Source organism: Solanum dulcamara, chromosome 3, assembly GCF_947179165.1.
Source record: "Solanum dulcamara chromosome 3, daSolDulc1.2, whole genome shotgun sequence".
NCBI classification, from domain to species: domain Eukaryota; kingdom Viridiplantae; phylum Streptophyta; class Magnoliopsida; order Solanales; family Solanaceae; genus Solanum; species Solanum dulcamara.
Genome location: NC_077239.1, coordinates 51,402,725 through 51,546,903, shown reverse-complemented (window position 1 = coordinate 51,546,903; position 144,179 = coordinate 51,402,725). Strand labels below are relative to the sequence as shown.

Sequence of the window (144,179 nt, the reverse complement as noted above, 5' to 3'; positions counted from 1 at the left end):
GGAGCCAATTTGTTAAGGTAAGAGTTAATCATTTTCTATATGTTTTTGGATGAATTTGGACGTGTGGTAAATGTGTAAATATGAATTGGATGTATGAAATTATGTATGTTGGTGTTAGAGTGTTGTTGAAGCCGTAGGGGCTATTTTAATAGAAGTTGGCGAGCTGATTTTATTAAGTATTTAAGTTGTTGTTGTCATGGATTATGTGATGAGGATAAAGGAATTAAATGGCTAAATTTGAAGTTGTAATGGTTTGTCTCAATTGCACGATCTAAGACAAGAAAAAAAGGTAACATCCTAATTGTTCTGTAGCCTCCTGTTTATAGATGTGGTGCACCACACACCAATAAACAAGACTCTACTAGACACGGTCTGTAGACATTTCGAGGACCAAACTGCTCTAATACCACTTTTATCATGACCCAACCCCGTAGGCTGTGATGGGTGCCCAAACTAGGCACTTGCGTATATCCCTGATATCTATAAGTAAATATGTCCCTTGTTTAAGTTATAGAACATCAACAGGCAGGATAACATATAAGCCGGCGAGGTTTATCATAGGCATTACTGTACATACATGCATATACAACCCATATACAACCCACATACATGTCCACAGACCTCTAACAGTAAGAACGGTAATATAAGGTGGGACAGGGCCCTCACCGTACCCGTGAACAAATAAATATATACATCAAAGGTTAATACCAAAACTAGGCTCCAGCACAATGGAGCTCTTCTGAAATGCTGAGTGGAACTCCTACGCTGACAGATCCCCAAAGTGTGTATTTGTACCTGCGGGCATGAACGCAGCCCTCCGAAGAAAGAGGAGTCAGTACGACATATGTATTGAGTATGTAAAGCATAAATATCATAAGGAGATTACAATTGGTGTAGGAATGCAGGGGGCAAGTAAACATTTAACCATTTATCGTACTGACATCGTATAAAAAAAGTCATACATATTACTATCATATACTGTGCCTGACCCATTAGGGGACTTGGTGTACCATATATATCATTCTGTCATTATAAGCACATACATATTATTAGCGCTGTGGAATGTACAGCCCGGTCCATGTATATAGTAAGTATATGCTGAGGAACATACGGCCCGATCCGCATATTATATAATAATGCCGAGAAACATTCGGTCCGATCCACATATCATATAGTAATGTCGAGGAACATTCGCCCGATCCATGTATCATATAGTAATGCCGAGGAACGTTCAGTCCAATCCACATATCATATACCATACCCAGCCTTTTATGGGACTCGGTGTCATCATATCATCATATACCGTACCCAGCCCTTTATAGGACTCGGTGTCATCATATCATCATATACCGTACCCGACCCTTTATGGGACTCAGTGTCATAATCATCATATACCATACCCGGCCCTTTATGGGACTCGATGTCAGATGTATTATAGTATATACGAATCAAGTAGTGAGTAACCATATACAATCTAAATCATTATTAGAGACTCGACAATGTAAGAAGATTAAGCTATTATCCGAGGACCAGAATAGTACTGTAGCCATATCGAGTGCTTTCTAAATGCCATTGAGGCCTATATCACTTAGGATCTCGGGGACCCTAGACATGTACTAAAGTAATACTAACAGTTCATAGAATTAGGGATACCCGTCGTCACATAGTCCTTAGGACTAGGAGCTTATGCATCCAGTACTTCTCAACCTATGGAGTTCAACGAAAGTAGTTCAACTTACTACAAGAGTTTGACATTGAGAAGTGAATAAGAGATATGGATTACATTTAAGACTTAAAAGTGGAGTTACCCCATAGCTCATATCACATTTTACTTACAATTAGGACATGCCAAAAGAAGAGAAAGAATAAGCTTTACCTAGTCTCTACTTTTCCTCAAGGAGTCATCATTTACATATATCGTATTTGGTCCATCATGGGCTCAGTTTCATAACCTTATTATTGCATTACCTTACCATCATAGCACCACACTTATGTCAAAGACATATCAAGAGGAAAGAAGGGTAGCTCTACGTACTTATGCCAAAACATGCCAAGAAAAAGGAGATAATTTCACATACTTACTACTCTCCATTATATAGAATCCTTGAGAGGCAATAACTCAACTAGTATAGGAATTCTACCATTGAGAAGTGAATAAGACTTATGAGTCATACTTGGGGTTCTATGAATGGAATTATCCCTACATTTCGTATATCAATCACTTAAGGCTAAGACATGCCAAAAGAAAAGAAAGGGTAAGCTTCACATACCTCTTACGGATTACTCTTACACGTTCGCCTTGTCGTCTCTTGAACCTATTTAACATGAAAGTAATACTAAGTTTAATGACCTTTCACTTTCCAATTTCCAACACTACACTCAAGTACTCATAGGAGTTATTTCCTTATCCATTACCCTCGACTAGTTTGTTACTAGTTCTGAATCTACCGAAAATCGGGTAGCATCTCCCCTATAACTTCAACATTCCCGAAATTTCAACTAGGACACAATATCAACAACTATACCACCAACAACAACTATCAGTATATTTATAATTAAATCACTTCAACCTTACACAATACAAGCTCCAAACTACGCTACGAAAATAGAGAGTCATGTGGATGAAACCAAAAGCACCCAAACCCCTTTTAAAACACTTTAAATCCCTGCAACACGCAACCCAACCAGCTACACCCGCAGCACCACAATCACAATCCACTACTCAACTTTGATTTAGCTATAACCACTTTAATTTAGTTTGTTCCTAACGTCAAGCATCCTTATGCAATTTTTCCACTTCCAACCTTATTTAAGACATGTAATATACCTCATAGAAACATCATAAACTCCAATTTGAAAGGTAATCCCTTACCTTGCCTGAAACTCATCAAACTCGTCGAAACTTGCCTCAGAAGTTCCTTTAGCTCGCCTAAAATTTCGTGGTTGTTTGCTAACGTTTTGGGATGCTCCAAACCATACATTTTCATTACTAACACCTTCATAACATTGTGTTACACCCTAGATAATTAATTTACGGAGCAAGATCAAAGAACTCACCTTTTTTTCCCCAAAACCGTAGCTCTCTCTCTCTAACTTTAAGTTTTATCTTCTCTTCTTTTCTTGAATCTTTTTTTGATAAAAATGAAGCTTAAAGGATAAGGATGAATTAGAGTCATCAAACATATATATATATATATATATATAGTCCACCATAGAAGGCAACACGTGTCAACCCCTAAGTGGTGACACGTGTCAAGCCCTAAGTGGTGACACGTGTCAAACCCTCATTGGGCTAACAAACCCCTTTCCTTCAATCACAGGCTTCCATATGGCATGTGGGGGTCAACTTCCCTTGCTCCAATTGCTGCCACGTGGCACTCCCTCATGCTGCCATATAGCACTCTCTTCTCCCCCTCGTGGGTTCATAATATCGTTTACTTTACGAACCTATGTAATCCTTGCTACGTAAGGTTGGTATATACTCCAGTAGCTTAAGTATGTAAGATTTTCAAGTTGGTAGCTTACGTAAATAATCCATGTCCTATGACTCATCATTCGATCTCCAACTTCTTTCGGATTCTTATAACTCTATTTCCAATCTTCTCTACTATGGGGTATCACATTCTCCTTTTCTTAGAGTTGTTTGATAGCGTTATAGATTATCCGGCTCATATGGTAACTATTAAGAAGCTTAATAGTTCTTAAGAAGTCTTAAGAAGCTTTAAGAAACTTTAGGAAATCTTAAGAAACTTAAGAGGCTTATGATCCTTCCAAGAAACTTAAGAGCCTTTCAAGAGACTTAAGAACGTGTTCCAAGGTACAAAAGTATGGGGTGTAACATACTTCCTCCCTTTAGAACATTCGTCCTTGAATGTGAACCAAAACCTTCCTCAAGATCTTATACAGACTATATGGAGAGTTTCTCTGTTCTATTGCAATAACATATACTTTCATCGAGCTATCACTATCAGAGTACCAAAGGTTGGGATTACCTATAGCATAAGGAGTAAGTACGGATCCTTGTGTTTCATTTCCTTCTCCATTTCCCAGGTCATCTCTTCACAATTTTTATTTCACCATAATACTTTGATGGAAGCTATGTCCTTAGTTCACAATCTTCTAATTCGCCAACCCAGGATGGTGATAGGTTGCTTCTTATAGGATAAATCCTCTATGACCTAGATACCCTCTACGAGATATACTTGGATTGGATAACCAACATACTTGCAAAGCATTGATACATGGAAGACTGGATGTACCACTTCCAGATTCACTGGTAAGTCCAGCTCGTAGGCAACCTTGCCTATTCGGTGGAGGATCTAATAAGGTCAATGTATCTGGGACTAAGTTCCCCTTTCCTGCTGGATCTCATTACTTTCTCTATGGGGGGTACCTTCGGAAATGCCCAATCATTAACTTGAAACTCTAGAAGTCGATGTCGATTACCTACGCATGACATCTATCGACTCTGAGCTGCTAACACTCTCTCCTGAATAAGCTTCACCTTCTTGATGGCTTATTGAACAATCCCTGGGCCCATTAGTCACATTTTACCAACATCAACCCACCAATTGACGACCTACTCTTTTTTCCATACAAAGTCTCATACGGGGCCACTTGAATACTAGAATGATAGTTAATATTGTAAGTACTCTTGATAGGTAGTAGGCCATTGTCCGTGTTACCTTTGGGGTCAACTGTATAGGACCACAATATGTCATCTACCGTGTAGCTACCAAGCTTAATCTATCTATCAGTCTGAGGGTAAAATGGTGTACGAAGACGTATCTGTCTTCCTAATCTCTTCGCAGACTGATCTTCGGTAGTTAACTATAACTTGGGCTCCTTCGTCTGTGACAATAGCTATGGGGACTCCGTAAGGTCCTACCACCCTCTTAACCTGTAATTTTACATAATCTCGACTGGACAATTAGTCCTTAATTGAAGGAACATGGGCTGATATTGTTAATCTGTGGATAACATTCCATGTAGAATTATCTGTCTAAGGAGTGCAAAGTGAGTCTTGTAGCCAAGGTTGTATTTTGGAATCTTCGACCTCATATATTACTTCTTGTATTCTATAGATAACATCAATTGGTACCCTCGCCTTTTGGGTTTTGCTTTTTCCCCATCAGAGTTGGCTACCAAGTTGTGCTGAAGTTCCCTCACACAATGACCTGTATAGCCATTTTGTGGTTTGCCTTATTATTAACTGGTATTATATTCAAGAAATGTGGCATATAAGTGCGCCATCTATTGGTAATCGGCTAATCCTACTTGTTTTGCTTAAGCTCTTTTACAATTCCCTTATCTTAACTTATAACACTCTAGGTACAAAATCTCGTATCGTTATTTTGCCGCTAGTTCGGATTCTCCCATCTCGTGCAATCAAAATAGCACTAACGCACTGAATCCCACTAGAATTCTGAAGCTAAACATGCTTGGGTGAGAGTAGTACTAGGATGGGTGACCCCCTGGGAAGTCCTCGTGTCACGTTCCATTGCCATCCTTGCAATAATGTGTGAAGGCACTCATCTTAACCCAAGATTTACCTTAGTGTCTTCTCGCTAGCTTTCATGTTTCTCCTTGCCCTCTCTTCTTCTCTCTTACAATCGATGTCGGGGTAGATCTTTAATTCAACCATGACTGTTTCCTTTTTGGCCATTTGATTTAACCTTTCTTCGTATTACTCTGTAACATCGCCAAAACATCATAACTCCTTTTCATTATGTACTCCTCCGCTTAGTCTTATGATGTATATAACTATTCGTAGGTTGCACAACTACTCTTATACCACTGGTATAAGGTAAACGCATTCTTTTTGTCTCCCGTCTCTTCTTTCTTTACATATAGACTTCATACTAGGACTTGCTCATGCTAACGTTATTTTTTCCTACTTCTTTCTTTTCTTCCTTTACGTACTCCTTGGTCTCCTCATTTCCTACCATAGGAGATTTTCTATTCTCCTTGCTACTTGTACGTCCCAATGTCAGCGACCAATGAAGTTGTTGCCATATCTTAATCTTTACTCAAACACGACCCTACTACCCTTTTCGCAACCTTAGTTTGCTCAGTCCTACTCTCTTATCGTATTTACCCCTTTTTATAGGCACCCATGATTCTTTGCACGGTCTCAAATACTGCGACTTCTATCTATTAATTGTTTGCCTTGAGCTCTTGCTAACTTGTGCCAGTATGGTTAAGCGGTCCTATCAACATGTGATAGTGTCAGTTGATTTCCTCTCACGGTTGTATTTCTCTTATCTGTTTCCCCCCTTTAGGGTGTACCCACGTCATCCTCTATTTATTTTCCACTGTCCGTACGCATATGATTTTGTTCCAATACATTTTTCATACTATACCATGTCTACTCCTTCTGTTAGATCATCTACACTTTAGGTTGCGCATAAGAAATCTTAGTACAATCATGGTAAGCTTAGAATCCTCGATAAATAGTACACACTCTAGTCCATGTACTGGTACTCGAGTCATATAACTAATATAGTAGTTTAGTCGAAGCCACATTTCATTCATCCCAATCAGTACGTCACTAGTGCTTATAATCGTGTCTGATTCTCCATTCAGGGGCACTTATACTCTGATGAAACGTGTTTCACGTTTTGTTATCACTTATTTTTTCAATGGATACCATTTGTTCCTTTGATAATTTCACAATGCCTTAGTTGTTTTGAAATTTCTATTCCCTATCTTCGAGGGATCCCACTACTTTCCAAAGTGGAGGTACATATACATAATACCCTTTTCTACTTCATGAGCTTTTATCCTTATCGTGTACCCGATGCTAACTCCTAATCTTACTTACAATCACATTCTTTAGTTACTTCTTTACTAGGCTTTACGTACTTCCATAATAATCCTCATTATATTTACACTATATTTTGCTCATGGTCAATCCTGGAGAGTAATATTTCTTAACTTTTATTCACGATCCTTACTCTAGGCTAATTCCACCTGGTGGAGTAAGCGTACTTAACCCCTTATCCTTCCTCGTCATTCTCATCCTTAATACCTCGCAGGCTATCTCAAGAGATTCATATCCATCACCATTCTTCTCACCATATCAATATTGACCTTCTACTTGCCACCCATATCGCAATTAACTTATTTCCCACAGTCAGTTGTACTCCTAGTTTAGTCGGATCTTATCGTTACCATGGATATGATCTCTCAAGATATATTACAACCTTATAACTCATTCCCTTTCTATTTCCAAAAATATTCTGGCAGAGTTTCCTCTATATTCCTTACTATCCCAAACCTGCACTTAGAAAATACCAACAATGCCTCATGGGGACAATACATATATATATTCATATAACAGCCTCATAGGCGCCCAACATCAATAACAGTACAAAATGATGGACTTACCTCATATATCCAACTCGAACTGCACCCGTTACACTTTCCTGTCTACTTTTCCTTTAAATTTTCAACTTTATATTTCAATCATATTTCAATCTTCTTACCTTACCCAGCATGCCTCTTTTGCACCATTACTTACCTGTATACTGTGTATCTTCTAATATCATCCATCACTTTCTTTTGTCAATGTCGTTCTTCAACTGAAACCAAAGGTAAGAAAAAAAGGAATTTCATTTCCTATAGTTGGGCTCAGTCGCACGATCTAAGACAAGAAAGAAAGGTAACATCGTAAATGTCCTGTAACCTCTTATTTATAGATATGGTGCACCACACACCGATAAAAAAAACTCTACTAGATATGATCTGTAGACATACCGAGGACCAAACCGCGTATATCCCTACTATCTGTAAGTAAATTTGTCTCCTATTTAAGTTATAGCGCATCAACAGGCAGGATAACATATAAGCCTTCGAGGCTTATCATAGGCATCACTATACATACATGCATATACAACCCATATATAACCCACATACATGTCCACAGACCTCTAAGAGTAAGAACGGTAATATAAGGCGGGACAGGGCCCTCGCCGTACCCGTGAACAAATAAATATATACATCGAAGGTTAATACCAAAACTAGGCTTTGGAATAATGGAGCACTTTTGAAATGCTGAGTGGAACTCCTACGCTGATAGATCCCCAAAGTATGTATCTGTACCTGCGGGCATGAACGCAACCCCTTGAAGAAAGGGGGGTCAGTACAACATATGTACTAAGTATGTAAAGCATAGACATCATAAGGAGATTACAGTTGGCGTAGGGATGTAGGGGGGAAGTATAACATTTAACCATTTACTGTACTCGCATTGTATAAAAGAAAGTCATACATATTACCATCACGTACTATGCCCATCCCGTTAGGGGACTCGGTGTACCATCAATATCATTCTGTCATCATAAGAACATATATATTATTAGCGTTGTAGAACGTACAACCCGATCCATGTATATAGTAAGTACATGCCATGGAATGTATGGCCTAATCTGCACATCATATAATAATACCGAGGAATGTTCGGTTCGATCCATATATCATATAGAATTGCCGAGGAATATTTGGCTTGATCCACGTATCATATAGTAATGCCGAGGAATGTTCGGTCTGATCTACATATCATATACCGTACCCGACCCTTTATGGGACTCGGTGTCATCATAACATCATATACTGTACCCTTCCCTTTATAGGACTCGATGTTATCATATCATCATATACCGTACCCGGCCCTTTATAGGACTCAGTGTCATAATCATCATATACCATTCCTGACTTTTATGGGACTCAGTGTCAGATGTATTACAGTATACACTAATCAAGTAGTGAATAACCATATACAATATAAATCATTATCAGAGACTCGACAATGTAAAAAGATTAAGCTATCGTTCGAGGACCAAAATAGTAGTATAGCTATCTCGAGTGCCTTCTAAATGTCATTAAGGCCTATATCACTTAGGATCTCGGGGACCCTAGAAATGTACTAAAGTAATACTAACAATTCATAGAATTAGGGATACCGATTGTCACATAGTCCTTAGGACTAGGATCTTATGCATCAAGTACTTCTCAACCTATGGAGTTCAAGGAAAGTAGTTCAACTTACTATAAGAGTTTGACATTCAGAGGTGAATAAGATATACAGATTACATTTAGGACATAAAAGTGGAGTTACCCCAGAGCTCATATCACATTTTACTTACAATTAGGACATGCCAAAAGAAGAGAAAGAATAAGCTTTACCTAGTCTCTACTTTTCCTCAAGGAGTCATCATTTACATATATCATACCCAGCCCGTCATGGGCTCGATATCATAACCCTATTATTGCATTACCTTACCATCATAGCACTACACTTATGTCAAAGACATATCAAGAGGAAAGAAGGGTAGCTCTTCGTACTTATGCCAAAACATGCCAAGACAAAGGAGATAACTTCACATAATTACTACTCCCCATCATATAGAAGCCTTGAGAGGCAATAACTCAACTAGTATAGGAATTATACCATCGAGAAGTGAATAAGACTTATGAGTCATACTTGGGGTTCTATGAATAGAATTATCCCTATATTTCGCATATCAATCACTTAAGGCTAATACATGCCAAAAGAAAAGAAAGGGTAAGCTTCACATACCTCTTACGGATTACTCTTACACGTTCTCCTTGCCGTCTCTTGAACCTATTTAACATGAAAGTAATACTAAGTTTAATGAAATTTCACTTTCCAATTTCCAACACTACACTCAAGTACTCATAGGAGTTATTTCCTTATCCATTACCCTCGACTAGTTTGTTACTAGTTCCGAATCTATCAAAAATCGGGCAGCATCTCCCCTATAACTTCAGCATCCCCGAAATTTCAACTCGGCCACAATATCAACAACCATACAAACAATAACAACCATCAGCATATTTACAAGTAAATAACTTCAACCTTACACAATATAAGCTCCAAACAACAAGCTCCAAACTACGATACGAAAATAGAGTTTTTTAATTTTTATTTCACAAATTCTTTAACCATACCAAATGGAGAGTTGTGTGGATGCAACAAAAAGCTACCAAACCCTTTTTAAAACACTTTAAATCCCTACAACACACAACCCAACCAGCTGCACCCGCAGCACCACAATGACAACCCACTACTCAACTTCAATTTAGCTATAACCACTTCAATTTAGTTTGTTTTTAACGTCAAGCATCCTTATGCAATTTTTACACTTCCAACATTATTTAAGACATGTAATATACCTCATAGAAACATCATAAACTCCAATTTGAAAGGTAAGCCCTTACCTTGCCCGAAACTCATCAAACTCATCGAAACTTGCCTCGAAAGTTCCTTTAGCGCGCCTAATATTCCGTGGCCGTTTGCTAACATTTTGGGCTGATACAAACCATAAAATTTCATTACTAACACCTTCATAACATCATGTTACACCCTATATAATTAATTCGCGGAGCAAAATTGAAAAACTCACCTTTTTTTCCCCAAAACCGTAGCTCTCTCTCTAGCTTCAAGTTTTATCTTCTCTTCTTTTCTTGAATCTTTTTTTGATAAAGATAAAGCTTAAGAATAAGGATGAATTAAAGTCATCAAACATATATATATATATATAGTCCACCATAGAAGGCAACACGTGTCAACCCCTAAGTGGTGACACATGTCAAGCCCTAAGTGGTGATACGTGTCAAACCCTCATTAGGCCAACACACCTCTTTCCTTTAATCACAGGCTGCCATATGGCATATTGGGGTCCACCTCCCTTGCTCCAATTGCTGCCATGTGTCACTCTCTTATGTTGCCATATGGCACTCTCTTATGCTGCCATGTGGCACTCTCTTCTCCCCCTCGTTGGTTCTTAATATCGTCTTACTTTACGAACCTATGTAATCCTTAATACGTAAGATTGGTATATACTCCAGCAGCTTAAATATGTCAGATTTCCAAGTTGGTAGCTTACGTAAATAATTCGTGTCCTATGACTCATCATTCGATCTCCAACTTCTTTCGGATTCTTATAACTCTATTTCTAATCTTCTCTACTATGGGGTATCGTATTCTCCTTTTCTTAGAGTTGTTTGATAGAGTTATAGATTATCCAGCTCATATGGTAACTATTAAGAAGCTTAATAGTTCTTAAGAAGTCTTAAGAAGCTTTAAGAAACTTTAGGAAACGTTAAGAAACTTAACAGGCTTACGATCCTTCCAAGAAACTTAAGAGTCTTTCAAGAGACTTAAGAATGCGTTCCAAGGTACAAAAGTATAGGGTGTAACATCCTTCCCTCCTTTAGAACATTCGTCCTTGAATGTAAACCAAAACCTTCTTCAAGATCTTATACAGACTATATGGAGAGTTTCTCTGTTCTATTGCAATAACATATACTTTCATCGAGCTATCACTATCAGAGTTACCAAAGGTTGGGATTAACTATAGTGTAAGGAGTAGGTATGGATCCTTGTGTTTTATTTCCTCCTCTACTTCCCAGGTTATCTCTTCACAATTTTTATTTTAACACAATACATTGACGGAAGCTACATCCTTGATCACCTTAGTGTATGCCACAGGTACACCTTTAGCCTCCAAACATCTCTATAGTATCGCTCTTGGAACTTTATCATAAGCCTTTTTTTAGGTTGATGAATACCATATATAAGTCCTTCTTCCTCTCCCTATACTGCTCCACCAGTCTCCTCATAAGATGGATGGCTTCTGTAGTTGAGCGTCCCGACATAAATCCAAACTGGTTCTCTGAGATAAACATGCCTCTTTTCACCCTCATCTCCACCACTCTTTCCCATAATTTCATAGTATGTCTTAGTAGCTTGATACCTCTATAGTTGTTGCAACTCTGGATATCCCCCTTGTTTTTGTATAGAGGGATCATTACATTCGACCTCCATTTTATGGGCATCTTTGCCGTCGTAAAGATGACATTAAATAACCTAGTCAGCCACTCCAAACCTACCGAGCTTGGGCTTTTCCAAAATTCCTCAGAAATCTGTCTGGTCGCTTTTTCCCAGCGCATCCTACAAACAGCACCCTTAACCTCCTCGACCTCAATACTCTAGCAAGACCCAAAATTGGGATGCCTTCCTATATATTCCAATCTCCTAACACAATATCTTTGTCCCCTTCTTCATTCAAGAGTTTATGGAAGTATATAGGAAGGCACATCGTGTGCACCTACCAATACTTTTCCATGCTCGTCCTTAATAAACTTCACTTGATCCATATCGTGTGCCCTTCTCTCCCATGCCCTTTCTATCCTAAACAATTTCCTATCCTCATCTTTCTCTTCTAATTCAGCATAAAGGCGTTTAAAAGCCCCCATTTTTGCCGTCTAAACCACTGACTTTGCCTTCTTCCTCATTATCTTATAAAGTTCCCTATTCGTCCACTTCTCCACCTCATCCTTGCTTTCTATCAACTTTGCATACGCCACATTCTTTGCTTCCACCTTTTTTGTTTCCACCTTCCCCTCGATGCCGACTACCACTACTTGTCGAGACTCCCAACACGTCCCTTGTAACAACCCTAAAATAACTAGCCATCTTATCCCACATACTGGTCGCATCCACTTTACTCTCTCAAGCCCCCATTTCCTTCAATTTCTCTCCCATCTCCAAAGCACTAGCAGTGGTCAAACTCCCCCATCTAATTCTATGTCAATCATCCCCGACCCTCTTCTTCCTCGTTATCTTGATCTCTAAATCCATCACTAAGAGCTTATGTCAAGTTGTAAGGTTGTCGATCGATATGACCTTACAGTCTTTACACATACCTTTATCATCCTTCCTAAAGAGTAAAAAATCTATCTGAGTCTTAGCCACTAAACTACGGAAGGTTACCAAGTGGTTCTCCTTCTTTGGGACACTCGAATTGGCTATCACCAACCCAAAAGCTCTTGCAAAATCCAAAAGTGAAACTCCTCCTCCATTTTTTTCCCCAAAGCCAAAGCCTCTATGCACATCATCATACCCTCCCAAAATAGACTCGATGTGCCCATTAAAATCCCCTCCCGTGAAAAGCTTTTCATTAGGCGGTATGCCTCCCACTATTTCATCAAAATCCTCTAAAAAATGTCTTTTCTCCTCCTAGCTTAAGCCCATTTGTGGTGCATACGCACTAATAATGTTCATAGTGGTCCCTTTAATGACCACCTTAATCGACATCATCCTATCAGTGACTCTCCTAACCTCCACCACCTGATCCCTTAAATCACTATCTACTAAAATGCCTACTTCATTCCTATACTTCGATCTACTAGAGAACTAAAGCTTATACCCATTTGTCTCTTTAGCTTTATGGCTTACCCATTTGGTCTCTTGGACACAAGCTATATTAATCTTCCTCTTTTTAAGAATCTTAACTAGCACTATTGACTTTCTTGTTAATGTCCTAATGTTTCAAGAACCTACTCTCAGTCTAAACGCTCTTTTAACCCACTTACCCTTCCCTACCCTCATCCCCATCCCCATTCCTGAATGAGAACATAACCCTAGTCTACCATCACTACCCAAAGCCACAGAAATGCGTATGAACTAATAAATTATTCAAAGGTCTAAATACAAAATATACTAAATGTAAAATGTACTAAATACAAAATGTACTACAAGTATATGACCAAAGAATAGATATGGAAACTGGAGGCACCAACTCCAGCTGAAATAAACCTGGTTGCCACTGGAAAACGTTGTTCATGTCATAACACACTTAGCAGCAAAGAAATTGGAGCTTCTAAATCTGAATGAATCTCTGGATGTTGCCGGATTTTGCTTGGAGCTGCCGGAATCTGGACAACCTATTTTGCCGGAAGACTCCAAAAGTGAGGAATAGTTGGTCGAGATAGTAAGCCTTTGAAGATGAGAGGGAGCTTGGTGATGCTTGGGCACTTTTATTTTGATATGGTGGTCACCGGCAAAACAGACAGTGTTGTTGCCATCTCTCCTGCTTGCTGCCTAGGGTTGCATCGAGCAAGGAAGAGGGAAGGGAGAGAATAAGAGGGAGGAGAGAGAGAGGGGACAAGGGAGATACTTCGGTTGGACCTTGGTGTCCTCCGTCGTAAGTGCCATTGTCGGTATAAGAGAATATGGAAAGCAATGAATATAGCTGTTGTCAGTGTCGGCGTAAGAGAATATCTATTGAAAATATTATCACACAGCTACGATATGGTTCCATTCTTTAAACTCAATATAATGCATAAATTAATTAATGCAAAAAGTTCATAAACCATTCTTTAAAAACTTCATCAATGCATAAAATACAAATAAAATCTCTCTTACAGTTCATGTGAATGCAAACATAATATAATGACCTTCCAGGTCATTTTCTTCATTCTTGGATCTTTTCAGCATTTAGAGCTTTTTTGCAGTGACCCCAAGTCATTTATGACTTGCTGGCACTGATAATTCGGTCGCCCGGTCATTCGTTTGAGTTTTATGCCCGTTTTCTTATTCTGAAGCTTTAATTACTTGAAAAGTTGACTTTGGTCAAAAATTTAGGAAAACAACCTTAGAAAAAAAATTGACGGTTCAATCAGCTCTAGAACGTCCAAATTGGGCTAGTAGCATGATCGCCATAAGTACCAAGACTATAGGTACGAGTTTAGGACCATTTGGCATTTTTGTCTTAGAAATTTAACTTATAGTTGACTTTGGTCAATATTCTTGGAAGACGCACTCGGATAAAAATTCTGACAGCATGGTTAGTTTTGTAATGTCTAGTTTGGTCTAGAATGACTCTTCATTCACTTCCCAAGGCCCGTTGTGGAATTTATCTCAAAATAGCCCTTGGGTTGACCCACTTTCAGTCGTAACGACCTCGTATGGAAATTTTAAATCCACCATTGAGTCTGAAATATCGAATTTAGTAGGGTAGCATATCTCATTTGCACACATGGGATTTTGAGCGAATTTTGAGTACCCCATCAGAATATTTGAACCTGAGAAATATCAACTTTTTAGCTGATATCTAGTGCAAGGAGTTTTGTTCTCCATGATCACGTGTCCTTGGCCATGTTTGCGAAGGTGTTGGAAGTTTCTCTTTGCATTCACGAGACCTTGATTGCATTCACATAGGTGTGAGAGATTTGCCTCCGCGATGGCAGGCCTTTGGCCGCGCTCGCGAAAATCAAGTTTCTTGGCCTCCGCATTCACAGAGCACTATAGCCACGTTCGTGAAGGCCATTGACTTGGTCTTTTTAATGAATACCATGACAAATTTCATCTTGTCTTAAAAACTTTAAACATTATTCTCTCCATCATCTTGAGGTCAAATTGGGTGATTCAAAGGTCCAATCTCAAGGGAATTTCATGAGGAATCTGGTGGTGAGCTTGAAAACATGAGGAGAAGCTTTATGTGAGGTAAGAATTCATTTTTAGCCACTGTTGTAGTGATTTTTGGAGTTGTATTTTGTTGAAATTATGGACGTTGTAACTTGATTAATTTAAATCCAATTTGAGTGATTTTTAGGGATAGATTGTTGGAGTTTTCGCAAGGAGTGTTGTAGTGTAATTTATTTGGGTTGGAAATGTCATGTTTTTTCAAAATTAAATGATCAAGAAGTTTCCATTTCTTTATTTAGTTTAGATTTTTAAGAATATTTATGGCATGCTCGTTTTGCGTAGTTTTCCAATCTTGAATTATGTTATAATGTTGATTTTTGAGCTTGGAGTGACGTTTAGAACTTATTTTTAAGGTCAATACTAAAATTCTAGATGCAGCTCCCACTTTTTCTATTTTAAACCCCAAAATTAGCCCATCTCTGACTTCGATAATTTTAGTGTCATAATAATCGTATTGATGATGTGATTAACATTTTGTTAGCTTGGCAGCGATTGGAGGCGATTTGGAGGATGAGGGCATATTATGGTGGAATCGGAACACACATGATTGGCTTCGAGGTAGGTTACGGTCTCCCCCGTTTGACTGAATTCTATTAGATATCGTGTAGTATACTTTACATGTGACTTAGGTGAGTATTTGTCGAGAGTAGCATTCTCCTCACCTAATCCTATTTTCTTGTTTTGAGTGAGCCTTAGGCTAGAATAGTCCTGTGAAATCCTTAGATTATGTTGCAAGCTTTGGTTGTGGTGGTGACTTAGCATTTATTATCCCATTTAAGATTGATATTGATGGTCATAGGCTAGGTTTGAGCCTTAAGTGCCTTATCATGTAGTTGTTACCCTCTTAGCTAGGCGGAGGTTTCGGTATGGCTTATTATGAATAGGATACCCCTTTTATGCTAGTGCCTGATATCTTTGGGCTCGTCGTAGCCGTAGGTTTGGCATAGTGATGCTAGTGGGGAGATGAGGTGGCTTATTTTAGGGTAAGGCACCATACCTAGTGATATTTCTCACCCTTTATGATTTAAAGCCATGCCTCGATTGTTATACTTTTTTTAGCGGTAGGCGTATGATGCCATCTTATCTATTATCTATTGTTTGGCCGAGGTGATCTCGAAGGAGTGATTGGATCCCTAGTTAATCCCTTGACTTGTTGTGTGCTAGAACCTGGTATTTCCTTATGGCTGTGTATATCTTATTTGGATGTTGGTGATGGCATGCTTGCATTGTTTTAGCATATTCACTCATTTTGTGGTACGATCTCGATATTTCATTGGTTTTAACTACTGTTTTAAGAAGGATTTCTCACACTCTTTCTACTATTAAACTCGTTTTAATGGGAGTCGTACCACTTGGGTCCTTGGTCACTAGTTTTGGAAACTTATGAGGCATCGAAGACGTGCTTCTTTTTCTACTTAAGGCATTAGAGGCATCTGGGATGCGCTCAGTTTTACTTGGCTATTCGACACGTCGAATCCCTTTTTTATCCCACCAATTCCCCTGATTTTACTCTTGCTGGCTGGACCATGCCCCTAGGAGTTTACTGCTTGAGTGGGCAGCCCCTTTTCAGGTTGCTCACTATTTAGGTTACTGGTTTATTAATATTTGGCGCGGCGACGCCCTTTCTATATCAGCATGGTTGCTCTCTCTCCTATACCACTACAGGGATGTTATTTGTCTATGTAAGACTTGGTTCAAGCCCAGGTAGTGTATACAGACTTTCTACATCCCTTATGGGGCCTTCTATCCAGTGCAATACTGAACTGGATGAGGGTGTTGCATGGGTCCCACCTAGCAGACCGGGGTCGGGGTAGGTTTATACACTTGTTGTTGTTGTTCTATGAGATCCACCAATGGTTTCACTAGTTTTTACTGCAGAATTACATTCATTAGCATCGCCTATCACTAGTATACTTATATGGTATAGTCCCCCAATTTTATGGGGGCTAGGTTTATGTTTGTCATTATTTTTACCCTCTAGGGGTATGGGCGTCCGGTCAGTTATTATCTGATCATACTTGCTCTTATCTCTTATTGTACTTGTAGCTGGTATGTTTAGTTGTATTGATAGATGGTTTGCGTTGAATTTGAGTTGGATTATGGTTAGTAATACCTGCTAGGCTCATTTGGAATAGTTCCTAGTTTATTATGTGGTTAGAGTTTTCGGTTAGCATTGTATTTTCATTAGTAGACTCGTTTGATGCCTTCTTCCCATTAATATGTTGTTGGATTACGTTTTAGGTGCGTTATTTGACTTATTTCTTTATCTATGTTTCCAGTCTTCTTGCCTTATCTTTCTTTCATTCTTGTAATAATTCTTGATTAGTTACTTATGCAGTATTTGCCTGATTATATGTTAATTATACTTGCTTTATCTGTGGAGCTTAGTTGGCCTATACCTACTGAGTACCATTCGTTTGGTACTCATACTACACTTCTGCCCCTGCAAATCATAGTACGGGTCATCACTGTTGATTTGGATTGGTGCAGAGCAGCTTTTACTCAGAGATTTGGTGAGCTCCTGACATTCAGAATTGCCTATTTCCATCCATGTCAGATTAGGACTCTTTACTTGCTTTCAAGACTGTCTATACTTATATTGAATTTGTAAAAGCCTTGTATTTCTATTTTGGTTTACATGCTTGATTATTGACTGATGCCAGGTCTTAGGTTATTTTTTGTAATTGTTTTAGTTGTCTTTTTTATTCTCATTATTACTTACTTACTTTCTATTTATTCATCTTTGGCTAGATAGCCCATTTCCTTTTGTTTTAGGCTAAGGTTTAAGGGTTAGGCTTACCTACGGGTGGGTGTTAGCAGGTGCCATCATGGCCTAAAATATTAGATCGTGACAAGTTGGTATTAGAGCTCTAGGTTGACCAGCATCGTTGGTATGAGGGCAATGTCTAGTAGAGACCTGTGGATCGGTGCGGAGATATCCATATTCTATCTTTGGGAGGCTTTAAGGCTTTTTTAGGGAATTCTATTCTTGAATCCTTATCGTGTGTGCTTATTTTGAATAATCTCTAAACTGATCATTCAGAATCCATTCCTTCTTAGATGGATAGCCTGAGTTTCCTAGTGGACACCGTCAGAGCATTAGCAGGTTCTACTAGAGTTTCGGTAGGTGGCTCTTAGGTTAGAGATGGGTTAGCGGTTCCTTAGCAAGGTTCGTCCTTAGTATCGGACTATGTCATGGAATTCCTTTAGTGGACTGGGATTAACCCTATATCATCCCCTACAGATATGGATATGATCTAGGAGTTTATCAAGGGATTATATTTGCCGCTCGTTTGGCATCGGATCATTTGATAGCAGCTGGATCTACCTTTCCCAGATTGTCAGCCACGTGAGGTCAGTGGAGTAAGCATGCCTTGAGGCATACGGAGGTAGTGGTAATAGGTCTCTACATAATCATAGTGGTGATAGCATCCCACTTTAGGGCGAGTGGCAGTTTAGAAAGGGTCATCTTCTTTCTCAACCCATTAGGCCCATAGTGATAGTACCTCAGGTCCCAGTAGGTTTTAAGGCAGGATTTGGGTTTTACAGAGGACCGGGTACAAGTTATACTTCCCAAGGTAAGCATCTTAGGCCTTCAGGTGTTGGAGCTTATCCAATCCCATTTAGGTCCTTTCATCGGGATGTTATTGTGACAGTTGCTATGAGGATGGCGAGGAAAGTTACTTTGTTAGGGAGCATTATAGATCCCCGGTACAGTCATCTAGGAAAAGGAATGGCTATAGCAGCAAACCATGTTAGGGTGGCTCTAGTACCGATCCGAGTCAGGGCTGAGAAGGCCAACCTACAGCTTTTAGCTAACAGTCACAGGAGTGTTATGACTACAGTTCACTTGACCACTGGTCCCGAGAGTTCCCCAAGCGAGATTCGATATTTCAGGCTCCTCATACTCACTATACTAGAGTTGTTAGGCCTTGTCATACCTGTGGAGATCTTGCCATCGATCTAGAGATTATCCCCAATATCGAAACCATGCACTGTTTGCTCAACCAGGTTAGTATCAGGGTCTTATGCTGCCTCATATTAGATGCAGAGCTCAAAGGGTTGCTGGTGATGCTTCAGATGTTTAGACCAAGGTCGATCGCAATCCATTTCATGCTTCTATGAGTCGTTCAAAGGCCAAGGATCCAGGTATCGGTGATATCCGCTTGATTTCCTTGTTTTTCTTTATATTGTTCATTTGGTGTGATTTTAGGTTTTTCACCCCCGTATTTGTCTATTTGGCTTATAGTTATCTTCTAACTTTTGTGGGTAACTTATCTAGACTTGTGTGTGTGTGTTTTATCCCTATAGTTGATTTCTTTTAGTAGTGGATGGACTAGGTAGATCTCCTGTTGATGCAGTGGCAGTTGAGCAACTCCTCGTGCCTTGCCGAGGTGATATCACTTCGAGTTATGGCCAGACTAGTTAGCCTTCCCTCCTATCTCCCTTACCATTGATTTTTTTTGGTGCCGATCCTTGTTGGATAGATGGCTAGACCAGTTGTATTAGTTTTGGAAGTTATGATACTAGAGGATCTAGTTGGCGTTAAGGGTCGTCTTAGTTGGATGTTGCCCCATGCCTAGTGGTTGAATAGTTCCTCGTATCCTTTTTGCATAGCTAGAGTTGCCTTGGCTAGTATTTCTCTCCGACTATTCTAGTTTCTCAACATAAACAGGTATCTTTATCGCTGGGTACTGGTTGGTTTGGTTCTAGGTTATGGGTTGAGGTTGCTTTGTTATCCTATCGGGATGGATTCTGTGTAGAAATCCTAGTTGGTTGTCTCTTCCTATTTGCTTAAGTCTTTTTCTCAATTGCACGTAGTGGTTCATTCTTCAATCTTTTGGGAGTTGTCTCTTTAAAAAAATTTGTGCCTGTTATGGCTTATTGAGAATCTAGGATGGGTGACCTCCCATTGGGTCTTGTTACTGCTTTTATTAGTTCTTCGTGGTGGTGTTCGTAACCCTTGAGGCTTTGTTGGTTAGTCGAAGTTGGAGCAGTGGTTTTCATTGGTAGCTTCAGATATAGCCTAAGTTTGAAGTTGGGGAGTTGGTTAGAAACCTCATCTACAGAATGGGGTCAAAGTAATTCGAAGTGTGTAGGGAATTTGAATTGGTTCAAGATGAAAGGCTTGATTTTGGCATATTCAGTAGATTACGGTAGTTGTGAGTAGGGGTAGATACCATTGGACCAATACCGATTGGTTGTCCATGCTTGCACATCGGCTATCGACTTGGTACCCTTGGACAAGGATGGTTGGCTCAAATTTGAGAAGGCAGAGCGGTTTGTGGGCACCTAGTGCCTGTGTTTTGGAGTTGTCTATGATAGGAGTAAGCCGGAGAATCTGGACTCAGTGCATCTTTGTCCTTCGCAGGGTAAATTAGTCTTTTAGAGTGAAGTGTTCAGTTTCAAAAAGTGATTTTAGTTGGGTTTTTCGATTTGAAAGTTTAGATTGGAATTTCGGGCTTTCCCCAAGCTTAGTTTCTTTATTTTGGCTGTTATCATCCCTTAAGATCCAGTTACGTTATGTGACTTCCCTGAGGTTGTGTGGTGTGGTTTGGTAACCAAGCTTCAAATGGTATTGGTGGCACTTAGGATAGCTAAGGACTGGCAAAGCGCCTTTGGTGGCCTCGAGAAAGGAATTTGGAAGCATAAGACAAGTATTTGGAATTTTGAGTAAGATGTAATGACCCTCCAAGTCATTTTCTTCATTCTCCGATCTTTTCAGCGTTTGTAGTTTTCCTGCAATGACTCTAAGTCATTTATGACTTGCTGGCACTAGTAGTTCGATCGTCGGGTCATTCGTTTGAGTTTTATGCCTGTTTCCCTATTTTGGAGCTTTTATAATTTGAAAATTTGACTTCAATTATAACTTTAAGAAAACGACCTCAAAAAAAATTCTTACTGTTCCATAGCTTCAAAATGGTAAAATTAGGTTAGTAGCATGGTCGGTACGAGTACCGAGGTGATCGGAATAAGTTTAGGACCATTTAGCGCTTTTGCCTTTGAAATTTAGCCTATAGTTGACTTTGGTCAATACCCATCAAAAAATTTGAACCTGAGAAATATCAGTTTTTTAGCTGATATCTGGTGCAAGGAGTTTTGTTCTCCGCGATCGCATGCCCTTGGCCGCATTCACAGAGGTCCCAGAAGTTGCTTTCCTCATTCGCGGAGGTGTGAGAGATTTGCCTCCATGATTGCGGGCCTCTCGCTGCATTCACGAAGGTCAAGCTTCTTGGCCTCCACGTTCGCAGAACACTGTAACCGCGTTCGCCAAGGCCATTAACTTGTTCTTTTTAATGAAGACTAAGACGAATTTCATCTTGTCTTCAAAACTTTAAACATTGTTTTCTCCATCATCTTGAGGTCAAATTGGACGATTAAAAGATCAAACTTCAAGGGATTATTCTGACAAATCTGGTGGTGAGCTCAGAAAAGCGAGGAAAAGCTTCTTGTGAGGTAAGCATTTATTTTTAGCCACTGCTGTAGTGATTTTTGGGGTTGTATTTTGTGTAAATTGAGGTTATAACTTGATCAATTTAAATCTGATTTGAGGGATTTTTTAGGCTAGATTGTGGGAGTTTTTGCAAGGATCATCGTAGTATAATTTATTTGGGATGGAAGGGTCTCTTCTTTTAGGAATTAGATGATCAAGAAGTTGACATTTCCTTCTTTAGTTCGGAATATTAAGAATTTATTGTTGCGTGCTTGTTTTACATAGTTTTCCAACCCTGAATTATGTTATAATGTTAATTTGTGAGATCGGGGTGACGTTTAGAACCTATTTTTGGAGTCAATTCTGAAATTTCAAATGCGGGTCCCACTTTTCCAGTTTTAGACCCCAAATTTGGCATGTCTCTGAATTAGATAATTATAGTGTCATAATGATTGTATTGAAAAAGTGATTAACATTTAGTTAGCGTGGCAGAGATTGGATCCAATTTAGAGGATGAGAGCTTCATTGTGGTGGATTCAAAGCGCGCGTGATCGGCTTTAAGGTAGGCTACGGTCTCCCCTTCTTGACTAAACTCTATTACATATTGTGTAGTATACTTTACATGTGACTTTGGTGAGTATTTGCGAAGTGTATCATTATCCTCACCCGATCCCATTTTTTTATTCCCGGGTGAGCCTTAGGCTAGAATAGTCCCATGAAATACTTAAATTAGTTTCTAAGCTTTGGTTGTGGTGGTGACTTAACATTTATTATCCTGTTTAGGATCGATATTGATGGCATTAGGCAAGGTTTGAACCTTAGGTGCCTTATCATGTGGTTGTTTCCCTCTTAGCTAAGTGTATCTTTCGGTAGGGCTTATTATGGAAAGGATACTCCTTTTATGCTTGTGCCTGAAACCTCTAGGTCTCTTCGTAGCCGTAGGTTAGGATTAGAGGTGCTGGTTGAGAGCTGAGGTGGCTTATTTTAGGGTAAGGTGTCGTACCTATAGATATTTCTCACCCTTTATGATTTGAAACCATGCCTCGATTATTTTGCTTTTGTTTAGCGGTAGACTTATGATGCCATCTTATCTATTATCTATTGTTGGGGATGAGGCCATCTCCGAGGAGAGATTGGATCCCAGATTAGTCCCTTGACTTATTATGTGGTAGGATGTGGTATTTCCTTATGGTTGTGTGTATCTTGTTTAGATGTTGGTGATGGCATGCTTGCATTGTTTGAGCATATTCACTCGTTTTGAGGTACGATCCCGGTATTTCATTGGTTTTCAACTACAGTCTTGAAAAGGATTTCTCATAATTCTTCTAATATTAAACTGGTTTTAATGGGAATCGTACCACCTCGGTACTTGGTCACTGGTTTTGGAAACTTATGAGGCATCGGGGACGTACTCTTTTTTCTACTTGAGGCATTAGAGGAATTTGGGATGCGCTCAGTTTTACTTGGCTCTTCGGTGCGTCGACCCCCTTTCTTAGCCCACTGATTCCCTCAGGTTTACTATTGTTAGCTGGGCATGCCCTTGGGAGTTTACTGCCTGGGTGGGCGGCCCCTTTTCAGGATGCTTATGGTTGAGGTTACTGGTTTACTGATATTTAGTGCGGCGACGCCCTTTCTACATCAGCGTTGTTGCTCACTCTCCTGTACCACTACGGGGATGCTATTTGTCTATGTAAGACCTGGTTCAAACCCAGGTGGTATATACGAACCTCCCGCATCCTCTATGGGCCCCTCTGACCAGTGCACCATTGAATTGGATGAGGTAGTCACATGGGTCCCACCTGCCAGGCCGGGGCCCAGGGTGGAGTCTATACACTTGTTGTTGTTGTACTGTGAGAGCCACCAATGATGTCACTGGTTTTTACTACAGACTTGCATTCATTAGCATCACCTATCACCAGCATACTTGTATGCTGTGGTCCCCTAGTTTTGTGGGGGTCGAGGGTATGTTTGTCACTATTTGTACCTTCTGGAGGTAGGGGCATCCGATCGGTTATTGTTTGATCATACTTGCTCTTATCATTTGTTGTACTTGTAGCTGGTACCTTTGGTTGTATTGATAGATGGTTTACGTGGAATTTGAGTTGGATTATGGTTGGTAATTCTTGCTAGGCCCAGTCAGAATAGTTTTTAGTTGATTATGTGGTTAGAGTTGTCAGTTAGCAATGTATTTTCATTAGTAGACTCGTTTGATGCCTTCTTCCCATTAATATGTTGTTGGATTACATTTTAGGTGCGTTATTTGACTTATTTCTTTATCTATGTTTCCATTCTTCTTGCTTATCTTTCTTTCATTCTTGTGATAATTCATGATTAGTTACTTTTGAAGTATTTTCCTAATTATATGTTAATTATACTAGCTTTATCGTGGAGCTTAGTCTTCCTATGCCTACTGAGTACCATTCGTTTGGTACTCATAATACACTTCTTCCCCCCTGCAGATCATAGTACGGGTCATTGCTGTTGATTTGGACTAGTGTGGAGCAGCTTCTACTCAGAGATTCAGAGAGCTCCGGGCATTCAGAGTTGTCGGTTTCCATCCATGCCAGATTAGGGCTAGTCTTACTTGCTTTTGAAGACTGTCTCATATTGTATTTGTAAAAGCCTTGTACTTCTATTTTTGTTTAGATGCTCGATTACTGACTAATGTCAGGTCTTAGGGTGGTTTCTTGTAATTATTTTAGTCATCCTCTTTCTTCTCATTATTACTTTCTTCCTATTTATTCATCTTCCGCTTGATAGCCCGTTGCCTTTGGTTTCAGGCTAACGTTTAAGGGTTAGGCTTACTTGCAAGTGGGTATTAGCAGGTGCCATCACAACCTAATTGGGTCATGACACACAAATTCATACACTCAACAAGACTCAACTCAAGAAACTCATCAAGAAAATATTATAGTATATACAAGAACACAATTGATTTTTTATGCAAAACTCAATGAGGATTAGAAATTGTCATGCCCCAGCTAGGAACGAGAGGACAACGAGGACTTATTCAAGCACCTACTAATATATGTATTTAATTTATACTAAAGTTGTAGACTCATAAGAAGCCGAACATATACCAAGATATACACTAAACATAGATATCGAAAGGGCCCACTAAGCTACTTACAACTGAAATAAAACTAAGTCTAAGAAGCCTCTAAAGAGTGCATCTGAGAATTTGTTAACTGGTCGAGACACAGCCACGACATAGTCCATATATAACAAAATAAAGGCTCTAGATATCTTATAGCTCCAGGTAGAGGTGGAGCTTACCACTGCTACACTGGAAGACTCTGGGATACTGGAAATGTCTGCTATCCTAAATACCTGAGCCTGCATCAATGGAAATGCAACGCCACAAACATAGGGACGTCAGTACATATAAAATATGTACTGGTATGTAAAGCAGGTTGAATAACGTGTAGACATGTAAGAATGCTCAAATGAATCAAATATCAAGATAGGAAAATTTAAGCATATGTATGCAGGAGACATAATCCAACACTAGAACTGTGACCAATCTCAACGGTCCTCATCTAGTGCTACATGGCTTATTCATTTACATATATAATATTCCTAAAATTTGCCTAATTGATATCCTTATTTCGTTATATAACTTTGTAGCTCTTTATAAAACTAACTGTCAGGGAGTCACATGTTGGTCTACTGTCTATGATCTTGAACCCTATATGGCATCTGTAGCCCACTGTCATGACCACGTATGAAATCTCATAGTCTGGGTAATGAGGTCTATCAAGGTACGCCCCCTAGGGCTCCTGTATGGTTTGCATGTAGTCCTTATAAGTCAGGTGAATCCACAATGGGAAAATTCCAACTGGCTCTATCTGAATTATATGCACAGAATAGCGTCACACGTAGTGGCCCTATAAATACCCGCCCCACGATGCAGAGTAGGCTATTATCTCAATATGCATACAAAGACTTGTAATAAGCAACTCATGAATCATATAGCTCGTGAAATGTTTTTTATTTATCTCATTTAGCTTAAGAATCATAAGTTATGTGATATATGGATAATATGTGACCAATTTCTTCTTTTAACATTATGATACATATGTACCCTGTAGCTTCTAGGAGTTTCAACTGAAGACACATGTGGTGACGTGAAACATATGACTTTTCGAACTAGAAAAAGAGTACCACAACTCTATAGATTTAGGCATCCAATATGGAAAGATTTGCAAGATAGGAATAATTCATCATGTGATCTCATATAAAGTTTCTATTAGGAACATGCGACTTTGGGTTGAGACTTAATGGCGTAAGAGGTTTAGCTTTACATACCTTACTTCGAGACTTACTATCTTATGTCTTGTCATCAAACTCCTTAAAAACTTTATCTATAACATAGCATCATATAGGGAAGTATAAAAAGCTAACCAAGAAGCACAACAAGGCTAAAAACACAATAATGGTTCACGAGTGCCAAGCTCAACATTTATAATAGATAAATGACATATCGCCACATTCGTCTCTTTATCTACTCTCCAAGTTAACTCATAACTTACCTATGAGGTTAATATTACTCTCCAATCCATACATCACGAAGAACTAGCCCCTTAATCATTCAAATTATACATGTAAACTCAACCTCATAGTTGTCGAACATCATACCATGAGTTCATTATCAAAAGACGTCAAATTCCCTTATAAGCTCGTAGTTTAAGTTGGCCGGGAATTACAACCATGAAAGACAATAATAAGAGCTCATATTAACATTTACAATATATTCTTTAGCAATTTAGGAATTTCATCAAACACTTGGCAAGCGGCAAGCTTGCAAGAACAATAAAAATCATGTTTTCTCCGCCTAGCCTTCCATTTTATCATAACAAAGTTTCTGCCACAATACAATACAATTAAACCATCCTTTAATCAACAAAACAGCCAATATATCAATCTACATACTCCCTTCTCATCAATTACATCAATTACAATGGGTAAAAGATAGACTCATGGCTTCCTATCACCGCCCAGTGAGTCCTACCTGTAAATTGAACTTAAAACATCTTTTAGAATCATATTTATGGAGATAAAACAAGATTCATACCTCTATGACCAAGAGAAGAGATCCCTTCATTTTTTAATCTTCAATAACAACATATTTTCTATCAAGAAAATACTTAGCTAAGTACACATATATGATCTTTGGAGAAGAATAAAGTTGATTCTCGAAGAAACCAACTTACCTTAAGCTTGGGATGATTGGAGATGACCAAGAGTTGAAGAGAACACTAAGAAACAGTCCCTAAATATTTTGAAGTTTATGGGAAATAAGATCCCTAAGTCTTAATATAAAAACAAGAAGTTTGGCAGACATTTCCTTAAGTGCCACATGTCCCGCAATGATCGGGCAGCGCGCGTGTTTGTCAAAGAATGGTCATAACTTTTTACTCCAAAGTCGTATTGATAAGCGATTTATTTTACTGAAAACTAGACTCAAATAACATTCATTTTATAGGTCGTATAGCTTCTAAATCCTTATATATTAGGAGATATTCGCATTAAAAGTTAGAATATAAATTAGATCATTTAAAATATTCCTCCCCAATAAACCTTTAAACTTGAACCTTTCTTTAATGATCTTTTTGGCCTATGACTTTTGTTTAACACTTAAAATGACTTAATATAAGGATTACATGATTTTCATAACCATTTTCAACAATATTCTCCCAATATCACACCGATGCATCGGCATTTACGAGTCACAGTCATACTTTAAGTTACGGGTTATTACATAAATGATTCAAGAACTCAAGAAACTAAGGCTAAAACTCAACTCATCTATTTAACAATAGAATTTAGATGTAGGACACATGGATGAACTTAATCCAATGCTATGATTATCCTTACATAACTGAAAATCGAAGGGACGATCGAGGCTTGAAGGAATGGCTTCAAAATCTTAAACCCTAGCTTTCTTTCTTCTTTCCAATTCTCTTCTCTCAATGTTCTTAAATACCCTTAGGGTACTGAGAAGGGACAAATTTTAGTCCCAAAACAGCTTGGGTTAAGTTTGGTAAAGGTGGAGAAAAGTTTGGAATACCTTCATTATAAAAAAATCTGAAAAATGGGTTTGGGCGCAAAGTCAGTTTGAGGCATACTATTGGCACTCCGCGCCAAGCCCCAAACTACTACAGTGGTAGTCTCTGGTAAAACAACCATAAATATTTACTCTAAACTCGAAATGAGAAACACTTGGTGGCATTAGAAAGAGGACTCAAATACCTTTAATTTGATAGGTCATGGTCCACCTAACTCTTAATATTTTGAGAGATATGGTTGTTTAAAGTTGAACCATATATGATCTTATACGTAAACTCAATCAGAAAAGAATCTTTGAACTCGACTTAGTACTAGAGGTTCCTTAGGATCCTAATTCACTGCTAATACACTTCAAATACTTAGTAGTTGATCCTAAAACATATATACAATTAGGAGTTATCTGGCTTAGACCGATATGAATAAGAAGAATGGCTTAGACAATAAAATCTAAAGTGATTCAAATAATAAGCTATAGTCATACTATAAGCAAAAATGAAAAGAAAACAAAAGTAAAAATAAAATTGTTCCACTAAGAGAGGAGAAAAGTTACACATATTACTACAAATATTTTCCAAATCAAATGCTAGAAAATCAATGAATTATGCTATAATTAAGCTAATTACACAAAATTCAAAATTAATAAAAGGAGTAACCTATGCTAGAATTAATGAATGTTCTTTTCCATATCCGAGTTACCCAAAATATCAAAATACTGACTCTAATAACTCTCAAAATATCAAACATAGAAAAAGTAGTCAAGCAAATTCACAGGCACAAATGGAGATTTGAATATAAAAAAATGATTGAACCAATAAGACAAGAATATAAAACTATAAGAGTTCATACTTGAGACAGAATTTGCAACAATTATTAACTTTCGCATAGGGTAGACATGCATAAAGATTATAAAGACCATCGAAGAAAATATTAAAATAAGAAACAAACTTGGATGGATCTGTCAAGAACCGTCTTTAGAAGGCCAAAATCTTAGGCTTTAGTCTTCGCCGAAGTTCACTGTTCGGCATGAAAGGAGGGATACATGGGTGGCCTAGATCCTGGTGGTCTTTGCCGAAGAGGAGACTGTGATTATGAGGTTTTTACCGGCAAAGGCTATTTCTTGTAGGGTTCATCGGAGAAGAGAGAAGCTTGGCGGCACCTGAAAAGGGAGAGGGTGAGATAAATATAGTGGTATCTTTGCCGGCTGGAGGTGAGAAGGGGAAGAGGAAGAAGGTGAGGGAAAAGTCAAGAAGGAGATAAAAGGGAGAGTGACAAAGAGAGGCGATGATGGCTGGGTGTTCGCCGGTCAGAGAAGAGGGAGATACAATAGTGGTGAGGGGGAGGTGAGGATGATGAGAGGATAAGGGTGGTGGTCGTGTAGTTCTTGCCAGAGCGGCGACGTGATGGTGGAGGAGAAGAGAGGTGGCCACAAACTTTTGTGAGAGTGGAAGAGTGGTGGTCTATTGAAGAAGAGATGGGAATGGGAAAATGATTAAGGATTTGGGTGATTAGTGTTGTAACACCCCCTAAAATCATTGTATATGGTGTTCTAATTCTTGATGAAAATGATTCAACTTCTGTATTTTGGGCATAACTTTTCATAAGATGGTCCAAATTAGGTGATTCAAATTTTTGAATAACCCCAACATCTTTACCTACAATGAGACCATATTTTATGTTTTGGAGGTTAAGTAGGTCAAATAAATTAATTTTTGCAAGACATGGTGTGATAAAATAGAGTATTTGTATAAGAAAAATCATATCTCACTACAGGATGCTCCAAATTGGTTCATTCTTGAACGACATAAAATTAGATTTCTAGAGAAACAATTCATATGAAGATACCAATTCCTACTGAGGAATTATTTTTTTTCAAACGCAGCTTCGAAAAAGAATATTCTGTTAAAAGAAGGTTTATCTTACCAACCATAGAAAGATCTAGATCTATTTGATATCACCCATTACATCAATAGTCCTCAATTTGACATCACCCATGACATCACAATCTTCCATTAAATTTTTAGATTTTTCTTTATAATTATTTTAATTATTGTTAGGTCCCTCCTTCACACCTATAAATACCCACCTTATTTTGTCATTTTGTTCATCAAGCTTTCTTCTCTATACATTCATTTACTCATTCTCAAAATATAGTTTTAATTCTTAGTAGTGTAGAAATACTATTTCGATGATTCATATACTCCGGATAGTACACAAAACGCTCTGGCGAGGAAAAAATGCTAGGATTCAAGAGTGTTTATTAAGTCTTTCGATTCTAAGTAATGCTTTAAATTCTAGGTATGTAAGGCTTCAATGAGAGTATTCCTTCCACTTTCATGTCTAAAGTATTTTGATTATATGATAAATTATGTTTATTTACCCAATTCTCTTCAAGCTTTGCTCTAAGGTATGTTGGTATTGATTCATGGATCCTTTCATCCATGAATCCCAAATGAATTATCAAAGTATTCTATTTAATTCAAGTATGAAACTTTATGGGTTTTCATATCATGATTCCAAATGCATAGATTATTAAGTATTTAAAATTTAATTACCTATCTTATATTACCGTATGTAAGGCTGGAATGAGAGTATTCCTTCCACTCTCATGGCTAAAATATTTTGATTATATGATAAATTGTGTTTATTTTCTTTAAGCTTTACTCTAAGTTATGTGGTGTTTATCCATGGGTTCTTCCACCCAAGTAGTCCAAAACTCTTTCAACTAAATCTCTTGATTTCAAGTAAGATTTTCTTATGGTAATTCTTATTTTTACTTAATATCATGAATCATGGTTAAACTAATGATCATCGGTCTATTTTGATGCAACATAATTTTATATGTATGAATTGATGGTTTACAAGTAATTTCTCTATTTTATCTCTTTAAAGGTTCTTGAAATTCATGGTGGGTTGTTTAAAACATGATTTTTAATTAATGAATTTCAAATTATTTATGCATAATTTTATTTACATACATGTTTGAAAGTTGAAGTGATTTAAACCCACCTAGTTTTACTGTGTTTTCAATAAAGTTTGACTTGAAAGCTTTGACTCCAAATGAATGTTTATGAAAGCAATATCTATGATCAAAAAGGAGTCTTATTAAATAAAAGAATGATAGATTCTTTATGATATATGGACAATTCTTGCATATTTGAATCACTAAAGCTTTTAATGAGCTATTCAACCGAATATTTTTTTTTGAATTCTCAAGCTATATATTATGACTATTTTGAAGTATTAAACAATTTTGTGGGATTGACTTAGCACCGAATGGGGCATTGAGGTGGGATTCGGTAAGCAAATCCTAGTAGCAACCCCTTGTCTCATTAACTATGTGCCAACATAGGAGCCCTTGTAGGCTTAGGCTAATGGATCCATGAAAGCCCTTAAAGTTAAAGTTAAAGAAACGAATAAAGTTGACGGAGTTCTACCAGGCAAGTAGTCTCCTCGGCCAACGTAGGGGGTTATGTTGGATTCCATGTAATAGCTCGTATGGACTTAAATGTCGGTTATGGTCATCTTTCCACAAAATAAATGTTTTAAAGCATATCTATACGATTGATTATGCATGCATTGCATTATGTTTCATATTACATAAACGTTTTAATATTTCCTTAACGTTCATGCATGCCTACATACCTAGTACATTCAAAGTACTAACACATACTCCTTTTTCTACATGATATCACCATATAGGGACCGATGCTCCTCCTCGTTCTCCTCCACGTGGCTAGTTGAGATTCCGTTTGAAGACTACTTTTGGTGCATTCCCATGTTTTGGAAACAATACTCTTTTATCTTTTTAGATTATGACATGTTGAGATCTTTAGACACTTACTATGGCATTTCTTTCTATTATGATTGAGGGTGAGCTAGGGACTTGTCTTAGCCCCGTTAAATCTAAAAGTTAGAGGTATTGTTGGACATATGTAAGTTGAAGATTTACTATTATGATTTCTGCTTGTTTATTTATTTTTATTAACCATGAAAGGCTAAAAGAATGCTAAGAGGCTTGTTTGAGTTACTTTAGGGTTCCTCATTCGTCATGTCACATCTAGGCCCTAGGATTGGGCCTTGACAAGTGCATTAGATATAGGAAAGTAAGATGAGATTTAATCTGGACCGTTTATCATGCGATATGGATGGTTGAGATTCAATCTAGTGTTTGATGGAGATGAGACGGATGAATGTGATTAAAAGAGAGATTTAGGATTTGAATATGGGTTAAATAGGGTAGAATTGACAAGATTTGCACAATGAATTGGCTAGAATTAACATGATTTAAATAAAATTAGCTAGAATTAAAAAAAAGTTTAAATAAAGAAGGTTATAATTTAAATAATTTGGAGGACAAATAAATGAAGTGCTAGTTAATTAATAAAATACTACACATATAAAATAAGTAAATGAGTAGTAACTTTCCATATATTCCTATTCCATAACATATTATATAATGTATCCATACTACATACTAAATAAACACTTAAAATTCGAAACTTATATAAAATTGTTATTATAAATCCATAAAAACGAATAAATAAATGATAATAATATACTGAAATGTACGAATATCATTATTCAAAAAATTAAGAATTCATAAAATAATTAAATAATAATAATTATAAATAATGATAATAATAATAATATCATTAATAATAATATTAATTTTTTATAAATTATGAACATCAAAATATGTAATTAATCAAATAAAACTTAAATATAAAAAAAATAGATAAGTTTTAAAAATACTTACTCGATTAAATAGTAGTCTAAAAATGGGTTATAAGTCAGTCAAAATTGAGTGTCGATAATTTTTCTTCTTTACTCGATGATGAAGGATGAATCATATGACAAAGACGTTGACTGAGTAGCCGATTTTGATCGATTGGCAAAATGATGCTACTGGAACCAAATAGACTTGTGAAGAATGTTGCGGCCGAGACTTCAGTATCAAGTCGCCTACATATCTCTGATTTTACGAGAATCAGATTGTGTGTAGTTTTAGATTTAAGAACGGACAAAGTTCTTAAAAGATGAAATGACGATATGAACTTCGAATAGAAGTGATAGTAGCTTGATACGATTAGTGCCGAAGATCGTATGAGTAACGCGATGAGGATAGAGTGCGAATATGATTCAGGTCGTAGCGTGCTAAAAATACTAACTCAATATTGGATTATAAGGAAAACGAACCTTGATGTCCTTTTATAAGGCGGACAAGCCTTGATGTACTCTTATAAGGCGGACAAGCCTTGATGTCCCATTTTAAGGCGGACAAACCTTGATGTCCTATAAGGTGGACAAGTTGTGATATAATAATGTAAAGAGGACAAATATGAAGGTATTCGCATAACTCGTAATAAATATTCAGCAAACCGATGGTGGTATAATACCAATAGCTATTTCAAAGAGCAACTCGATAATAGTCTTGTTCGAATAGTAACTCAATAATGGCTTGAGTAGCCAAAATAATAATCGAATTGGAATATCCCAATTCAGATAGAGGCCAAATAATATCCTAATACAAATAACAACCAACAATAGCTTGATTCGAATAAAGGTCAAATAGTATCATGCTTCGAGTAGTAGACAATAATGGCTTGTTTCGAGTAATAGCCCAAATAATAGTCTGATTCAAATAATAGTCAAATAACATCTTAATTCAAATAATGACCAAACAATAGCTGGGTTCGAGTAGTATCAAAATTATAATAGTAGGCAAATAATAGTCTAATTCTAATAAAATCCAATAAGTAGTTTGATTCGAATAGTAGCCAAATAATAGCCTATTCGAATAGTGGCCGAGTAATAACTCAATTCAAATAGAGGCAAATGGTAACTTGGCCAATAAACAGCTCGACGATGGCTTGATTCGAATGATAGCCGATAATAGCTTGACGTCTCATGAGATTGCATTCCGATGAAATTTTGAGAGATCCTCAAAAGATTCTGTCCCAGTGTCAAATATAAAGCATTCCCTCTTTCTTGTATATTGAAGAAGTTCATCTTACTCATATCTGAGAGTCTTTGCAAATTGTGTCTAAATAAACAATTTAGAGCATATATGCCAGATAATTAAATATGATACAAGTTCCCATTTAGATCATGAAATTTGTCTTAAGACGATAAGGATGATGTCTTGCACTATGATGTCATAGGGCCATGATACGTAAAAATGAAATCCTAAGGTCATGAAATGGTGTCCGCAGGCCATGAAAATGATGCCTTTAGACTGTGACGCCTTAGGAACATAATTAACAACAATTAAATCCTTAGGCCACGAAAGGGTATCCATAAGCCATAAAAATGATGTCGTTAAACTATGACATCTCGGACTTAATGTAGATGTAATTTTCAGGCTCAAAGCACTTCTCAGCCTCAATGCAAATGTAATTTTCTGGCCTAATGCACTTCTGAGGCTCAATGCAGATGCAATTCTCGAGCTCAATGCATTTATCAAGTTTGATTAAGATACAATTTTTGGGCTTAAAGCAATCCTCAAGCTCAATATGATCTTTGTATCTTAAAGTAATAACTAAGGATAAGAAGTATCTCAGTCTCTCGTCTTGTTGGAGAGAAGGAGTGTCATTTCATGACATATGTATATGTCTTTTCTGTATTAAAAGAAAATTGTTAGTCTATAAAGGGAAAGGTTGATCTGTGTCTTTGCTTTGACCAGTACACTCCATCTATCTCTAATGTCTACTCGAAGGTCGATCTTCTATTCTAAATGCAATTTTGTCAAAATTTTTTAGGATCACTCAAAACTTTCTGCCTCAGTGCAAAAAATTATAATCTTCTTATGCTTGTTTATAGATGAATCTTTGTTTCTCACAAACTTTAATTCCCTCTCAAGAATTTAGTATGCTAATGTTTGAATGTTCTATAAGCATGGTATCTATATGACATATTTATACAGATCATTATATACTGTAAATAGGGTACATATATATGAGGCATACATGCTTAAATTATTCATAGCAACCTATAGATATGATTTCTATATAAAATGACATGTTTAAATATATATAAAGGCCTAAAAATATGGTTTCTACTAAATTATCATGCTAGAAATTATTTAGGAAGGATTATAAACATTGATTTTTGTTTAGATGACACACCAAAATATTTATTAAAGCCTACATACATGATTTCTATTCTCCAATAACATGCTAGAACGTCTTAATCTAATTTTAACATGCTGAAAAATATTATATGTCACCTACAGACATAGGTTATATTAATATAGCATGCTGAGCATTTCTTAAAAGATATAGGCATGATTCCAATATAAAACAACATTATAAACATCTATTTAAGTCATATAGCCATGATTTTCTAGATAACATAATATGTTAAAAATTCATTTAAAGCTATAAGCATGGCTTCAAATAAAACAACATGATAGATGTTGATTTAAATCCTATAGGCATGATTTTTAAATAAAGAAAAGCTGAAATATTTACTAAAAAAACTATAGGCATGACTTCTAGATTGAAAAATATATAACATTACACTATATTAGACATGATTTCTATGCGATTAACATGCTAGATTTATTTATATGATATTCATAGACATGATTTCTAAGCACACGTTCTAACACGAAATTGATTATTGAACATAAACTTTTAATAACATAGTAATTGGTGATTTTAATTTAAACACCACATGCAAAAGTTAGACAAATTATTTACTACATACAAATAGGTGTTTAAAAAAATGTTACAGTCATGTAGCATATTTTAAAATATATAACAATATAGATAATTAGGTAATATTTATGATAATGACAATGAGCAGAATTTTTTATTTAAGCCAAAGTATGTGAAGATGTCCTTTAACTATCCTATAAAAAAATATAAGCATGACAGCAATGGCATATAATTTTAACATCCGTGATCAATTAATTTCTATGGTCAATTAATTTAACACGCACACATATTACGGTAAAGTAAAATAAACATCAAGTAGCACATACATCCCTTCCCCCCTTAGACAGTTCCCGGATTATTTTATTATTATACAAAGAGTTCATATACAAATTATTACCAGCCAAGAGGAGTAAAAATAAATAAAATATATAAAACAGTCAAAAATCTGAAATAATAATTAAAAAAAACCGGCAAGTCCCCTCCTCGACAAAATCTTCTTATCTTGAACTTTAATGTTCAAACCTGTTAATAACCAAAGATATGCAAATATAATACAAAAACATACAGTACTAAATCGAGGGCCAATTCTAAAAGAAATATTCTAACATGTTATATTAGCATAGTTTGAGGCACATTCATAAAGAAACTTCACAGAAGACACAAGATTAATCGTCTAGATTTTCAGCAAAAGTTTCTCATGTCATAAAGTATCAATCACAATAATATTAAAAGTGAAAAACATCCGAAATTATACAAAGAGATAAGATGACTAACCTCGGTGCTTCCATTTCAATAACACAAACTTAAATTAAATAAATAATGAAAATGCAAGAATAAAGTAATGCTATTCAAGATTACTAACCAATTGAGAAGATAAGTAATTAGAAAAATAGATCTTGATTTGATTGAACCGAAGCAATGAAAAGAAAATAATGAAACTTTTGGGAGCCAAATTATATATAGAACAGTAATTACTCTTTAGGGTATCTCTAGTTGTTTTTCTAATGACAATGTCCAGAATAATGAAAGGGATTCTGCTTTCATAGTAGTAGAAATTTCAAAAGGGGTAAGAGAGAAATTAATAAAATATTTCCCTATCAGATTAAAGAATCGATTAAAAATCAATGTCTACCTTAAAAGAATAGGTAAACATCTGTCCAGAAATTAATAAAATAAGGAAATCAATCAATGCTATATTTTACCATTACAAGGCGGGTAACAATTTGTTCAAACTAATTAAGGTAACTAAAATCATACTAAAATCTACCTTAAGTAATAGAGTACTAACTTTTTCTATAACTGCTTTTTATAGAAGAATCGACAAAGATCAAAACATGCCATAAATAATGTAGCATCAAAACTTATTATACGATTTCCCATTTAGACAGTAAAATCTGAAGTGATTGAAATAATAAGCTATATTCATACTATAAGCAAAAAGGAAAAGAAAACAAAAGTTAAAATAAAATTGTTCTACTAAGAGACAAGAACAGTTGCACATATTACTACAAATATTTTCCAAATCAAATGTTGGATAGTCAACGAATTATGCTATAACTAAGCTAATTACACAAACTACAAAATCAATTAAAGGAGTAAGCTATGCTAGAATTGATGACTGATCTTTTCCATCTGAGTTACCCAAAAATCCAAATACCAACTCAAATAAACTCTCCAAATATCAAACTTAGAAGAAGTAGTCAAGCAAATTCCCAGACACAGATGGAGATTTGAACATAAAAAAATGATTGAACCAATGAGCCAAGAATCTGAAACTATAAGAGTTCATACTTGAGACAAAATTGCAACAATTATTGACTTTTGCATAGGGTAAACATGCATAAAAATTATAAAGACCATCGAAGAAACTGTTAAAATAAGAAACAAAACCTAGACAAGTCTACCAAGATCCGTCTTTAGAAGGCCAAAATCTTGGGCTTTAGTCTTCACCAAGTTCACTTGTCGATGCGAAAAGAGGGAGAAAGAGGCCACATGGATCTTGGTCGTCTTCGCCGGAGAGGAGACTATGATAGTGAGGTTTTTACCGGCGAAGGCTGTCTCTTGTGGGGTTCGCCAAAGATGGAAGAAGAGAGAAGCTTAGCGACGCCTGAAAAGGGAGAGGGTGAGATAGATCTAGTGGGATCTTCGCTGGATGGAGGTGAAAAGAGGAAGAGGAAGAAGGTGAGGGGAGAGGCGAGAAGGATATAAGAAGGAGAGGGACAGAGAGAGGCGGAGATGGCTGGGTTCGCCGATCGAAGAAGAGGGAGATACAGTGGTGGTGAGGAAGATGAGAGGATAGGGGTGGTGGTCGTATGGTTCTTGCCAGAGTGGCGACGTGAAGGTGGAGGAGAAGAAAGGGGGCCATGAACTTTTGTGAGAGTGGAGTGGTGGTGGTCTGTTGAAAAAGAGAGGGGAATAGGAAAATGATTTAGGGTTTGGGGATGTGTATTATACTAGGAAAGTAAAATGAGATTTAATCTGGATCGTTGATCACATGATATGAACGGTTGAGATTCGATTTAGTGTTTGATGAAGATGAAATGGATGGATGTGATTAAAAGAGAGATTTAGGATTTGAATATGGGTCAAATAGGCTAGAATTGACTTGATTTGCGCAACGAATTGGCTAGAATTGACATGATTTAAATAAAATTAGCTAGAATTGAAAGAAAATTGAATAAAGATGGTTATAACTTAAATAATTTGGAGCACAAATAAATGAATTGCTATTTAATTAATAAAATACTACACATATTAAATAAGTAAATGAGTAATAACTTTCCATATATTTCATATAATATTATATAATGTATACATATTGCATACTAAATAAAAACTTAAGATTCCAAAACTCATATAAAATAGTTATTAAAAATCCATAAAATGAATAAATAAATGAAAATAATAATAATAATAATATACTGAAAAGTACGAAAATCATCATTCAAAAATTAAGAATTCGTAAAATAAATAAATAATAACATGTAATGACCCTTCGGGTCATTTTCATCTTTCTACTTCTGTTTCATTGTTTAGAGAATTCATATAGTCACCCCAGGTCATTTATGACTTAGTGGCAATGGTAGCTCGGTCATCCAGTAGTTCGTTTGGGTTTTAGGCCCATTTTCCTATTTTGGAGTTTTTATAACTTGAAAAGTTGACTTCGGTCAAAACTCTGATAGTTTCATTACCTCTAGAATGGCTAAATTAGGTAGTTACATGATCGACACGAGTATCGAGACAATCATTATGAATTTGGGATTATTTGGCGCCTTAACCTTTGAAACTTGGCCTATGATTGATTATGGTCAACATTCTTGATAAATGCGCTCGAATTGAAATTCCGTTAGCACAGTTAGCTCCAAAATATTAAGTTTGGTCTAGAACGACCTTTTGTGCATGTCCTTAGGCCTCCGGTATCATTCTGAGCCCTTTTGTAGTTTTGGTTTAAATTGGTGCTTGGGTGTGGCACTTACTTTTCATTGAAATGACCTCCATTGAAAATTTTGACTGCACCATTGAGTCTAGAATGTTGTTTCAAATCACAATTCATATATGATTTGCATTCATGGAACTCCAGATGAGTTCGGAGCATCAAAAAAATTAAATTTTAGACTGTGCTAACACTATTCATCGCGGTTACTACTTACAGCGAATTTTTCAGATTTAAGTCCTAATTTTGACAAATGATTTCTCCACCATTTTGAACTCTATTCCAGTTATTCAAAGGTCCGAATTGAAGGTATTTTTGAGAGGAACGTGTTGGTAAGCTCATAAGGTGATTTGGGAACTCGTTTGAGTTAAATTTCACATTTAGCTGCTGTCTTTTGTTGTTTTTGGAGTGAAATTTTGGAGAATTTTGAGAAGTGTTTTTTGGCTAATTTAGGCCCGATTTGAGCAATTCAAAAGCCTATCTCGTGTGGAATTGCGAGAAGAACGTCCTGGTGCTATCAAAAATTGATTTGGGGCTTTGATTGAGGTAAAATTATGATTTTAACTGCTATTTTTGTTGAATTTTGGAGCTAAATTTTGATAAACTTTAGGGACTGATTTCTTGGGCGTTTTTAGTTTGAGTTTGGAAATTCTTGGTGCTACATTGTGTAGTTTTTTATGAGTAACATTGTGGTGCTCGGTCGCCTGGTCGTTCGTTTAGGTTTTAGGCTCATTATCCTCTTTGGGGATTTTACAATTTGAAAAGTTGACTTTGGTCATAACTTCACGAAAATGAACTCAGAATGGAATTCTGACTAATCTAGTAGCTCCAGAATGGCCAAATTAGGCTAGTAACATGGTCAGCACGAGTATCAAGGCAATCCGTATGAGTTTGGAGACATTTGGCGCTTTTGCCTTTGAAATTTGGCCTATAGTTGACTTTGGCCAACATTCTTGGAAAATGTGCTCGGATGAAAATTCTGACAGCGTGGTTAGTTCCAAAATATCGATTTTGGTCTAGAACGACCCTTTCATTCATTTCTTGAGGATTTCGATCTAATCCCGAGGCTTGTTGTTGAATTAGACTCAAAATGACACTTGGGTGTGGGACCCATTTTTTATTATAATGACCTCGCATGAGAATTTTGAATGCACCATTGAGATAGAAACGTCAAATTTGATGGGGTAGCATATCTCATTTGAGCGCATGGAGTTCCGAATGAATTTCGAGCACCCCATCGGAGAATTCAGACATGTCAAGTACTTTTTGCACCAACTGAGTCTAGTACCATCACTAAAGAGACTTTTGGTCATTAAAGTGAATATCGCTAAAGCGACTAGGCCCCATGGACGGGTGTCACTAAAGTGACATGTGGTCGCTAAATCGACCTCTCTCTTAAGAGACAAGGTTCTCACTTAAAAGAGGCCCGCCTCTTTGAGGTGGTCACTTAAGCGAATAGTGGATGTTCGCTTTTGCGACACTTGAGGGATGTTTTTAGTTCCAATTTTAGTTTTTTTCTAACAACTTTGAAGGGTAATTTCTTTTTTAAGTTGGAGGCGATTCTGCGATTGCAAAAGCTATTTTGCGTGGTTTTTCGAGAGGAATCCAATTGTGTGCTCAAAATTTGGAGTAAAGGCTTTGTTTGAGGTAGATTTCCCTTTCTCCTACGATTTTTAGTCTTCTTGAGCTAAAGTTGTAAGGGTGGTGCAGGTGTGGTTTGTGGCTATGTTGGTGTAGGAATTTTATTCCTTTTTGGAACACAAACTAGGTGTCATAATCCAAACCCGTGGGCGGCGACTGGGGTCCGACCTGGACCTCTGGACCCCGACCCCTGTATACGTATCTATCAGCTATAGCCAAGTTGAATCGTGTGTGATGTGATACTATACACAAAAACCCCAATGGGTCAAAAACTTTTTCATATACCTATAGCCTCTTTCACCTGTACCATAACATGAAAGGGCACGCAAGTCGGCAATGCTGCCATAACACAATAACATTTATAACACAATAACATTTATAACACAACATACAGGCATAGCTGAAACAAACTCATCAACAACTCACATACACGTGTCTACAGACCTCTAAGAGTATTAACTGTATCATATAACGGGACAGGGCCCCCGCCATACCCTTGAATAAACAAACATACATATCAAATAACCAGTGTTAAAACATAGGCTCCGGAATAGTGGAGCACTTCCAACATAGCTGAGTGGAAATTTTACGTCGGTGGTTCCCCCAAAATGAACATCTGTACCTGCGGGCATGAAACACAGCCCTCCAAAGAAAAGAGGATCAGTATGATACATGTATTAAGTATATAAAGCATAACATAGCATAAATGATCTTTCAACTGAAATATGGATGCAGGCAACAAACATAACAGTTAACGAATCACTATACCTGCGCTGTGTAAAATGAGGGCATGTATATCTTCCTCACATACCGTCCCCGGGCCGCTGTGGGACTCGAGGTTACAAATGTATCACTATGTTTTCATATGTATGCCTATATACTGTATTTGTCCCCTTAGAGTGGGACTCGGTGAAGTTGTTATTTCATTGTGTATCATGCCCGGCCCTTTATGGGACGCGGTGAATAATCATTTCATTATATATCATGCCCGGCCCTTCATAGGACGTGGTGAATTAGTATTTCATCGTTTATCATGTCTGATCCTTCATGGAACGCAGTGAATAAGCATTTCATCATATATCATGCCCGACCCTTCATGGGACGCGGTGAATAAGTATTTCATCATATATCATGCCCGGCCCTTCATGGGACGCGGTGAATAAGCATTTTATCATATATCATGCTCGGCCTTTCATGGGACGCGGTGAATAAGCATTTCATCATTTATCATGCCTGGCCCTTCATGGGATGCAATGAATTTATGTATTATTAGCATACACGAGCAGAGTAGTGAAAAACCATACAATATTTAAATCATTATCGGAGACTCAATGAAGTCATAAAGTGAACCGTCACTGGAAAACCAAGGTAGAAATCATCTCCAGTACCCTCTATATGTCACTAGGGACTATATCAAAAGAAGCCTCAACAGCGTAGTCGTATGTTATTATGGTATGAATCATCTTATAGAAGTTCGAGTATTGGCTATCTTAGAGCCTTTTAAAAAGAGGAGCTTTTTCGTACCAATCACTATTCAATCGTATAGAAGATTGGAGGAATAGGAGCTTAACTCCTTTAAGAGTCTTAACAGCTATAAGCGAACCAGAAACATGTATCAAGGAAGTGCCCAACAGCTTATGGAACCGAGGATATTTGTTATTGTAGGGTCCTTAGGAATAGGAGCTTATATCTCCACTTACTATTCAACATATAAAAGACTCGAGAGTCGTGGCTCGACCGCCTTTAGAGTTTTAGCATTCAGACGTGGATAAGAGTCATGAGTCATGCTCGAAGCTTATGAATAGAGTTACCCCAAGCTTCATATACATATCGTTCGTAACCTATATCTAAAACATGCCAACAAGAAAAGGGATGGGCTTTACATACATTGGAAACATGGCAAACCAAGAGAGAGATAAGCCTTACATACTTACTACTTTCCTTCATACAGAAGACTTGAGAGGCAATATCTCACTTATTGTAGGAGTTCTAACATCAAGAAATAGGTCAGAGACATGAATCATTCCCGAAGTTTTATGAATGGAATTATCCTCAAAGCACATATTACATTCCACTTATGGCTAAGACATGCCAAAAGAAGGAAACGTTAGCTTTACATACCTCTTACGGGTTACTCTTTATCACGTTCGCCTCATTGTCCTTTGAACCTATTAAACACGGAAGCAATATGAACATCAACAACCCTTGACTTTTTAGCACCTTAAGTTGCACATGAGTATTCATATAACTCATTTCCTCGCTCATCTTCTCGACTAGTTCTTTAGTTAGTTAAGGCATTATCGGAAATTGGGCAACACCTCCTCTATACCATGCCCTATCCAAATTTCCAATTGCACCCCTATTCACTACAGCCAACTGATAACAACACCCTGCAGCATATATACAAGTAATTCATATCAACATTACATAATACAAACTTCCAACGACTCGCTCAACATTTTTTTTATTGGGGGAACAGACCCTACACGAGGCTCCCACCTCTCGTACACAGTCAGGGGTTGAGCAACACCCCCAAGCCTTAACATAAATAAATAAAGTAAAAATACACGGAGGGACATAAACCTTACCTCTGATCCTATGTTGGTTCATAAGTCGGCTAACCTACTAAGGTTGGTTAACTCATTCCCATTACAAAATAAAGGCTAACTAAAAACTAGAAAGCATTAAACCTATGGGAGGACTCCTCCCGGTACAAGTCGATTAAGTAAGCATAAATGAGGGAGACTCTCCCCTTCCATGAGAAAAACAAGAAAGTAACCTACACTAGTCCTCTTCAACTACGCGATGAATCACATAGTTAAACTGAAACAGAACAAGTATACGAAACTTTTATCTCGCATGGGATGAGAAAGTTCTATTCATCTTGCCCTTTTTAGTCTTGTCATACCAAGTAAGTCCAAATGGAGAGATGCATCAACTTTAATATCATGATTATAGCAGCTATGGAGGATGAAAAAAGGAAGGAAGTGTATCAGTCAACCGCTTTGGAGCTGTATTAGTCAGCATGTTTGGAGATGTTGTGGATTGGGGATCCAGCTGCAATCTTGTAGTAGGTTTAAGGGAGGCTTCAACTTCCTGTTGCCTTTCTAAACTGTAGTATCCTGCAGTAGAATTGCACATTAAGAGGTGCAATTCTGCAAGCTTCTTGGATGCTGCATGTTGCTGGAGATGTTGTGTATTGAGGCTTGTATCCCCAAATGTTCTCCAGCTACCTGCAACTACATAACACCAAGCCAATAAGACCAAAAACAAAGATCCACAAACAAAACTGCTGTGGATGGACCAATTGCTGTGGATGTAGCTCCTCATGTTGTTATTGTTGTTGAAACAGTTGTACCTGTTGCACCATGCTTTTGCTGTTGTATATTGCAACCTGTAGGAGAAATAGCCTTGGTTTGAGTGTTTAACTGATGGAGCCTTGCCTTTTGGAAGGTTCCATTGCGGCTGTATTATGTGTCTGCACTCCAATAAATAATCAAACAAGGAGTTCCAAGTAGCTTGGATGTAATGGTGTTGATACAGGTAATAAAGGATGGAATCTGGCATGGTTGGATTGTTGGTGAAGGCTGGTGATGCTCCTGCATCTCTAGAATTTGTCTCCCTTTGTTTGGATCTCTGTATACCTGCACAAACAAGTAGCCAAAGAAACAAGGGAATGTGGGGGGGTATAGTCTGCTGCAAACCTGTAGCCAGCTTCCTGGTGCCTCCATAGTGGATAAGCTCAGTTGTTTGTTATTGCAAGTTACCTTCAGGAGAAGATCTTTCCTCATGATCAGTTCCTTAGAACACCTGCACATACAAACAAACACAAAGCATTAAAAGTAATAGACCTCAAAGAGTGCTTTGGAGCTTGTTAGCTTTAAATCAGCTAACTTTTTCAAGGCCGCTCTACTAACGTCTCCAATTATCCGATTGAGGTGAAACTTCTTGGGCTTTGCAATTACTATATTTGCTGTATTCCTGCAACATTTGGGGGTCTTTTGTATAAGATGGAGACTCCAAGTTGTGAAGTGCATCAGTTGGAGACTTAAGTCGACTAACTTTTTCAAGGTCGCTCGACTAACGTCTCCAATTATCCGTTGGAGGTGAAACTTCTTGGGATTTGCAAATAATGTATTTTTTGTATTCTTGCAATATTTGGAGGTCATTTGGATAGGCTGGAGGCTCCAAGTTGTGAAAAGCTCCATTTGGGGACTTAAGTCTGATAACTTTTTCAAGGTCGCTCGACTAACTTCTCCAATTATCCATTTGAGTTGAAACTCCATGGGATCTTCAAGAAGTGTATTTGCAGTAATCCTGCACAATATGGAGGCATTTTGGTGATGCCTGATGTATTTGTTAAGTACTGCTGGTTGTTTTTGGTCTCTTATGCTGCTGTTAGAAAGCTGCTGTTGTTTATCAATTGGAGCCACTGCTACTTCTGTAATGTGGCTTGTGCAAAGTCTGCTAACATTTGAATTCCTATACCTGTTAAGCCAAGAAGGAAGAGAAGACAAAATACAAACTATTCTACTTCTTACCTCTAAGGTTAGACTGGTTATTCTAAGAAAATAATAAAGATAGTAATAAGGAAGGGAGATTTTCCTTTTGCCAGGAGTTCTAACTATGAGATCTTCAAGGTATTTATAGCTATGCATAGATAAAAGCATGTTGAAGTTTGAGTTAGAACCAAAAATGGAATGAGTTAGGGAGGTTTCTTTAGTCTCCTGAGTTTCTTTCTTCTGAAAGAAGGCATTTCCAGCTTGTCCATCTCAAGGTATGCCTTAGCTTGTTTAGGGAGATCATGCACAGTGAAATAGAGTTCAGGAGATTTGCATTTGTGGCTGTGTTTGGATAAGATATCAGCTGTGTAATTTGCTTCTCTAAGGATGTGTTTACAGCTGAAAGTTTGGAATTGGTTGATGATGTTGTTTAAATTGTCCAGCAGCTCCTTTATTGACCAAGGGGGTTTTGCTTCTTGTTGTAACCACCTGATTAGTAGTTGAGAATCTACCTCTAACTCTACTTGTAAATAATCAAGATGAATACACCAAGATAGACCAAAGATAGCAGCCCTGATTTCTGCTTGGTTGTTAGTTCCTTCCCCCAATGGAACTGCATAGGCAAAGATAAGGTCACTATGAGTATTTCTAAGTATTCCTCCTCCACCAATGTTTCTTGGGTTGTTTAGGGCACTACCATCTGTATTTAGCTTTACCATGTGATCAGCTGGTTTGATCCAGTATATAGGGGTAATTTTGGTGTCATGGTAGCATTGTTCCACTGAAATGACTAGGTCCTTCCAGTTATTTGGCCATTCAATATAAGGAAAAGCTGTGATGAGCAGGTTAGAGATGCCTTTGTACACAGAAAATTTGACTCTTGAAAGGTTAGATTTCTTTCCACCATATTTGGAAGCACATCTATTCTTCCATAAGTTCCAACAAATAAAGATAGGGATTGCTTGTAACAGGAGTTTATGTGCTGCATTCTTGTGTTTAGATGTCCACTATCTCATAAGCATATTTATAAGAGGTGTGTAATCCTTTTTTATGCCCAAAGAATCAGCAAACACCCTCCAAATATTCTTGGCAAAGGTTCCTGCAACAAAAGTATGATCAATGGTGTCTTGGCCAGGGCTTTCATAACAATGGCACTGAGAGGGGGGTTTGCCAAAGCTGGTTATTTTCTCATTGGTAGGTAATTTCCTTCTAAGAGCTCTCCAAACCAGAAAGGAGCATTTGAAAGGTATTAGTTGGTGCCAAGTATATGCATTCAGCATAGTATTTGTCCTCTTGTCTCTAATGAGCTCCCAGGCAGAAGAACAACTGAACTCCCTATTGGTAGTAGGAATCCAGTATAGATGGTCCTGTTTGAGGGGTTGGTAGCTGAATTGAGTTGCTAAAATGTTAGGAACAAACTGAGGAGGGGCTTTTTGGATAATGAGATCAACATTCCATTGGCCATTAGTTAGAAAAGCTGAAACTTGGGTGTGGTTAAACCTACAGCTGTTAGCAGAAAAATGAGCTAAAGGGCCAACACCCAGCCAGTTATCCCACCAAAAAAGACAAGAGCCAGACTTAATTTGCCACTGAATGTGAGGCTCAATGTTGTGTTTGTTGTTCATGAGGTGCTTCAAAATTAAGGACTGACCAGTGTCCCACTTTTTTGTAATAATATTGGCCCTCTGACAGTATTTGGATTTAAGGAATTCTCCCCACAAGGTGTTCTTGGTTCTAAGGGTCCACCACTGCTTGTATTGAAAAGATTTGACCACATCAGTGGTTTGTCTAAACCCTATGCCCCCTTCATCATAAGGATAGCTAAGGTTCTTCCATGAGGACCAGTGGTACTTCCTCTTGTCATTTTTCCATCCCCAGAAAAAGTTAGCAGTGATGCTCTGAATCTGCTTAATGATGGTTGAGGGAGGGATGCTGGCTGAAAGCAAATGTATTGGCATGGCTTGAATAACATGCTTCACAAGAATAGCTCTACCCCCATAGCTCAGGATTTTAGCATGCCAACCAGTTATTCTGCTTACAACTTTTGCAATAAGATCAGAGTAGTAAATAACTCTTTGCCTACCAATATAAATAGGACATCCCAGGTATGTTATAGGACTACTCTTTTGGTTGAAACCAGTGATACTCTTGATTCTCAGTACAGTAGACTTGAAAGCATTGGAGGGAACCATGAAATGACTTTTTTTCTTGTTAATCAATTGTCCAAAAACTCTTTCATAGGTAGTTAATGTTTCCTTAATGAGATCTAAGGTGTGCCTTCTTCCAGAAGTAAAGATGATGATATCATCTGCAAAACTCAGATGATTGATCTGAGGTCCCTTTTTTGCCATAAAGAAGCCATGGAATTGGGGGTGATGATGAAGATTATTCAGTAGTCTAGACAGCACTTCAGCACCTAAGACAAATAAAGCAGAGGAGAGAGGATCACCTTGTTTAAGACCCCTTGTGGAGTGAAAAAAACCATGTCTTGATCCATTGACTATAACAGAGTACTAGTTTTCAGCCATGATTCTCCAAACCATGTCAATGAAGGTTTCTTTAAATCCCATTCTTCTCATCACAAGACAAGTGTAATTCCAAGAGACCCTATCATAAGTCTTGGTCATGTCAAGTTTTATCACAACATTGCCTCCAACATTTGGTTTTTTGATCTGGTGGATTATTTCCTGGGCAAGCATTATATTTTTAGAGATGTTTCTATTCTTGACAAAGCCAGATTGGTTCAAGGAAATAAGGTTGGGAAGAATAGGAGCAAGTCTTAGGTAGAGGAGTTTGGAAATGATTTTGTTTGTGAAGTTGCTAAGGCTTACGGGTCTGAACTCAGAGATTTTTGTAGGATGGTTTACTTTTGGGAGTAGAACCAAACAAGTATGGGTGAAATATTTAGGCATAGTTTATCCACAAAAGAAGGATATGATCACTTTAAGGAGGTCTTCTTTGATGATGTCCCAGCACACCTGAAAGAAATTTCCATTCATCCCATCAGGGCCAGCAGCAGAGTGAGGATTCATAGTAAAAACAACAGTTTTCACTTCTTCCATAGTAGGCATGGCTTGTAGCTCATCATTGTCTTTGTCAGTAACTATTGTAGGGATGCATTGGAGTGTCTGCTGTTGGATGTGCTCCTCCTTTCCAGTAAAAATTTGTTGGAAATATTCACAAGCAGCATCAACTATCTCTTTATCACCTTGTACCCAAGAGCCTTCTTCATTTTGGATTCTGTGGATGTGGAGCTTTCTTCTCCTGCCTCTGATGAGATCATGAAAGTAGCTAGAGTTCCTGTCACCTTCTTTGAACCAGTGAAGTTGAGACTTTTGTCTGAGGATAGAATCCTCCATCTTCATGTATCTAATGTACTCAGCATTGATAGCATGCAGTTGAGACCTATTTTCATTGGTGTTCAGACTGATCAGATTCTCTTCAGCTTGTCTAGCCTTCTCCTCATATTCTTTGACTTTAGCATAGATGTCTCCAAATTGATTTCTTGACCAGCTGCTAAGAGTAGCAGTAAGTCTTTTTATTTTCTGATGAAAACTCCACATTGGATTTCCATTAGAAGGTCTGCTCCAATAATTCTTGACAGTATCCATGAAGGAAGGTTGCTCAGGCCAACAGTTCAGGAATTTGAAATACTTGATGGGGTTGTGTTGTTGGTCAATCATTTCTAAGAGCAAGGGGCAGTGATCAGAACCCACTGAAGGAAGATGAGTAATGCTGGTATGGGGCATGGTTTCTAGCCAGTTGTCATTAACCATCCCTCTATCAAGTCTCTTCCAAATTCTAAAGTTGATACCCCTCATATTAGACCAGGTGTATTTCTGACCTGAGAAACCAAGGTCTTGAAGACCTGAAGCCTCAATAATGCTAATGAACTCAAGACTCTTTCTCATATTATAGGGGACACCCCCTAATTTTTCTTCAGGGTCTACAATAACATTAAAGTCTCCTATAGTGCACCATGGATTGGATGTAGTAGACTGCTGTAGAAGGCTGTCCCATAAAGGTCTTCTGAGATGATCTTTACATTTAGCATAGACAAAGGTAATGATGAATTGATTTGGGATCAAAACATGATTGAGTTCACAAGTGATTAGTTGCTTATCATTCTCCAAAATTTTGCAATTCACATCTTTGGTCCAGAAAATCCAAATCTTACCATTGGGATTGTGGATGGCATGGTCCATATTGAGCTGGTTTCTGAAGTATTGTAACTGAGAGTTATCAGAAAAAGGTTCCATTAGAGCTATAAGAGAAATTTGATGGATATTTGTGAGGATTTTTATTCTATCCATGGCTCCTTGGGTATTTATACCCCTTACATTCCAGCTAAGGGTACTAATCATTGAGAAATTCTTGAAGTATGGGACCTGGTACTTGGTCTGCCTGTGGTGGCAGTTTTTGTAGAAATTTTTGCCTTGTTGTTGAATCTGGTCCTATGTATCCCTCTAGGAGATAGACCCTGTGAACTAGCCACTTTTTGGATATCTTCCTCATATATATTCTCAAAAGAGGGGTTGATGTTTCTAATTAAGTGCTCACTTATAATATCATCCTCTTCCTGATCATGTAAGGGCTGATAATTATTATCTTCTTTATTTTCTGAATCACATACAACATACTCATCAATAGGGTCCTGTATGTTAGTGTTACAGGTGAAGTGATCTGTAGCTACCTCTGGATTTTGAAGAGGGGTGATATCTATACCCACTTGGTCATCAGCAAGTACAAATTGTTGACATCCCTGTTCACTTTGTTGCATTCCAACACTGTCAGTTAAAAGAGTTTGGTAGTTCTCAGAAAGGTTTGATTTCTTTTTGATGGCCTCTCTCCTTTTTTTGCTTAACTTGTTCTTTTTTGCATTAGAGTCTTTGCCACTACTGCTTGCAAAGGATCCCAAATCCTTGGCCATAGAGCCTAAGATGTTTTGCATGGTAGAATCATCAGTAGGGGGATCTCTTCTGATGGATTCAGTATTTGGTATGTCATTTTGAGACTTGTGTGCAGGGGTAGCAGGGGCTGTAAGGGCACTCCTAAGGTCAGTGATATTCTCATGCAGAACATGAGACAAAATCCCTCCCCTTTTGGGTTCCCCATCCTGCAGATTAGTGGGGTTCTCCATTACTCCTCCAACCTTTCCTCCATCAACTACACAGCCAACAGCAGCAGAAGTATGATGTGGGGGTATAAGGGGTATGGGGAGTAATAAGTCAATACCTGCATTCATTGGTACATTGCTCCCTTGAGTAGTACTTTGTTGTTGAATTATGGTGTTTTCCTGCATTTTTGCTGAATTCTTCAAGGTGGAATTCCTTTGGTTACTTGGTTCTCCTGCATCTTGGTTATTGGTTTGATCCTGGGTAAAAAGATCAACATAATTATTGAGAGTATAAATAGAAGTAGAGGACTTACCTGGACCTGTGATGTTTTGTTGAGGTTTATCAACTCCCCTGTTCTGCTGTGGTTGAAAAGAACTGATCACATTTGTTTGTTGGGGCTTATTTTATCCCTTAGATTGTTTCTTTCTCTGACCTTGCCACAACAGTTCTTTTGCATTGTCAAGTGTTTGTTGTGGCTGGGCAGGAGAATCTTTTACAGATGTATTGATATTTGTGTCATCATGATCCTTGGTTAGCATGCCTTCCTTGTTTTTGTTCAATTTTGCTGTTTCTTTTTTTTTTTCTGTTCTTCATCCCTTCTTTGAATATTACAAACATGTATCAAGTGACCCTGATATTTGCAGTACATACAGTAATCAGGTACATTTTCATATAAAATAGCTTGCCACCTCCCTAGAGTTTTATCAGTTTTGTCATATCCCAGCCAAACATGGGGAGGTCTTTTATTGGTGAGATTCACTTGAAGTCTCACCTTGGCTATGCTTCCTCTTGTTTTTTGTATGGAAGTAGTGTCTAGATAAAGTACCTTCCCTACAGAGGCTAACAGGGCAGTGGTGAACTCCATGTTATAGCAATGCCAAGGTAGTTCTGGTAAGGCTACCCAGATTGACATTATTGGGGTTTCTTCATCCGGTTTAAAAGTAGGTGTCCATGTCTGAATCCTCATGAGTTGGCCCTCTATTGTCATTCTTTGTTTGGTCCAGACAATATTGTAATCCAACTCATTGTCCAAGTCAATGTAGACATGTCTAGCATTGAAATGAGCAATTTTTACACCGCTTGAGAGCTGAGTTTGAATGATAAAACTCCTTCTTATCAACTCTATCTTTGGCATGGTGTGGGTAAATTTGCCAACCAAGGTGTATTTGCATCTTTGAGCTAATTTGTGCATAAAGTGTTCTTTTTCAAAAAACACAGCAGGCAGGCCCTGTTTGGTTGTGTATTCAGGGGTGGCTAATTCAACAGGAGCCTCATTTTTTGCTTGATTATTTCTGAGCTTGGCAGCAAAGGTCTAAACTACAGTGTAAGGGGCAGGCTGAAGGACCTGGTCCTTTAAATTGGGAAAATTATTTTTCTGGGGGTTTTGGTTAGTGGAATTTGGTTGAGGTTGGGTATTGACTGATTTAGGTCCAACATGTCTAGGAACAATATTTGCATAGCTGATGGGCACCTTAGGTTGGCTAGTTTGAACCTGGATGTCAAAATTACTAGACACCTTAGGGAAACTATTGTGGGTGGTGGTAGGCTGTTGAGTGTGTAGCTGGTTGCTAGTTTGAGGAATAGAATTGTTAGGTATTTGGGCAGGAATTTCAGGGCTGCTTTTAGAAGTGACTTTGGTATGATCAGTGCCCTGCAAGGAGTTACCTACAGCATTACTAGGAATTACATTTGCATTAGGTTGCAAAGGAACTCCACTGGGTATCAAGTTGGCAGTCTCAGAGTATATCAAGTTGGAAGGATTGGTCTTACCTTGGGGGTCTGTAACATTGGCACTGTTACATTGCTGTGAAGTTCCTGAGGCATGTTTATCATTTTTGGAAAAAGGATGCATCAACTTTGCATTATCAATTGTTTGCATATTATCCTTTAGTTGATTGAATTGACCATATTGTTGATATTGGTCTTGAACCAATGTGTGTTCATCAGCTTGACTATCAGTGAAAATGTGCATATCACCTTGACGAGTGTCTCAACGACTTTTTGAATTTGAATTTGTTATTGCTGATTCGAGACACCTCTTGTGGATGGGAAGTTGCGCATTGCCCTTAGGGGCATTTTGGATTTGATCTTGTGACAAATGGTTCGCCGGAGCTCCGGCGCCGGCACTCTGACAGTGATCTTGTAGATTTGGCAAATTCGAGCTAATTTGAGAGGATTTGAGTCCTTCTCTAGTGTTTGTGAGTTGCTGGTGGGGTGTTTTCCATTGGTTTCCACCTAAAAATGTCGCCTGAGCTCCGGCAACCTCGTCGGTACCATCATCCCCAACAATTTCACCGTCCATTTGGGTTGAAATTTTGGTGGTAGGAGCGCCATGAGTTGGGGAACAAACCCCAGGGGGTCCGCCGTCTCGAAAGTCACCGGAGCCCCTTCGAATATGAAGGCGCAACTCCGGCGACTCTGCGATGTTTCTCTCAGGCGTCGCCTGATCACTGCTCTCAAATGGTGCGGCGGTTTGATCCAATTTTTGGACTGTATGTAGTCCAAAAGATAAGGAATCATCTACCACGGTTCTTGATACTCGAATCAAACCATGTTTTTGAAAATTGATGATCTTGTGTGCAATTCTCAGCTCCTCTTCAGAGACAGTGATTGCCGATTGTTGTTGATTCAAACCAGCTTCACTTGAAATTGCAGTGTTATTTTGCAGATTCAGAGTGACAGTAGCTGGCGTTGTTTGTTGCTCTATATTCGGCGGTTACGGGAGCTTCACCGGCGGTGGTGAAGCCATTTAGAACTGACCGGAGATGAACAGTGTGAGATAGGAGATGACCGTTAGAGATGAGAGCGTTTTGGAGGTTTTAAGCTATGTCTCGCTCAACATTACGATATCCAAAATAGGGTTTCTAGTCTCTATGTTGTAACACATTTAATCATATATAATGGAGGGTTACGTGGATGCAACCAGAAGCAACCCCACCTTCATTAGAATGTGTTCCAGCCGTGCAACATACCATAACACCACCTACATCCGCAGTACCATAAGTACAACACTCTACTCGACTAATTTAACTATAACGACTCCAATTTAGATTGTCTTCAACGTCAAGCATTTCTACGCAAATTTTATACTTCCAGCCACCTATAGGACGTGTAATACACTTCATAACAATACCATAAATTCCAAATTGAAAGAAGAAACCTTACCTTACCCGAAATTGGCCAAAACTCGCCAAAATTGCACCTCAAAAACTTCTTGATATGCTGAAATAGGGAAGACTGTTTGTGTCACTTCTCCGCGGCCCCAAAGTGGAATTTTATGTTATCAAATACCATTATATCACCGTGGAATACCTTAAATAATTAATTCACGGAACAAAATCGGAGGCTTACCTTTCTTGGCCTCAAACCCGTAGCTCTCTCTCTTTGGCTCTCTAGGTTTTGCTCTTCAAGTTTCTAAGTGTAGGGCTGAAGAAATGACTCCGTATTCATCATACGATACATATATACATCTCCATGTGATTAAGGAACATCTTAGATAATTAATTCGCGGAAGAAAATTGGAACTTACCCTTATTTTTTCCTTGTTGCCTTAGGTGCTCTCTCTTAAACTCTAAGTTTTATTTTCTATGTTTGTTCAATTCTTTGGCTGGAAAATGACTTAGTAGTCATCCAAACACACATATATACACCTCATTAGGAGGTGACACGTGTCATCCCCATAGGGTGACACATGTCTAGCCCCTATTAGGCCACGTATCTATGCTATGGCTCCTAGGCTGCCACGTGTCCCTGGTGGGGCCCACCCCCAAGTAGGTGGGTCACCTGCTGCCATGTGTCATCTTCTCCTCTTTCCCGTGGGTTTGTAATCTCATCTTATTTTAAGAACCCGTGTAATCCTTACTATGTAAGCTTGGTATGTACTCAAGTGGCTTAAGTATGCCAAACTTCCAAGTTAGTAGCTTACATAGGTAAATCGAGTCCTACGACTTGTTACTTGGCCTCCAACTCCTTCCGTACTCTCTTATCCCTATTTCCAACCCTCCCTCTCATGGGGTATCACATTCTTCTTTTCTTAAAGTTGTTTGATGGTGTAGTAGATTCTCCGACTCACATGATAACTTCTAAGAAACTTAAGAGACATTCTGAGTTCAGAAGTGTGGGGTGTAACACTAGGGATACTATTTAGGACCTATTCTCTGGTTGTATCTAAATTTTGAAAATGAAAAACGCAAAATTGGACTTTATGCTCTTCATGAAACTTTTAGATCTATGTCTTAAGTTTTCAACTCTAAAGAAATCAACCCAAAAATCATTTTGTACAAAAAATATAATCAAAATACTAAATGTTATACATGAGGGATTTTTAAATCAATAATCTAGACAAAACTTGTCCTATGATTAATCCTCTTTGTTCGACTTAATAACAACAAATCTAGGCTCCAACATAAAAGAGTTGTAGGTAAGTGTGCTATCTTTCCAAAACATATTTATTTACTAAAATTAAAGGTCTAAACAACGAGATATGCATGAAATACTATTAGCTACATAGTTTCAAAAACAAATTTGATCACTTACCAAAGGTTAGAGAATATCTTGAGTTTCAGCTATGCAGAACCTGCTTTTCTTGTAATTTTTGTGAAATAACTCATTGTAAAAAACTTATAAATGTCCTTTAGTCTAAAATAACCGAACTTTTTAGTGGAGCTTCATCAAGATATAATATAAAAGTGATATTTATCATTAAAGTTGCTGAAAAATTAGTGGCTGCCCAACTTTGTCTTTTTTTAAAAAAAATTAATCACACTTTGATTACCATTATTAGAAGATATGCTTATTTATCATGCCATAGATATTTACTAGACTACCCTAAGACAATTCATCACAACACTGTCATAATTTAATGAAATCAAGTTTTTTTTCTCACGTAACAAAATTTGAGTCAAGGAATCGGTAAGTAGTAGTTGATCATATCTTCAGGAAATATCCACTTTAAATATAAAAATTAGCTTAAATAATTAGGAGCGTTACACTGGAGGTATGTTTGTCATTGTTTGTACTTCCGGAGGTATTGACATCCGATTGGTTATTGTTTGAGTATACTTGTTCTTATCTGTTGTCGTACGTATAGTTGATTTGTGGGGTGTCTTAGTCTGGGTTGCTGTTCTTGGTGTTTCCCGTTAGACTCAGTTAGTTTAGTCCTTAGGTAGCATGTGATTAGCTGTGGTAGACAGTGCTTCCGCCCTTGATTAGTTGACTCCTTTAGTGCCTCCTGGTTGTAAATAAATTGTTGGATTGCGTTTCAGGTGCGTCTATTGACTCTGCTTCTTTATCTATATCTCTTGTCTTTTTGTCTTATTTCCTGTCATTATTGTGGTAATTTCTGATTAATTACTTGTGCAGTATTTACCTAATTATATGTTATTTATACTTTCTTTATCTATGGATCTCAGTCGGCCTATACCTACTACGTACAATTCGTTTGGTATTCATACTACACTTCTATCCCCTGCAAATCATAGTACAGGTTATCATCGTTGATTTGGATTGGTGCGGAGCAGTTTGATTTGGAGATTTGGTGAGCTCTTGGTGTCCGGAGTTGCTGATTTCCATTTATGTTGGATTAAGACTAGTCTTTACTTGCTTTCAAAGACTGTCTGTACTTATTTTGTATTTTAAAACACCTTGCATTAAATGCTCGACTACCGACTAATGCTAGGTCTTGGGATGGTTCCTTGTGATTTGTTTTAGTTGTGCTCTCTCTCTCTCTCTCTCTTTCTTTATTATTATTATTATTATTATTATTGATTTTCCGCTTTATTATTTCATCTTCCGCTTGATAGCCACTACCTCTAGTTCCGGGCTATGAGTTAAGGGTTACACTTACCTGCTAATGGGTGTTAGCAGATGCCATCACGACCCGAGAAATCTGGTTATGACATTATATTAACAGAACTATTCGTGAAATTAAATCTTTAACCAATTTTTTCAATTGTTTCTTTGCTCCCGCTACCTTTTTTTGAAATTACTCTTATGAAAAGAATAATAACCTCAACGATTCAAAATAAAATTAATGAGGAAAGAAGATATAAGTCCTAATTTTATTCAATGAAGGATAAAATGAAGCATATAGTTGTTACTAATGGCTTGAATATGCTATGTTCTCTTCTTTAGCAGTTAACAATTCATAGTCAAAACGGATTTTTATAATTTTATTTTTCTTACAAAAGAAAAATAAAAGATTTGATCTTATTACTCAAATTTTCTACATAAAATTAAATGAATAAAAAAAATTAAATTGATCTATTTTTTTTAAAAAATCTATCATTTTATAAATTTCAACTTTTTTCTTTCAATAAAGTCGTTGGAGTACAAAATTTGGAATCAAAACATGTGAGGAAAGAACTTTAATTGTTATTTTCATTGCAAGAGATTTGTTTCTATTAAATATAAATAAATCTCTCCACACTTATCAGGTGATGATTTTTTTATAATAAATTTTAGCATATTCAAGTTATTAGTAGCAATAATATGCTTCATTTTATCCTCTGTTGTATAACATTATGACTTATATTTTCTTTCCTCGTGAATTTTATTTTGAATCATTGAGTTTTAGGTTCTTTTCATAAGAGTAATTATAAGAAAAGTTAGCGGGAGAGAGAAACAACTGAAAAAATGAATTTAGAATTAAATTTCACTGAGTCATGGATTCTGTTAATATAAACCTAAGTTATTTGTATAAAAAAAGATGTAGACCAAATCTGATAAGTTTTTAAATATTTAAAGGACTAAAATCGATAAGTATATAATTAAAGAACTAAAATCGATAAATATATAATTAAAAAACCAAATCTAATAAGTTTTTAAATAGTTAAAAGACTAAATTCAATAAATATATTGCTAAATTCATTTTAGACCTACTGGTTAAAGTACTATTTATGAAATTTTCTCGAAAATCATTACTCTTGACACACGACATCAAACGTCTCCCCAATTCATTTCAGTGCGAGGTGTGAAAGTCAAACGGGTTGATCCAGATAGTTAAATCCCCAATTTTAAATATGGAAAAGCTTCTCCGCTTCGCTAATTAAGGCTCCTGCGGCTACACTGGTGACTGGTGAGTGACGGAACTCGGAAACAATGGAAGCAGTGGCGGAGGGACTTTGGGGACTCGCAGATTATCAGGAGAAGAAGGGAGAAATTGGAAAAGCCGTCAAATGCTTGGAAGCTATATGTCAAAGCCAAGTTTCTTTCCTTCCTATTATCGAGATCAAAACACGCCTCCGCATTGCTACTCTCCTTCTCAAGCACTCCAATAATGTCAACCATGCCAAATCCCACCTCGAACGCTCTGTAAGTCATGTGCTTAAAACAACTATTATGCTTTTGATTTGGAGTTTAGAGCCAGAAACTATACTTTTGCTGAAATAACTTTTCACAAAAGAGAAATTTTGATAAACATATCGTGCTTGCTTGATATTTAACGTCAATTACCAAAAAACAATTATGAAGGTTTTTTTAAACTATTAATATTATTTGACTGATAATTATTTCAAATATTTATTGTGAAAGACTTTAGTTAAGGTTTTATTTTATTTAATTATGATATAATAATTAGAATAAAATTACATATTAAAGTTCTTAATCAATATATAATATAGTGAAATCAAAGTAATATATTGAATATCTGGTATAATGATTTACTTTTGGCATGATACTTTGAATATACTAAATCACATTAATCAATATAAATAAAAATCCCTTCCATAAGCAGAATTACTCATACATAATGACAATTCACAACAGTTTCATCCCTGATTCTATTATGTAATGCCTTCAAAATGGTAGAAGACCTGTGTTGCATTTCTAAAGGAAATACCAGAAGGTCTCTGCTTCCTCAATCTCTTAGATACTGTCTTCATTAGCGTAGTAGTTGAGCTTCTTATTGGTGGAAGAATGTTGTCGTATGAAATAATGCATAGCCATAGTAGTTGCAACGAGATGAACTTGAGTATCAAATTTGAAAGATGGCATTGAGCTTAACAATATAAACCTATTTTCTAATTCCAAATGTTCTTTCGATTGTACATGTTAGACTATAGTTGAAAAAAGCGAAAGCCTCATTTGGATTTCTAAAACGAGAGTTACGTTCAAATGATTTTTTTTTAGGTATTATTTCAGAAGAATTAAACAATCTGCAATATTAAAATCTGATCAATCTATTAAAAAGAAATCTGGAAATTGGTATACTGCAAACAAAAAGAAATCGTACCTTGAGAAAAAATATTAACTCGAGCCAGAAAACATTGAAAATTCTGGGATGACTTTGTTATTCCAAAAAGGAAGAGGAGACATAGACGAAAGAAATGGTAGAAAAAATGGATAAGTAACTCGTATTTATAGTTGATAAACTATTCCAAAAGAGGATGAAGAGAAGGAGAAGGAGAAGGACAAGAAGAAGGAGAAGGGAGATAGAAAATAAGAAGAAGGAAAAGACACGGTAGAAACAAAACAGGAAAAGGAGAAAAGAGTTGTATTTTACTGAAAGATAGATGTATTAAATTAATTAGGGATAGTTTGCTAAATATAAATTTATAGTGAGGATATATTTGTCTTGAAAGAAAATAATTTTCTGCAAAGCTTCTTGAAAAAAGCAGAAATTTGTAGTTTCTTTGCAACAACAGAAAACTGCTTCTGTTGCTGCTCAAGAACACTTAATTTTTTGTTGGCCAAACAACTCCAATCTAAAAAATAATAATATTTTTATTTGAAAAAAGAAGTTCTTTTAGCCTCCAAGATTCTTGGCCAAATAGGCTATTAGTAATTTTTGTAAAATACTAGTCCACTGGGTGTCTTATCTTGTACCAGCACATTACAAGAGTAACTCTAAACACCAAGACTTAAGTGGGAAGAACTCATTTCCTATCTTGCCTGACCTTGGTTCCCTTGTCACTCCAGTTCTTTAATCACTAGGGTGCTGCAATCCCTAACTAGTTGGTGTCGGTTATGAATCCTCATTTTCAGTTTGTTCCATTTGGACCTCTTTCATTACAATTCCAGTTTATTTATTTATGCTGAAATTCATTTTGATGTTGGGTTTGGTGGGACAGTTTGTGTTTGTTGGGAGGGGATTTATAATTCTTTTTACTAATAGATGCTTACATGGTTCAGCAATTGCTGTTGAAGTCCATTCCGTCGTGCTTTGAGCTCAAATGCAGAACATACAGCTTGTTGAGCCAGTGTTACCAGCTAGTGGGGGCTATTTCTTCACAAAAGCAGATACTGAACAAGGGTTTAGAACTTATTTCAACTTCTGAAGATGGGTATGCCTTCTTTTACACCTTGTATTACTATTGACGATGTCTGTTATAGCACATTTATGGTCAAAAGCTAGTAGAAGTTGGATTTACTACAAGAGCGCTAGTAGTAGAGTCGTCCACTTCTAACCAAGAAGTTGAGAGTTTGAGTCACAAAGGGGGAGTGGAAAAAACTATGTGGTGAGGTTTACCAAATAAAAGAAAACAAATTGGGGAACACTTACAATTATGTAATCTGCTTGTTGCATCATGGATTAACTGTCAACAACAACAACAACATATCCAGTGAAATCCGACAAGTGAGGTGTGGGGAGGGTAGAATGTATGCAGACCATACCACTATCTTGTGGAGGTAGAGAGTGTTTCCGAAAGATCCTCAGCTCAAATGCAACTATTCCAGATAAAGAAGAAAAATATAGCACGTCACAAGAAAATAGTGCAAAGTCTACCAGAAGGAAGCAATAACAACAATAAAAGAGTGCAATAATCGAAACACAATAAACAACATACTAGGATAGATTATTTAAAACGATAATAAATACTGATGGATATTAAAAAGAAGAACTATAGTAATACACTGGCAAACACCAACCACCCCAAGCAAGACAACACTACACTACCTACTAACTTTTTTTCCCTAATATGTGTTCCCCACACCTTCCTATCTAAGGCTATGCCCTCAGTAGTCTGAAGCTGCGTCATATCCTGTCTTATCACCTCTCCTAATACTTTTTTGGTTTACCCTTGCCTCTCCGCATACCCTCTATAACTAACTTCTTACACCTCCTCACTAGTGCATCTACACATCTTTTCTTCACATATCCAAACCATCTCATCTTGCTTCTCTCTTCTTGTCCATCCCGGATGCCACTCCCACCTTATTCTGAATATCCTCATTTCTAATTTTATTGCTCCTAGTTTGACTACATATCCACCTCAACATCCTCATTTCCACAACATGCATTTGCTGAACACGAGAGTTTTTGACTAGCCAACACTCTGCTCCATACAACAATGTCGGTCGAACCACCACTCTATAGAACTTACCTTTGAGTTTTGGTGGTATCTTTTTATCACATAAGGCTCCAGAGGCACGTCTCTACTTCATCCACGCCACTCCAATATGATGTGTGATATCGTCGATGTTCCCACTCCCCTAGATTATAGACCCAAGGTTTGTCTCTCTTGGGTATATTTCGTGTGTCAAGCCTCACTTCCACACCTTCCTCATGCATTGCCTCACTGGATTTACACTTCACATACTCTGTCTTGGTTCTGCTCAACCTTTACCCTTTAGTCTCTAAAGTTTGTCTCCATACCTCTAGTGTAGCATTAACTCCATTGCGCGTCTTATCAATCAGTATTATGTCATCCGCAAATAACATTACACTAAGGGAGGACCAAAATTTGAAAAAAAGTAAGAGAGAAATTAAACCTTTTTCTCTCAGGCATAGTCATCGAGGTAATGACCTAGGTCTTCTTTGAAACTTCCTTCCCTCTCCGGTGATCCTTCTGATCACCGGAATCAACCCCTGTTCTTCTCTTCTCCCTCCCTCTCTCTCCCTTTTCTATAGACACCCATTTCCTCTATTTTCTAATTGAAAACACCATTGATTTTGCTGTGGGCTTCAAGTCTTATGATCTTGCAAGACTCTCAGGGACTGTTGGGGATTGGTATGACTGGATTGAGAGAAGCAGAAACTCCATTACTAGGACTCAGTTTACCAAGAAAACTATGATGTGGATAGTCCAAAGATCGAAGGAAGCCTTCTTAACTAAAGGAAACTCAGTGAGAAGTGGAAAAAGAGAGAAGATTTCTTTGAAACCTTTTGTGCAAGAAATTTCTATAAATATGTCAGATACATCAGCATTATCAACTTGAAAGGCAAGAAGAGATTGGTGCGATTATCCCTGAGCTAACACTCAACTCAGGATGGACCTTTGTAGTGCAAAAGGTGGATATGTTTATTAAATCCCAAAGGAATGAGCTAATTACAATGGAGCATAGGTTGACTGACAAGAATATTCCTTATTTTGCGACTTTTAGGAGTAGTAAGTGGTCCAACAGGGATAAAGCATCATAAATGCAGATCCCATAAATGCAGATTCTATGTTGAAGAATTCAGGGGGTGGAATAAATGATATAGATGTGGCCAGTTCGTTTACGAAGGGAGGGGGGGGGGGTACAATCTACATTAATGATGACTCATTATTGCATAATGAAGTATTGAAAAGAATTTTGGTAGGGAAATTCGAGAACAGAGTAAATGAACCCATTACTCTTGCAGAGATCAGAAGGCGATCCACTAATATCTGGAAACAATTTCACAGTCTAAACATCTACGAGATGGGTAATGATAGGTTCCTATTCAAGTTTGCCTCCAGGACCATGGCAAAGCAGGTGATGGCCGACAATTGGTGTTGGAAAAATTTCACCCTTAGATTACAATCGTGGAACCTGACGATAGGGGTTGTTGAGAATGAGGACAAACCAAACACAATTTGGGTTAGAATCTGTAGATTTCCACTCCACCTCTTGTCCCAAAGAGTTATTAGAGCTATTGGAGAAACATGTGAGGGATGGGTTGAGACTGAAGAGGAAAAAAACTTAGGAATCATCTCAAATGGGCGAGGATAAAAGGTCGTGGGGATGGAAAGGATATTCCCAAGAAGGTGACAGTGGTAAACGCAGAACCCTATTTTTTATGCAAATTTGGGTTGAATCTCCGGTGAGAATGGCGGTCGAAACTCCCAGTTGCTCTAATATAGTTGTCCAGAGGTCTATGGCGGAAGAACCAAAGGATAAAAGGTTGGGGCGGCATATTTCAAATAACCTTGTGTCACGATCAAGGCCACGTGACAATATGGCCAGGTGGAGAGACGAGGGGGTCCACTCCTTTAATAGGAACCTGGGCCAGTGCTTTTAAATGTATTCAAAACTGTAAAAGCCCCCAAATAATTCTGCTAAAGGAAAAGACAAAGTGGTTATTCCTGGCCCTTCAACTGAATCACTAAAGGTACGTGAGGATCATGTGGGTGCTTTTAATGATAAAGAAACATCATACGAGGATCAAGGGAGAAGCTCCAAAGGTCTGATGGAGATCAAAACTCTATCATCCAAGTTTCTAGAGGCATTTAGGGGTTGGGAGTCGGAGGACAGACAAGTAACGACTACAAGTATGAATAAAGAAACTGCGATAGTGGAGATTCCTCATACAAAATAGGGGACAATCCACAGACCATCAAAATCATAGATAAGGCTGATCATTCAGAGAACAGAGATAACTGCAAGGGGGCGACATAGTCGGAAATAGTAGAGAACAAGATGCAATTACAATAGGTGCACGATGCTGAACCAGTGACCACTCTAACGATGGGGGAGCAAAGAGAATCAGAAACAGAGGCGCTTCTAATTGGGTCAACTCCCATATCTTGGAGTTGAGCAACACGTATGGGGTAGCTTTTGTGGGGTTTGAAAAAGAAATATCAGGCTTGCTCATGAGGATAGATGAGAGGAAGGCTATTCTGGATAAGAATGAACAAGGGAAAGCTGTTACAACGCCAAGAAGCAAAGGAATTGGGAAAAATGAGCTAAAGACTCTGCAATCTAGCCTTAATGAAGAAGTTGATAGAGTCAGAAATGGGGGAGAGCTTTGAGTATAACTTTTAAATGAAAGTAAATCTTGTTACCTGGAACGTAAGGGGACTTAATAACAATTCCAGCAGGAATCTTGTTAAGAGTTCATTACAAAAGTGGAAAGCAGATGTCTATTGCTTTCAAGAAACTACAACAACAACAACAACAACAACAACCCAGTGAAATCCCACAACATGGGGTCTGGAGAGGGTAGAATGTACGCAGACCTTACTCCTACCAAGGTAGGACGGCTGTTTTCTGGAGACCCTCGGCTCAGTAAAAGCATAAATGCATAAAAAAAATGTTAGATAAGAATAGAAAATTAAAAGCTTTATGAGAAAAACAACAAACAAATAACGAATAGATAACAAATAAATACAAATAAATAAATACAAATAACAAATAACGATTAAATAAATAAATGAAAGCGTCACAGGTAAAATTGAGTAATCAAAGCATAGAAAGTAATAAATAATAACAGAAATAACAGAAATCAGAAGTCAAGTAGGTGGATGAGATGTGAATTTATTAAAGCTGAAGGAAGTAGGGAGGAATTCTGATAATGTGGGATAGCCGGATCTGGAGCGGAACTTTGGTTGAAACAGGGCACTACTCTATCACCCTAAAATTAGAGTCTGTTCAAAACTTTTTCTCATGGTTTTCTCACTGGAGTCTATGTTCCTCATATTAGAAGTGAGAAACTTGAATGTTGGGAGGAATTGGCAGCAGTTAAGGAGCTATGTGGGGGACAATGGATTAGCTGTGGTGATTTCAGTACTGTTAGATGCATGGGTGAAAGGAGGGGTTGCATCAGGATCACAAATGTATTGTCAGACTTCTCTAGATGGATTGAAGACATGGAACTCCATGATCCTCCTTTGAATGGAGGAAAGTTCACATTGTTTAGGGGAGTAAGTCATAGCAGTGCTGCTATGCTGGATAGATTCTTGTATTCTATGGAGTGGGAGGAGACCTTCAAAATCAAACAACAATGTTGTTAAAAGCGCTGAAGCACTCGCTTAAAGCGAGAAGCGAAGCGACAAGCCATTAGTCTAATGCCTTGAAGCGATGCAATGGTGAAGCAACATGTGCTTCTGTCCCAGAAGCGAGAAGCATGCTTTATAAAAGCGAGAAAAAGCTCGCTTTTTAGAGATAAGCGCTAACTAGTTTTTTTTTTAATTTCTGTAAAAATACTTACGTAAGTTTTACCAAATATTTTCCCTCCTTTGTCGACTGCTGCTGGACTCTCTGTAAAAATACTTATGTTAGTTCTTCTTATTCTTCTCTTGTTATCTTCTTCTCTTTCTGTTTCTCTACTGCACAAGGTAACTAGATTTTTTTTCAATTTGCTGTTTTTAATGCTACTTAAGTAGCATTACTTTGTTTTTATTTCTTCTGATTTAAGATTCCTCTGTTTGTAATGCTGTATGCTCTGTTTTTCTCTTTTTCTGTTTTGCTGTTCTGTTCTGTCTCTATTTTTCTTACTTTGTTTTTTTGCTGTTCTGTGACTGAGACACTGTTCTGTTTTTGCTAGTAGTAAGTTGTATTTTCTTATTCAATATCTATTTCTAGTATCTGTTTTTTACTTTTTAATCTAAGAATTGAAAGATTTGCTTAATATGTTACCTCTATTGAGTTCTTGATTATTTATCTATGCATATCTAATAGTTTTTATTTTTATACTAAATAGCACTTTGTTTGAAAAAAGCTTGCGCTTTGCTTCACGCTTCTCGCTTTAGTGAAGCGAGCCCTTGTCGCTTTTTCCGCTTCTCCCTTCCCAAAACACTGTCAAACAGAGAATTCTTCCCAAAGTTGTTTCAGACATAGCCCTATCATACTTGAATGTGGAAACTGGGAGAAGAAGAAATCTATTTTCAAATTTGAAAATTGGTGGCTTAAGGTGGACGAGTTCAATGACTTGGTTAGAGGATGGTGTAATGACGTAGTGGTCGAAGGTTGTCCAGATTTCAAGCTTTGTGCCAAACTAAAAATATTGAAACAAAAGCTCAAAGTACGGAACAAATTCGTTCTTGGGGAGCATGCTAATAGTAAAAACAAACTTCTGCATGAGCTAGTAGAGCTTGACTTAGTTCAAGATAATAGGGTCTTGACTGAAGACAAAATTGCAGTGAGAGCCACAATTCTTGTGGAATTGGACATGCTGGCTAAAAATGAAGAGTCAACTTGGAGGCAGAAATCCAGAATTTTGTGGCTGAAACATGGGCATAGTAACACCAGATTTTTTCAGAGAATGGCTTCTGCACACAGGAGGTACAACACTATTGATAGGCTTGTGACCCATCAGGTGGAAATTAAAGAACCTGGAGAGGTTAAAATGTCTATGATAGAATTCTACAACAAACTTTACACATAATTAGAACCCTGGAGACCATCCTTTGAGATGATGGATTATACCAAGATCACTCAAGAGGAACAAGATTGGCTGTCGAGACTTTTCTCAGAACTAGAAGTGCTCCAAGTTGTAAAGCAGTGTGATGGTGACAAAGCACCAGGACCTAATGGCTTCACTATGTGATTCTTTAAAGAGTGCTGGGGCTTGATGGCTTCAGTATGCAATTCTTTAAAGAGTACTGGGGCATTTTAAAAGGATGACTTAATGCATACCATTCATAACTTTCATCAAGAGGAAGTTTTTGAGAAGTCATTAAATGCCACTTTCATAGCACTCATGCCAGAGAAGGCAGGAGCATAAGAGCTCAGGGATTTTAGGCAACTAGTCTGATAGGAGGAGTCTACAAGATCATCTCCAATCTTTCTGGATTGCATGTTAATTGGCATAAGAGCTTTATCCACCCAGTCAATCAGGTGGACAACTTGCAACTGCTAGCAGATACTCTTGGATGCCAGATTGCTCCCCTTCCAACCAAATATCTTGGTTTACCTTTGGGAGCCAAAACCAAAGAGATTGAGGTATGGAATGAAGTCTTGGAAAGAAGTGGCAGAAAACTATCAAGGTGGAAGAGCCAATATCTATCTTTGGGAGGTAGGTTGACACACATTAAATCTGTAATGGATGCCCTCCCTATTTATATGATGAGCTTGTTCCCAATTCCCAAGAGTATAGAGAAGAAGATTAACAGATTAAGGAGATCTTTCTTATGGCAAGGAAGTAAGGAGAAAAGAGGGCACAATTTGGTTAAATGGGATACCTTCACACTCAGAAGGAATTAGGAGGGGGGAGGGTTAGGGATCAGAAACCTTAATATCCAAAATGAGTCCCTAATTAGAAGTGGCTCTGGAGATTTTGCACAGATGACAGGGCTCTATGGAGAAGATTTATTTCTGAGAAATATGGTTTGCTAAACCAATGGTCTACTGAGGAGGTTTTGGGTACTTTTGGTTGTTGTGTTTGGAAGTCCATTAGAAGGCTGTGGCCACAATTCTATACTAACTTCTCCTTTAAAAGTGGGTGATGGTGTAAGAATAGATTTTTGGAATGAACTCTGGATAGGGGAAAACAATTTGAGAATTCTGTTTCCTCAATTATATGTCCTAAGTTCTCAAAAAATGTTTCTCTGTCACAAGTTTGGAGTCCCCAAGGATGGAATTTGGTTTTCAGGTGAGCTATGAATGACTGGGAAGTTTCAGAGATTGCAAGATTCCTTCAATTGTTGAATATGTTTCCTAGGATACTTAATGGAGCTGACAAACCTTTTTGGTTGCTCCACAACAAAGGGATTTTTATAGTTAAATCTTGCTACTGGAAGAAGAATAACAGTCAATCCACTATAGGCTTTTGGCCTTGGAAACAAATCTGGAAGGTCACAAGGCCCCTGAAAGTCTCTTGTTTTGTATGGTTGGCAATTAGGAGAGCATGTCTAACTCATGAAGTGCTTCAAGGAAAAGGAATGCAAATCTGTTCAAGATGTTTTATGTGTGATCAAGACGCGAAGAGCAATTGCCATATGTTCCTGCACTGCAAAATAGCCACAAAGTTGTAAAAATGTTCCTCAGTGTTCTTGGGGTTAGTTGGGTGATGCCAAAGTCCACTATGGAGCTGCTTAACAGTTGGAAATGAATTGGTAGTAGAGGGTCAAAGGAAAACTGGTGGATGACCATTCCAGCATGTATCTGGTGGACACTATGGAAGGAACGAAATACCAGATGTTTTGAAGGCAAGAGTAGCAACATTCAGAAGATAAAGAGTCAAGAGTCTTAGTTTATTGTATTTTTGGTGTAAACAAGAGTTTTGGGGGGGGGGGGATATAGTAGCACTAGTTGATTTCATAGGTAACTTGTAAAGTTCTTCTACTTCTGCAGTCCTCTTGGAGGAATTCCCATACTTTTGGTGGGTGTAAGATTCTTCCTCATTATTTCTTGAATGATGAGTTTTTTTGTGAATACAAAGTTACCCTTGTCTCAAAAATAAACATACACCAAGACACCTCATCTTGAATATCTTGGGTCAATTCATCCATCACCAAGACAAATGGGAACGGACTAAGAGTTAATCTCTGATGTAACCCAATCTCTATTGGAAAGTGCTTTGAGTCTCCTCGCACCGTTCTTACCCGCGATTTAGCTCCTTCGTATGTATCCTTTATCGCCCTGATATAAGCCACCATTACACCTCTTGCCTTCGGGCATCACCGCAAGACGTCCCTTGAGATTTTGTCATAGGACTTCTCCAGGTCAGTGAACACCATATGTAAATCTCTTTTTTTTCTCGATATTTCTCCATTAGTCTCCTCACAAGATGAATGACCTTTATGGTTGATCGCCCTGGCATGAATCCAAATTGATTCTCGGAAATAGACACACTCCTTCTCATCCTCATCTCCAACACTCTTTCCCAAACTTTCATTGTGGCTTAACAACTTAACTGTCATAATTATTAATTAATGGTCACTTGGAATTTTGTAGTAAGCTATTGTCACGACCCAAATCCCCATAAGTTGTGATGATACCCACCTATCCCAAGTTAGGCAAGCATGCATTTTATTAGAAATTAATTTAAGTCCATGTAGAAACTTAAAGTCTAATAGTAATAAATAATGAAATATCAAGCTAGAGATAAGAATCTAGTACAATGCAAAAACGTAACCCAAAATTCATCTCAAGGATAAGCTATGCTGTCATGAGCAAACTATGAATGAAAATACAACTATTTTCAGAACATACATAGTTTGATTGAATGAAAATACAATTGACTAGAATAGGAACGATGTCATGGCTACAACACAACAAGGCTAGTGGTTGTGAGCTGGTAACTCACTCATGGATTCCACGAGTACTAAGATCCGAACCTGCAAAAAAAGTACATAAGTATAATATGAGTACACCAAATGTGCTCAACAAGTATCATAGACCGCTCCTCATTGAGTAGTGCCAAAAGTTACTAAAAGAGAACCAATGCCTTCAACAAGTACAACATATTAACAGAGGGAAAAAGGAGAAGGAAATGGAACAAAAGACATGCATTTAGTAAGCTGTTCATATCAATTAAACTACTATCACAATGCACAAAAGTTAGACATGCGCAACTCAAATAATCAATTAAAAGCAAGTAGAAGTTAAGAAATATAGCAAGGATTCAATCTTTAACACTTGAGGAAAACAACTCAACAGAACCAACTTACAACACATCCGGCGTGCACACTCAAGGGAGGTACGAAGTTGGTGACCCATGAGGGACAACTTCATATCCACACATACATCATTTATATCAATGATCTCACAAACTCAATAGTCCCCACATCTCTGTATCAAACTGGACTCACGCGATCCCCATTACCGTGTCAATATTGGACTTGCACTCCCCAAATCTCCATATCACAGCTCTACAATAGTATCATATCAAGAATAAGGAGCAGAGAAAGAAATACAATGTATAGCACGTAGAAGTTAAATTATAACTTCAACAAATATAGAGATAAATCATGTTCTTCTAGTAAGTAAACTAATCAAAATTCATGAACAAGACAGAGATCATATTCTCAACTCACCATAGTACATGTATGGAAACTAAAGCTACACTCCAGCATTCCCAAGTGTTAGATTCTATGAAAAGGAGCAAGAATATCATATAACATCCTACTTGGAAAAGGATTGTAATGTAGTGTCCTAGTTTGAAAAGGAGTCTAATGTAGTGTCTATAAATAAGGTCTTAATGTAACAATGTAAATTCATAATTCAATAATATTCTTCTCCAATATTTCTCTCATGGTATTAGAGCCTCTACGATTTTGGTAGAAAACTTTTTAAAAAAACTTTTGCAGCCGACGGGTGGTTATAACTCATATAGCCGCCTGTCTGGCCAATGATTATGTTAGCAAAAGTTGGGGTAGTACTATATGCTTGAAAAATAATCATGCCGAGAAGGATTGATTCGAGAAGCATTCGGGACAAAGAAAGTCATCGTGCTTCTTTCTGGTGGTTTCTTAGATCTGATTTATGTAGCACCGTGCATCTCTCTAGTGACTACTTTCTCACATCCGATTTGCATTGCATCGTGCATCTTTCCGGTGACTACTTTCTTATATTTGATTTGCATAGCACCGTGCATCTTTTCGGTGACTACTTTCTCATATCTGATTTGTGTAGTAGCACCATGCATCTTTTCGGACTACTTTCTCATATCTAAGTGCGTAGCACCGTGCGTCTTTCTGGTGATTCCTTAGATCCTTAGATTTGATTTACATAGTTTCGTGCGTCTTTTTGGTGACTCCTCAGATGTGACTTACATAGTTTCACTTATCGTCAGTGTAATGCGAAAACCAATGCCACCAAGAGGTATAATGTCTCCTTATGACCAAACCACAACCGGCGTTGTTGTGAAGCGACCTCCACGCACCTCCATGTGTTGCTCAAGAGATCATCACCTTCGACAAGATCTGACCACGTGTTGGTGTGAGTCTATTCTGACTAGTTTTTTGGCAGCTTTCTTGTTCATGATCTACTCATCTATTGATTTCGAGACTACCTATGTATGTTATGCCAGTTTTTTGGTGAAATTATTGTTCAATATCAACTAGTCTGTTGATTTCGAGATCATCATTATATTAATACTAGATTTTGAGCACTTTTCGATGACAATTGCATTGTTTTCGGCATATCTAAGTTTTCCAGTAGTGTTGTCTCTCTTTTTGAGATTCAATTTTAGCAAAAGGGTATACTCATGTATTTGGGTTGGATTACAGTAATACTCTCTCCCATGGCTAAAATAGCATCTGTCCACTTTTATGGCTGCCGTTCGCCGTTGGTTTTTTAATCAGTTGGACACTAAGAATGTTTTCTCCATGGTGATCTCGAGGAAGAAGTCTAATAAAGCAACCACCTAATTTTGTTGCTTAGGGGGAGTTGAGTAGCTTTGTATGTCGATTGCGTATGTCACCCTTGTGAAACAATGTTGAGTTTGATTTGGGAAGTTCAACACAGTAATTCAAGTGTTAGGCATGACTCATAGTGGAGCTGATCATTATATGTTTTATCGATATTCTGCATCAAGTTCAGTATTTCATGAAAGGACTAAAAACATTGAGATTGCCTGTCAATTTGTCAGAGAAAAGATACTCTTGAGAGATATTGTTACAAAATTTGAGAAGTCGAGTGATCAACTTGCAGAAATTTTCACCAAGCCCGTCACCGGTCCTCATATTAATGACATATGTAACAAGCTCGGTACATATGACTTGTATGCACCAGCTTGAGGAGGAGTGTTAGAATATGAATAGGAACAAGAATAGCATATAGATCTTACTTAGAAAAGGTTTTTAATGTAGTGTCTTAGTTGGCCTTGTGGTCGGCCCTTCCTCGGACCCTGCGCAAAGCGGGAGCTTTAGTGCATCGGACTGCCCTTTTTTTGTCTTAGTTGGAAAAAGAGTCTAGTGTAGTGTCTATAAATAGGGTCTCAATGTGATAATGTAGATACACAATTCAATAGTATTCTTCTCCAATATTTCTTGCACCAAATAAACCCATTTCAATTGCTCTGTAGTTGCCTATATGCTTGTCACGCCATTTTTTTGAAATTGAATGCTTGTCATGCCATATTTACGCCACCCTCTCAATACGAAGAACATAACACACATAAAGTTTGGGAAAAATTCCCCTATTGAGGTGAAAGTCTTAATTAAGTGAGCCTTATCACCTCAAGACCGCCTTTCCGCGCCTGGACACATCCAAACGACTTAACTCTAGCCAAAAGAATACTTAACAACGTCAAAAGAAGCTAAGGAACTCAATCCCATAATTTTATAACAAAAGTCAACCTTTAAAAGTCAAACTCGAGCCCCGCGGTCAAAACCCTCTAGCAAAAAATTCCATGTCTATGTTTAGATTTTCATTTCATGTCCATTTACATGCTCAAATCCCAAAGTCAGTGGTTCTAGGGTTCATGTCCTATATCCTCAATCTTACGCTTCAAATTCCATGTTTAAAGACTCAATCTAGCATATAATCGTGTACAATTAGTAAGATTAGGTGTAGATAGTCATCTTGGTGATATATGTTGAATGCAAGCCAAAAATACCTCAACTCGTAGCTTAGCTCGTAACAATATGGAGCTAAATTGTCAAAAATCCCTAATTCAACCCTTTTATACTACAGCCTACAGGGAATCAGGGATCCATCGTTCGCAATTGTGATACCTGTTAAATTTGACAAGATTCTAGATGAATTAATGTGAAGATTTGGTAGGAAGATAATTCTTCTTTGGTATAAAAAGTCAAGGTAGGAAATTTGTAGTTGAAATATTGATAAACCATTAAATGGTTTGACAAGATAAATCTTGACATTTTAACCCATAGTGATGTCATAGATGAAGTCAGGAGGAAGATTTCATTCCTATAAATAGGTAGCTCTTGGTTCATTTGTAACACACCTCTCACTCGCCTTCTCATCTTCTAAGGCATTTGATCTTCTTTCTCTCTTGTAGTATTCCACTTGTATTCTTTTGGAGTGGAATAAATATTGGTTGATTGTGTTCGAGTAGTAGTAGTAGTAGGCGTAGTAGTGCATTACGATTTCTTGCGCTGTGAATTCTGATTTCTGTTATTTATGTTATTATTTATTACTTTCTATGCTTTGATTACTCTATTGAACCTGTGACGCTATCATTATTTATTTAATCGTTATTTGTTATTTGTTATTTGTATTTATTTATTTGTATTTATTTGTTATCTATTCGTTATTTGTTTGTTGTTTTTCTCATAAAACTTTTAATTTCCTATTCTTATGCATTTATGCATTTATGCTTTTACTGAGCCGAGGGTCTCTAGGAAACAGCCGTCCTACCTTGGTAGGAGTAAGGTCTGCGTACATTCTACCCTCCCCAGACCCCATGTTGTGGGATTTCACTGGGTTGTTGTTGTTGTTGTTGTTGTTGTTGTGTTCGAGGATTAAGCAAAAGAAAATAAACTTTTGCCGAACCTCGTAAATTCTTGGTGTTCTTCTTCTTATTGTCTCATTTACTATTTATTAGCTACATTTAGATATAGCAGTTGTGATTTCATCACTCTCTATATATCCGACTTCCGCAACAATACCTTGGTGCTTTTGTGGCTCCGCAATTGTGATAGGTTCATCGCAAAAATGAGCCTTCACCATATCCTAGAAATCCTACGAGACTCTTGCTTGTAGGCTATGTCGCAAAAGCGAGCCTCACAAACCGCAATTGTGACACAGCAAAAAAAATAAACAAAATCTGCAACAGCTGAATTCGATTTTCGAGTCCAAAACTTGTCTGAGCCCCTTGGATCCCAATCCGAACCATCCTGACATGTCTGAAAACACTATATGGACATATGGAAAGTCTCACATCAAGGAACAAGATTCAAATAATCAAAATGAAGGGTTGGAGGATCGGGATGTTACAACAATCTAAGCGCCTTTCTTGTAATATCAGATAAGTAATATAAGTATCTTTTCGAATCTCAAGCAATTTAAGTATCATTTCTATTTGCCAACATTACTGATTTCCTCATTTATTTTATGGGCACTTAAAGTTCTTGGTTATTTTATTGATATGCCCGTCATGTTTATGCCAAGTATCATTAGATATGATCGCCAATAGTTTAATTGAAGTGTAGTCATCTCTAAAAAGGTTCACCATTGAGTTCTTAGTCGGTGTTAAATTTGACTTTGCACGTGCTGAATTTGTTGTGATTATAACTGCATTATTTTCTTGAAGGTTTTCCGGGAGGTTATGGTACTGCAACTTCAATTCTCAGCTAGCAAATGCTCTTACAATTGAAGGAGATCATCATGGTTCAATTTCCACACTGGATAACGGCCTAATGTGTGCAACTCAAATGTGCTATCCAGAGTTACAGGTTAGATACAGTCTGCACAATATCTTAGATAAAAGTAGTTTGATGTTGCCTAGTGGCAAAGTTTTTTGGAGCTGCAATTTCTGTATTTTTTGTATGCTCTTATTTGATTTCTGTTCTCTTTTTTGCTTTTAAAGTTTCTTAATTGCTATTCTTTGGTATTGGATTATTATATTTGCGTTAATAGTGTATGTGTTCCCTTATATGCATTAGCGATGAAAAATGGAAGCCTCCAATCCCCATGTCTACTGAGTATTTACCTATACAACAGCCGCAAGACATATTTTGGTCGTTTAATGAGAGACGTGAGGCTTTTGACAAATATGTAGATAAGAATGTACCAAGTTCAGTGATTGCATTTGTGGAATTATGAATATTCCCCCTTTATCCGTTAGATGAGGTTATTCATGCAAGTTACTGGAATTGTATATTGATAAAGCTTCAAATAATCAGAAATCAAATTAATTCAGTGATGATCAAGAGAGTTTGAGGAAACAGTGTTTTGAAAAGAAAATAGTGCGAAAAGGTGGCAAGACACCCGAGGCTTTTAGCTAGAAATAAAGCATTCATTTCTTCAAAATATAACACACAATTTCCAAAAATCAGAAGTTATATAGGAATTACTACTTTCATTTTGTTTTGGCTGGCTTATGCGAACATTGACTGTTCCACTGGATACTTGCTACCTCCCACTAGCATATGCATGGGTAAGATCACCAAGATCTAGACTGATGGGAAGAAATCACCAAGTTCTTGTTTGCCTTTGTTGTGATTTGAACCCTGGTCTCCTATGTTTTCATCCCACTTCGTTGACCCATTGAGTAGCGAAGCAAGTCGGCTAGGCCACACCTTGATGGTGGAGTGCCATATAAGTTTTACTACTTATAACATCAAAATGGCAAACACCATAGCTCATTCTAGTATCCAACACACAATTATTGAGATCTATTGTTGCAATGACCAACGTATTGTATGCGTAAGAGTCTTGTAATTTTTTTTGATCAAATATAGAATTCATGGATAATAACAAGGCCAACTTGACCGTATACAAGAGGTATATCAAAAAAGGGGAAACCTACAAAATATGGTTCTCTCCAAAGACACCCCATCCTCTATACAAACAGGAACTAGATGGGTTTACCAAAAGAAAATAAGGGATTAGAGACTACTTCTCAATTGAGCAAAACTCATCTCCCCCTTTCAAAAGCTCACATTTCTCTCTTTCCAAAGTGACCCACATTAGATTAAGAGAAATATCATTCCACGCCTTGTGCCTTCTTCTTCTTCTAGCTACACTCCTCCAGCTGAACATCAACTCCTTCACAGATCTTGGCAATATCCAAGAAACGCCAAACCATCTTGAATATATACCCCATAACCTTGTGGCTACTTTGCAATGTAACAGAATAGGATCCACGTCCTCACCCGCCTCCTTGCAAAGGAAACACCATCTCTAGCTGACAACTTTCTGTTTCATAAGATTCTCCGCCATCAAAATCACCCCTCTAGTAGCTAACCACTTGAAGAAACACTTTCCTTGGCACCTTAGGTATCTAGACTAAAACATATGGGGAGCTCTCAACCAGATGTCTAATTCATGAGGCACACCTGAAGAGGAAAATCCATATAGCATCTAGATGCCCTCTATGTATGGAGGCAACTGAAACTAACAGTTACCTATTCCTTTGCTTCAAGGTAACATCTCTAGTCTTGGCACTCTTCATTTCTCTGGCCAGGGAGAACTGGACATGCTAGAGCACACTAGAGATTTACCGAGCTGCTGAATCAGAAGGGCAGGGAGCAAAAGTCAAAAAAGGTGGTGGAAAACTGTAGAAAAGATCAAAAGATTTTTACTGAGCTGCTGGAGATTACTAAAAGAATTTTTGACGGTAGATCAAACTCCATACAAAAGATCAAATGGAAGTGTATTACGACTTGCGACATAAGTTTTGACAGAGCCCAAAGGGAGTATTAAACAAGTAAATGAAAAAAATCTCCCTTTAGTTAATTATCTCTGCATATCTCTCAGTTATTTCTAATAGTATCTATATTTTTAATTCATTATAAGAAATTAGTTAAAATAGGGTCTTGATGTTTAAAAGAGGAATACAAGGTCTATTTACTTAGTTACCCATATTTTAGATACCTAATTTTAATTTCCTTGAAAGAGGGGGCTTGCTTTCCCATATCGTTTTGAACTTCTTAGCCTTATCTAACCTCTGTTTATGCTTTTATTGAGCTGAGGGTCTTTCGGAAACAGCCGTCCTACCTTGGTAGGAGTAAGGTCTGCATACATTTTACCCTCCCCATACCCCACGTTGTGGGATTTCACTGGGTTGTTGTTGTTGTTGTATATTTCAAATTTACAATTATAATTATGTGTTCTTTTTAGTTGTACTACAATAATTATATTTACTCCCTCTTTCTAGTTTTTGAGATCCTATTCTCTTTTTAGTCTGTTCCAAAAAGAGTTACCTCTTTCTAAGTTTGGAAACAATTTACTTATAAAAAAGTTTGGAAACAATTTAACTTGAACGTTCCATTTTTTTTACCTTTGATGTCAAGTTTTTATAACCACACAAATGTTATGGCATCCTTAAAACTGCAAGTTTCAAAAGGCTTATAACCACACAAATGTTTGACATGTTTAAGATCACAAGTTTCAAAGGTCTCCATTTTTTCCTTAAAACTCGTTTCTAGTCATTTAGAGTTACATAAAATAATGAAACGGTAGGAGTATCACATATGATATAATTGCAAACGAACACACACCATATATCCATATTTAAGTACGATGAGTAAAATTACTTGCCAAAAAAAAGTACGATGAATCAAATATGCGATAACAATATAATAATCCAATAATATGATTCATGGATTATAATCCTTGCATTATAATGCCTGCATAACTTGTTCAAGAAGAAAAGACCTTTATGATTTGTCATTTCCTAAATTATTATGATTCGAGATGCGCTTATGGCCGTATGGATATGGGTTCTCCAATACGACTCGCATATATAGAGTATGAGATGTTTGTGTGTGTATACACTTGATTGAGAAGTCATCGAACCAAAAAAAATATGAATAATTTCTGCAATTACCTTTCTTATTCCACAAGTATATCTCGATAAATAGCAGTACTTCCTATTACTTCACTTAAATAGGCACATGTCTACGTACACACATACACATGCATATATTTGTAACCAAAAATTGAGACTAAAACTCCGGCCATGTGGTTAATGGATCGTAAGTGAATTGATCAAATGTGGTGCATATCACACACCTCAAAAGTTTTTTTTGAAGGATTGTGTAAGATGGAAATTTCTATCAATTTCATTGGTCATAGCATATATGTTCACCAAAGAATTGATCTAGTTTATGCGTAGTATTAACTTTACATTGGTTGCAATGTGACATATCAATTTATCATTACATTGTACAGAATGTCTTAATCACAATTTTCTATCTCATTCTCTTTTCTTCCTCTAATTCTCAAATTAAGATCCAACTCCCCAATTAATTTATTTTCTCTTGTTCTTCCCCAAGCACTCCCATACTGCTTGTTAGAGATGATCAAATGTCTTGTTTTTCTTAATTCTTGTATGCATTGGGGATATGTGGTTTCCTGCTATTACATGAGTAACCCATCTTAAATTTATTATTATATATACTTTTGTCCTTTTTGGTTCCAATTGAGGTGCTCTAAAACGTGGGAGACCCCTGTACTTGGCTCCGTTTGTCATGAGGACCCTTCTACTCGCAACTTTGCTAACTGAACACTTAAAGTTATTAAAAGACATTATTTTAAACCCCTCTGACCATTGACCAAGCTTATGTCACGTTTATTTAGCTGAATCAGATGAAATGCGTGGTTGCACGTGTTTAAAAGCAAGTGAATACAATAATTTTAATTTTAAAAAATATTAAAATTAAAAGGAAAAATATAACACTGAAAAGAAAAGAAAAAAGAATTCTCCATCCCCATATCTGCTTCTTCCTCTTCCTCATAGTTTTTCCATTGTGAATCATCCCCCCATTCCCCCTTCACCCACCCCCTCCCACCACCACCACCACCACCACACACACACCCTTCTTCTTCTATCTCTTTCCATACTCTTCCTATCATCTTCAGTTGGGTCAGAGAGAGTTGCAACTACTTCATCAACAAAGAAAATGGTTGAAGAATACATATGCTTGCTCACGCAATCCCTCATAGCCTCTCTAATTCTTCTTCCCTCATTGTAGTATGGTTTGTTTGTATACAAATTTCTCTTTCATTGTAACGTTTGAATTCAAAATTGGATATTTGAGAGTTCTGGAATGATTGGGGAAAAGGGTGTTTATTCAAATTTGGTCGGAAGAAAAAGAGCAAAAGAGTGGGAGGTTCTTGTTTGTGAAATGGAGGTGGATTTTAAATGGGTTTTTGAAAAACATATGTCTGATGCTTTCAAAATTGAAGGCAATTTTATCTATAGCATTTTGGATGGTTTTCTCTGTAGTGACCCATCTTCTAGCCCCCTTCTTTTCTTTCTCATTCTCCATTTTAGTCACTTTCTTACCACCATTAAATAATAAAATTTATAATAAAACACCTTAACAAGGCTTTGCTTTGTCTCTAGTTTCCTCTTTAGCACAAAAAAATTGCAAGGAAAGAGAAGGGGGGAAAACAAAGAAGATAAGATAAGAGTTTAATAGCAAAATAGATGAAAAAGCTTAGAAGAGAAAAACATAAATGGAAGCCTTGGAAAGACTTAAAAAAATTATAGTTAATTGAAGAAATTAAGAAAGGAAGGGAAGAGAATCACCATTAATAGGCTAATTTTGGAGATGAGTTTGAGGTTTGTTAAAAAAATTAGTATTTGTAATGATAAAAATGATGTGACAATTTATATCCGATGTGACAACTTTGTCTGATGTGGATAGTGATGTGTTATCCACATCAGCGCTTACTATCAACATCAACGCGATTGAGAGACACACATTTTAAAATAACGCGTTTTAATAACTTTAACTGTTCAGTTGGCAAAATCGTGAATAAAAGGGTCCAGGTGAAAAATGAAGCTAAGTACAAGGATCTCTCAGGTCATTCCGCCAATTAAAAAAGAACTAAAGATATTGGTGTTGGGAGACAAACTGATATTAGTTAGCATGTGTCCAATTAGATTTCTTCCAGTGTCATCATGACCCTAGTGCCATGTGTGTCTGTTGTAGTTGTTCCATGGTTATGTTCTAATTTACAAAGACACACCAATACTTCTTATATAAGTGATTTCTGGCTTTTGTTTGGTTCTATATCCTTTTGATCTGATTATATTGTGATGCTCATTATTTCTCTTCTTGGTGTTGTTAGATGTTTTTTGCAACTTCGATCTTGCATGTGCACCTCATGCAATGGGAGAATGAAAGTTCCGTTCAAGATGCTCTCAACAGATGCAATTTAGTATGGGAATCTATTGAATTGGAAAAGGTGAGTCCAGTGCTTTACCTCTTTCCTATATTATCTGCTGTGGAGTCCTTTTGCAGAAAATAGAAACATATTATCCTTTCTTTACTACAATAGCTCCACTTTTGAACCTTTTTGAATCTGTATCTTTCATGGATACATTACTGAAACTTTCATATTATTCTTTTTATAAATGCTGTTTTTTTTTAAATGGGTCTTGTGATGTCAACTGATGTTCTATTTTTTTTCATTCAAATCCAAAAGAGACAGCAATGCCTTGGTTTGCTATTTTACAACGAGCTGTTGCATGTATTTTATCTACTTCGGATATGTGACTACAAGAATGCTGGTCAACATGTTGACAAATTGGATGCTGCCATGAAGTCTGATTTACAGAGGAGGCAACAGATCAAGGAACTGACTAAGGAGCTTGATGCAGTGAATGAAAGTCTCTCTCATTCTGATTTAAATTACAGAGACAGATCTGCTTTTTCTGCAAAACAAGCTCATCTTGAGGAGCAACTTAATAACTTAACAGGAAATGACAGAGAATTTTCTGAACCAATATACTTTGGAAGTGCGAGACGAACTTGGGAAGACAAGCTTGAATTGGCACCACCTCCTGTTGATGGAGAGTGGCTACCTAAAGGTGCTATTTATGCATTGATAGACCTTACAGTAGCTGTTTTTAACCGTCCAAAAGGACTTTTTAAGGAGTGTTTGAAGAGGATCCAGTCTGGCCTGCAAACTATTCAAGGTTGGTTCTATGAAATAGGGTGCAGTAGGCTCTATGTGTGTGTTCTCTATGGAGGAAAACATTTTCCAGCTAATGTTTTCCAATTTTCGCATGTTCGGTTAGTCAATTTTTGAAAAATATTTTCTCTAGAAAAATAAGTTCCTTGAAAATGAGGAAAATTGCTTGAATAGTGGAAGTAGATAAAAAAAGTTCCACAAGTGACATTCCACATTGATTGTCTCCTCCCCACCCTCCAATACACCTCATCTTCCCCCCCAATCCCCTAGCCCCCATCAACACAACCCCACACCCCTACCCCCCTTACGTCTCATATTATTTGTCTATGTTATATATACAAATACTTTTAGGATAATATTTTTGCATATGTACCGAACACAAAAAATAAAATAAGAAACCCACTTATTTTCCAAGAAAACAATTTCCATGGAAAATATATTTCCTTCATACCAAACACATCCTATATCTTCACACTTTCCCATTTGTCAGTGTTCTGTACAGTTAGTACTGATTGTTGGTTTCCTAATTCGGTCTATGGATATCATCACACTTGGCAGCTTTGGGTAGTAACCTTAAATTTCGGGGTAATGGATCTCTCATGCATGTTCCCATACTTGGTGTACTAAGTCAAACTTTTTTCTTTAGCGTGTAACCAGACTTCGACCATGGAAAGAGTGGTAGACGGGTTAGTACAGTCACGTCACAACTCACCGTACTAAATAACTTAAACTGTTACTTGAGGATCTTCTATAATATAAGATAGAAATGTGTTAAATAAACACTGGAACTGTGTTACTTGAGGATCTTCTATAATATAAGATAGAAATGTGTCCTAGAGAAAGTATCAACCATATTGAATCCATTGATCTGAATGAGCATTCCTCCAGTGAACTACATTTTAGGTTAGACTGCATGAAGTGACCTCATCCCCGCTCCATGAACTGAAACAACTATTGTTTAAGTTTGTTCTATGTGTTCTCTAGTCATAGCAGTTTGTGCTTGAGGTTTACTGTAAATTTATTTTCCCTTTCCCTGGGCCTAACTGGATGTCATGTGTAGGATAGGAACTGGAAATTACTATTTACCTTTTCGTTAAATACCAACCTCTTAAGTTCCTTGTTGGTAGTGACTATAAAATTTCGTATTTGTCTTGAAAAATTTGCAAAAATTCATGAATCAGTCATTAGCTAGAGAATGCCTTCTAGCAATAGATTTTTCTTCCTTCATGTTTAGATTCTATTCTCATATCTGAATTCTGAATTGTTATATTCATGTAGAGGAGCTGAAAAAGTATGGGATTCTTGATGGAATGAGAGGTAAGCGCTCTTGTTTCTCTCTTAGATGCATTGATTTTTTCTTCCTTAAGTGATGTAGATCATGAGATATCATATTATCATATTTTCTATCTTTGATTTTGTTTCTTTGAGTTAGAAATAAATCTTGTCTATTGTCATTTTCACTATTTTCTGTCTTTGATATTATCGTCTTTATTTTAGGTAGACATGAAATTATAGTTAGCTATAGATTACCTGTTTTTTAGTTCGTGATGTTAGGCTTTTTTTTTTGGTTAGAGATAGATTTTAGTTTACTTGTGGCATTAGCTAGTTATAACTACTCTGCTGGTTGCTTTGTAAAGCTTCTCTTTACGAAATAATATTTTGTAGGTGTTTTCTCTCTAAAGTAGCATCTTTTATCTGGCATGGGACCAGACAGATTCTGTTAGAATTATGCTTTTGAACTACAGTAACTTTATTTTACTGCTTAGTTTTTGAATAAATCCAAGTTAATAGTTGGTTAGATAGTTTTTCCTATTTATTAGTAATTAGTTTATTAAGATATTTTGTAGAGATATTCTAGGTTAGTTTACCATTATCTTTTTACTGTTTTTATTCTTATAAATGTTAGAGTCCAAGAAAGCAAAATAAAATAATTCTCTTTGGCCTCATTGCAGTATTTTCTCTCAAAGTCTTTCTCTGTTATTTTCTTAATTTCTTTATTGAAAAACCAATAATTGGTATTTAGAGCCGTTTCTTGAGGGACCTGTGAGTGAAAAAATGGATTACGAAACTAGCTTTTCACGAATGGCTCCTCCTATTTTTGATGGTGAGAACTATCAACTATGGACTGTGAGAATGGAAGCCTACTTGGAGGCTCTTGATCTTTGAGAAGCCGTGGAAGAGGATTATGAAGTTAATCCGCTGCCTAATAATCTCATTGTGGCCCAAATCAAGAGTCACAAGGAAAAGAAAATCATTAAGTCCAAGGCAAAAGCAACTTTGTTTGTTGCCGTTTCAACAACTATTTTCGCGAGAATCATGACTCTCACATCACCAAAAGAAATTTGGGATTATCTAAGGAAAGAATATGCTGGAGATGAAAGAATACGAGGAATGGTGGTATTAAATTTAATGAGGGAATTCGAATTAATGAGAATGAAAGAGTTAGAAACAATCAAGGAATACTTTGACAGATTGCTTGGTATTGTTAACAAGGTAAGACTGCTAGGCACTGAATTTAAAGATTCTAGAATTGTTGAAAAAAATTCTTGTAACAGTGCCCGAAAGATATGAGGCATGTATAACTACTTTGGAAAACACACAAGATCTGTCCAAAATTACCTTGACAAAATTGTTAAATTCTTTGCATGCACAAGAACAAAGGAGGCTTATGAGACAAGATGATGTGGTTGAAGAAGCTTTAGCAGCCAGCCACAAAACTCAAAGCAAGGGTAAATTCTTGAAAAATTACCCACCTTGTCACCACTGTGGCAAAAATGGAATCCTCCATATAAGTGTTGGAAGAGCCCAAATGCACAGTGCAAGATCTGCAAACAACTTGGTCATGAAGCTGTAATTTGCAAAAGTAAATTTTAAAAAGATGAAACAGTTGCCCAAGTCACCACTGAAGAAAAAGACTTCTTTGTGGCAATCTACTTTTCAACCAAAATATCTAATTTTTGGATGATTGATAGTGGTTGTACAAATCATATGACATGACAGAAATCTTTTTAGAGAGTTTGTGTCTATGGAAAATAAGAAAGTCAGAATTGAAAATGGTGACTATATTCTTGCAAAAGGAAGATTGTGTGTTGCAATCAATTCAAGTTCAGGTACAAAAATAATTGAAGATGTTATTTATGTGCCTGATATTGATAAAGTTTGTTGAGTGTTGGTCAGTTAAGGGAAAAAGGATATAAATTATTATCTGGGAACAAATATTGTCGGATCTTTGATTCCACTAAGCAAGAGATTTTACAAGTTGAAATGAGAGAGAAAAACTTCTCATTTAATCCAACAGAAGATGCACACAAGCCTTGCAAGACAAAAGATGAATTAGCAGATTTGTTCATGAGGTCAATTTCAGCCAAGTCTAGAATCTGCAGTTCCTCAAGCAAGGAAGATTGTTAGAATTATGCTTTGGAACTGCAATAACTTTATTTTACTGCTTAGTTTTTGGATAAATTCAAGTTAATAGTTGGTTAAATAGTTTTTCCTATTTATTAGTAATTAGTTTATTAAGATATTTTGCAGAGATATTCTAGACTATTTTATTTATTATTTTTTTAGTGTGTTTATTCTTATAAATGTAGAGTCCAAGAAAGCAAAATAAAATAATTCTCTTTGGCCTCATTGCATTATTTCTCTCAAAGTCTTTCTCTATTATTTTCTTAATTTCTTTATTGAAAAACCAACAGATTCATTTATATTGAGGCCGGATAGACCTGTGCCCCTTGTCAAAGGCCAATATTTCTATGAAGAGAAGGGGACTGAATCGGTACCGCAGCCCAAACCCACACAAAGGGGCCGATCTGTGCTAGCCTAAACTTGGCTAACCCTGTACTTTTGTTAATGTCTTAATTTTTTTTATATATTATGCAATGACCCTAGTAAACGAATAATGTGGACAAGCCTTTTATGTTTCTATGTAAACAAATAATGTAAAATACGGTGAACATCAAAAATATGGAACAAGAATTTCAAAATGTTATTGAACATGAAATTAATTATTGAATTTAATAAAACAATAATATAAAAAGAAAATTATTTTAAGTTGAGACATTTGGTAGTTTCACTTATCATAAATGCATTTCTTCCTTCAGTCATGGACACCTCTCTCTGTGAGACGGAGTATATGAGAGTATTACTTGATTCTTTTGTTTCGCATTAATCCAATCTCTGTAATAGATGAGCATATTGAAATGCCGTCCTGATAGTTGCACATCCAAAGGAATTGGACTATTTGGAAGTTTTTTTTTTTTTTTTTTTTTTGTTATGGGCTGCTCCGAGCTGGGCAGCCTGGGGGTGGGCGCTAGTCTATACTGATTCTTGGAGAGGGAGGTCATGCTATAGAACACTAACCAACCGAGGCCCCTTGAGAAGGCTCCCCTGATGGTTCCTTTCCATCTCAGAGAGGTCTAAGAGAGCTAAGGCAGGAAGATTTACTCTCACCCTTCTCTTTCATTATGGCTATGGAAGGGGTTGAATGGTATGCTCAAGAAGGCAAATATGGATGGGTGGTTAAGGGGTGTCAGGGTGTTATACAATGATGGTTGTAGTCTGGAGATAACACATATTGTATACCGATGATTCTCTGATTTTCTGTGATGTTAAAGTGGAGCAAGCCACACATCTGAGGTTTATAACAGCTGTTTTTGAGGCAGTCTCAGGCCTTCTGTCAACTGGAGGATTGATGCCTTGAGGAGGAATCAACTGGAGGATTGATGCCTTGAGGAGGAATTTCATATGGCAAATATATAAGGAGAGGAAATGCTACCATTTAGTAAACCAGAAAACTCTTACAAACCGCAGGGTGGGTGAGGGTCTGGGAATTAGAAACTCGAGAGAGCAAAACAAGAGTATATTAATGAAATGGATAGGGATGTCTACCATTGGAGGACCAAGCTTTATGGAGGAAGGTGATCAATGAAAAATATGGAGCATAGGGACAGTGATGTACATGCAATGTGGCTAGTTCATATGGAGCAAGTGTATGTAGATCAATAAGATGTCTTTAGCAGAATTTTGTTAATAACACCAGCATCAAAGTGGGCAATGGGTTGAAGACTTCCTTTTTTGGAATGATGATTGGATTAGGAGTGGGCCACTTAAAGAAATTTTTCCAGACATTTTCAGTGTAGTGCAACAATCTGATGCAACAGTAGCTGAGATATGGAGTCACAAGGGTTGGAACTTTAGCTTTAGAAGATTTTAAATGATTGGAGGTGAATAGAGTGATTGAATTTTTCAAACATCTGGAAATTTCAGAGGAACTATTGAGCATGAGGAAATGCTGGTATGGGAAAGAAACATCAGAGGAGTTTTTTTCTGTGAAATATGCTTATAAGGTTCTGAACAGGGTTTGGACAACATTATGGGCCTTGGCATTGGAAGCACATACAGAAGATGAAGTTACCATTCAAGGTGGTCTTGTTCTGCTGGTTAGTGGTGAAACAGGCTGTTTTAACACATGACAATTTGGCCAAGAGAGGACTGCTCCTGTGCTCAAAATGTTTGTTGTGTGGTAAAGACAGTGAAACAATTAGCTATTTATTTTTACATTGTCGGGTGACTTAACAGATTGTAGCAGCTGAACGAGTATGAAAGGCTTGAGCAGAGAATGCCCAGGAGAAGTGATGAAATGTTGGCTTGCTTGAATGACACAGGTGCAGGATTGGGACAGAAGAGGTGGTGGGACATTGTCCTAGCTTGTATTTGGAGGGAAAGGAACTCAAGATGCTTTGAAGAGTTAGCTAACTCTGAACAAGTGATCAAGATGCAGTGTATATTTTTGTTTGTAAAGAAGCTTTTGTACAAGATGTAGAGTCTCTTGTAGATTTCATTGGCTCCTTGTTCTGTTTGATTACTAGTTCTTTTTTGGCGAGTTTCCTTGGACTCTTGTAACAAGTTTGAGTTCTTAGCACAATCTTTTTACTAACGACCACTTGTTGAATAGATATTGAAATCTGTTACCATTTTCAAAAAAAAGAGAAAAGAAAATGGAGTGGGGGATAGAATGGCTTGGGGTTGTCTTTTAGCAGGTTGGGCCAGGCCAACCTCCCGTTTAACATGTTTACCAGCCGCTGGTGAGTTGCAATAGCTCTAAATTGCTGAAAATTTCTATCTTATAAATACGTCCCTCATGAAGTTTGTTTTGAAGTGACTCATATAATATTTGATATATTCATTTGACAATTATGATATCTTGCTCTATCTCCTTGTCCTCCCCCTCTTCATTTTCCCTCTTTTTCTCTTACATTTTTCTCAATCTTCCTCTCATGCTTCTTTCTTTCTCTATGCCTGTTCTGTCCTTTCTCATTCCTTCCCGGCCTTATCTCGTTCCACCCCTTATTGGTTCTACATTATTATAATTGTTTATTTTTTAGTGTTATTAATATACATCTAACAAACACTCCACTTCACTATGCAAAATTTCAATTTGGTGGAGAAGAAAGTGATTTTATTATATGGTCAGTGATTATCTAAATTGTTGGTACATGTGCTTTCTGCATTGTCATGCTATAGGTATTTTCTAACATTGCTTTAAAACTGTTTCTGCAATGTTCTTGAGCCAGAAGTGGATTTGCAACACTCTGCTATTTGGATTGCCAGTGTCTATTTGATGCTCCTAATGCACTTGCTTGAAAACAAAGTAGCAGTTGATCTTACACGTTCTGAATTTGTTGAAGCTCAAGAGGTTTGCTTTCTAGCTCTGTTTATTTCTGTTCATTGCCATTCAATATCTCAAAGCTCTACGGAGTATTTATTAAAAATGAAATCTAGTCAGCTTACTAATTTGATTAGGTAAATAATCTAGTCAGCTTACTAAAGCAGCTTACCAGTGAAAATCACGGGTTTCTATGAGTGGAGAAGAGTGGCTTTGTCAAGAATGTTGAGGGTTTAAAACGCTACAGTGAGAGTAAGAATATAAATGGCTGCTATAGCAACTCTGTTCCTCTACATGTTGTCAGTTGCTTGTTAGAAATACAACAAAAGGAGAAGTCCGTCAGTTTTCTATAAGCCGGCTATAACAAATGATGTTACAGACAAAACACAAAGAACAGTGAACGAAGCCCAGAAAATAAGGGGAAAGAAGCAGATATGTTGAGAACTTAATGATTTGATGAGTGCTAAGTACTGCACCTTTATAAGGTTATGGTGGGATATGTTAGGTGGTTTGGAACTTCTTGGGCAATGACAAAAACTGTGAAGGAATTTGATGTTTTGTTGGAGGAATGGAGAAGGAGGAGAAGATGTAGGGCATGGAACGTGGTTCCTCTTGCGATGATGTGGGTTATTTGGTGAGAGAGAAATAGGAGAGCTTTTGAGGGAGTAGATTCGAGTTTTACTCAGCTGAAGAGCAGTCTCCAGTCCCTTATTTTCTTTTCGTGCACCCATAAGGTTCCTTGTTGTATAGAAGAATGGGTGGAGTTTGTAGAGAATTATGTATTTTTGTAGATTTTTTACCTTTGGTATTACCCTTGTATATGATCATATTTTTGGCCATGTTTATGAATGAAATACGTTTACCTGATAAAAAAAAGATTACACCTTTATAAGTTTTTAAGACAAAATGCATATGATATTAGCCTAATGTGGGATAAAATCTTACATAAGAACTGAATACTTCCAATATTCTAACTCTATTATTTTAATACCAGCACTCCACTTGAACTTAAAAATGATAAAACCAACTTCAGTCGGTTTATTTTGCAAAAGATTGAAATTAAATGGTAACCATTGTAGTTGCCGAAGAACCTGCTGGATAGTATCACTGAAACCTAGTACAAAAAGCTTTAGTCACCTGAATCTCACCGGAAAAGTCTTAGCAGTTAGAATCACATTGAAAAGCTTTGATCACAGGAATTTTGACAGGAAGTTACTAAAATTAGCTGAGATGTTAGTCAGACGTGGTGCTACCAGAATTATCACTGGAAAGAAGCATGGTGCCATTGAACCGAAAAGACACTGGTGCTGCTAGAATAGTCACCCAAAAGAGGAAAGAAGACGGAAAAACCTTAAGTGGGCATACAGTATGCGGCCACAGCCAGTAAACAAAAACTACTTGAGCGTCTATTAAGATCATAGATGACATGTGAGAAAATAAAAGAGAAGAATATATATTTTTTTTATTTGATGATTTAATGAATAGAAACCTACTATATAGGTGTTAAACACAAAACACATATACACAGTCCCATTATATAGAACATCTAATATAAGAAGTTAACACTTCTATGGATTCCGTCTCTAAAACTTTTTCCGAGCCTCTTTAAGATAGAAAAGGAAGGGGAAATGAAGTCAAGTGTAAGTAGGCAAAACATCTAAAGCATCGTTAATAAGAACCAAACTTCCCCTAAAAGAGAGATCTTGTCTTTTTCAGTTCGATATTTTTCTTCTTGCATTTTCCAAGATTCTTTCCCAAATGGAGATGGAAGCAGATTGGCTCCCCAAGGAAGCCTAAGATAAGTAGTAGGAAGAGAACCAATACCACTACCCAAAAACTCAACAAGAGGTTTGATGTTTGAGACATTGTTAATCAAGAAAGTTGACATGAAGATTGGAGGTTGCTTCGCTGTGATTTCTAGCATCACATAGAATCAATGTGTCATTTTGAAAAAAGATTTTGTGAAATGTGTGAATTTCAGACCTTGCAACATCTAGCAAAACCTTTAAGCTATCCTTGATGTATAGCAGTGTCTATCATATAGTTAAGACTGTCTATACCAATATAAATAGGCAAGGAGAGAAGGAATCCCCTGCCTTATGCCTCTTTGGGAAGGGAGGAAACCCGAAGAGATGCCATTGATGCATTGATAAGAACATAGAATCCGACGGAAGTAATACATAATGAGATCCGACTGATCCATTTATGCAGAAGCCCATATTCTCCAATAGAGAAAGAACGAAGCTTCAATATTTACATGATCAGAAGCCTTTTCTATGTCAACTTTGCAAATGATGGCACAGAGGCCTTGGCTAGTTCTGTGATCATGGCATTCATTTGAAATTAAAGAAACATCAAGGATTTGTCAACATTTAATGAAAGCCAACTGTTGCAGAGAAATCACTTTCCTGATAATCCTCTTAAGTCTTCTGCAAGAACCTTTAGAGAGGATCTTGAAGAAACTAACCACCAGATTGATAGGCTTGAATCTTCCTTATGTTTTTTTTTGGGGATCAGTACAATGGAAGTTGCAATTAGACTCTTGAGGAGATATATGAGCTCATGAAAAAAACTTCAGCGCGTTTAGGAGATTGAGTCGGATAATACTCTTTAACTTTGTAAAGAACCTTCAATAAAACAATTTGGTCTAGTAGCTTTATCAAGGCAATCACTAATAACCCCAGGAGTTTTCTTCTCCTCAAAAGGTTTTTGAATAGCAATGTTATCTTCCAGGGAAATAACTGGGATACTACAATGAAACCATGGGAGTCTTTGAGAGTTACCTTTCACTGTACAGTGATTGGAAGAAGCCCAGAATATCATTGATGATGCTCCCCACATCGGTGATAGAAATCTCATCGATAATAAGGTGTGATTATATCTACAATGAGAATATTTTATTTTATAAAAAAACCTTGTAATTATTATCCCCTTCTTTCAACCAAATACTACTTTTTCCACTGAAAAAATTCTTCTTGTTTGGGAATTTCGTCAAGATCCACTTGGAGTCCTGCTCGCTGGACCATTTCACCATTAGAGATGGTTCTTGTTTTAGCTTCAATATGAAATTTCAGCAACTCAGCAAGGATTGATGATATCCTGGATTTCGAATGTCCAAGAGTGTAAAGGTTCCATTCCGGGATTTCAATTTGGAAGCAAAAACAAGATGGGTAGATCCTCGACAGTTAAAAAGTCTCACCGACCTTTTAATCGTAGCAGCAAAATTTTCTGTTTCCATCCCCGTATGTTAGAATTTGAAATAAGAATGTGGCTTGTTTCCCAGCGCTTGCACTGAAGCATGATGGAAGAATGATCAAATAGTATTTGCAGAAGGATTGCTTGATATAGCAAAAACAGTCATCCTTTCTAAAGAGCAAAATATTATTCCATCTTCCTGTCATAGAAACGTCAACATTTTTTGGATTCCGTAGCTGAATATTAGCTTCTTGAAGGCATATAATATCAGTGATTCAGCGAACCACTTCTTGACTAAGTAGGCGTTTGGACATGCGATTTGAGATCATGATTTCAATCCTAAATTCTCCAAAAAGCAAGATTTGGGATTCCAAATTGTGATTTCAAATTTTTCTAAATGTAAAACTTGACCAGTAAGTTTATATTTTACGAAAAAGGCCATATTTAAATTTTGCGAAAAAAGATTCATGCTCGATGTGAAGAAATTATCAGTACCATGTAGGAGGATTTTATCAATGAATAGCTAGTTACAACTATTGTTGATTTATTAGACTAGTGAATTCTTGTACAATTATGTGTATCTGAAAGTTTATAATAACATATAATCACAAATATTTATTTATAAAAGGAACATGGAGATATGTGATTTACGAACTTGGTGACTTAGGATATTCCAATATGTTGTTTATGAACTATGAGTTGTTTACTTGGTGAGATTATATAAGAATTGGTGAAGTTTTGATAGTATTCATTTTTTCTGGGGTTTTCATGTCTAGTAGAAAAAATACAACTTAAGAAATCCAAAGTGCATGTCCAAATAAAATTTTGACTCCAAATCAACATGATTATAAATCACTAATTTCCAATCATGTCCAAACGGCTCCTAAGAGTTTTATCCGTAAAAATCAACCTGGTTTGGCCAGTGATCGGTCCCTTACTTTGGCAATTCCACTTTGGTATTTTTAGCTGTTTCCAGTTTGGCAATCCATGACTCTTTAAGTACAGGAACTTATAATTAATTGTGTTCTCACTCTCTCTTTCTGTAATGTGATACCATGCATTCATTTTATGATGGAAAGGTTAATAAAATCTTTTTATTTTAATGTAGGCATTGGTACAGATGAGAAATTGGTATATTTGCTTTCCAACAATTTTACAAGCTTGTGAGTGTGTTATTGAAATGCTTAGAGGACAGTATGCACATTGTGTCGGCTGCTATGATGAAGCAAATTATCATTTCCTTGAAGCTTCAAGGGTATGTATAAATTTGAATCCTTCTTGAAGAATCTTTCCCTTATTTTTCGTAAGAGTATAAATCAGCTATGCGCAATTATCATTTCCTTGAAGATTCAAGCGTAGTATATTTTAAATATAAAATGCGAAGGAGTTTTCTCACAATTCCAAAAATTTGCTGTGGTTGAATGGGAATAACATGCTGCTTTTATGTTCAAGTTGTTTGGTAAAAGAAAGACATCAGTAATGACCACTGTTCAGATTTCTATTCCTTTTCCATCATGGCGAGTAAACTTAACCAACAACTGATTTATGGAAGACGGATTATCTTGACTTATTGAATCTGGATTTATGCTTCTTGATTTATATGAATGTGCTATAGGACAAAAGTGTAATATCACAAGATGCGACTGTTTGAAAACTCCCATGTGTAAAAGTGTGAAATATAGAGATTATAAAGAATTTTACTGGTGCGTCTTGCTTGTGTCATATAAATGGTCGTAACAATTGTATTTGGATCATAAGAGGTAGCTCATATATAATTTGAGCTAAAAAATTCTGATTAAAAACATCTGAGCTACCCAGCTCAATTGTAAAAAATTGCTTGTACAGTGAAATGTTGAAAATAAGAATTTTGGGAGAATGCTTGGAAATCCTCTTACTTTAAAAAGGTACTAGTATAGTACCCACATGATGTGTGAACTTTATCAAATTAAATTATGATTGTGGTTTTATTTGCTTGTACACATTTGGACATATTGAGTTAACAAATATCTAATTACTATCTTATTTTCCAATGCAATATACCCAACAACAAACTTTTTATAAAATTAAAGGAAATAAATTATATAAATACAATCATCAAATATCATTTTGATGAACTTCAAATAAGATACAAACAACTCAACAACATAACATGATTTAAAAAATAAGAATTCGCTATAGTTTAGAGAATATTTGATGGTCTCTCAAATTAAATTCTTCATTTTTTGGTGCAAAAATTTGATTATTCTATATTATCTTAACCTTACTTATCCTTTTCTTCCTTTCAATATATCTGTTCTTCTTAGAAGAAAATACGATTTTTACTGTTATCAATGCAAAAATCTGGAGCATAGACTTAATAATTCTCTAGTACTTTATTATACTAATAATGGATGAAGTACTTTTATAAAATCTACTATTATTTTATAACTATTATTTTAATATTAAGTGCAATCAATAATTAGTTATTTTCTCTTTTATTTACAAAATATTAGTATTAGTATTATAATAAAAAAATTATTCCCTATTTTTGAATTTGTTTGTTTTACTTTCCTTTTTAGTCTCTTTAAAAAAGAATGCCTCTTTCCTTTGACAACTCTTAATTTCAACTTTCCACATGGCATGCTTAAGACCACAAGATTAAATGACATTTTGGTACATTCTACCTATCTTTAGTTTAAGACCACAAGATTCAATTTTTTACTTCTTAAATTCCGTGCAAAATCAAAACCAGACAAATAAATTGAAATGGAGGGAGTAATATTATTTGATTTAATAATAATAATAAATCAACTAAAGAAAGAAACTAATCCAAACTGATGTGTCTTCTACTTTTGAACGTTATCTCTTCTAATTAATAGCCAACTCTTCATAATTTCCTAATTCCTAATTCGTAAAGCATTGTCTTGACCTATTGTTAGGCTGCCACTTGACTTAACATGGATGCCTTTTCCTCTCCTTTTAATAATAGATAGATATCTCAGGATGAATCAGATTGACCTCCTATTGATATAGAGATGTGCACACTAAAAGGAGAGATGAGGAGAACTTGAAAGTTGATTCTCTTTTTTGTGCAAGGGATTGAGGTACAAATCCTGGGTGCAAGTTTCTATATTGTGTTGTCTTGTTCGTCAGTCTCAAGGAATTCTCTCATCCTTCAGTCTTGAATAGATACTAACCAGTGTTTGTGGAACTTGGAGAAATACCACTATGTAAGTGATCAACAGTGTTGAAATAAAGTTGCCTGCTGCACTTCCGCTTGTTTGCTTTCTCCTTTTTTTATTTTTTTAGAGGCTTGGTCAGATTCCTTTTTTTTGATACATCAAGTTCTGTGGATAGTTTTGCGTCTGCTTGATATGTCTATTTTAGAAAATGAGATCTGTGCATATTTCTCCCAACTTGTCCTCTATAGGTTGGCTGCTAACTTGTGTTCCTGCTCATTTATGCTACTAAATCCATTGGTTAATGATAGTAAGTTTGGGTAAGACATTTTCTTGCTTTTTCTGTTTTTCCTTTTTATTAGCATATTCTTTTCTGTGCAGCTAAGTGAGAACAAATCAATGCAAGCCATGTGCTGTGTTTATGCAGCAATCTCTTACATCTGCATGGGAGATGCTGAATCCTCAGCAAGGGTTGGTGCAGTTCTTTCCATTATGGAGATACTTTTTTTTTCTATTTGGAAATCTGTTTGCTGAGCATTTTTTGTTCTGCATAGGCCCTTGATCTTATCGGACCAGTTTTAGGAGTGATGGATTGTTTCACGGGAGTGCGAGAGAAAACGAGTGTCCTCCTTGCTCATGGGTTTCTACTGATGAGGCAGCAAAATCTACAAGAAGCAAGGTAGATCTCTTAAAACAAAAATGTTTATTTTGGTGATTCTTGTTTTATTATTGGATTTTTGAGTCCAGAGTATTTAATGCATGAAACAAAGTCGTGTTGTATTTCTCTGCATTATGCTTAAGTATCGTACTGAAGCTCAGTTGGTAAAATAACTTTGCTAACAATGTCTCCCATATACAAGTGGTATGCTAAAACGTAGGTAAAATGCAGCATATATGAATCTCTACAAATGATGGTTGATCTTCTATAAACTGAATTTCGGTGGTGCATTAAGAAAAAACTAGGAACAAGAGTTTATTCTCAAATTTATGTTGTCTTTATCACTTCAAAAGATCTCATATACCACTTGATATTCCTTTAAACTGAATTTCGGTGGTACATTAAAAGGAAAATAGGAATGGGAGTTTATTCTTCAAATATATGTAGGCCTATCCATTCAAAAGCTTTCATATTTCCACTTGCTATTTTTTACTCAATAAATTACCTTAACAATAATAAAGAACGTAAGGATGCTCAGCATAGTACAGTTTATTAATACACCCTATCCCCATTTTGATAGATACCTCTTTTGTCATCTTGCTAACCTCCTAGCAATCTTAAACAATGGCTTTGTGCTATTTGGTCCTTTTTGGAAGCGCACAATTGTAAACCGAGATAAATAGATAGAAAAGTTCCAATCCATCAATCGATCATTTCTGTTTAATTCTCGATATTGTGACTTTGAGAAATATGAGAGAAAAAATATTATTGAATTGTGTATTTACATTATTTCATAGAGACCTTATTTATAGACACTACAATACAATCATTGGTAACCAAGTAGGATTCTATATACTATTCCTATTCCTATTCTAATTAGGATTGTATATACTATTCTTGTTCTATTCCTATTCTAACACTCCCTCTCAAGATGGTGCATACATGTCATATGTACCTAGTTTGTTACATATGTAATTAATACGAGGACTAGTGATGGACTTGGTGAAGATATTTGCAAGTTGATCACTTGACTATGGTGATACCTTCTCTCCTGTGGATAAAGATTGCTTCAGTTCGTCTCTTTCTATCCATGGCTGCTATTCGTCATTGGCCTCTTCTACCAATTGAATATTAAAAATGTCTTTCTTCATAGAGATCTCAAAATGAGGTATATATGGGGCAACCACTTGGTTTTGTTGCTCAGAGTAGCATGGTGTGCAGACTACGACGAGCACTCTATGGTCTAAAGCAGTCACCTCGAGCATGGTTTGGGAAGTTTAACATGATTATTTAGGAGTTTGGCATGGTACGGAGTGAAGGCTGATCATTCTGTGTTCTATTGTCACTCTGCTCCAGGTTTGTGCATGTATTTGGTAGTGTACGTTGATGACATAGTTATCACAGGTAATGATGATGAGGGAATTACCAAATTGAAATATCACCTTTTCCAACACTTTCTAAGGATCTTGGTTGATTGAGGTACTTCTTGGGCATTGAGGTTGCTCAATCCAAATCAGGAATTGCCATTTCACAAACGAAGTATGCACTTGATATTCTTGAAGAGATAGGAATGACAGATTGTAAGCCTATTGATTCTACAATGGATTCAAATATTAAACTCCTACCAGGTCAGGGGGAGCCTCTTAGCAATCTAGGAAGATATAGAAGGTTGGTTGGAATGTTGAATTATCTCACAATGATTCGACTTGATATTACCTTCCCAGTTAGTGTTGTAAGTCAATTCTTGAATTTTCCTTGTGATAGTCATTGGAATGCAGTTATTTGCATCCTTCGACACATAAAGTTTGCTCTAGGGAAAGTACTTCTTTACAAAGACCGAGGACATGAGAAAATTGTTGGTTGTTCAGATGCAGACTGGGCAAGGTCACCCTCTGACAGACGATCCACTTTTGGATATTGTGTTCTAGTTGGGGCAAATTTGGTGTCCTGGAAAAGTAAGAAACAAAATGTGGTTGCTAGATCTAGTGCAGAAACAGCATATCGGGCTATGGCAGTGGCAATATGTGAACTCATATGGATCAAGCAACTACTAAAGGAGCTGAAATTTGGAGATACTTAAGGAATGTCACTTGTGTATGATAATGAAGCTTCACTTCACATTGCATCGAATCCAGTATTTCACGAGAGGACCAAATACATAGAGATTGATTGTCATTTTTTCAGAGAAAAGGTACTCTCAGGAGACATCATCACAAGGTTCGTGCAGTTAGGTGATCAGTTTGCAGACATATTCACCAAGACCCTAGTTGGTCCCAAAACAAGTTATGTATGTAACAAGCTTGGTGCATATTATTTGTATGCACCAGCTTGGGTGGAGTGTTAGAATCCTAGGAATATTCTATAGCATATGTGTAAATATAGTGGGTAGCTTGATTTAGTCCTATTTTAATTAGGTATTGATTTGTATTGATAACTTAGCTATTTAAACCCCAATAGCTTGTGAGAATAATCAAGTTGAGTTCTCTCTCGAACTCCTATACTCACACACATGTTAATTGTGAGTGTTTGTTAAAAGTCCGTAGAGATATGTGATTTTGTAATAAATGGCTCAACTGGATTAGATTTTGCATTTCTAATGTGAAATTTTCCATTTTGATCAATGGTTCTCCGGAAGGTTTTTTGTAAATATTTAGAGCTTTCCCAAGGAACTCTCTATAGCTTTAGATATTCCTCCAAGAGCTAGTCTCCTTCCTATATAAGCCTCATACATGGAAAAATATGTGCCAATTAGCACTTAGGTGGTGTGATAATGTGGCGGGTCATCACACTATGGCCAAAATTCACAATAAAAACCAGTTTCAGGATGGGCAGTGGCATGAAGGTACCCTTCTGGGAGGATAACTTGCTAGGAACAGACACCTGAAAGTGCTCTATCCTGATATTCACAATATAAACCAGCAGCAGGAGGCAACAGTGGAGGAAGTATGGTTCAACCAAGAATGGAATCTCACTTTGAGGAGAATGTTGCTTGACTGGGAAATCGGGAGACTAGCAGAATTCTATAGCACCTTGAAGCAATTCTAAGGGACATCTAATCTTGAAGACCATATTGCTTGGCAAGGGAACAAGGAAGTCAAGTTCACTGACAAATCAATTTACAGAGAATACGACTATGCTAACAATGATTGGAGTGTGGCATGGAATTGATCTGGAAGATGAAAATTCCACACAATGTGGCTTGTTACACATGGATGCTGGCATAAGGGGCAGTTCTGACACAAAACAATCTAATCAAGACAGGATATCAACTATGTTCTAGATGCTACATGTGTGGAGGGGAGGCAGACCAGAAATCATCTCTTTTTACCCTGCAAGTTGACCTCACAGTTATGGAGGATTTTCACTAATCTGAGGGGACTTCAATGGGTTGTGCCCAGAGGAATTCTTGAAGTTTTAATTTGCTAGAGTAGTGAACAGGTGATTCTTGTAACTCATTTGTGTCGAGTTTCATTTCAAATTTAGTATCATGGCAGGGATAAGACGTTAGCTCTCTAAACATTTCAAGTTTAGTATCAGGGAAGGGATAATACATTAGCTCTCTAAATCTTTCTTCCCCTTAATATTTATCACACTTTTATAGGAGTTGCCTAGTACTTATAGGAGCCTTATTACCATTTCTAGAGATTTGTATGTTAGTATAAAACTGAGAAAACCTTTACTGTTAGAAAAATCACAAATTAATTAATATTGGAGTAAAATGTGTTTGGATAGAGCGAAATGGTAGTCTGGGTTTGTGTGATGACACCAACTAGCTTTGTATTGTAGCGCTGTAGTTGTTGTAGTTGCTGTTGCTCTATACTTATTGATTGGTTACATTATGCAGAAATCGACTAGCGTTTGGCTTGCAAACAACACATAGTACTTTGGGGAATCTGCAACTTGTTTCACAATATTTGACTGTATTGGGGAATTTAGGACTTGCCCTCCGCGACACTGTTCAAGCTAGGGAGATCTTGAGGTCCTCTCTTACATTAGCTAAGAAGCTTAATGATATTCCAACTCAGATCTGGGTATTATCGAATTTGACAGGTTTCACACTCTCGATCATTTATTTCATGTGACGTACTTCTTCTGTTGGATATGCCATCACCTATGTATATCTCATGCTTTGTTTCTGATTTAGTTATTTTTTTTGAATGGCCAAAGCAACAGAGTTCATGGTATCCTTTAATATGTATCAAATATGTATTTAATATGTATCAAATATGTATGTGTGCACATGTATTTGTTCAGGGAAGATAGTTCTATATTTCTAAAAGTCAAGCTTTCCTCTTCATGCAACTTTTTGTCTTCACCCTGTTTATTCAGCCTTTTTAAATTTCTTTTAATCAACAAATCTAGCCTTTCTTTTTCCCTCCCTTGCTAGAAGAGATATGCATGTCGAGAATTTTTATTCATTTATTACCTTTTCCTATTCTGGTGTACATAACCTCCTTGTTTTTTCTTCCTGAAGTCACAAGGGTAGGGATGCAAAGGGGGCAGGACAAACCATAACCAACCCTTCCTTGCACTGTTTAGCATTTCTCGATGACTTTTCCCTGCCTTGCCTTGCCTCGTTTGTGAATCGTGGTTTCTTTCGGTTTTTCTTTTTATTTCACTTAGCAGTATTCTGTTTGATTATTTAAAATTTGTATTTGAACTATGTGTAGACAATCTTTTACTAATATGTTCCCGTTTTGATATTTGATTCATGCTTGTTGATTTGGATCCTTCAACTCAACTAGTGAAATGAAAAATGCACTAGAAACTGTATACTGTTTGTTTTGAAGTTAATTGTTGGTATTTCAAGTGAAATAATTCAAAACCGTTAAATAATTCTCAGGTATTTCATGTTGTTAAAATAGAATTAGGAATAGTATATAGAGTCTTACCTGGATAAGAATTGTAATGTAGTGTCTTTAAATAGGACACAATGTAATATTGTAGATACTGAATTCAGTAATATTTTTTTTTATATTTCTCATATGGTATTAGAGCATTGGTGAGAAACTTCCGGGGAAGAAAACTCAGACAGGCCACCGTGCGTTAATTCCTGAGATTGTCAGGGCTGATTTGCGTCATCTTGTGTTTTATAGGTGTTCTGCCATGAGGTGCGAAAAACTAAGGCGAGCAAAACCCAGTAAGCCCTTGTGGTTTCTGGTAACTCACGCACTGCTGGAAGCTTCAGATCTCAGCAGCCACGCGCCTCACGCGCCAGCAGATGCACCGTTTTTTGGCCACTTTCCGGTAATTTTTTTTCCAATAGGGTCGCCTCTTCATTCCGAGGTTGCCCATATAATTATTTCCTTATTCCGACCAATTTTCCAGCGACAACAAGATTTCTAGATTCCAACAACATATTTCCAGATTTTTGGCTACAAAATTCTGATTTCACAAGATGTCTTTCGGGTTGATATTTTTGGCTCCAAAAATATGGGAATTGGAAGTTCAAGCCCTAGGATCACTTCACAGCCGTTAATTGGAAGCTTAAACTATTTACCCTGGGTTTCCTCGGTTGAGTAGTGGTACAAGGATGAAGGTGTCCAAGACCACTTAATGAACAATGCTAGTGTGATAGATGAAAAAACAAAGGCTAGTGAGGAAGATGCAAAAGCCTAAGCACAATGGGAGAAGGTTGACGCTGTATTATGTAGTCTCGTATGGTGATCTATTGATTCGAAGTTGATGCCTTTGTTTCGCCCATTCCAGACATGTTATTCAGTTTGGGAAAAGGCTCGTGCTTTATACACTAATGACATATCTTGTTTTTATGATGTGATATCTCGGATGACCAACTTAAAGAGACAAGAATCTGATTTATGTACTTACTTAGAACAGGTACAAACAATCATGGAGGAATTTGAAAGGTTGATACCAATTACTATGAACGTGGAAAAACAACAAGAGCACAAGAAGACGCTATTTCTAGTTCTTACACTTACAAAGAGGTTTCATCACCCACTATTGAGTCTTCTGTTCTCGCATCTCAAACCATAGAAAATCGAAAATCTTAGTCTATGGAGAATTGATGAGCAGGTTATTTTGGAAGATCTCAACGTAAGGGTTGTTATTGTCATAGGCTTGGACACACTCGTGATATATGATATGCAAGATCACAAATGTTGAACTTTAGCCAGTATAGGGGTGGGGTGGGGGGAAACTCCGCTATCCTGTAAGGTATAGGCCGTTGGGTTGGAAAGTTGAATTATCTCATAGTGACTAAACCAGACATCTCTTTCGTGTGAGTGTAGTAAGTTAGTTTATGACTTCCCCTTGTGATAGTCATTGGGATGCAGTTGTTTGTATTGTTCGATATATAAAGTTAGCTCCATGTCACGATCCGACCTAGGGTCTAGTCGTAACATGGCGATCGAAACCCCGAAGGGCTCCAATCAACCTTTTGTACATATCATAAGCATACATAAGGTAAAATAAAAAAGGAAACATCATAAAAGAGTCTAAACCATGAGTAGAAAACAAAGAATGTCACATGACAACATAGACTAGAAACGTTTGTCCAACTAGATGCCTCTACTCATGAGCATGGGTGGATGCTAAGACATGTCCCTAGCTCACCCTCAGTATGAAATATAACAAAAGTCTTTGAAAACAATAACCAACTCGATGACTAGTCCCCAATAAATGAGGACTCACCACAAACACCGTCGGATAGGAAAACTTAACTAGCCATGCGGATGAATATGATCTTCAATCCCAACCCCCTACATTATGAGACAATGTAGGCAAAAAGTATGCATTAGTATGTTGGAATGTACTAAAAGTATGAGGGCATGACATGCAACATAAATCATGGAATGCGATGGTCAAGTAAAACACATGATAAGATGAGATAAGTAAAGTCATGAGAAAATCATAGTGACCAAAGCATTAGAAAAGCATAATTTAAATCATGACATACATAAAAGATCATACATATGTGGGATAGAAACGATAACCGGCAATAAGACCATGCAAGCTATAACATGGAATCCCGTTGTCTCCCCATACAACGAAGAAAAAGGGAATCTACTTGCCAAGGTAGACTCTACTCCGCTAGGTGGGTCATACATACGCTATGTGTGGACCAATAGCTAGGCCATGAAGGCAACCTACGGTGGCACGAAGTTAAGAGACATGAGGTTGCTACTAGGGCCTTTGGTAGGGCCCTCACCTCAGGTCCACTCGGTGCTAAGTCAAATCCCACGGAATACATACATAGCATAGGAATCATAATTACATATATCATAGTCATGATCATAGGTTTGAAATCACAGAGTAGCTCATTTTCATAACATACTTGTAATGTGAGAATTGTCCTTTCATCATTACAATCATATTTGCATGATTCATATAGTTAGGTCCTAGGTCACTACATGGGACCCTAAGTCACCTTACTTCATAACTTGCATGAAATTCATACCTTGAACTTAGAGTAAAACTCAAATGCATATTTAATTGACTCGAAAATCATGAAATTTACTTGGAAACACACATGATCATATACATTCTATCACCCCATACATTATTCATAAAGATGATATCATTAGGAAGTATAATTGAAAATACTCATAATTTACATCATGAACCCTAGAGATCAATATAGGAGAATTCATGGAAAAACTCTTCAATTCAATACAATAACCATCAATTTGTATCAAAATCGACTCATTATCATAATTTGAATCATAATTCATGCAATTGGACTAGAGATCATAATACTCATAAAATACCATAATTTAATTTGATAGAAAACTTGAGAATTGATTAGGCTTCATGGATGAAAGAATCCATGAATCAATACCACATACCTTAAGTGAGAAAACCAAATAATTTGGAAAAAATTGAGAGTTTTGATGGAGAGGTTGAGTGAATTTATTTAAAGTCTTCAATGGAGTTCTCGAGAGTCTTTTGTAGAGAAATATTTGAGTAGGTGAATTATAGAAGAATGAATAGAATTAGAGGTTTAAGTCAATTTATAGAGCTGAATTAGGTCCGAAAAACGTCTAGGTTCATTAACTAACAATTAGAAAAAAGTCTAAAGTTCCCTTACTTAAAAACTAAATTCGGACAAAAACCATCGTCCAGGTCTGCGGTGTAGAGGTGTTCCCTGATAGGAAAATTTTGAGCGAATGAGATTTTGACTCGGAAAACATTGCACTGAATGGGCGCGTACTTGCCGTGCACTTTACTATTTTGCGCAGTTTCTTTGAAATATCTTGGGTCTATCATGCAAGGCAGCGGGGAGATTGACGATGATGTCACACATCGTATTGGGGTAGGGTGGATGAAATGGAGGCTCGCTTCCGGAGTGCTATGTGACAAGAATGTGCCACCAAAACTTAAGGGCAAGTTCTACAAAGTGGTGGTTAGACCGGCTATGTTGTATGGGGCGGAGTGTTGGCCAGTTAAGACTTCTCACATTCAAAAGATGAAAGTTGCTGAGATGAGAATGCTGAGATGGATGTGTGGGCACACCAGGAGCGACAGGATTAGAAATGAGGCTATTCGGGACAAGGTAGGAGTGGCCTCGGTGGAAGACAAGATGCGGGAAATACGACTGAGATGGTATGGACATGTGAAGAGGAGAGACACAGATGCGCCAGTGCGGAGGTGTGAGAGGCTGGCCATGGATGGTTACAGAAGAGGTAGGGGTAGGCCGAAGAAGTATTGGGGAGAGGTTATTAGACAGGACATGGCGCAGTTACAGCTTACGGAGGACATGACCTTAGATAGGAGGGTGTGGAGGACCCACATTAGGGTAGAAGTCTAGTTCATAGTCTCGTTATTCTTCTCTATTCATAGGTGTAGTAGTGCATTACGATCTCTTGCGCTTTGACTTCTGATTTCTGTTATTTCTGTTATTATTTATTACTTTCTATGCTTTGATTACTCAATTTTACCTGTGACGCTTTCATTATTTATTTAATCGTTATTTGTTATTAGTCTTTATTTATTTGTATTTATTTGTTATCTATTTGTTATTTGTTTGTTGTTTTTCTCATAAAGCTTTTAATTTTCTATTCTTATCTAACATTTTTTATGCATTTATGCTTTTACTGAGCCGAGGGTCTCCAGGAAACAGCCGTCCTACCTTGGTAGGAGTAAGGTCTGCGTACATTATACCCTCCCCAGACCCCATGTTGTGGGATTTCACTGGGTTGTTGTTGTTGTATCTATCTTTTGATATACGGATCCTAAAAATCCACCAACAACATTTTCCTGTAGGTTTTCCTGATCGATATTTCAGACTTGAATTTGCCAAAAAGATTAAGGATAATGCATTACGTGAGCGGCCTATTCCTAAGGCATTCTTAAGACACTTGTGAGCATTTTGAGGAATGTTACACTCCAGGTAAAGGACTACTCTCGAGGATCGAGGCCATGATCAGATCATTGGATATACAAATAGTGTTTTGACAGTATCACCCTTTGGTAGACATTCTACATTCGGATATTGTGTTTTAGTAGGAGGTAATTTAGTGTCCTGGAAGAGTAAGAAAAAAGGTGTAGTTGCTCGATCTAGTGCAGAAGCGGAATGTCGAGCAATGGTTGTAGCAACTTGTGAGTTAGTTTGTATTAAACTGTTGCTGTGAGAACTAAAAATTGTAGCACTTAGTCGATGGAACTTGTGTGTGACAACCAAGCGGTCCTTCATATCGCATCAAATCTGGTATTTCATGAGAGGAGTGAGCACATTGAGATTGATTGTCACTTTGTCAGAGAAAACAAAATTTGTGAAGTCGAGTGTTCAACTTATAAATATCTTCGCCAAGTCCCTCATGGTCCTCGTATTAGTTACATCTATAACAAGTTCGGTACATATGACTTGTATGCACCAACTTGAGGGGAGAGTTAGAATAGGACTATGAATAGTATATAGAATCCTACTTGGATAAGGATTGTAATGTAGTGTGACTATAAATAGGGCTCAATGTAATATTATAGATACACAATTCATTAATGTTTTTCTCTTGTATTTCTCACACATGTAATGATTCATGCTGCTTGTTTCTAAATCCTTTTGTTTACTGGTCATTCATAATTTTTGTACTTTGTTTTACGACGTTTTTGGAGCCCTTATTTAAGGTTCACTTGCCTATTTATTAATAGATAACTGTTTTTACTTTTGGAATTGACATGTCAACATGCGTCCGGAAGAAAAATGATAGGCAATTGTCTGATTCTTGTTTTTCATTTTCTTTTTGCTAATTGTAAAAATAAATAAATACCAGGAAACATTAAATGAAGCAAGCATATTCACTTCTGATCTTCCTGTAGGAGAAAAAAAAGGAAGACTTCCTGATAATAATAAGACGTATATTTTAAAAATGTTTTGAAGGATTCATAGGAACAAGGATAGCAGGACAGGATCAGAAGTATTAGAGGGGAAAGAATGGAAAAGAAAGAGTACAACTCCTAACTTTAATATTGATCCTCTCAAAAATATCCCTTTTTCTTGTCTAACACATTTGATTAATTTACTGGCTTATGTAATTTTACGCACCATTTAAAATTACAACCGAGGCCTGGCTTGCCTGCCCTACCCGGTCCCATGTAAAATTTTGTTTGTCGTTCACCTATATTTGCGCGATCAACCCCTCAGTCTACTTCATTGGCATTCCTAATGTAGGGCTCTTGCTATTTTTTAGCCTTAAAAGTTTTGAGTCAAACACCAAATATGTTACACGCTTCTTATTTATTTTACCCATTTTTGATGGAGTAATTGTACATCATCACGCCTCTTGTTTTTTCTTGTTCATTGTTTACCCTTTAAAATAAATCCTCAAGGTTATTAAAAAAATATTATTCAAAGGGTATTTTGGTTCCGTCTGATAAAATCTAAGGGTGGGGATAACCAGAGTCAAATAGATCTTATCCTTACCAGGAGACGTGATAGAACCACATGTATGGACTGTAAGGATATACCAGAAGAGGCGATGGCCACCCAACATAGGTGTGTGATCTTGAATGTAAAGTGTAATTGTAGACGACCTACAAATTGATCACTTTCTTTTCCCTATTTTGCTTATCAAATAAGAGTAGACGACCTACAAGCAACTAAGAATTCGATGGTAGGCGTTAAAGGGCGCTAACTAGTTGGTGTCCAAATGGTAGGATACCAATGGGTGGAGATAGAATACCCTGATTTCAATTTATAAAACAAAGGAGATATTTAAAGTTGTGTGAACTGTCGTATTAACCTTATGAGTTATTATGAAGTTCTGAGAAAGAGTGATGGAATGTTGACTTGGGAACACTACAAGCGTGACGAACTAGTTCTATAACAGTGACTATATTCTTGATATAAAGTAAGAACTACACATTATGTTGATCAACCTAGAGAAAGCATATGATAAAGTACTATGAAACATCCTTTGGTGGGTGTTGGGGAAGAAAGGAATTTCTATTTATGTAAATGTCATAAAGGCCATGTACGAAGGGGTAGTTACTAGTGTGAGAATGTAGTAAGAGATGAAAAATGAGTTTTCCTTAACTGTGGGTTTACCTAATGATCAGCGTCGAGCCCGTACTTGTTTACACAAATTTGGATGAGCTAAGCAACTATACAAAATGAGGTCACATGGTGTATGCTATTTGATGAGGATAATGTTCTAATTAATGGAACTAGAGAAGGTGTCAACTAAAAGCTTGAACTGTGGAGAAGAACTCTAGAGAGTACGGTTTTTAGGATAAGTAGAAATAAGGCTGAATATATGCACTAAAAGCTTAGTCACATAAGAAAACTAAAGACCAACATATATTTCTATATTAGTGTTGTAGAAATGCGGATGTTAATTTGGATGTATTGTCATACAAGGTTAAACATGACCACGTTCTGCAGATTATGCAAATAGTATGCAGTGCGGATAAAATGAGAGAATGTCGCTTGAGATGGTTTGGCCATATCCTGTCGCAACCTCAAGATGCTTTGGTTCGTAGGTATGAGATCATTGTGGATGAAGGTGTTAAAAAGGTATGAGGTAAGCCTAAAATTTCATAGCAGGAAGTTGTCTCAAAATTGTCTTGAAAGACCTGCAATCTCTTGGAATCCAAGAAAACTTAGCAAATGATTGCACATAATGGAAGTAAAAGTTATATGTAGGCTACCAATTCATTAGAAATATCTTTAGTCATGTTAATATGCTTACTTTAGTTCCTATGCTTGCGAGAGACTTTTTAGTCTTGTGATATATTTATATGGCTGTAGAAATATATAGAACTCCTATTACTTTTAACTTTTTTCCTATTGTATAATATTGGTCTTAGATGACTTGAAATAGAGAAACATGATCAATGGGATCCATATATCCGATCCTAACTTGTTTAGAAATTAGGCATAGTGTTGTTCAAAGGTTATTGATACAACAAAAAAGTTGAAGAAACGGAAGGCACTTCACATATAAGTACTTACATATTGGACGAGTTTAGGTATCCCCCATTTGTAATTCCAAATTCCCCACTCATTGGATTTCAAGATTTCCTACTCAGTGGACTTGGGCATATCTTAGCTTCCCAACTCAGACTCAAGTCTGATAATGAATAAATCGTCATGTTATTTCATGACATTATTAGCCTGAAGTAATTGAGAATCTTGTCTAAATTTGCTAAACTATTAAAGGACATGGCACATTTCTGGAGAACCTTCTTCCTACTGCAACGGAACAACATTAATATCCATCAATAGAAAATTGCCCTTTTCACCTGGGTACAGTTTCAACACTTGGGTTCAAATCGTTGATTATTGTCAGATGTGATAAACATACTTTCTTCTTTTCTGTTGGAATGAAAAAGGAAAAGCTGTACTAGGAAAAGAAAAAGTAAACCCATATAGTTTTCTTGTATTATGGTAAAAGTCTTCTTCAATGAAGTGGATATTATTCTGGGGTAGCCAATAAAGGATGAATAACTCCTGAGGTCATTCAAAGTCAAAAGAAATTGTGCAAGTCCTGTCATTTTATGCAAAATGTATTGCAAGAAGAATTTTGCATGAGATTCACTAATATAATTGCTTTGTGGTACATCAGTCATCTTCTTGAGGGTAGGACGATGTTGTTAAGATGTGGCTACAGAGAGTGTAATTTTCTAGTACAAGCTTCTTGCAAGGCCTGATTTGGATTTAAGACGAGTTTATCTTAAATTCCTTCTCTTGGTCCCTGTAACTAATTTTAGTTGATCGATTTTTTACTTTTTTCTTGTGCAGCTATGTACCAGCAACTGGGTGAGAAAGGGAGTGAAATGGAGAATCTTGATTACCAGACAAAGAAAGTAGAGGATCTACAAAAAAGGATTTCTAGCGCATGTTTGTCCAGTCACCATGTTGAACTGGTAAAAGCTTTCACCCTTTTATGCTAACGCTTTTTACCTTATTGAGTAAATGGGGTTGTGAATGTGACAGGCGGACAGCTTAAATATTACTCATTTACTTGTCTGACATGACTCAGATTGCCAAAGTAAAAGCTGAAGCCCATCAGTTGAGTGAGATTGACATTAAACGAGCAATTTCAGGCCATTCTGTGAGAGTTGATCTGGACATTCCCGAATCCATTGGTCTGTCAGCAACTCCTCCTATGGCGTCATCATCAAGGCTTATGGATTTTGATATGGGGAGACTGAGAAAGAGAAAAGCTTAGTTTTCAACTTGTAAATTTGTAGGTCTTACTTCCATATAACCAAAGGAAGAGGTGAGTGTGTGCTTCCTTTCTTTCTTGCACTTTCAGGTATGTGAGTATGTCCAATTATGATAGTTTACCGTTCTTTATTGTACAGTTTATATTGTAATTAGACTCCCTAACTTCTTCGCAGAAAAAAAAAAGAAGGGATGATAAACTAATGACTAGATTGCCAAAAGATACGTGCTATTTTTACAGTTAATAGTTCAACCATTTTGTCTGGTGCCTTCTTATCCTCTAAAATCCTGATTGCACATGAAATCTGTCTCACTTTACCTGTCAAGCCATTAGACGAGTCATGGCATATCGAATCACGTGTTTGGCAAGTCTCCTTTTTTGCATAATTTCAATGTTAGCACAATGGCTTATGAAGTGAAGTGCTACGTTTTAAACAAATTTGGAAGAAAAGAAGAGAACGAAATCCATGTTTTAATGTTAGCGATGGATAATCTGGTTCGAATACTTTTCCTGATATTCAATTGCTGAATAGTCAACTTTTCCAAAAAAAATAAATACTAGTCAACTTCTGGAACCCTTTGGTAAAATGAAACTGAGAAAAGCCGAAAGCTGGCGTTTCTTTTGAAAAGTTGAGTTGCCAAAAATTGAACCACCTTATTAGCTCTCTTTCTTTTCCTTGCCAATAAATGACAATTATAAACAAAAAGAAAGAAAATACATGAAGACGAGTTCTGCTCATTGTCACGAAAGAAGAGTACAAAAACTAATATAGGGTAAATTAGACAAAATGTCCATTAAGTAAAATTTCTTACACAAAAAATAGTTCACTTACAAAAAAACAAGCCACTTATTACACATTGTATACCATCGACGGCTTCCCTTTTGTTGTACGCTACTGTCGACATCTTCCCTTGTTGTTGTAGCCCTTTGCTCTCCGCAAATGTGAATCATTTCAAGCGAATTATATATTAAAAAACTCGAAACATCAAGAGAATCTCATATCTAAAAATTGGAATTGTTTAGATGTGATTTTGAATTAGTGGGATTAAATAGTCAGTATATTTTTATGTATCGTTAGTGTATATTTCATGTATTGTTAAACTATATGAAAATTTTTGAGTGTATCATAATGTATAGTCAGTACATAACTCACATATATGTAAACAATATTTAGCTTTTTGAGTGTGCCATAATATATACTTCGGGGCTGTTTAGTTACTGGGTAGAGTTATGCAGGTATTAGTTATGTAGGAATAAGTTATGCATGTATTAGTTATGTAGGAATAAGTTATGCATGTATTAATTATGTAGGTATTAGTTATGCATGTATTAATTATGCAAGTATTAGCTACCTAGATATTAGTTATGCAAGTATTAGCTATGTATATATTATTTCTGTAGGAGTTAGCTATGAAGAAATTACAAGACATAAAATTGCTTATTGAATATTTAATTTGGTGGATAGACTTCCAACTCTTCTTTAAAAAAAAGAAAAGAAAAAACAGCAAACAAATATTATAATTTTTTTAGAAAGTACACATAATAAAAAAAAGATTTTGAAAGTAGTTTTTTTAGGCTGAACACATAGATAGAACATTCTTGAACTTGGTTGGGTTTTCCTCTCAGACACCTCAACTATGCTGTCTTACTATTGAACCCTTTAACCGTACATAATTTATACCTTTTAAACATTCATTGCTGACATTGCATAAAACGTTTTATCACATTTCAAGAGCGCGTGAAAAAGATTTAAAGGGGGATGATGTGGAATCCATTTTGGGATGTAACGGTCTTCCTTTTCACGTGCTCTTCAAACGTGATAACACATTTTATGGATTCCACATCAACCCTTTACATCTCAAAATGGATTCCACATCAGCCCCTTTAAATCTTTTTCACGTGCTTTTTTCTAACGTGATAAAATATTTTATGCAATGTCAACGATGAATGTTTAAAAGGTACAAATTATGTATGGTTCAGGGATTCAATAGGAAGACAATATAGTTGAGGTACATGAGAGAAAAAATCAACCAAGTTCAAGGGCCTATCTAAATGTTCAACTTTTTTTTATTCGCTTTTTAAAAGCGGTCATAAGAATCTCCAAATCTCTCTCCTTTCTCCTCCGGAAGATCTCATTTGCATTTTCATCACTATCATACGCATTTCCATCTCACATTTTTTTTCTTGATTTTTTTTATTTTGCTAAAGAAACCTGGTCTTTCTTCCTCTGGTAGTTTTTTTCACAGATCCAAACTTTAGCTAATCTTTTTTGAGTGTCCCGACGGGAGAGAAGGAAGTGAAAGAGTAGACAAAAGCTATTCCTCTGCTTCTACGAAACATTTTTTTTTAATTTCTTTCTTTCTTTCTTCTTCCTCTTTCTGCTCCCAAAATCTCTCTTTCTTTTCTGTGTAGTGTTCTTCTGACAGTTTGTGATCTTCCCAACTTTATTCACCTTTTCATCTTCTATGAGCTTTGATTTTGAATGCACTCTATCTGTTTGATAAATTGTCTAAGAGGAAAAGAAGCTGGTTGGTAAGCCGACGTGAACAGTACTCTGAAGTGAACAGTGTTTTCCGGCGGCAACCATATTTATTTCAACAGGAGTTGGTACCTCTGGTTCCCATATCTATTCTTTGTTCATACACTTATAGTTACAATTTGCTGACTTTAGACCTTTGAATAATTTATTAGTTCATACGCGTTTTCGTGGCTTTGGGTAGTGATGGTAGACTAGGGTCATGTTCGCGCTCAAAGATGGGGACGGGGACGAGGATAAGGAGGGGAAAGTGGGTTAAAAGAGCGTCTAGATTGAGAGTAGGTTCTTGGAATATTGGGACGTTAATGGGAAAATCCATAGAGCTAGTTAAGATTCTAAAGAAGAGGAAGATTAATATAGCCTGTGTCCAAGAGACCAAATGGGTAGGTTCTAAAGCTAAAGAGGTAGACGGGTATAAGATTTGGTTCTCTGGTAGATCGAAGTATAGAAATGGGGTAGGCATTTTAGTAGACAATGATTTAAGGGATCAGGTGGTGGAGGTTAGGAGAGTCACTGATAGGATGATGTCGATTAAGGTGGTCGTTAAAGGGACCGTGTTGAATATTATTAGTGCTTATACGCCGCAAGCGATCTTAGGCGAAGAGGATAAGAGGCGTTTTTGGGAGGATTTGGACGAGTTAGTGGAGGCATACCTCCTACTAAGAAGCTTTTCATGGGAGGGGATTTCAATGGGCACATCGGGTCTATTTCGGGAGGGTATGATGATGTGCATGGAGGCTTTGGCTTCGGGGACAAAAATGGAAGAGGAGTTTCACTTTTGGATTTCGCAAGAGCTTTTGGGTTGGTGATAGCCAATTCGAGTTTCCCAAAGAAGGAAGATCACTTGGTAACCTTCCGTAGCTTGGTGGCTAAGACTCAGATAGATTTTCTACTCCTTAGGAAGGATGATAAAGGTTTGTGCAAAGACTGTAAGGTCATTTTGATCGACAACCTTATGATCCGACATAAGCTCTTGGTGATACATTTAGGGATCAAAATGAAGAGGAAGAAGAGGGTTGGGGATGACCGACCTAGGATCAGATGAGGGAGTTTGACCATGGCTAGCGCCCTGGAGATGGGAGAGAAATTGAAGGATATGGGGGCTTGGTATACTAGTGGGGATGCGAACAGTATGTGGGATAGGATGGCTAATTGTATTAGGATTGTAGCAAGGAAAGTGTTGGGAGTCTCGATAGGTAGCTGTGGCCGTTATCGGGGGACTAGTGGTGGAATGGAGAAGTGCAAGGGAAGGTGGAAGCAAAGAATATAGCATATGTGAAGTTGATAGAAAGAAAGGATGAGGTGGAGAAGTTGACGAATAAGGAACTTTATAAGATAGAGAGAAAGAAGGCGAAGTCAGCATTTTCGACGGCAAAAATGGCAGATTTTGAACGCCTTTATGCTGAACTAGAAGAGAAAGGTGGGGATAAGAAATTGTTCAAGCTAGCCAGGGTGCGGGAGCGAAGGGCACGCGATGTGGATCAAGTGAAGTGCATTAAGGACGAGCATGGAAAAGTATTGGTAGAGGAGACAGAAAGATTGTGTTGGGAGATTTGGAACATTCAAGGAGGCTTCACGATGTTGGGTGTTGCAGGAGTATTTTGGTCGAAGAGGTTAAGGGTGTTGTGCGTAGGATGCGCTAGGGAAGAGCGACCAAACCTGACAAGATTCTTGGGGAGTTTTGGAAGAGCGCGAACCCGATAGGTTTGGAGTAGCTGACTAGGTTATTTAATGTCATATTTAGGACAATAACGATGCCCGAAGAATGGAGGTCGAGCTTAATGACCCCTCTATACAAAAACAAGGGGGATATCCAGAGTTGCAGCAACTATAGAGGTATCAAGCTTCTAAGACATGCTATGAAAGTGTGGGAAAGAGTGGTGGAGATGAGGGTTAGGAGAGGCGTGTCTATTTCAGAGAACCAGTTCGAATTTATGCCAGGACACTCAACTACAGAAGCCATCCATCTTATGAGAAGACTGGTGGAGTAGTATAGGACGAGAAAGAGGGACTTGCATATGGTATTCATCGATCTAGAAAAGGTTTACAATAAAGTTCCATGAGAGATACTATGAAGATGTCTGGAGGCTAAAGGTGTACCTATGGCGTATATTAGAGTGATCAAGGATATGTATGAGGGTGCCAAAACCAGGGTAAGGATAATAGAAGGGGACTCAGAGCACTTCCCTGTCGGGATGGGGTTGCATCAAGGATCAGCCCTTAGTCTATTTTTATTTACCTTGGTGATGGATGGATTGACACGACAAATTCAAGGTGATGTGCCATGGTGTATGCTTTTTGTGGACGACATGGTCCTGATCGATGAGACTCGTAACGGATTTAACGCGAAGCTGGAGGATTGGAGACGTACCTTGGAGTCTAAAGGGTTTAAGCTGAGTAGGACCAAGACAGAATACTTAGAGTGCAAGTTCAGTGAGACACCTCAGGAGGTTGGCGTGGAGGTTAGGCTTGGTGACCAGGCCATCCAAAAGAAAAGTAGTTTCAAGTACCTTGGGTCTATCATGCAAGGCAGTGGAGAGATTGACGACGATGTCACACATCATATTGGGGTAGGGTGGATGAAATGGAGGCTTGATTTCGGCGTGCTATGTGACAAGAAGGTGCCACCACAACTTAAGGGCAAGTTCTACAAAGTGGTGGTTAGATCGGCTATGTTATATGGGGTGGAGTGTTGGCCAGTTATGGTCTCTCACGTTCAAAAGATGAAAGTAGACGAGATGAGAATGTTGAGATGGATGTGTGGGCATACTAGGAGCGACATGATTAGAAATGAGGCTATTCGGGACAAGGTAGGAGTGACCTCGGTGGAAGACAAGATGCGGCAAATGCGACTGAGATGGTTTGGGTATGTGAAGAGGAGAGACACAGATGCCCCAGTGAGGAGGTGCGAGAGGTTGGCCATGGATGGTTTCAGAAGAGGTAGGGGTAGGCCGAAGAAATATTTGAGAGAGGTGATTAGGCGGGACATGGTGCAGTTACAACTTACTAAGGACATAACCTTAGATAGAAAGGTATGGAGGACCCACATTAGGGTAGAAGGCTAGTACATAGTCTCGTTATTCTTCCCTATTAGTAAGCGCATTAGCCCACTATAATTTCCTTTGTGGAGGACTCAGATTAGGATAAAAGACTTGGTGACTTATCCTTACATTATAGTAGTTGTAGTTCTTCTCATTATTTATTGCCATTTGATTTCTGCATTGTATTGCTGTTTATAGGTGTGGGGCCGTTGTACTCTGATTATCTTATTTATTTATAGTAGTTAATGTCTCTTTCTTATGTACTATTCTACCATGACTTTCTCACTTTTGCTATTCCTTATTTTCATCTTATTTTTGATATGCTTATCCCTATCTGACCTTTTATCTTGTTTTCCTCTCTTGAGCCAAGAGTCTTTCGGAAACAACCGCCTTACCTTTCAAGGTAGGGGTTAGGTCTGCGTACACTCTACCCTCTCCAAACCCCACATGGTGGGATTATACTGGGTTTGTTGTTGTTGTCATTCCATTCCTCCTCCTCAAATGATTCATATTCCTCGTTTACTTCTTCCTCAACATTTGGCATTATAAGTTCATCATCAGAAACCTCTTCTAGTATGTGTTGATGATGTTCTAGTGTGGTTCCCAACTCAACATCAACTTGTTGTTGAACAAGTGTAATATCATTTTGGTACGCCACATCTAATACATTCTCAATTTCAATTCTTTCCATAGGCTTTGTCTTAATAACAACCCACTAATCAGCCTTATCTCTACGCAATGGATAAGGAGCGTAATAGACTTGCTTAGCATTTTGAGCAATGATAAAAGGATCATAACTTTCGTATTATCTGATGTGCTTAACTTCAATTATATTATGTTGTTGATCCACCCTTGTACCTCTGTGTGATGGTTCAAACTACTTACACCGAAACAATACTATTTTTTAGGCCAACCTGAATATCTTAATTTAATAATCTCTTGAATGACACCATAATATTCTACAGTTTGGCCATTAACGTCGACATCACCTTGAACGCACACACCACTATTATTGGTTTTCTTGTGCATAGAAACTTCTTCAGTTTGAAACATAAAACCATTCACACAATATTTATTCATTGTATGAATATGAGATTCAGGCCCGAGTGCGATCTCTCTCACAAATGACGAATGTTCGACATTTGAGTATTCATCATAAACCTACAAATTGATTTCAAAATAATACAATTTACTATAGAATGAAAACATTATACCTATTGATTCAATATAAACTTTCACACTTACATAATCCTTTAGCCATTTGGAAAACCTCGTATATATGACTTTATTGCTCCATGTGCTTACAAACGAGGTGATATTGATATGTACAATTTTGATAGTTAGTAATCACTTATTACTATGTAATTTGATAATATAATTTAACACTTACTTAAGATATGGTTGAATTTCTAGACAATTAAGCAAAATATGGGTCACAACTGATTGTCTTTCCATAGTAGTGAAGCCTCGTCTTTCACGCCGTTTAGATCCTCGACCACTTTGATTAAAAATTGAAATCGATGGAAACATCGGATCACTATCACCTTCTTCATTGCGATTAGGCTTATTTCTCCTACATGGAACTTCATCCCCAAAGTAATAGGAATAAAAGTCAACAGTTTCTCTCGCAATATGAGCTTGAACAATTGATCCTTCGATCTTTCCTCTCTGTTTAATTATTTGTTTGTAGCTTCCAATTTTTATGAATGTATATATCAATATATGTTAACTAATAATTATAGTATATATAAGAAAAATAACTTAATTACTTATATAAGAAAAACATTACCTCTCAAATGGATACATCCACCTTGTTTGAACTGGACCTCCAATGCGGGCTTCTTTTACAAGATGAATCAGAAGATGCTTCGTCACATCAAAAAACCCACATGGAAAAATCTTCTTCACCTTTGTAGTAATAACAAAAATATTTTCCTCCATCTTGTCTAAAGTACTTTTCATTAACTTTTCAGAACATAAATCTCTAAAGAAAAGACTTACCTCTGTGACTGGCTTTTATATCCTGTCAGAAAGATGGCTAAAAGCAATAAGAATCAAAGTTTCCATGAATACATGAAAATCATGGCTTTTCATACCTATCAACTTTCCTTCATTCAGATCTGCCTGTTTACCCAAATTCAAAGCATATCCTTCTGGCATTCAAGGACCTAGAATAACACAACTTAGAAAGATGTACGGACTTGTCATGCACATTTCAGGAGGAAGGTTGTACGAGGTAAGAAATACAGGCCAACAAGAATAAGGTAAGGTAACATTAGAGAATGGTGTGAAGCCATCTGTACACAACCCCAATCTTACATTTCTTGGTTCACTAGCAAAATCAGGATACATGTTATCAAAATATTTCCATGCTTCTCCGTCAGATGGATGAGACAAAACACCCGACGACCTTCTATATTCACGATGCCATCTCATATGTGGGGCAGACCTCATCGATGTATACAACCTCTTTAATCTAGGAATAAAAGGTAAATAATGCATCGCCTTAATTGGGACCATCTTTCCAGTAGGAGTCATCTTATAACGAGCTTGTCCACAAAACTTACAATTTTATAATTCACTATCAGTCTTGTAGAACAACATACAACCATTAATACAACAATGAATTCTATCATACGACAATCCTAACTTGGAAATCAATCTCTTTGCCTGATAGAAGTTCTTAGGTATGTTAAACACATGATTAACTAGTTCGCCGAAAAGATCAACCATTGAGTCCATAGCCGCATGAGGAACGCTCCAATCTGATTTAATATTCATTAACCTAACTGCAACTGACAAAGCAGAATGCGGACTCCCTTCACATAGTGGACAACTAGCCTCTTCTAATTGTTGATAAAAGTGTCTTGCTTCTTCATTCGGAGTTTCATAAAAATATTGTTCGAGTTCCATCCCACCTTGAACCCCGAAAGCATCATTGACCATTTCATGAACTCTATCATGTTGAAATATATCATGTTGAACTCTATCATGTTCAACATAATTTGACCATGTGGTGCAAATATATTATATTCATCCACGAGCAGCAGATTATAAAATATATTATTCAATCCATCTATTTCTGCATGATCAACCCATACAAAATATCTAGGCTTAAATTCATTACCATACAAATGAATCATAACTATATCTAGATTAAAAAAATTCAAGAACCTACATTCATGACAAGGACACCTAACTAATCTATTTCTCTTAAAAATATCAACTGTCATTGCATGATCGATAAAACTTCTTACACCGTCAATAAATTCAGATTTCAAACTACCACCAACTTCATAATGCATGTTATACATCCACAAACGATGATCCATCTATAAAATTATATATATTCAAGCTTAATTAGTTCATAAAGACTACAATTCATCGAGACTACAATTGTCATTAATTCAAGTTAAAATTAATTAATTCATATAATAATTAAGTTCAAGTTATAATTAATTAATTCATATAATAATTAAGTTCAAGTTATAATTAAGTTCAAGTTCTAATTAATTCAAGTTATAATTAAGTTTAAGTTCTAATTAACTCAAGTTATAATTAAGTTCAAGTTCTAATTAATTCAAGTTATAATTAAGTTCAAGTTTTAATTAATTCAAGTTATAATTAAGTTCATATTCTAATTAATTCAAGTTATCATTAATTTCATGTTCTAACTAATTCAAGTTATAATTAATTTCAATTTCTAATTAATTCAACTTATAATTAAGTTCATATTCTAATTAATTCAAGTAAAAATTAAGTTTCAAACCTCATGACATTCAAGTTGAAGTTCTAAATTAAAATATCCTAAAATTCAAGTATCTAAGTTATTCAAATTAGCTATAAAGTCTAAAGAGTTCAAAATTTATACAAATCTAAAAAATTTCTCAGTTTAACTTCAAAAGTCCTAAAGTTCAACTTCATGACTTTAAATATCTAACTCTACTTAGCTTAATTAATTCTAAAGTCTAAAGATTTCAAAAATTATACAAACCTAAAGTTCAAAATTAGTATCTAAGTTATTCTAATTATAAGTTCTAAATTAAAGTCTTATAATTCAAGTATCCAATTTCCTATATTCAAGTATCTAAGTTATTCTAAAGTTCAACATTAGCTTAATTAGTTCAAAAGGAAGCTTAACATCAATAAGATTTCTAAAGTTAACAAAAAATTCAACTTCAAAGTTCTAATTAAGTTCAACTTCTAAATTTAAGTATCCTAAAATTCAAGTATCTAAATTATTCTAATTATAAGTTCTAAAGTCCTAAAACTCAAGCCTCTAATTAAGTTCCAATACTTTTCTCTAAGTTTCAAACTTCAAAAAACTTCCTAAGTTACAATCCAATATACAAACAAACTACAACAAACTACATGAAATAAACTAATTAAGTAACTACTAAATCACAAATTACTATCCAATTTACAATCTAATATAAAAATCCCAAATCTAACTTAAAGCTTAAAATCAAAACTATAACTAGATTCATTAATTTTACAATCCAATATACAAATAAACTACAACAAACTAAATGGCATAAACTAATTAACTAACCAACATCACAAATTACTAAAATATTTATAATCTAATTCAACAACCCAAAGCTAACTTAAGCCCTAAACTAAAAATTATAACTACATTCACTAATTTCACAATCCAATAAATAAATGAACTACAACAAACTAAATGTAATCAACCAATTAACTAATTAACAAATGACAAATAATAAAAAATTGAATTTTTTTATAAGGTTTAAGCCCTAACCTCTAAGATGAATAATACTCCTAAAGCAGCAGCGGCGGAGGCGGGGGACAGCGACGGGGGTGGGGGGATGGCGGTGGGAGGCGGGGCGGCGACGGGAAGTGGTGGATTTGTAGAGAGAAGAGAGAATTTAGAGAGAGGAAAAATAGAAAAACAACGTTTTGTTTTAGATATATTTTAATAAAAGCGACAGACAATGTCTCTAAGTCCGTCGCTTTAAAAAAAATATTTGACCGCCCTTTTGACCAAAAAGAAACAGACAAAGCGATCCAATCCATTGCTTTTTCTTTTTAGACTCTTTTTAGTAGTGAGTACTTATGAAGGAAAGATAAGTTGAAATTAATTAATTTATCATTTATTATCATAAATAATCATTAGTTGGAATCAAAGGCGTACAATCTTATGTGAGAACTAGCAGAAGAAAATGATGAAATTCTCTCTCTCTATATATACTAGATTCACAGCACGTGTGTTGCACGTGATTCTCTTCACATATATGTATTTAATAAATATTCTTTAAAATTCTACTGTACGAATAAAGCCATTAATATTGTGATCTTTCCATGTTGATTATTGAGTCTTCACATGTCTGTTGCCGTCATGGTAATTCCATTTCGTCTGTATCTATATAGATGAGCATTCTTCATTTAGTTAGTGTTCTCTTGTCGTTATTTTGGCGTATTATATTATTGTTGAATCCGAAGTAAATCATTTGTGAGCCATTGCATAGTCCATTTGACGGATCCAAATTCCTAAGTAGAATGATTGGTGCATTTTCTTTAAGAATTAACCTTGGTACAGAAGACTTTATGTAACTTTCTGATCATGTTTTATGCATATTTTATACATATATATTATTATACGTAAATCTTAAGTAACCGAGTAAGTAAAACGTAATTGGCCTAATAAATTTGACTTTGTATTGCGGTAGACATTTGGTGTTAAAAGTATTCAAGTAGTCTTCTTAATAGTAATTTATATCATCTTCTGCAGAGATAGAATTTATAAAAACCTTGTTATCTCATGAAAATTTCTCTATCAGTAGCTCATTTAGTTGGTCTACATATTCATTTTGATTGGCTAAGATCGCCCTTTCTGTCATAAACTTGGCAGAATTTGCATTTTGGCGTAGTGATGGAAATATTTTCGATATTAACCTTTCCTCTATAGTAGTATAATCTTTGTGTTTGACAATCATTTCTTCTGAAATTCGTATCAATCCATTTATTGTTTAATTTGCTCTTCACCATTTTTGACACTGAGTAAGAATTCACTGAATTTTGGATCCCTCCTTCTTCACATACCGTGAAGCGTAGTTTCTCCATTAAAGGTCACAAATATGATCTCACCAAACCGATGTTAAGTGTCTCTGACGTAGATTTAGGAACAATGGAAGCACTTGTTGGAAATTGCCTCCAAAGATCACGACTTTTCCACCCAATGGCTTGTTATATCTCAAAAGTTCCTGTCGATTGTTTTTATTACGTGCCAGTTGGCCATTGGAGGATGATGGATAGAAGTATTTGGGGAATATCTTTGTAAATGGATACCTATATATTAGAATGTAACTCTTGTATGTTCATACCTATATATTACAATTGCATATTTGATATGTTGAATTATTTTGTTAGGGTCTTTTGCCTTCTTTTGTTAAGATGCATATTTATTGTAAGTGCAGTATACCTTTCGTTTGTAAATATTAGCTCTCTTCTCTTGCTCCTACCTTCTCCAATAAGTGGTTTCACATTAACTAACATGCAGAAGACATCTGAAGAGCAAGAGATGTAATTTGTGTGGTTAGTGTGGAGTTAATGTGATCGATGTGAAATGACTATTAGTGTTGTCTAAGAATACTTACAACTGATTTTGCCGGCTGTTAAACTCTCCACCTCGCCTTAGGGTGCAATGTTTTTTATTAAAATTTATGGTCGGAACGACGTTGTTAAACTCCTTGACTATAGTTTAATTGGTAAAAGTTATTTCAACTTCTTTATGAAAATGTTAGTATTGTGAAGGCTATTTCTTGTATTGACTTCTTTAAAATTCCTCGGTTAAATATAGCATGCGCTTTTAAGTAGGCGATTGAGTTTAAAGATTATTAGCGATGTAATGTTTTGCGAGTTTGTGGCAGGATTTGATGAAAGGATTAATTGCTACTGTGAAGAAGTTGTATGTACAACGGAGTCAAACTTGCGCCTTTATGTTGTTGATTATATTGAATATGGTGTGTTTTGGGAGACAATATTGTTGGTAGTCTTTCTTTTGTAACATTACTTTGCAAATATAATTTGGGTGGAGGAGATTTCTTATTTTTCATGGATATTGACATGTTTGGCGTCTGAAAATTGGACACGAAAGATTAGTGTCGTGTCATTTTGATACCGTGAATCATATGTGTTACACCGATTAACGGAATATGAATATAAAGAAAGTAAAGACAAATCAAATGTGAAGAAAGATGGCATGTAATTAGCTCCACTTGAGAAGTTGACAACTCAGTGCTAAAGTTGAATCAACTCAATGTAGGGTGAATCATAATGATAAAGTATGAATAAATGACCTTTATTTAAAATTTGGGGATAAGTATTTCATAAATAACGGATGTCATGTAAGGTGTAATTACACTGTCATACATGTGGATACATAATAATTTAAGTACATAAACTAAGGGCTTCGCCTTCATTCTGTGTATGATGAATCTCGCACATCTCATGTATAAACTTCGGCTCTCAGGCGTGCCTGTATTTTCTCAAAATATTTAATCCGCATTTGAGAAATGAGCGTGTATGCCGAAGCTGTTGGCACCATAGGTAGTTTAACGACTGTTTCAAAAAAAAAGAAACCAAAATTTAAGGTGTTAAACCTCTAAGGTGGTATCGCTTAAGTTTGCAGAGATATGCACCTGCACATGTTTTGGGCGTGTATAGAACTGTAAGATCCATAGACATTTTATCCATCTCAGGAAATTTGTCAAAAAATAAATATAGAGAGGGTGATGAGAGTATGATAGTATAATTGAAATAAGTAAATGTTCCTACAGTATGCAAGAGTACTGTGAAGGGGGATTAAATTTAGGTATTAGTATAGCGTCACATTAATCCTATGCATCTAAAACTATATGTAACAATTACAACTTATAATGCGCTTAATTTGTTCAGCAGAAGTCTAAAGAATGCAAGATTAGTAGGCATCTATATATCTAGATGTAACATTTGCAACTTACAGTGTGCTATTTTCGCGGGTTGGCACATGAGTGATTCAGAGAGTAAATAAGCGGGAAGTTTGTTTTGTAAGCTGTGTATTTGGTGTATTGTGGGTTGATGTGGGAAATTCGGAGATGGCTTGATCAGTTGTAAGGAAGAACGTATATGTGTATTAGATGGTATATGTATTGGACTGGGAACAGAGGAATGTAAACTCAATTTGTGCATTATCACAACAGTTAAAATCAATAATTATGTTAAAACATCTTATAGTATTTTGATAAAAACAACTTTAGTAACAAAAAAAAGTTCAGAATAATATCAAATACGTGTAATTAAAAGTCTGAGACAACGGAAAATGAGGATTAACATATTTTCCGGCATACAAACACACTTCTGGCAAAACTGAAAGCCAACATAATTTCTCTGGCATATCTAAAAAGACATTAATTACTAATTATTTGAATAACCAGCTTCAGTAAAAGTGCATGGAGAAACTAAGTTATGAGGGTGATAAAACTTCAAGTCAAAATCAAAATTGGGGGTGGAGGAAGGAATTAAAAGGTGGAGAATTGAACAATCACCAACAAAAAGGTAAAATGTCAGGCAGTCAACCAATTGAGTTACTAACGTTCCCCGCCCACATATTATGTTCATCATTACTGCTACCTATTAACCTATTAATGTTAATGATGCAAAAAAAATGTTATACCATATTACTCATAAATGCACTGTTCCTTAATTCACAAAAATGAAATAGAACAGTCGCATTAAAACAGAGATGGAAAAATGGAGGGGAGGAGACGGAAGAGAGAAGAGAAGAGTACCGGCCAAGCAGATTCGATCATGAAAGCCATGGCTGAAAATGGAGGGTAATTTGTTTGTCGTTTCTGTAGTTGCCATTTGACGAACTGATGCAGAGGATGGATTCTGTAGGAGATGGGATTGATGTAGCGTGTGACAGGAGGTGCATGTAAAGATGGGCGAGGGCTGTGTGCTGTTTCAGGATGAGGCGAATGGGAAGCAAGTTATTTTTTAATTAATAGGGTATTTGAGGGTAATGAGAGGGTAAATTAGTAATTTAACTTTGAGTTAGGGGGCTTCCCACTTTTAAGGTAGCATAGGTAGATATATATCTTATCATTCTTTTACCATATTTTTTGTGATTCTAGCCTATTGTAGTTGTTGACTTTCTCCTGTTCTACATTTTTTTTATCTCATCTTCAATGCACATTTCTTTAGACAATGAAGATTGACAAACTCATAATTGCACAATAGATTACATGGCTATACAATAATAAAAAATATATGGAAACTTATTGTCATGACTATCCAATATTATATGAGTCAGGATCAAATTTCACAAAGAATAATATAGGGGCGATTGAGGAAACAAGAAATTACAAGTCACTAACTCGAATCTAGACAATTGATACAATATTTTTTGGGGGGAAAGGGGAGGAGGGGTTTGATGTTAAACAAACACGAGAACTAAAATAACAAAAATAAAGGATAGGTTGATCGAAGACCTTCTGAATGATAACAAGGGATTTGAGAATGAGAATTCAATTAATATCTGTAAAATCCACCACAAGTAATTAACTACTTTGTCTTGAAAACTCAAGTACCCACTTGTGCATTTTGATCATTGTAATTCTATGAAGACAAAAAGATTGTTATAAACATCTTAGCTAGGTGTACATAAATGCATGGTAATGGTAATTCATGATAAATATCATATTCGATCAGCTATTTTAACACATGCAGTAGGCATTTAGAAACCTTTAATAATTCTTTTGATGCATTCTTCATTTTAGAAGGGAGGTTATGACATCCAAAAGTTTAGATAGACCTTCGCCAAATCTTAAATTCTATGGTGATGTCGTATTTTATTGAATCAAAATTATAGTCAATATTTTTTCCTAAACGGATAGTAATACTTTCAATTGGTGATGTCACGACCCAAATTCTTGAGTCATGATGGCGCCTCCTATGACTCACTAGTAGGCAAGCCAACCCATATCCTAGAACTACGAGTAATGGGATATAAGGGTAGAAAATCAATAATTTAAACTAAAAATAATAATAAAATAACAAAAACACAAATTAACGGGCGGAAGCAAATCAAAATATATACAAACAAAAGATCCCTCCCAGAACTTGAAAGTCACATGTATAGAGCTATTACAAAATGAGTATAAGTCCCAAGTGTACCACAGAAATAAGACTATCTCAAAAAGAAAAAGACAGATAATATATATATATATACAGAGGGAGACGGTAAATCTAGAACACTGTGTGCTCACTGTCACCTCTGATCAAGATTGCAGCTGGCTCGAGATCAACGTTGATAGCTAGTACTTCGACCTGCATAAAAAAAGGTGCAGAGTATAGTATGAATACCAAAATAACAGGTACCCAGTAGGCATCATAGGCCGACTTATCAAGGAAAGCAAAAATAAACTGAAATGCAAGAAACTAAATACAACCAAAAACAACAACCAGAAATCAAAATAGGTATGTGCACGAGTGTACTTACACATAAAGAGAAAGAGATAAACTAGCTAAATCCACCGAGCTTCCATAAACCAGGCGGGTACGCTTGTGCATAAGTCTAAAAATAACGATCCGAATGGACTCCCATAAGCCCGACAGAAGTAAAAATATTTGAAATGAGATGAAGAACTCTGTGGTAGTACCAACAGTGGCACAACATTCTGTAGACTTAAACTAAACCATCTCGTAAGCTTGAAGCTTGAACCCGAAGCAGGAAAGGATAAAGGACTTGAATCGAAGAAATATAAGAGGATCAGGTACTTGAAATGAGATTGAAAGTAACCAAGGACTTGAACCAAGGTTTGGATAATCGTGAACTTGAACCACCTGCAAAAGAGACCAAGGACTTTAATCAAGGTAATAGTAGTTATGGACTTGAACAAAGGCTAATAATTATCTATGGACTTGAACTAAGGTTGATAGCGGCGGTGGACTTGAACCACGATTAAGTAAGGACAGGGACTTCAACTGACACAATAATACCAAGGCAAGGACTTGAACCACACCCAGTGGAGTGATTTAGGAACTTGAACCACGAGTAAAGGAGAATGATCAGAATCAAGATCAACAGCCAACCGAGCATCACGAGCGATCAATAAATCACTCCATCCCAACCACATCCAACTTGAACCGATGGATAAACTTTCAAAACTAAGAATCAAGTGATACAGAACCAATGAGAGTAGGAAAATGTGGTCTATCAAAATTAGAATCATAACATCAATACGATCATTTTAACACTAAAATTACTCATTTCGAATAAAGACCAATTTTGGAGTCAAAATGGAAAATGTGGGAACCGCTCCAAAATTTCCTTGATTAACTCCTAAAAGGGTCCTAAACACTAACTAAAACTTGTGTATCAAAATGAAACACAATTCGGGGCTCAAATCAGCCTCAACAATAACATGCAAAAAAATCACAATTTAAGCTTGAACCAAAGCATGGGCTGCATATTTTTATGTCATTTTACCTTGCAATATGGGTCTCCATTACTTTTAGATCACCCACCTAAGAAGCCACGATAATTCCAGACAATTTGGTCTTTGAATCACCAAATTTGGTGAAGGATCAAGTGAGATATGGAGGTTTGAATATGCTAATAATGGGCTAACTACCGTCCCTGGTCTTAAATAAAAGAGTAGGAATTTACCCTTCGCTAATGCGGACCAAGTTGTCATGATCCAACCTCGTAGGCCGTGACTAGTGCCCGATCTGGGAACTTGTATACGTATTTGTTAAACATCATCAAACTAAAACCAAACACAATATGGAGACTTTGTGAAAACAGGACGTCATCTCAAGCGTTACATATATGTATCAGGGTAACCTGTCTCCGGAGAATTTACAATTAATTAAAATATCATAATACACGAGCCAAAAAGGCTTTCACTACATACAACATCCCAAAATATATACATACGTAAGCCGAGAAGGCTGCCTCTACAAATGGGAACGTCCAAAATACAAGTTATATAGGCATAACCGAACATATATACACACAACCCACACATATGTCTACAGACCTCTAGGAGTATCAAAAGTATCATATGGAGGGACAGGGTCCCATCATACCTCTAAATAAACATATCTATACATTAAAATGATCTGTACCAAAAGTCTAGGCTCTGGGACAATGGAGCACTCCAAAATAGTTGAATGGAAATCCTAAGCTGGTGGATCCCCAAAATGAGTATCTGTACCTGCGGGTATGAAACAAACCCCCCCTCGTATGGAAGGGGTCAGTATAAGAAATGAACTGAGTATATAAAACATGAAATATAGTAAGAAAGTTCATAACTTAAGTAGAGAGTCCATGAGACAAGTATGATAATCAAGCACTCACTGTACTTGTGCCTTACAAAACAAATTATGCATATCATTATCACATACCGTACCCGACTCATTATGGGACTCAGTGCCATAATCATATCATTATATTATCATATTATCATATACATATACTGTACCCGGCCCTTTATTAAAGGACTCGGTGAACAAATTGTGCGCACGTATATCATACCCAGCCTATTATGGGGCTCAGTGAATAATATAGTAAAACTATGCATGATAACATACCCGGCCTGGGACTCGATGAAAGATGTAATAACAGTATGCACAAACAGAGTAGTGAGTAACCATATGCATTTAAATCATTATTTAAGACTCAATAGATAAGTAGGTTAATTAATACTCAAGTATCAGAGCAATAATCATGTTGTATACTATTTGAATGTCAGTATGAACTATATCAAATAAAGCCTCAGGGATAATAGACACGCATCAAGATAATGCAAAACAACTTATGAAATTTAAGAATATTAATCATTATAGAGTGTTTAAGAATAGGGACTTTCACATACCAACGGCTGTCCAACATATAAAAGACTCAAGGGCAGTAGCTCAGCTACTTTAAGAGTTTTAACATCAAGAAGTGAATAAGAATCATGAATCATACTCGGAACCTATGGATGGAATTACCCCAAAGCTCATATCATATATCACTTATATCTAAGACATGCCAAAATAAAGAAGGGATAGCTTCACATACCTTTAGTGCCTATTTGTCATAATACGTATATGCTGCCCGTAGTGTCCAACCTATATGAAGATGTTAATCACTATGGTTAAGCTATGGAAAGGCATTAAATGTACTTTATCTTTATTAGGTTATTTCTAGATAATTGGACAACACCTCCCCTATATAGCTCACTCCTTTCACATCCCAGCCAGCCATACAAGCATCAAGTAGCATCAACAATCACACGTTCAAATGCAATGTTAAGGCTAGCCAAGACAAGATTCAAGAATACTCCGAATAGCCCACATAACATTTTAAACAACTCGACATTCACAACATTTGATAACAATCCACATACGACTACCACATATTCAAATTATCTTTAATGATCCATAGTTTTAACATTTCATCGAAAGATCTTCTAACAGTTCAACCAATACGATAACTGTAGTCATACTTAATCTTCCAAGCTCAATAAGAACAACAACGACATATTAAAACATCCGCTAACTAGCAACATAAAAGAAGCTCGAAACCGTTCCGAACACCTACGAATACGCCAAGCAACCCACCAATGATTCTTATACGTTATTTTATACAAGTTTTTTCATTTAATTTAATGACATATAATAGAATCCACATAATAGCAACATCACTCATTCAAATGCAAGAAAACTTTTGTCATGATCCAACCTCGTAGGCAGTGATGGGTGCTCGAACTAGACACTCGCGTGTACCCTTACTAACTATAAGGAAACCTATATCCTATTTGAGTCATAGCGTTCCAACAGGCAAGATAATATATATAAGTCGACGAGACTATCGTAACATATAGGCACGACTATTCACACATACATATACAACCCACATACATATCTATAGACCTCTAAAAGTAAAAAGAAATAGAAACATAAGGTGGGACAGGGCCCCCGCCGTACTCTTGAACAAACAAATATATACATCAATGGTGGGTATCAAAAGATGGGCTCTGACATGATGGAGCTGTTCTTAAACCCACTGGGTGGAATTCTAAGATGGTAGATCCTCAAGTCGCGTGTCTGTACCTGCGGGCATGAAACGAAGCCCCCTGAAGAGAGGGGGGTCAGTACAAAATATTCACTGAGTATGTAAGAATAAAACACCATAACGATATTACAGTTGGAACAAAGATGTAGGGGACAAGTATAACAATTAACCCATTACCGTGCCTGCATCTTATGCAGTAAAATCATTTTCATCATAATATCATATCATCATCTTTTTTCATCATATTTATCACTTCATTGTGTCATTGTATACGACATCATACCATCGTACACGACATAACCTCATCATATATATATATATATATATATCATAACATATTCAACCCATTATGGGGTTCGGTGTTAGTAATGTATCACTATATTTGCACATGCATGCCTACCTACAGTATCCGGCCCTTTAGTGAGCGACTCAGTGAAGAGAGTAGGGTACATCTATAGTGTAGCCGCATTGTAGATATACATACCATACCCGACCCTCTAGTGAGGAACTCAGTGTTCCTTCCTTATATCACCATATACCATACCCGACCATTATGGGACTCGATGTCATAATTATCATATTTTATCAAGCCCGGGATGCGATGAATACTCGTATCATTATCGCATCGTTATATCATCACATTATCATATCACTATATATAACATCCCCTCATCATACATGGCATCACCCATCATGTCACGGTATCATATCGCGTCTGGCCTGAGACTCGATGAAAGAAATAGTAAAACTATGCACGATATTAGGCCCAACCCTACATGGGACATGGTGAAAGAAGGGTTACCGTATGCATGAGTAGAATAATAAGAAACTATATGCAACTAAATCATCTCTTGAGACTCAATGAAACAGTCAAGTGAACCATCACTTAAAGACTAGGAAAGTAATTCTCCGAGGTACCCTTTAGATGGTATTAGGGATTACATCAATTAGGGCCTCACGAACCATTGACGTGTACCAAGATAATGCCATATAGTTTATGCAATCAAAGACACAACTTATGCAATCAGACACATAGCTTATGCAATAAGAGATACAACTTATACAATCAGAGACATTTATCCTCTCAAAACCTTTTATAATAGGAGCTTATATTTCTACTTACTATTCAACATATAGATGGCTCGAGAGTAGTAATTTAACTACTTTAGGACCCTTAGTATTTAGAAGTGACTACGAGTCACGAATTATATCCGGAACCTATAAATGGAATTACCTCTAAACTCATATCAGACATCATTTCACTTACCTTAAGTGATTTCAACGAAAGAAGGAGATAGGCCTTATATGTACTACTCTTCATCCAACAGAAGACTTGAAAGGCGAGGACTCCACTTATTGCAGGAGTTCTAACATTCAGAAGTGAACAAGGGTCTTCACTCCTACTCAACTCTTTATGAATGGAATAACTCCCAAATTTCGTATATATATAACTTAAGGCTAATACATGCCAAAAGAAAAGAAAGGGTAAGCTTCACATACCTTTTGTGGATTATCTGTAACCCCGCTCACCTCGTTATCTCCTTGAACTATTAACATGAGAGTAATACGAAGGTTAATAGACTTTCAACTTCTAATTTCCAACTCTACAACCAAGTACCCATAGGAATCGTTTCCTTATCCAATACCCTCGACTAGTTTGTTACTAGTTCCGAAGTTACCGAAAATCAGGCAATATTTCCCCTATAACTTTAACATCCTCAAGATTTCAACTCGGACACCGTGTCAACAACTATACCAACAAAAAAAACCATCAGCATATACAAAATTAAATTACTTCAACATTACACAATACAAACTCCAAACAACTCGCCCGAAGCTATGATATCAAAATAGAGTTTTTAATCTTTATTTCGCAAAACCTTTAACAATATGAAATGGAGGGTTGTGTGGATGAAACCCACAGTACCCACACCCCTTTTAGAACAATTTACATCCTTCAAAACTCCATCCAACCAGCTGCAACCACAGCACCACAATCGCAACACACTACTCGACTTCGATTTAACTACGACAACTTCAATTTAGTTTGATCCTAACGTCAACCATCATTATACAATTTTTCCATTTCCAACATTTTTTAAGACATGTAATATAACACATAATAACATCATAAACTCCATTTGAAAGGTAAAACCTTACCTTACCCGAAACTCGCCAAAACTTACCAAAACTCGCCTCGGAAGCTCTCCTAGCATGGCTAGAACTTTGGGGCTATTGGCTAACGTTTTGGTGCTTCTCCAAACCATAAATTTTCATTAATAACACCTTTATAACATCATGGTATACCCTAGATATTTAATTCATGGAAGAAAATCAGAGAACTTACCTTTTTGGCTCCAAATCCGTATCTCTCTTTCTCAAGTTTAAGTTTCCTCTTCTCTCTTTTTCTTTCTAGACTTTTCTTCTCTTTTTCTTTGACTAGATATTTTTGTGAAAGAATGAATTTTTTTTTGGAGATAAGGATGACTTATAATATATATATACATATATGCCACCTTATGGGGGAGTGACACGTGTCAACCCCTAAGTGGTGACATGTGGTAAGCCCTTATTGGCCAAACACACCATGCCTTCCAACCATGGGATGCCACATGATAGGTGGGGTACACTACCCTTTCTCCAGCTACTGCCATGTGGCACTCTCTCATGCTGCCATATGGCATTTCTTTTCTCCCTCGTGGGTTCATAATCTCATCTTACTTTATGAACCTATGTAATTCTTGCTACATAAGCTTGGTATGCACTCAAGTAGCTTAAGTATGTAAGATTTCCAAGTTGGTAGCTTACGTTAATAATTTGTGTTCTATGACTCATTATTTGGTCTCCAAGTTCTTCCAAATTCTTATAACTCTATTTCCAATCTTCTCTACTATGAGGTATCACATTCTCCTTTCTTTAGAGTTGTTTGATAGCATTATAGATTACCCAGCTCACATGGTAACTCTTAAGAAGCTTAAGAGTTCATAAGAAGGCTTAAGAAGCTTTAAGAAACTTTAGGAACCCTTAAGAAACTTAGGAGGCTTACGATCCTTCTAAGAACTTAAGAGCCTTTCAAAAGACTTAAGAATGCATTCCAAAGTACAAAAGTACGGGGTGTAACATCATTCCCCCATTTAAAACATTCGTCCTCGAATGTGAACCAAAACCTTCCTTAAGATCTTATATAGATTATATGGAAATTCCTGTCTATTGCAATAACACATACTTTCATCAAGCTATCACTATCAGAGTACCAAAGGTTAGGATTACCTATAACGTAAGGAGTAGGGATGGATACTTGTGTTTCATTTCCTCCTCTGCTTCCCAGGTCATCTCTTCACAATTTTTATTTTGCCATAATACCTTGACGGAAGCTACATCCTTAGTTCACAATCTTCTACTTCGCTAACCCAGGATAGAGATAGGTTGCTTCTCATAGGATAACTCTTCTATGAACATGATACCCTCTATGGGATATACTCGGGTTGGATTACCAACATACTTGCAAAGCATTGATATATGAAAGACTGGATGTACCACTTCCAAATTTACTGGTAAGTCCAGCTCGTAGGTAACCTTGCCTATTCGGTAGAGGATCTGATAAGGTCAATGTATCTGGGACTAAGGTCCCCTTTCCTGCTGGATCTCATTACTTTCTCTGTGGGGGTACCTTCGAAAATGACCAATCATTAACTTGAAACTCTAGAAGTTGATGTCGATTACCTACGTATAACTTCTGTTGACTCTGAGCTGCTAACACTCTCTCCTGAATAACCTTCACCTTCTCGATGGCTTATTGAACCACGCTTGGGCCTATTAGTCATGTTTTACCAACAACAACCCACCAATTGATGACCTACTCTTTTTGCCATACCAAGTTTCTTCTGGGGCCATCTGGAGAGTAGAATGATAGTTGATGTAGTAAATACTCTTGACAGGTAGTAGGCAATTATCCAAGCTACCTTTGGAGTCAACCGTATAGGCTCGTAACACCTCTTCTAGCGTTTAGATAGTAAGCTTAGTCTGTCCTTTGGTATGAGGGTACAATAGTGTACAAAGACCTATCTGTCTTCCCAATCTCTTCTTGGACTGATCTTCAGTAGTTAACTGTAACTCGGGATCCTTCATCTGAGACAATAGCTATGGGAACTCCATAAAGTCTCACCACCCTCTTGACCTATAATTTTACATAATCTCGACTGAAAAGGTAGTCCTTGATTAAAGAAACATGGGCTGATATTGTTAATCTACGGATAACATTCCATATAGAATTATCTGTCTAGGGAGTGCAAAGTGAGTCTTGTAGCCAAGGTCGTATTGTGGAATCTTCGACCTCATATATTACTTCTTGTCTTCTTTAGATGACATCAATTGGTACCCTCGTCTTTTGGGTTTTGCTTTTTTCCCATCAGAGTTGGCTACCAAGTTATGCTAAAGTCCCCTCAGAAAATGACATGTATAGCCATTCCGTGGTTTTCCTTATCATTAACTGGTATTATATTGAAGAACTGTGGTATACAAGTGCGCCATCTGTTAGTAATCAGCTAATCCTGCTTGTTTTGCTTAAGCTCTTTTATAATTCCCTTATTATAACTTATAAAAGTCTAGGTACATAATCTTGTGTCGGTTCTTCGGTGCTAGTTCGGATTCTCCCATCTCATGCGATCATAGCAGCACTAACGCACCGGATCCCACCAGGATTCCAAAGTTAAACGTGCTTGGGTGAGAGTAGTACTAGTATGGGTGACCCCTTGGGAAGTTCTCGTGTCACGTTCCATTGCCATCCTTGCAATAATGTGTGAAGGCACTCATCTTAGCCTAATATTTTCCTTAGCGTCTTCTTGCTAGTCTTCATATTTTGCCTTGCCCTCTCTTCTTCTCTCTTACAATCGGTGTCGAGGTAGATCTTTAATTCAACCATCCTTTTTGGCCATTTGATTTAACTTCTCTTCGTATTCCTTTATAACGTCTCCAAAATATCATAACTCCTTTTTATCATGTACTCCTTCGCTTGGTCTTATGCTGTATATAACTATTCATAGGTTGCACAACTACTCTTATACCACTGATATGAGGTAAACGTAGTCCTTTCGTCTCCCAGCCCATCTTGCTTTACATATCAACTTCACACTATGACTTGCTCGTGCTAATGCTATTTTGTCCTACTTCTTTCTTTTCTTCCTTTATATACTCTTTGGTCTCCTTATTTCCTATTGTAGGAGATTTTGTATTCTCCTTGCTACTTGTACGTCCCGATATCAGTGACCAATGACACTGTTGCCATATCTTAGCCTTTACTCAAACACGACCCTACTACCCTTTTTACGTCTCTTAGTTTTCTTAGCCCTACTCTCTTATCGTATTCACCCCTTTTTGTAGGCACCCATGATTCTTCGCATGGGCTTAGATACAACGGGTTTTATTTATTTATTATTAGCCTTGAGCTCTTGCTAACTTGTGCTAGTATAGGATCTTACTTGAAATTTAAGCGGTCCTATCAACATATGACAGTGTCAGTTGATTTCCTCTCACGCTTGTATTTGTCTTGTCCACTTCCCCCCTTTAGGGTGTACCCATGTCATCCTCTGTTTATTTTCAACTATTCATATGCATATAATTCTGTTCCAACACATTTGACATACTGCACCATGTCTACACCTTCTGTTAACTCATCTATATTTTAGGTTGCCCTTGTAAGAAACCTTAATATAACCATGGGGTGCTCAGAATTCTCAATAACTAGTACCCAATCTAGTCCAAGTACTGGTACTCAAGTCATATAACTAATATAGTAGTTTAGCCGAAGCCACATTTCATTCATCCCAATCAGTACGTCACTAGTGCTTATAATCATGTCCGATTCTCCATTTGGGGCACTTATACTCTGATGACACGTGTCTCACATTTTGTTTATCACATTTTTTTCCAATAAATACCACTTGTTCCTTTAATAATTTCACAATGCCCTAGTTGTTTTGCAATTTCTATTCCCTATCTTTGAGAGGTCCCACTATTTTCCAAAGTGGAGGTACATACACACAATATTCTTCTCTACTTCATGAGCTTTCATCCTTATCGTTACTGTGGATACAATCTCACAATATATGTTACAACCATATATCTCATTCTCTTTCTATCTCCAAAAAAACAATTTCGGCAGAGTTTCCTCCATACTCCTTACTATCCCAAAACTGCACTTAGGAAATACGAACAATGCCTCACAAGGCCAACACATATATGCATATCATAGTCTATCACAGCCATATAGGGCGCCAAATATTGGCAACAAAAGGAGATATATACATAATAGAGTGGGGCCTGGATCTATCAATGCATACACATCCTGGGAGAAGATTAATAGTATACATGTAACCATTTTTGATGAGGCCTCCTGATCTGGAGGAAGTCCACTACGGTCTCCACTACGGCCTGCTGAGGTATGGATACCCTGCTTCATAGGGCGCATAGCCAATGAAGAAGAAACTCTAACAACTGATCCAGTAGGTTGAGCTGCACCCTTCCATCTACTCATAAATGGACACTCTCTCACAAAATGACCTTGACAGCCGTAGGTGAAACAAACACCTATAGTAAGACGACATTTCCCAAAATACACCTTACTACAGCCAGGATATTGAGGTAAAGGTGGCTTCGACTGATGCGACCCTTTGCTTATTGGTGCACCTGAAACCTTGTAGCTCAGACCGACTCCTAAATATCCTGTGTTATCGAATATTCCACCTGGGAATTGAAGGGGTACCCTCCAGGCTAGTTGGGAAGGGTATATACTATACTAGTAAGGCTGTCTGCCTTGAAACTCCCCCGAATCACCAACCATTCTAGCCTTCTTTTACTGGACTCTGCCATAATCTTTATCGGGATGTCGCTCACTGTACCACCTCTTAATCCCCAGCCCATGCCTTTGAACCTGTTCTGCCATTAACTGGTCAATAGTTGAATTGCATCCCTCATCGCCCTATCTTTTAGCCCTAGCTGTGGGACTGAAGGCTTATACACTAGGGTCTCAGGGCCTGAAACTATTACTGCTCTAAGCTCCTTCATAGGTGGCGGCATAGTGGAGCTCTTCGACTGGAGCACAATTCCTGGCATAGACTGGGCACGAGCCTTAATAACTCCTAAGGTATGATTTGTTCCATTCGCTACTGACTTGCACTTCTGGGCACCTGTTGCTTTCTTTGGAGGCATTGCTGTAAATACAATAATATGTCAGTGAGGGATCATCCTAATAACATAGATTTATCGCACGATATAAGACAAGAGAGAAAGGTAATACCCTAAATATCCTGTAGCCTCCTGTTTATAAATGTGGTGCACCACACACCGATAAACAAGATTCTACTAGACACAGTTCGTAGAAATTCTAAGGAAGGACCGCTTTGATACCACTTTTATCATGACCCAACCTCGTAGGCCGTAGCTGGTGCTCGATCTGGACACTCGCATGTACCCTTGCTAATTATAAGGAAACCGATCTCCTATTTGAGTCATAGCGTGCCAACAGGCAAGACAATATATATAAGCCGATGAGACTATCGTAACATATAGGCACAACTGTTCACACATACATATACAACCCACATACATGTCTACAAACCTCTAAAAGTAAAAAGAAACATAAATATATGGAGGGACAGGTCCCCCGCCGTACCCTTGAACACACAAATATATACATCAATGGTCGATACCAAAAGTTGGGCTCCAACATGATGAAGCTCTTCTTAAACCCACTGGGTGGAATCCTAAGCTGCTGGATCTTCAAGTCGCGTGTCTGTACCTGCAGGCATAAAATGCAGCCCCCCAAAGAGAGGGGGGTCAGTATGAAATATGTACTGAGTATGTAAGCATAAAGCACCATAACGATATTATAGTTGAAACAGGGATTTAGGGGACAAGTATAACAATTAACCATTACCGTGCCTGCATCTTATGCAGTACAATCATTTTCATTATAATATCATATAATCATCTCTTTTCATCATATATATCACTTTATTGTGTCATCGTATACGGTATCATACCATCGTACATGGAATAAGCTCATCATATATATATATATATATATATATATATCATAACATATTCGACCTATTATGGGGTTCAGTGTCACAAATGTATCACTATATTTGCACATGCATGCCTACCTACGGTATCCAGCCCTTTAGTGAGGGAATTAATGAAGAAAGTAGGGTACATCTATAGTATACCTGCATCATATATATATATACACCATCCCTGGCCCTCTAGTGAGGGACTTGGTGTTCCTTTCTTATATCACCATATACCATACCCGACCCATTGTGGGACTCAGTGTCATAATCATCATATTTTATCCAGCCCAGGATGCGGTGAATACTTATATCATTATCGCATTGTTATATCATCACATCTTCATATCACCTCCCCTCCTCGTATGTGGCATCACCCATCACGGTATTATATCGCATCCAGCCCAGGACTCAGTGAAAGAAGTAGTAAAGCTAGGCACTATATTAGACCCAACCCCATGTGAGACTCGATGAAAGAATGGTTACCGTATGCACGAGTAGAGTAGTGAGAAACCATATGCAACTAAATCATCTCCTGAGATTCAATGAAATAGTCAAGTGAACCGTCACTTGAAGACCAGGAAAGTAATTCTCCGAGGTACCCTTTAGATGTTATTAGGGATTACATCAATTAGGGCCTCAAGAACCATAGGCGTGTACCAAGATAATGCCACATAGTTTATGCAATCAAAGACACAACTTATGCAATCAGACACATAGCTTATGCAATAAGAGATACAACTTATGCAATCATAGGCATTTATCCTCTCAGAGCCTTTCAGAATAGGAGCTTATATCTCCATGTACTATTCAACATATAGATGGCTCGAGAGTAGCAATTTAACTACTTTAGGACCCTTAGTATTCAGAAGTGACTATGAGTCACGAATTATATCCGGAACCTATAAATGGAATTACCTCTAAACTCATATCAGACATCATTTCACTTACCTTAAGCGATTTCAACGAAAGAAGGAGATAGGCCTTATATGTACTACTCTTCATCCAACAGAAGACTTGAAAGGCGAGGACTCCACTTATTGCAGGAGTTCTAACATTCAGAAGTGAACAAGGGTCTTGACTCCTACTCAACGCTTTGTGAATGGAATGACTCCCAAATTTCTTATATATATAACTTAAGGCTAATACATGCCAAAAGAAAAGAAAGGGTAAGCTTCACATACCTTTTGTGGATTAACTGTAACCCCGCTCGCCTCGTTATCTCCTTGATCTATTAACATAAGAGTAATACGAAGGTTAATAGACTTTCAACTTCTAATTTCCAACTCTACAACCAAGTACCCATAGGAATCATTTCCTTATCCAATACCCTCGACTAGTTTGTTACTAGTTCCGAAGTTATCGAAAATCAGGCAGCATTTCCCCTATAACTTTAACATCCCCGAGATTTCAACTCAGACATAGTGTCAACAACCATACCTAAAACAACAACCATCAGCATATACAAAATTAAATTACTTCAACATTACATAATACAGACTCCAACAACTTGCCCGAAGCTACGATATCAAAATAGATTTTTTAATTTTTATTTCGCAACATCTTTAACAATACAAAATGGAGGGTTGTGTGGCTGAAAACTGAAGTACCCACACCCCTTTTAGAATACTTTACATCCTTGCAAGATCCATCCAACCAGCTTCAACCACAGCACCACAATCGCAACACACTACTCGACTTCGATTTAACTACGACAACTTTAATTTAGTTTGATCCTAACGTCAACCATACTTATGCAATTTTTCCACTTAAAACATTGTTTAAGACATTTAATATACCACATAAAAACATCATAAACTCCAATTTAAAAGGGAAACCTTACCTTACCCAAAACTCGCCAAAACTCGCCTCGAAAGCTCTCCTAGCGCGGCTAGAACTTTGGGGCTGTTTGTTAACGTTTTGGTGCTGGTACAAACCATAAATTTTTATTACTAAAACCTTTATAACATCGTGCTATACCCTAGATAATTAATTCACGGAACAAAATCGGAGAACTTACCTTTTTGGCTCCAAATCCGTGGTTCTCTTTCTCAAGTTTAAGGTTCCTCTTTTCTCTTTTTCTTTCTAGAATTTTCTTCTATTTTCCTTTGCCTAGATATTTTGTGGAAGAATGAATTTTTGATTGGAGATAAGGATGATTTATAATATATATACATATATGCCACCTTATGGGGTAGTGACACATGTCAACCCCTAAGTGATGACACATGTCAAGCCCTTATTGGCCCAACACACCATGCCTTCAAACCATGGGATGCCACATGGAAGGTGGGGTCCACCACCCTTGATCCATCTACTTCTATGTGGCACTCTTTTATGGTGCCATATGGCACTCTCTTTTCCCCCTTATGGGGTCATAATCTCATCTTACTTTACGAGCCTATGTAATCCTTGCTACGTAAGCTTGGTATGCACTCAAGTAGCTTAAGTATGTAAGATTTCCAAGTTGGTAGCTTACGTAAATAAGTCAAGTTCTACAACTCATTATTCGGTCTCCAACTTCTTTTGGATTCTTATAACTCTATTTCCAATCTTTTCTACTATGGGGTATCACATTCCCCTTTTCTTAGAGTTGTTTGATAGCGTTATAGATTACCCGGATCACATGGTAACTCTTAAGAAGCTTAAGAGTTCTTAAGAAGGCTTAAGAAGCTTTAAGAAACTTTAGGAACCCTTATGAAACTTAAGAGGCTTATGATCCTTCCAAGAACTTAAGAGCCTTTCTAGAGACTTAAGAACGCGTTTCAAAGTACAAAAGTACGGGGTATAACAACTATGTTAACATTACACCAAGTTCTGCAACAATGCTCAAACTATTACGACTTCAACTTTAGCTATTTAATTCCTTCATCCTAATCACATAATCCATGATAACAACAATTAAAATACTAAATAAAATTAGCTCGCCAACTTCAATTAAAATAGCCCCTACAGCTTCAACATCACTCTAACACCAACATACATCATTTCATACATCCAATTCACACATTCACCACACATCCAAATTCATCCAAAAATATATAGAAAATGATTAACTCTTACCTTAACAAATTGGCTTCTTAAGTTGGCTGAAACTCGTGGATTACACGTTAGGCCTTCGTGCTGCTCCAATGATTAATTCATGTTGTTAATCACCTCTGATTGGTTTAAAATATATTAGAGAATTAATTTATGGATCAAAATTTGGAACCTTGATTTGCTTAAGCCATGACCCTGAGTTGCCATGGCTTGGACTCTCTTTCTTTCTCTCTAGGTTAGGTTGAAGAAAAATGAGATAAATGACTAGCTAATTAGTCATTACTAGGCTTATATATGCTTCCTTAGGGGTTGTACACGTGTCTATAGTTGACATGTGTCCTACTATCATCCACAAACCAATCAACTTTTTCCACATGTCTTGGTGGGGCCCACTTAGGGGTCTAACCATGATTAATTAATCCCTAATTTCCACTAATATTTCTAGACCAAATAAAATTTACAACCAATTCGTGTATTAATTAAAATCGGGAATAAAAATCTCTATCTCGCATCCCAGAATGATCTTGTCTATTACTTTAAGAAAGTAGGTGCATCACCTCCTTAATTCCTGCCACAAGTTTGTAAGTAGTTGCATCATCTACTTGCCCTTTTCATTTAAAATGCAGTCCACATATTCTAAGTAGGTACATCACCTACTTGAAGTAGGTGCATCACCTATTGTTCTTTTTAGGAGGTTAGCAATTAGTCTTACCTTAAGAACCTTGTGATCCTTGCTACTTAAGCTAGATGTGTAATCAAGTAGCTTAATTATGTAAGACATCTGAATCAACAGCTTAAGAAAGTAGGTCGATTACTATGACAAATTATTTGGCCTCGAACCCTTTTCAAATCCTTCCAACCCTATTTCAAACCATCACTACTCACATAGAACTAGTCTATAAAAAATATGGGGCATTACATCCTCTCCTCAGGATTATTTGATAACGTCATGGATAATATGGATCACATGACAACTTTAGAGGAGCTTAAAAATATTCCAATGTACAAAAATACGGGATATAACACAAGTGGTGTTATTTGGTGAAGACTCAAATAAATTTGGTGTTATTTGGTGAAGACTCAAATAAACTAAGAAACTTCTCCCTCATCTCTCGTTCGGTCTCCTAGGTAGCCTCCTCAACTAGTCGATGCCTCCAACATACCTTAACTACTATAATGGCTCTGTATCGCAACTGTTTGACATCTCTAGCCAAAATAGCAACTGTCTCCTCAATATAACTCAGACGATCATCTAACTCAACCGTATTATATTAGAGCACATGAGAATCATCTGGGACGTACCGACAAAATATTAAAACATGGAAAACTGGATGTATAGCTGAAATCAATTTGCATCAAAATAGACCAATAACAATGACTCATTCTATTAAGTAGAAATAAGAATTACTCATAAGAAATTCTTTTTTAAAAGTAAGAGATTTAGTTGAAAGAGCTTTAGACTCCGTGGGTGGAAGAACCCATGGATAAACACCCACATAACTTAGAGTACAACTTAAAGAAAATAAACATAATTTATCATATAATCAAAATAATTTAGGCATAAGAGTAGAAGGAATACTCTCATTGAAGTCTTACATACGCTAACAGAAGATATGTAATTAAACTTCAAATACTTAATAATCTATGCTGCTACACCCCGTACTTTTGTACTTTGGAATGCATTCTTAAGTCTATTGAAAGGCTCTTAAGTTTTGGGAAGGATCGTAAGACTCTTAAGTTTCTTAAGATTTCCTAAAGTTTCTTAAAGCTTCTTAAAGCTTCTTAAGAACTCTTAAGCTTCTTAAGAGTTACAATGTGAGCCAGATAATCTATAACGCTATCAAATAACTCTAAGGAAAGGAGAATGTGATACCTCATAGTAGAGAAGATTGGAAATAGAGTTATAAGAATCCAAAAAAAGTTGGAGACCGAATAATGGGTAGTAGGAATCGATTTATTTATGTAAGCTACTAAATTGGAAATATTACATACTTAAGCTACTTGAGTGCATACCAAGCTTACGTAGCAAGGATTACATAGGTTCATAAAGGAAGACGAGATTATGAACCCATGAGGGGAAAAAGAGAGTGCCACGTGGTAACATGAGAGAGTGACACATGGCAACAACTGTAGCAAGGGTGGTGGATCCCACATTCCATGTGGAATCCCATGGTTGGAGGTGTGTGTGGTGCATTGGCCCTATAAGGGCTTAACACGTGTCACCACTTAGGGACGTGTCACCCCTAAAAGTGGCCTTTCTATATATATGTTTTATGACTTTAGTTCATACTTATCCTCTAGTTATTCTTATCAAGAGACTTCTAGAGATAAAACGAAGAGAAGAGAAATCTAGAACAAAAGAGAGGAGAAACCTTAAACTTGAGAAAGAGAGCCACAAATTTGGAGCCAAAAAAGGGTAAGTTCTCCGATTTTGTTCTGTGAATTAATTATCTATGGTTTAACATGGTGGTATAAATGTGTTAGGAATATAAATTTATGGTTTTGAGCAGCACTAAAACATTAGCGAGCAGCCACAACGTTTTGGGCGTGTTAAGGGAACTTCCAAGGCAAGTTTCGACAAGTTTGATGAGTTACGGGAAAGGTAAGGGTTTCTATTTCAAATTGGAATTTATGATGTTTTTGTGAGGTATATTACATGTCTTAAATAAGGTTTTAAGTGGAAAATGGTATAAGGATGCTAGACACTAGAAACTAACTAAGTTAAAGTCGTAGTAGCTAAATCGAAGTCGCATAGTGTATTGTCATTGTGGTGCTGCGATTGCAGATGGCTGGTTTGTGTGTTGCAGGGATATTAAGTGTTTTAAAAAGGGTGTGGGTTCTTCTATTTGCAGCCACATGACCCTCTATTTGGTATGGTTAAAGGTTTTACAAAATAAAGATTAAAAACTCTATTTTGATATCGTAGCTTCGGGTGAGTTATTTGGAGTTTGTATTGTATAATGTTGAAGTAATTTACTTGTGTATATGATGATGGTGGTTGTTGTTGGTATTTTTGTTGACATGGTGGCCGAGTTGAAATCTCGGGGATGTTAAAGTTATAGGGAAAATGCTGCCCGATTTTTGGTAACTTCAAAACTAGTAACAAACTAGTCGAAGGTATTGGATAAGGAAACGATTCCTATGGGTACTTGGTGGTAGATTTGGAAATTGGAAAGTAAAATTTTATTAATGTTAGTATTACTCTCATGTTAATAGGTCAAGGATATAACGAGGCGAGCTACCCCTACAGCAATTTTTTACGAAATTATATGACCAAAACACCAACAGCAGTCCGTGTAAGATTTCCAAAACCAAAATCTGGACAGTACCTCCTCTACATTTCATCACCATTTTTCGAGCTGATACAAGTAAAACTGGATTTTGTAGTATAAAGGAAAGTTATATAACCATGAAATAGATTTCCAAAACATATTAAATCACCCGAAACGAAGCTATACACAAAAAGTTATACCAATATTACTAACCACTGTCCCTTCCAAAAACGGGTTTGTTACCTAGCGTTTTCTCTTTAAGTTTCTCTTAGTTTTCCAAGTGTAGAACTGAAAATATAGTTCCGTAAGCATCGTAATATACATATATACACCTCTACGTATTTTAGGAACGTCGTATATAATTAATTCACAGAGAGAAAATTAGAAAACTCACTTTTAAGCTTCCAACCTATGGCTGCCTTTCTCTTTCACGTTTTCTCCCTATGTTGCTGCTGTTTTTGGACTAATTTTGGATAAATGAACACATGAAGAGTCATATACACATATATATATATGAGGTGACATGTGTCAGCCCCTAAGGGTGACATGTGTCAGGCCCTTATTGGGCCACCTCAACCATACAGCCAATAGGGTGTTGCCACGTGGCATTGGGGTCCACCTCCCCCAAGCAGGTTGGTCACCTGCCTGCTTAGGTGCTTCCACGTGTCACCCTCCCATTGGCTGTCCCACGAATTTTTTTTCTCTTCCACATGGGTTCGTAATCTCGTTCGTAATCTTGTCTCACTTTAAGAGCCTATGAAATCCTTGCTACGCAAGCTTGGTAAGTAATCAAGTAACTCACGTATGTACGACTTCTAACTTAGTAGTTTACGTAGATAAATCGAGTCCTACGACTCGTTACTTGTCCTCCAACTCCTTCCGACTTCTCTTGACCCTATTTCCAATCTTTCCTACCACGGGGTGTCCCATTCTCCCTTCTTAGAGTTGTTCAATAGGGTTGTAACTTAAGTACCTCACATACTAGCTTCTAAGTAACTTAAGGAACATTCCGAGTTCAAAGATGTGGCATGTAACATCCTTCCCCCCTTTAGAACATTCATCCCTAAATGTTAACTACAACTTCCCTTAAGACTATATGTAGATTACAAAGAGGTTTTTTTTTCCTATGATACCACATACTTCTCTATCCACATCTTTAATATACAAGTATTTAGGAGTCGGAGTTACCTGTAGACATCGGGAATAGGTATGGATACTTGTGTCTCATGTCCTCTTTGGCTTCCCAGGTCAATTCCTCCCGATTCCTATTCCTCCACAACACCTTAACCGAGGTTACGTCTTAAGTTCAACTTGCCGGCCACTTTTCCCACTTTACGAGCAACTTGATACCATTTAATATGATTTGGACTAATTTTCCTTTTCTAGGTGACCATGTTATGAGCATCCAATAATCAATTTGAACTCTGTATATTGATATCGATTATCTGTATATCATTCTTGCCGACTCTAGGCTTTTAGTCAATAGCTTGCTTAATCATGTCGGGGCCATTGGAATACTGGAGTAGTAATTATTATTGTAGGCAACCTGATAAGTGATGGATAATCATTTCGGCTACTTTTGAAATTAATCTCCCGGCTTGTGACATATCTTCTAGCGTCTAATAGTGCGCTCAGTCTGTTTAGTAGCTCGAGGGAGAAATGCGATACTAAGACCTATCTGTGCTCCTGATCTCTTCTTGGACTGATCTCAAGGCGTTAATTAAAATTGAAGTCCCTTTATCTGGGATATTAGATGAGGAAACCTGACGGAACCTTACTACTTCCTTGTCATATAACTTCACCTAGTTCCAGCTGCATATGTGGTCTTGCTTGGAAGCAAATGAGCTGACTCGTTAGCCTTCTCGCAACAACCCATATAGCTCCCTACTCTTGAAGAGTATAACATAGGTGTGTAATGATGCTGATAATCTGGGAATCCTTAGCCTCGTATAGGCCTTCTCATTATTTTATGTCATTCTTTACCTTTGCAAGATTATGAGAGGGTACAACAAGTATCCTAGCATTACCTTGCTAGTCCTGATGTCTTACCCTGCCTTTCCTCCCTTCCTATACTCGATGCCGGGGTAGATCTTTGGTCCAAGCGTGGCCATGTCTTACTTCACCCGTAGTACTAATTCCATCTCGGTAGTTTGGCTTAACCTATCTTTGCACCTCTCGGTAGTTAGTTGCAACTTGGGCTCCTTCGCTTGGGATAATAGCTGTGGGGACTCCATAGGGTCCTACCACTCTTTTACTCTACAATTTTACACCTTCTCGGCGGAGTAGGTAACTTTGATCGAAGGAGTAGGGACTAACATCGTTATTCCACAAGTAACATTCCCTCCAGAGTCATCTTGTGCTGGAGTACAAAATGAGTTTTGTAGTCGTGGTCATATTGTGGGATTTTCGACCTTGGGCACTACTTCTTGTCATTCGTACATTAACTCCGCTGGTACCCTTACCTTTTGGGTTCTGCTTTTTCTCCCTCAGAGTTGGCTACCAAGTGGTGTCGAAATTCCCTCGCCCACTGGCCTATATAGCCATTCTGCGGATTTCCTCTCATTAACTAGTTCTATGTTGAAGAGCTGTGGCATTCGAGTGTGTCATCAATTAGCAATTAGCTAATCCTTCTTGTTTTGCTTAAGCCCTTGTTATAATTTCCTTAACGTATCTTATAATACTCTAGATACATAATCTCATATTGTTTCTCCGTCACTAGTTCAGATTCCTCCATCTCGCGCGATCATACCAGCACCAACGCATTAAGTTCCATCAGAATTTTGAAGTTAAGCGTACTAAGGCGAGAGTAATATTGGGATGGGTGACCTACCTGGGAAGTCTTCGTGTTTCATTTCATTATAATCCTTACCATAATGGGTGGGGCACTCAACTTAGCTCCCGATTTACCTCAGCGTTGTCTCGCGAGTCTTTATGTTTTGCCCTGTACTTTCGTCTATTGTATTGCATCCAGTGTCGGCGTAGACCTTTATCTCCACTATCCTCCATTCACTTTGTATTCTCCTCATTTACTACCACAGGAGGCTTTCTATTCCTTTTCCTTTGGTTATTTATCTATCGCAACATCATTTGCGACTAACTCTATGACCAATGTTTTGGCTTTTGGTCTAGCATGTTGTCATTCTCCTTTGTAGTGTCTCTTGAATTATTTGATATCCTTTCATGGTTACACTATTTTGTTTTTATACGTAGCCGCCTTCTAGGGTTATATTGTTCAGGGTCTCGTCACACCTTCTTATCGCTGCCTTATGTAGCATTCTGGCTTCCATCCAACTATTGTTAGCCTCCGGA

At 37.0% G+C, this 144,179-nt stretch overlaps 1 protein-coding gene, 1 long non-coding RNA gene and 1 pseudogene across 3 annotated transcripts; 2 read left to right on the top strand and 1 right to left on the bottom strand.

Moving 5' to 3' along the window:
• Positions 1 to 35,786: 35,786 nt before the first annotated feature.
• On the bottom strand, positions 35,787 to 36,761 carry LOC129881646 (uncharacterized). The gene is made up of 2 exons (XR_008765658.1): positions 36,431 to 36,761; positions 35,787 to 35,977 (listed from the first exon to the last, which is right to left on the bottom strand). It is a non-coding gene; the product is annotated as an uncharacterized LOC129881646 (long non-coding RNA).
• A 20,305-nt stretch (positions 36,762 to 57,066) lies between these two features.
• LOC129882593 (sister chromatid cohesion protein SCC4) lies at positions 57,067 to 107,119 on the top strand. 2 transcript variants are annotated; one of them, XM_055956972.1, is made up of 13 exons: positions 57,067 to 57,459; positions 59,278 to 59,429; positions 73,211 to 73,352; positions 78,703 to 78,819; positions 79,066 to 79,552; positions 80,827 to 80,865; positions 86,121 to 86,242; positions 90,516 to 90,662; positions 92,947 to 93,036; positions 93,120 to 93,244; positions 97,068 to 97,273; positions 106,425 to 106,549; positions 106,666 to 107,119. In XM_055956972.1, the coding sequence occupies exons 1-13, from the start codon at positions 57,247 to 57,249 to the stop codon at positions 106,852 to 106,854; spliced, it is 2,154 nt and encodes a 717-aa protein (XP_055812947.1). In that variant the 5' UTR covers positions 57,067 to 57,246; the 3' UTR covers positions 106,855 to 107,119. The 2 variants fall into 2 exon arrangements, with proteins under 2 accessions (XP_055812947.1, XP_055812946.1); XM_055956971.1 differs by having other exon boundaries at positions 79,060 to 79,552.
• A 24,031-nt stretch (positions 107,120 to 131,150) lies between these two features.
• On the top strand, positions 131,151 to 131,269 carry LOC129883763 (5S ribosomal RNA; annotated as a pseudogene).
• Positions 131,270 to 144,179: the final 12,910 nt, after the last annotated feature.

Coding starts and splice junctions, on each gene's coding strand:
- LOC129882593 (XM_055956971.1), top strand. CDS start 57,247: ATGGAAGCAGTGGCGGAGGGACTTTGGGGACTCGCAGATTATCAGGAG. Junction 59,430..73,210: donor ATTTCAACTTCTGAAGATGG/GTATGCCTTCTT, acceptor ATTTTCTTGAAG/GTTTTCCGGGAGGTTATGGT. Junction 90,663..92,946: donor ATTTCCTTGAAGCTTCAAGG/GTATGTATAAAT, acceptor TTTTCTGTGCAG/CTAAGTGAGAACAAATCAAT.